This window comes from Chionomys nivalis, chromosome 5 (genome assembly GCF_950005125.1).
Source record: "Chionomys nivalis chromosome 5, mChiNiv1.1, whole genome shotgun sequence".
In the NCBI taxonomy this organism is placed as follows: domain Eukaryota; kingdom Metazoa; phylum Chordata; class Mammalia; order Rodentia; family Cricetidae; genus Chionomys; species Chionomys nivalis.
The window spans coordinates 93,843,558-93,987,736 of record NC_080090.1 but is presented as its reverse complement, the minus strand read 5'-3'; the positions used below and the strand labels follow the sequence as shown (position 1 = coordinate 93,987,736).

The 144,179-nt window shown below is 42.6% G+C and overlaps 1 protein-coding gene across 1 annotated transcript; it reads right to left on the bottom strand.

Annotated features, from left to right (window-relative positions):
- Positions 1–63,891: 63,891 nt before the first annotated feature.
- On the bottom strand, positions 63,892–109,089 carry Actr3 (actin related protein 3). Its single transcript, XM_057770264.1, has 12 exons — positions 108,774–109,089; positions 91,218–91,273; positions 89,286–89,410; positions 84,121–84,231; positions 80,891–80,986; positions 79,924–80,031; positions 78,536–78,679; positions 76,367–76,540; positions 68,376–68,468; positions 68,046–68,171; positions 66,003–66,086; positions 63,892–65,076 (listed from the first exon to the last, which is right to left on the bottom strand). Exons 1-12 carry the CDS (start codon positions 108,815–108,817, stop codon positions 64,981–64,983), a joined length of 1,257 nt encoding a protein of 418 aa, XP_057626247.1. The 5' UTR covers positions 108,818–109,089; the 3' UTR covers positions 63,892–64,980.
- Positions 109,090–144,179: the final 35,090 nt, after the last annotated feature.

The window sequence follows — 144,179 nt, the reverse complement described above, 5'->3', positions numbered from 1 at the left end:
GATCCCCTGCACTGCATAAACTAAGTGCCATGTGCTTGGGAGATAGAGACAGAGAGATCCCTGCCCTTGGGAGATAGAGACAGAGAGATTGTAAATTCAAAGTCATTCCCTGCAGTGTAGTTATTTTGAAGACAGCCAGGGGTATATAAGACCCTGTCTCAAAAAGAAAGGAAGAAGGGAAATGAGTTTGTTGCTTATTTGGAATAAAAATGAATGAGTCCGATGAGTTAAGCGATGCTCTGTAAAGTTACATCGACCCACTTTTAAACTTTGTTTCTTCTGGAGTCTCATAGTGACTGCTAGCACTGGAGACAGATAACCTCAGGGTCGTCCACAGGAACACACAAAGCAAAAGACAGTCGGCAAGTCAACTTTTTTTTGCAAAAATAGTGCATGCACCAGTCTAGTGACTATAGGTGGCCAAGATGGCCTCTGCCTTTTATTCTTAAAGTGGGTGTCAACTGTCTCACATCCCAGAGGTAGAAGCTTGATTTCACAATTTGATACAGTAAGCTAGTTGGCAGAAAGACAAAGGGAAGTGTCAAGGGATAAGGGTCCTTGTGAGTCTACTTTTGATAGGGAAAAAGAAGTTTCTAACAATCTTTCCTCTTTATTTTACATTGTTTTCTTCAAATTCCTTTAAGAGACGCTGAGCTCCCTTGTTCTGAATGTCTAGAAAGTCAAAGCTATCTGAAGGGTGGTGGGTTTGTTTGCCAAGGCTGTCTCAATAACTCTTTTGAATAGATCCTGGCACAAGGGACATGTAGGATTCTATTAAGATCAATATTCCAATTGTTATAATTAATGATGTTAAACCTGAAGTCATTATTCCCTTCCACTTAGCAGACATTTTTCCATGAGGCTAGGCACAAGAGTAATCTATTTCTCAGTTTTTCGCCAGTTCCTTGGCAAAAGCATTAAGGCCTTGAAAGGCTCTAGCAATGGCCGCATTTGGAGCTGTGTTATTGGAAAAGGAGGTTCAGCATTGTCTTCCTAACACTACACAGATGCCCCATTTCCATCCAGTCTCATGTTCCACACAAGTCTATCTTCCCAAGCCACCTGGCTAGTGAGGTTGGGTTGCTCTTAGATCTCTTTTGCTGTGTCTCAGGTATAATTAACAAACCTCTGCTGTTTAGAATGGATAAAATCAATCTAGGTTTTGTTTCTATTAACAGTGGAACATCAAAAATACAGCATTTTTTAAACTAGCTAGGATTTGTTTCCAAGTCTTGAATTCATTTGAGGCTCCCCAGAGCACTCTCAGAGCATCTATACAAACATGAGGACTGAATGAGCCTTTGGGGGTTAAAAGATTTTTACTCTTAAGGGAGAGACCTCGAGGTGCCATGGGGGAAGTAGCCAAATGAACTAAAGAACCGGTCTCATTCTAATAGGCAGGTAACAACTCAAAAAGTGGTCCAGAAAACCACTGGGCATTTACGTATAGGATCACCAGGGCTCACTGACTGCTCATCTCTTTAAAAGACCATTTTCACTGCACCCCATTAAGTTTCTCACTGGAATTAATTGCTCCCCCACCTAGGAAGGTGTGAGGAATAATTACTTCTAGGCAGTGGGAATTTTACAGCGCCTGGAGGCAGAAGAAACCTCGTGTCCTTGATTGGGAGAAGTAGTAGTGACAAGACCCATCTTTGTCATTGGTCTTAGACATTGCCCCAGGTCTTAGAAGAGGGAAATGATGTAGAAGACCATCCCAGCAGGAAAGGAGCCATTGGAACGCGTGGTCTGCCTGTCCCACGTGCACGTAAAGGTACTTTTTGTTTAATGAGTGAGCTGGTGATTCATCCCATTCCTATCAGGCACTGACACCTCTAGATCAGGCTTCAATAGAAAAGGTCTACCTTAAATCTTCCTAATTGTTTTTTATCAGGGTCATCAATTATTGTGAGAAAAGGATTATAATTGAATGACTGATCATTGGGGGAATACCTTGAATTTTTTAATATTTCTTTTTGAGATAATAGTAGAGTTACATCATTTCTCCCTTCTCTCTTCTCCCTCCAAACCCTCCCACACACCCATCCTTTCTCTGTTTCAAATTCATGGGCTCTTTTTTTCATTAATTGTTCATTGTTATTATTTTTAATTCTTCATTCTCCTGAGGATTTGGATGTGTATCTCTGGGTGGTCCAAACTACACGATCTCAGCTTTGGCACAGTCTTCATAATTCTACTAAAAAGTCATATGCATACCCTGTGTAAGAAAGATGTGCACCATATTTGTTTAATATATGTCTGGTGGTCAAATGGGTGTGAGGGTACTATATATGCCATAATATTGGAGTTATCTTTGATGTTATAAGTCTTTGTTCCCACATGGGAGAACAAGGCATCAAAATTGACTGTTAAAGGTAAATTAGTTTTAGTCACATTCATGTTTAAAAAAATAAAATATAGCCTTAGTGGTCCGGGTAAGAAGTATGGGTCCTAACAGAGTCTGTTTAAAGTAAACTAGATCGTTTTACATCTTAGTGCATTTGGGACAGGAGTAGCCTAATTTGACAAGGAGAGAACAGAAACGTAACAACTGCAAATATAACCTTGAATAAAATACCCAAGTCCATAACAGCAGGCTGGAGACTACCTTGGTAGGGATATTCAAGATGACTCACGGGGCAGTCATCTATCTCTTTAGAACCAACTTTAGAGATGGGTCAGATGCTTTCTGTGTTTGCCGACAGCTTTAGTCAGTGCCCACAGGGGGATCCCTCATCAATGGGCTACCTCTTGACGAGACTGTAGTATGTCTAATCCTTCTCAGCATGGCTCACAACTGTCTTGGTAGTGGGAAGAATATGGCAGAGACCCTCCCAGGTGGGCTTAACCTTCTTGTCAAGCATTGTCCACAAAGGAGGTAGAAGGATAAGAGATGTGTGACTCACCCCTGTAGGTGCCACCCTCTGGGAACATGAGGGAGGAGAGACTAGCCTTGAAGTCACCCAGATGGATCTGTGACCCTCTGTGAAGGCTGCAGTGTGAGACCCTTAGACACCAACTTATGAAAAAATATTTAATCCTGGTTTAAAACAGTAGCTGTTGACAGTGCCCTTGAGATTGCTCAGTCTCTCAGTTGGAGCACGGAGGGATATATTATAAGGTGTGGGGGAACCTCTGGGACTTCCAGAGGATTTTGGTTCACACTTATCTGGGGAAAACAGCTACCTTGGAGCTCTTTTTGCCTATACTATTTCCTACCCTAGCTTCATGAGAGCTAACCTATGAGAGCCTTAAAACACACACACACACACACGAGAAAGAGAGAGAGAGAGAGAGAGAGAGAGAGAGAGAGAGAGAGAGAGAGAGAGAGAGTAGAGGTTTCTTATACTCTAATGTTGAATGCTTTGTCTATCTCCAACTAACTACCTCTGGGGAAGGGTCCTATGTTAGGTGATTCTTAAGAGATAGGATTATCTCTAAGGTGTCACCAATGATATCTATTGAGCTATGGATCAGGGCTATACATTTACTTCATGTCAGTGGTGGGTCTCGTTCACTCACTATGTCCTATCCAATCTCCAGGATGACAAAATTACCAAAAGGTACTTTGCCATTCTTTGAATTTCTTACTTAGGTCTGTTGTAGGGAAACCTTTTTGTACACCATTGCAGTGGAATAATGCTTTTGTACACTGTATTGTTTTAATAAAAGACTGATTGGCCAGTAGCCAGGCTAGAATCATAGGTGGCACAACCTGACTCGAAGAATTCTGGAAAGAGGAAAGGCAGTCAATCACCAGCCAAATGCAGAGGAAGCAAGATGAAAATGCCTTACTAAGAAAAGGTACCAAGCCATATGGCTAAACACAGATAAGAATTATGGGTTAATTTAAGTTGTTAAACTAGTTAATAATAAGCCTGAGTTCATTGGCCATACAGTTTATAATTAATATAAGCCTCTGTGTGTTTCTGTGGGACTGAACGGCTGTGGGACTGGGTGGGACAGAAACTTCTGCCTACACACTGTGAAGAGGTGTCTCTGCCAAGGCGCCTTCTGATTGGTTTAATAAAGAGCTGAAAATCAAATAGCTAGGCAGGAGAGGGTAGGCAAGAGTTCAAGGAAGAGAGGGGAATGCTGGGAAGGAGTCAGAGAGGTAGGGATTCGCCAGCGAGATTTGGAGGATGATGGACATTTAGAATGGAGGAGAGATAATAAGCCACATGACAGGACATAGGTCAATAGAAACCGATTAATTTAAGTTATAAGAGATAGTTTGGAACAAGCCTAAGCTAAGGTCAAGCTTTCATAATTAATAAGAAGTCTCTGTGTCATTATTTTGGAACTGAAAGTCCAAAGAAACTCTGACTACATAGGTCTTGTGCACAAAAGTTTCTTGATTACTGGGGAATTTTCTTGGACCCAGACATATTCTGTCCCGGGATTTTTTCTGATCTAGAAGAGTGCAGTTCACCTGATACCCTGGAAGCCATGCAACATGATATGGGACACATCCATCCAAAAGGAAGGGGACCCAAATGCTCTTCCAGATGGGTTTGACATTCAACATGAAGCTGGGAACTAATCACACAATCAAGTTACTGTCAATTTTGTTTTGCAAAATTGGAGGTGGGGGTGGGCTAGCAAGCACACACAGCCAAAGCAGTCTCTCTCCTTTATTTCTAAAATAGTTGGTGACCCTGCCTCACCAACCTGTTGGTGGGAGCATGGCTTTCCAATCTGAAACAACTGACTAATCAACATGAAGTGGGTGGGGCACTCAGGGAATGTGAGACCTTGTCTCGTGCTAGAAAAAAAAAACAACAACAACAAAAAAACATCATCCTGCACTGGAAGTATTGAGAAAAGCAATCCAAATTTGGCTTCCAGAATAGGCACCCTAAATGTTTACTTTAAGATTGATGTTTGGCTTGTAACACATCTTCCTTTGGTGGAAGGTAAGAAGCAAAGATGAACTCTGAAGAATCATCCAGAAAATCCATCTGAGTTAAAAGCAGCAAAAAAGTTTTCTGGGGAGGTAGACAAACAAAGAGAGTGCCCCCCACCCCCAAATCCCAAGTTATTTAGTTGAAGGACAGAAATCCAATTACTGCACGCTGTCCACCAGAACGAAAGCAAGTGAACCAGGAAAAGACTGTGGACCAATATCGGAAAAGGTGTGTGCTTGGAAGACCAGGCTTGCAAACATGCTGCTCTCACTTGGCCAGAGCTTGGCAGTTCGATCTGTGAGTCCAGACTAAATTTTTACCTCCCTCTGATCCCTCCTGTGCACGTTTTAACGCTTCGGCAGCTCTCAAGCTCAGAGGGAACAGGAAAGGAAAACTCAAAATAGTTCGCCCAGATATTTGGAGAGTCGAGCCTTTGAATTTTTTAACCAGTAAATCGATATTTCTCTGGATCATGGTGACGTGGACAACCTTTGTGGCCTGCTTCCTGTTCTGTTCATTGGGGTATGCAGAGGAAATACCTACACAGTGGCACAATAACCAATGACCTCCCATATCTTGAAAGCTTGAAATAACAATGGTTTATGTCTCATTTATGCAAACTTGTCCTCAGATACTAGCACCCTCCAGAAAGGTGTCTTCAAGACAGCACTGCTGTTACCTGAATTGCTAGGATCGGAGACAGGCCCCTGACAGATTTAACTAATTAGGAATAAGTGTCTCTCCTCAACAGACCAACTAAACAGCTAAGCAATAGTGAAAAGGAGAGAAAAGAGATCCTCAAAGTTACTAGACCTTAGTCACCTTCCTAAGTCCATTTTCAGGGTCCTGGCATGAGATTTGGATTTAAATAGAGCCCAAGAGGTGTGCATAGCTAAGCTGTCCTGGTGTGCTCCCACCTGTCACCATCCTTATATGGCCCATCCTTATCTCAGCCCAGGCTCTCCCACAAGGTGTTCTGACAAGTTGCCAGAACTGTATGAAATCTACCAAGAGACAAACTCCCCTCTGACTGGTACCAATCTTTTCTTTCCCTAGCAGGGAAATTCTAATTTCTTGGTGCCCATTGTTTCAATTGTCTGAGAGCCAGAGTTTGGGGAACAAGTGTCTTTCATTCCTTCCAGGAAGCCGGTTACAATCACAGTAGACAGTGAAGAGGGGGCATGGAGCATTCTGCAGGCTGAAACACCTCCTCAAGAAATGGTCTACATCCCCTCCACCCACAGTCAATGGACCAAAAAGTATGTTACCTCTGAGGGTGAGGAGCATCATCTTGTCTGCCTGCCTCATGTGGGGTTTTACCTGCATGGTGCATACACAGAGGGATGACAGAAAGCTCTGTTCTGATGCTTAGGAATAGAATCCTGGATAGTTAACTTGGAGAACACCAGCTCCACCGCTACTCTCCATTTCTCTGCCTTCCGACATAAGCCAGTTTTTGAAAGCTCCACTTTATTCCATGTAACTTGAAAGAGTCTGTTAACAGAGTTCTGTTTTCGTGAGCCTTAAAATTCCTTATCCAGGCCTGAGGAGATGAGTCAGCCAGTAAAGGCGCTTGCTGACAAACCTGGTTACGTGAGTTCAATCCCTGGGATCCAATGGGTGGAGACAGAGCTCTGATGCCACAGGTTGTCACGTGACCTCCATACTTTCCAGGGTTACATCATTTTGTAAACCTCCTCCACGTTGGTTGAACCATGGAAACTTAAAACTGCTGTAGTTTATTTTCTAGAATCGCAGTAACTTGCTGTCTAGACTCTCACCTTCCCACCATTGAGACAGCCTGGCTACAAGCAGGGACTGTGGGCATTCATCAAGTGACATCGAACCTCACCTTTCATAACCTCACTTTTCATCTAAAGCCTTTAAAGAGAACCCCTTTCTTCCCCTGAGAGCCCTCATTATGCTGTTGTCTGTCTGTCTATGACATTATTGACTCTTTTAATGAATCTTTTTAAAAAATTAACAGGGTTGCCTGTGCCCCCTGCCTTGAACCTCAGGTCTAAAATCTTTCTCCTCATGCATGCTTATGGCACACGCAAGCAACCCCCGCAACCCCCACTCACTCCCACATGTAATAATAAGTAAAGACAGTGATTTTTTTTCTAAATACTGCATTCATCAACTTTCTGTGACTATAACAAAACGCAGGGTGACCACATTTAAGGACTTTATAAATAAATTGGTTCATTGGCTCATGATTTGGGGGGCTCAAGGGTGTGGTGCTGGCACTGACTGAGTTCTTATGCATGTCCCCACAGCTTCATTGTGTTCCTTCCAGTGGCCATGGAAAAAGTGCCATGGGAACAAGTGACCGCATCACAATTCAGGAGTCCGAGAGAGACCAGCGTCTCTCAAAACTTTCCAAGAGCATGCCTTTGAGCTGGAGCACTTACTGCCGCTAATCCAGAGGACCCAAACACACACCAGCAACTCATAACCATCTCTAACACCAGCTCAGAGGCTCTGACACTTCTCCCCTTGATGGATTCTGCGAACGCTGTAGCCGCGTGTACATACCACACACACTGTAGCCACGTGAATATACCCATACACTGTAGCCATGTGAACATACCCCCACACACTGTAGTCAAGTGCACATATTCACACACACTGTAGTCAAGTGCATATACCCACACACTGTAGCCATGTGAACACACCCCTACACTACAGTCAAGTGCACATATTCACACACACTGTCGTCAAATGCATATACCTACACAGAGGCACATATACACTATATAAAATTAAAGATAAATATTGTATTTGGCTAATTATTTAGGGATATTTTATGTGTATGGGTGTTTTGCCTGAATCTATATCTGTGCACCATGTATATGCAGTGCCCACAACGGCCAGAAGGGAAAGTCAGAGTCTCTGAAACTGTTTATATATGGTTTTTAACTGCCATATAGGTGCTGGGAATTGAACTTTTGTCCTCTGAAGAAGCAGTCAGTGATCTTAACCAACAGCTGCCTTTCCAATCCTAAAAATAAATATTAAAAACACATGTTCTGAATGACAAAAGGACCTCCCATGAGGCTCCTCAATTCCAGGTTCACTCCATGACCTAGTTGCCTGTGGATGAACCGTGGGAATACACGTTTAATAATAGTGTCGTCCTTGTAAGTAATGCCAAATTATAAAATTACAGAATCCCTCGTGATCTAGTGAGCAAGTTCCTGAACATCTAAGCTGGCAAAACCGTTAGAAACATTTCCAAATGACTCAGCACACATTTCAGACAATGCACATGGAGCCCAGAAATGGAAATGACAGCTCCCCCAAACCTCAAAATTAGTGCTCAAGTATCGGTTTAAGGGGCTAAATGCACAGTCAGCTTACAAATCAGTAGAAAGCTAATATGAAGTAGATGTCCAAGTGAAATGACTCATTTTTAAAGATTTAGTGTATGTGTCTGTGTGTGTATGTGTGTGTGTGTGTGAGAGAGAGAGAGAGAGAGAGAGAGAGAGAGAGAGAGAGAGAGAAAGAGAGAGAAAGAGAGAGAAAGAGAGAGAGAGAGAGAGAGAGAGAGGGAGAGAGAGAGAGAGAGACTGTATACACTCATGTGTTCTGAAACACCAAAAAAACTGCAAAATATTTTGGCTACCCATTGTCACTTCCATTTGCAATTCAAACTGAAATATGATTTTTGAGTCATACGTAGTTCATGTATGTAATCTAACTAACATGGTGAATCATACATAGTTCATATATGTAGTATAATTTTGAATCATACTTAGTTCATATATGTAGTGTAACTAATATGGCTTCCTTATCACTTTCTTTTTTAGTGTTCTGGTTTTTGGAAAGAGGATCTCATGTCAGCCAAGTTGCCCTAGCTCTATTCTAAGAAGGTTTTGAACTCCTGATCCTCCTGTCTCCATTCCCAAGCTGGGATACAGGCACACACCACTACACCCAGCTGGAGTTCCTCATGGTTTTCTGAATACAAATATCTGCTTCTGTCTCTCAAAACTTTTCTCCTGTCTCTTTCCTTCTTAGAAAGCCCACAACTAGGGCTGGAGAGATGGCTCAGCGGTTAGGAGCATTGCCTGCTCTTCCAAAGGTCCTAAGTTCAATTCCCAGCAACCACATGGTGGCTCACAGCCATCTGTAATCTGTAATGAGGTCTGGTGCCCTCTTCTGGCCTTCAGGCATACATGCAGAAAGAATATTGTATACATAATAAATAAATAAATAAATAAATAAATAAATAAATAAATAAATAAATAAAATCTGTGAGTTTGAGACCAGCCTGGTCTACAAGAGCTAGTTCCAGGACAGGCTCCAAAACCACAGAGAAACCCTATCTCAAAAAAACCAAATAAATAAATAAATATTTAAAGAAAAGAAAGAAAGAAAGCCCACAACTGGTTTTTGGGATAAGGGGCATGGAATGAAAAAATAAATGTCTGACTATAAAATTTTAGAAATGCAGACGTGAAAGGGGCTCACGGGTGGTGGAAGAGGAAGCTGTTGTGTTCGGGCTGCTCTGGGAGAACAAAAGTATAGAATAAACATATTTTACAAGACACGGCGATTTAGTAGCATGATTTACCCCACACAGACTGGGGAGTCCGGCAGTGTCTATGTGCAGACAGGCAGAGTAAGAATCGGGTGACTGGGTGACTGAAGGCATGAAGGATCCCTGGAGAGCAGCTGGTCTTCAGTCTACATTGCTGAAGAAGTCGAGTCTCTGGCCAGGAAGGATAGCAGCAGGGGCAGCAGGGAAACCATGGGGTGCCACTAGCAAGAAGGGAAGGCAGCTGAGAGAACACCACTGATTTCTCCCTTGGACCACTTTTTAGTGGTGCTGCCCACACGGAGGGAGGGTCCTCTCCCATCAGTTAATCCTCCCCGGAAATGCCATCCCAGACCTGCCTAGAGGTGGACCTCTGAGTTCATGCCAGATCTGATCACACTGGCAATCAAGGCTGACCATCACAGGAATCTCCATTATACACAACCACACCTCCTTAAATAACAGGATTTCACAGAAGCTCCGAGTCAGCCTGTGCCCCCTCACCCTCCTCACTGAGCTGCCTCGCTCTTGCATGGCTCCTGACATGTCTCTGCCTAAGCGAGACAGAGAGCTGAAAAGGAAACAACGGTGAAAGGGTTATGGGGTTAAACAGTTGGGCCTGTGCTTGAAGAAAGAGTCTCAGGGTAGGAACACTCCGAGACCAACAGGACAGCACAGGAAGCCGGGGAACACGGTCAATACACTGGAAAGAAACAACTCAGAACACCCTTATTTACGTGTGTGTGTGTGTGTGTGTGTGTGTGTGTGTGTGTGCAAGCCAATGTGTGCGGGTGCCAGGGAAGGCCAGAAAAGGGGAGCAGATCCCACCGAGCTGGAGTTACAGGCAGTTGTGAACTGCTCAACGTGCGTGCAGGGAACTAAACTTGGGTCCTCCGCATGAGTACATCTCTGCAGCCCCTTCCCTTGGTCAACTTTCTAGCATAGTCCTTGATGGTCCTTCTTTCGTCTGAGTCCCATTATTGCTCAGGCCATATGAAACAGAAATAACGGATCCTAAGGAGCTACCTGATTCCCCTACGGCTTAATTGGTCCAAAGCAGCAGCACCATCTCTGAGTAAAACTGTCCGTCAAAGTCACAGTGGAAAATTCCAATCCTAAAGCTCCACAGATGAGGTGAAACAGCAAGTCCATTATCTGAGCAACATTACAGAATTATTTCCTATTTTCTCCTCAGTGTAGAGTCATTATGTAATGGTCTAAACCTCGTGGTTAGAACACGGTCATTTATTCTGCAGAGTGCTGGTTCTGTTAGTCTGCGAGGTGGATAGGAATATGTTCCTCCCCAAAGGGAGCAACAGCAAGAACAGAAATGTAATTTATTTTTTATTGCTGAGTTGGGCTTTTTCGAATGATTTTTGCAGACATGTCTTTAATAGATTTTCAGACATATTTTATTTGTCGAAAAATTTCCATGTCCTTGCATAATTTCAATTATTCAATGGGAACCAGTTGGGGGAATTGTTCCAGTCATTTATGCAGCCCTTTGAATAAGCCATATTTATTACTTCAATTGATTGCTTTGTCCATTTGGAGATTAGCTCGGATGAATGGAGATTAAGAGAGAGCTTGATTTAGATCCCTTCTCCCTTATGGACACACGAGTCACCCCCACACTGCTTCCTCCTGAGTGGCTCTGTAGATACCTCATAGCCGGCCCTTGCTGCTGGTGTGGCCTAGATGCCAATGCTCAGAAAGAATGTTTCTTAACACAGAAAGACAGACCAAGTTGAAATGGTTCCTTCTCATTGGTTCTTTCTTTTTCATGGCTGTGAGGATTTGACCAGAAACAGCTATCCTTGGTCCCAACTCAAGCGGGGGATGTGAGGAAGCACCATGGAGCCCCTGTGCCGTTGGAGAGTTTTGAAGACACTGGTTCCTGAAGATAGGGCATTCTGCAAGCATGGAGGCTTGACCACAGAGCAGAGCATCCACAGAGGTCTGCTTATTTTCAAGAAACCTGGGACAAGGCAGTCACGGTCATGCGCTCCGTTATTTTTTGAGACAAGATCTCTCTCTGAACCTGGAGCTTACCAGTTCGGCAAGACTAGGTGACAGCCAGCTCCAGGGGACCCTCCTGCCTGTCTCTGATTCCATGGCACAGGCACTATCACCCCTAGCTGTTTACATGAGTGCAGGGAATACACTTGGGTCCTCATCTCCCTAGACCTACAGAAGTGATTTTTGACTGACTCACCTACACATTTATGTCTGCCATGTATGTCTGCCTACTGATCCTTCTTAAGGCCAATTCCTGACCTTCAGGTGCCGGCAAAAGGTCAGGGTGAATCTGCTCAAATTTATTCAGCTTCTCTCTCTCTCTCTCTCTCTCTCTCTCTCTCTCTCTCTCTCTCTCTCACACACACACACACACACACACACACACACACACACAGAGTTTCTCTGAGTAACAATCCTGGCTGTCATAAAACTCCCTTTGTATACCAGGCTGGCCTTGAACTCTCAGATGTCCACCTCTCTCTGTCTACTGAGTGCTGGGATGAAAGGTGTGCACCACCATTGCCCAGCTTTAGCTTTCTTTTTTAACATAGATCCTGAAACTTAATCAGAGCCTTAAAAGGAAAAGAAAAACACAAACAGGTCAGAACCCTTGACAGATCTTATGGGTCACTCCGCTCTAAGTCCTGAAGAACAGCCTCTGAGATGGGTGTCAGTCTACACATTCCAGACAAGGGGAAGGAAAAGACAGAAGTTGATGGAGCTAGAGAGAGAGCTTGGCTGTTAAAAGTGCTTACCATGCAAGTACAAGGTGCTGAGTCCAATCCCCAGAACCCACATAAAAACCAGGTACAATGTACATGCCTGGAAGTGCAGTGGGAAGGTGGAGACTGGGGATCCCTGGAGCTCCATGGCCAGCTGTGGGAAGGTGGAGACTGGGGATCCCTGGAGCTCCATGGCCAGCTGTGGGAGGGTGGAGATTGGGGGTTCCTGGAGCTCCATGGCCAGCTGTGGGAGTGTGGAGATTGGGGGTTCCTGGAGCTCCATGGTCAGCTGTGGAAAGATGGAGATTGGGGGTTCCTGGAGCTCCGTGGCCAGACAGTCTTGTAAGATTCATGATTTCTAGACAGGTGAGAGATCTTGTCTGAAAGGAATGAGGAAAGTGACTGAGAAAGATGCCTAATGTTGACATCTAGTCTACACATACACTTGCACACCTATACACATGAATATATACATTATAGATGCCATAAACATGATGAGTAAATAAGTTGCAGGTGTTAAACAACATGGCTACAGATCTCTTCTGTCATGTGAGGTGCAGATTTCAGGCTCCAGGTTCTGTGTTCTTCTTGCTGTACCCTACACCTCCTGACAAACATAGCTAAATATGACTAAATACACAGCTTCTAGAAAACCAGGAATGGGGACAATGCCATCCTCACTTGCTGTTTTAGCCAAATATTTGACCTGAGAATGAGAGGAACTAATAAAATGATTATCTAATTTGGGGCAAATTCAAAGTGTGATGTCAGACTCCCGGAAGACACACCCTGCCCTCAACATATTCCCAATATGTGACCTGACATTCCTTTAAGATTAACACTTTTGTGAGTTCCTATGCACTGAGTGTGTCCAGGCTTGTTCCCAGTTTTCTCCTGGTGTTATTCTGATGTGACTTTTTCAGTTTTACTTTTTATAGGTATTTGTGTGAAATTCCTAGAATGTGAGAAGTAAGTAGAGAAACCTCTCTCTCTCCTCTCTCTCTCTCTCTCTCTCTCTCTCTCTCTCTCTCTCTCTCCCTCTCCCTTTCTCTCACACACACATATATGACAGAGAGACAGAGAGACAGAGAGAGACTAAGAGAGAATATAGCATTTTCCAATCTATCAGTATGAAATAAACACTTGTTGGCTACGGTGGTTTGAATGAGAATGGCCCCCACAGGCTCATATATTTATATGCTTAGTCTGCAGTTGGTTAATGAATTATTTGGAAGAATTAGTAGGTATAGCTTTGTTTCAGTAGTTGTTTCTTTATTGGAGGATGTGTCACTGGGGGTGGATTTAATCTCTCTCTCTCTCTCTCTCAGCTTGCTGCTCACTGATTAGGATGCATAGTTCTAAGCTACTACTTTAGAGCCATGTCTGTCTGCTATCCACAATGATGATAACAGACCAATGATGGAGGAAGGTCATTGGTTAAATAATAAAGAAACTGCCTAGGCTCATTTATAGGCCAGCCCTTAGGTGGGTGGAGTAAACAGGCAGGATGCTGGGAGAAAGAAGCCGAGTCAGGAGTCGCCATGATTTTCCCTCTCCAGACAGACGCAGGTTAAGATCTTCCCTGGTAAGCCAGCTCATGGGCTACACAGAATATTAGAAATGGGTTAGATCAATATGTAAGAGCTAGCCAATAAGAGGCTGGAGCTAATGGGCCAGGCAGTGATTAAAAGAATACAGTTTCCGTGTAATTATTTCGGGTAAAGCTAGCTGGGTGGCGGTGGGAAGCAGCCCCGCCGCTCCCTATTACAACAGAGTGGCACCCAACGTGCTAATGAACTCCACGTAAAACCTGAGAGGACTTAAAAAGGACACAGAGAGAATTTAAGACAGCTTTTTGCTGTTTGTGGGTTGCGTGCCGCAAAGAAATTGTCCTGACTCAGCAGCAGGAAAAACTGGCTGTTTTAAAATGCCAACTTTCTGGGCTGTGCCGCCATTGCGATCTCTGTCTGGCTCCTGCAGGAGACAGAGCTTTTGAATGGAGCATTTGGAGTAAAGTGCTACGGCTTGCTTGATGGCAATGTGGACTGCTGTGTGCCTGGAACTGTGTGTGGCTCAGGGGCACCAAATGGCTCTGAGGCAGGAGCGGCTCAACTCCGCCATGCTGAACTGTGCTGGTCTCAGGCAGAAACTACCATAATCACCATAATAACAGCGCAGTTAATGTTTAGACTGAGCAGGACACAGGCGGTACCGTATTACCTGTACATGGTACAACTTAAGTTTTTAAAAAGTGCTTAACATTTTAAAAAATGCTCCTGGATAGTAAAAAAATTACAGATTCACAATAAAACTGATTCAGACACTGTTAGATAAGTGTACATAGGCTTAAAAAAATATATAAAGTTAATGGTTAAAAAAAAGGGTAAAGTCTTTAAAAAAACAGAGTACAGATAGTTATAGATAAAAAAATAAAAAAAAAATAAGCCACATAAAAATAAAAAATTCACAAAAAGTCTGGATTCTTTGTATTATTGTGTTTTCTTTAAAATATTTGACTGTAAAGAAACTAAGTACAGAGAGACATTTCATTATATGGGCTGCCAAACTAAACCAAAATGGATACAAGGGTATTATGATTTCAAAATATGGGTCTAAGGATATGATGCTTTGGAGAGGGTCTTCTTTTGTTTTCACAGAGGACAAGACCCTGTTAATTACTTCTATCCCAATATGGTATGATAGACCACGCCCTCCTAAAAGGTTGCTGTAAACACCCTCAAAAAATTGCTTCACTCAACTGCCCACTAAGATAAACCTAAAACACAGGTTATACCGTAAAAGACCTAAATAACAGCGCCCCCATTCAACAAAAAACAGTTTAAAAAAAAAAAAAAACTACGCCCATATTCCCAAATATTGTTTATAAATATTCTTTTACATTTAAAGGGGGAAATGATATAGGTATGAATAATTTGCATTGGTATGGATTTTAAGGTCAATTTTGTTATGTGTATATGTATTTCTGATCTTGATTAAGGTATTGTGATTGTGTAGTTCATTTAAAAATGTAATGTATAATTAAAAAATATAGGTTGCTAATGGATAATCATCAATAATAGTCAAATTTGTAGTCATGTTAGTTAGATTTTCTAGATATATAGAGATATATTTCAGTTAGATAGGCATTCTTCATATCTTTCAAAGACTGCAGAATATGGCATTTAATGTTTTAATAACTTAGGGCTTTTTATGACAATGAGACACATCTGCTCCTAATAGCACCAATCAAGAGGAAGATGGGCATCAAAGAGGCTCCTTATGGAGTTTGATAGCCATTTGGGCAAGAAACTACTCTTGCCTGGACTGTTGCGTAAACTGGACACAGAGAACCCGCAGAAAAAGGACTGCTGAACTTGCCTAAAGGTGAGATGGATTTTCGGGGTTCCTGACTCATGAAAGAGTCTGCAAGACATTCTGCAGGACACAGCAAAAAGTGACTAAACTGTCTTTGGAATTTCCTGCTTGATGAAAATGTCTGCTGGATACTATGGGCCTGAAGGCTGAAGATGGATGCCCCAACGGTACAAAAGAACTTTGGGTGACTGTCCAGGCAGTGAGATGTCTCTGTCATTTCTAGAGTTTTCTTATTTCTTGTTTACTTAGGTAATATTATATCCTTCTGGAGTCTTTAATGGAGTTAAAAAATAAATAGATAGTTATAGTTTTCCTTAGTTATGATAAAAGATAAATATAAATATTGTAACTGTAATTCTTGCTTGACAACTGTCTTGTTATATGTAATTTTACTATGTTAAAGTTAAAGCCTTTCTTTTTTTGTTTAAACAGAAAAAGGGGAAATGATGGAGGAAGGTCATTGGTTAAATAATAAAGAAACTGCCTAGGCTCATTTATAGGCCAGCCCTTAGGTGGGTGGAGTAAACAGGCAGGATGCTGGGAGAAAGAAGCCGAGTCAGGAGTCGCCATGATTTTCCCTCTCCAGACAGACGCAGGTTAAGATCTTCCCTGGTAAGCCAGCTCATGGGCTACACAGAATATTAGAAATGGGTTAGATCAATATGTAAGAGCTAGCCAATAAGAGGCTGGAGCTAATGGGCCAGGCAGTGATTAAAAGAATACAGTTTCCGTGTAATTATTTCGGGTAAAGCTAGCTGGGTGGCGGTGGGAAGCAGCCCCGCCGCTCCCTATTACAACAGACCAACCCTCTGAAAGTGTAAGCAAGTCCTCAATTAAATCCTTTATAAGAGTTACCCTTGGTCATGGTGTTTCTTCACAACAATAAAACACAAAGACACTGACTGATGTGTACCTGCAATGCCAGAACTCAGGAGATAGAAGTAGGAGGATCAGAAGTTCAAATCTAGGGCCAGCAAGATGGCTTAGCCAGTAAAGGCGCTTCCTGTCAAGCCTACAACCTGAGTTCAATCCCTAGGACCTACATGTTAGGAGAGAGCTGACCCCTACAAGCTGTCCTCTGGCCTCCACATATGCATTATGACATGCTCACCACACGTCTGCACATGTAAATAAAGTAATAAATACATAAATGCATAAGTAAATGTGTAACTATATTTAAAGATGTTCTAGGTCATCCTCAGCTACATGAATTTGAGGTCAGCCTGGGCTACCTGAGACCCTTGATATACCAGTATGATTCCATCTTAAGGGTGTAAGGTCAGAACAAATTCATTTCATTTCTGCTTGCTGCAAGGTTCCAGTTGACTGTGTTTAACCTGTTCCTGGAATAGATTAACACCCTGCATGATATGAGGCTATTTGTGTTGACAGCCCAGTCTCATGCTGAAACATGGAGCCCTGAATAAGCACATGCCTCAGTTTCCACCCTAATTTTATCTCCTGCTGTGTGTTGATTCCTGCACAGGTGCCATCCTGTCTTTGTTAATGCGAACTCTAGGCTCACTGTGTTCACACATATAACATAGGCTCACAGTGTTCACATATATAACATAGGTTCACAGTGTTCACATATATAACACAGGCTCACAGTGTTCACATATACAACATAGGTTCACGGTGTTCACATATACAACATAGACTCACCGTGTTCACACATATAACATAGGCTCACTGTGTTCACATATATAATGTAGGCTCACTGTGTTCACATATATAACATAGGCTCACTGTGTTCACATATATAACATAGGCTCACGGTGTTCACATATACAACATAGGCTCACTGTGTTAACATATATAACATAGGCTCACTGTGTTCACATATATAACATAGGCTCACTGTGTTAACATATATAACATAGGCTCACTGTGTTCACATATACAACAGAGGCTCTGGTTTTCAAGCACTAGCCCCTTAACCATTTCCAGAAGTAACTTCTCACTGGCCATCTATGGACCAATCCTAAGAGAACTTATTAGAAATTCAGACCTTCTCATTACACATCATACTTGTATGTAGTCAGAAGCTGAACTTTAACAAGATCTTTGTCTAATTGTATACTCATAAATTCAGGGATGCCAAGGCTAGGCACTTTTATTTTTCCATGCTAAAAGAGAAGGGCCACTTGGGAACTAGGAACTTCACTATTAGTTTTTGTCACTAGTTTTTTTTTTTCACATATTTCCTAAAAAAATGTATTCAGCTTTTCATTTTATTTCCATGTCATCTTTGGCCCTGAGATAAGAGGACAAACCAGACAAGTGGCTCTTGGTGGTGTGACTTGTGTCTCTCATGCTCATTGGGTACTCACTGTGGGCAGTTGAACTTCTTTGACCGCTGCAGTGCTCTGTGAGAGAGCACTGAAGCAAAGAGAAGGGCATAGACTGCTCCTTGCATTCTAAAGTATTCCCAGAAAAGGATACAGCCGATACATCCTTGCTCCTAAAAAGGAAACTTTCTCAGAATCTGTCCATCTCCATGGTGATTCAAGAATCTGCATAGCTTCCATTAACATCCTTGTTCCCAGCAGAGGTTCAAACAAGCTTGATTCCCCACTTTGTCTAAGCCTCTGTAGAACAGTGACTTCTCCTCTTACTCTGGGGAAATATAAAGATTTTAGTCATCTCTGTGTGTTCCTGGATAATAAAACTGAGTCCACGGTCATCCTGGGGAGCACTGTGGTATGTGACCTAAAAGGAGGCATCAACGAGTTCCTGCCAGAACAATCTGAAAGCTGAGCTATCAGAATTCTTTTCCTCCATTTCTACAATTGCAATTCCCCTGGCTTGGTCAGTTGAGGTCATTCCATGTCTACTTTGTATAGTGTAGGGACTACAAGAGATAGGACAGTCCTGTCCTGGAAAGAGATGTTGCTATGAGAACAAGATTAAAATTCTCCCACAGGTCCCCCTGCTTCATCCATGGAAATATTCAACTCCTGGATACCAGAGTCTGGGTGCAGGAAGGGCTCCTTTGTTTCCCTAATTTCTTGGCAGCCCTAACAAGGTAGGTTCAGCCATCCTTGTTCAACAGACTACTAAACAGTCAAGTGATAGTGAGAAGAAAAAAAGTCCTTTTTTCAGTGTGGCCAAATGGGGAGGATGTGCCATTTAGTTTTTTGTCAACTTGGCACAAAATAGAGTCATCTGAGAAGAGGGAACCTTGAGGGATTGACTGCATAAGCCTGACCTGTAAGCAAGCCCTGTGGGGGCATTTTCCTGACTGACGATTGAGGTAGGAGTGCAACCCCTGAGATGTTAGTCCTAGATGAAATAAGAAGGCAGGTAAAAGAGAACAGACAAGTAAGGAGCACTCATCCACGGCCTCTGCTTCAGTTCCTGCCTCATATTGATAGATACCCTGAGCTCCTGAGTTGGCTTCCATTCATGATGCACTGACTATAAGCTGTAAGATGAAATAAACCCTTTCTTTCCCAAGTTGTTTTTGGTGTTTATCACAGCAAGACATACAAACTAGGGCAAATAAAGAACAAATAAAGAGGTCCAGTGGCCTGCCCTCCACCTCAAGTCCTTCAGAGTCTTGGCATGAATTAGAGGCTCAGGCTTCAACCCTGATAATTCTCAACTCTACTAACAGCAGCTTATGAGGCAGGGTGTGGGAGGAGAACTGTGATGTGGGATTCCCCTCTATATGCTGTAAATACCATTGGTTAAGAAAAGAGATATTTTGGACCTGTGATAGAATAGAGCAGAGCTAGGCAAGGGAAACCAAACAGAATGCTGGGAGAAAGGAGGCAGAGTCATGGGAAGCCATGGAGCTACTGCCAGAGACAGACTCACTATAACCTTGCCAGTAGGCCACCAGCCTCATGGTAAAATATAAAATAATGGAAATGGGTTAATTCTAGATGTAAGAACTAGCTAGCAATATGCTTAAGTGGTTGACCAAGCAGTGATTTAATTAATGCAGTTTTTGTGTGGTCATTTTGGGGCTGAGCAGCCAGGAACTAACAAACAGCCTCATACAACAAATTGGCACCAACATGGACAATTAAAATCCACTTGAAACCTGAGAGTTTGGGAAGGAATTCTAGAGAAAACAAAAAACGAAAACAAAAAAAGACAGAGTTAAGCACAACTTAACCCCTTGGCTCCTTTAAGAGAGGTTTTCCTGATTCAGCAGTAACAGAAAAAAATCTGTGTGGTTTTGAGTTAGAGGCTTTCTGGGCCATGCTGCCAGCACGAAGTCTGGTTCTTTCAGGAGGCCCAGCATTTAAATGGGGTTTGTGGGCAGCGTGCTGCAAGATACTTGGTGGCAGCATGGGCCAACTGGTTATCAGATTTGAGGTGGTGAGGACGCTCTCATCCGGCAGACTCAGGCACTAATGGACTTCTGCCATGTTGGACTGGGTGGAGCAAGCAGGCAGGACCATATTACTCGTAGCAGTGACACTGCTTAGGTTTTTAAGAAGTGCTTAGCATTTTAAGAAGTCATCCTGATTAGAAAAGGATTACAAATACACAATAAAAACAGAATCAACCATAAAAGACATTTAAATGAGACATAGTGTGTTTTTTTAAAAAATGTATGTAGGCTTGAAAGAGAGAAGATAAAGAGTATAGAGAATCATAAAAGGAAGTAAATGGTTTAGAAAAAATATAAAACAAAGTCTTTAAAGAGACATAGTACAGATAGTCATAGATTAAAGGAGTAAAGATAATAAAATAAATGTTAAAAAGTAATAAAGTAAAAAAATAATAAGTTAAGTAAAGATGGAAAATACACAGAGAGTCTGGATTATGTATATTATTGTGTTTTCTTTGAATTTTTGACTATGAAGAAGCTAAGTAAACAAGAAATAAACTTTAAAAGTATCTTGTCTTCAAAATTTGGATCTAAGGATATGATGCTTTGGAAAAGAGATTCTTCTTTTGTTTTCACAGAGGATGATGACCTGTAGAATCCTTCCAGACTAATGTGGTTTAATGGACCAAGACCTCCTGAAAGGTCACTTGAACACCCCTCAAAAAAATTACTTTGCCCAACAAAAAGCAGGAAGCATTTGGAGAGAACTATGCCCAAATTCCCAAATATTGTTTATAAATGTTTGTTTACATTTAAAGGGGGATATGCTATGGAGATTTGCATTGGTATGGATCTTGCTTTATGGACACAAATTTAAAGTCAATTTTGTTATATGTATATTTTTGCTCTTATTAAGATATTGTGTTTGTGCTGCTCATTTAAAAATGTAATGTATAATTAAGAAATACAGGCCACTAGATAGTCATCTATAATATTCAAGCTTCTAGTCATGTTAGTTAGACCTTCTAGATGTATAGAGATATATTTCAGGTGGATAGGCATTTTGCAAACCTTTCAAAGACCTTCAGAATATGGCATTTAAAATGTTTAAGAACATAGGGGGACCCAGCAATACCACTCCTGGGAATATACCCAAGAGATTCCTTATCATATGACAAAAGCATTTGTTCAACTATGTTCATAGCAGCATTATTTGTAATAGCCAGAACCTGGAAGCATCCTAGGTGTCCTTCAATGGAAGAATGGATGAAGAAAGTGTGGAATATATACACATTAGAGTACTACTCTGCAGTAAAAAACAATGACTTCTCGAATTTTGCATGCAAATGGATGGAAATAGAAAATACTATCCTGAGTGAGGTAACCCAGACCCAAAAAGAAGATCATGGGATGTACTCACTCATAATTGGTTTCTAGCTATGGATAGGGGGCCTCTGAGTCTATAATATGTGGTCTTAAAGAAGCTAAACAAGAGGGCAAACCCAAGGAAAAACATATAGTTATCCTCCTGGCTATGGGAAGTAGACAAGAGTGCCGGGCAAGAAATTGGAATCTTGGGGGTAGGGTGGGATGGGGGTAAGGGGAGATGGAGAAAGAAAAGTGTGAAGGAGAGGATGAGGGGAACTTGGGGAAACGGGATGATTGGGGATATAGGAAGGTTGGATAGGGGAGCAGGGAAACTCATATCTTAGTTAAGGGAACCACCTAAGGGTTGGCAAGAGACTTGAACTTGGGGTGGCTACCAGATGCCCAGGACAATGTCCCCAGTTAGTTCCTTGGGCACCTAAGGATAGGGAACCTGAATTGAACCTATCCTATAGCCATACTGATGAATATCTTGCATATCACCATAGAACCTTCATCTAGCGATGGATGGAGATAGAGACAGAGACCCACACTGGAGCACTGGACTGAGCTCCCAAGGTCCTAATGAGGAGCAGAAGGAGGGAGAACATGTACAACGAAGTCAGGACCACGAGGGGTGCACCCACCCACTGAGACAGTCGGACCGATCTATTGGGAGCTCACCAAGGCCAGCTGGACTGTGACTGAAAAAGCATGGGATAAAACCGGACTCTCTGAACATGGCGGACAATGAGAGCTGACAAGAGGCCAAGGACAATGGCACGGGGTATTGATCCTACTTCAGGTTCTGGCTTTGTGGGAGCCTAGACAGTTTGGATGTTCAACTTCCTTGATCTGGATGGAGGGGGGAGGACCTTGGACTTTCCACAGGGCAGGGAACCCTGACCGCTCCTGGGACTGGAGAGGGAGGAGAAGAGGAGAGGGGGCTGGGGGGAGGGGGAGAGAGGCAGGAGGAGGGGGAGGGAAATGGGAGGCGGGGAGGAGGCGGAAAATTTTTTTTTTCAATAAAAAAAAAAAAAGAACATAGGGCTTTTCATGACAATGAGACACATCTGGTCCTGGCAGCACCAATCTACTTCAAGAGGATGATGGGCATCAAAGAGGCTCCTTATGGAGTTTGCTAGCCATTTGGGAAAGAAATTGCTCTTCCCTGGACTGCTTGATGCTATGCTGTATGAAATGGCATGCAGGACCCACAGAAAAATGACTGCTCAATTTTCCTAAAGGTGAGATGATCCTTTGGGGTTCCTGCTTCTGGAAAGAGTCTACAAGACATTCTGCAGGACACAGAAAAAAAAAGTGACTGACAAACTTCTAATATAGGCAGAACAATCCGAAATTTCTCGCTTCATGGAAAAGTCTGCTGGAAACTGTGAGCCTGTAGGCTGAAGATGGATGCTCCAACAATACAGAAAAACTTTGGGTTACTGTCCAGGCAGTGAGATGTCTCTGTCATTTCTAGAGTTTTGGAATTTGCTTACAATGCACTTCCTGTTATCTTAGGTAATATTCTATCCTTCTGGAGTCTTTGATGGAGTTGAAGAATATATAGTTATAGTTTTCCTTAGTTATTATAAAAGATAAAATAGATATAAATCTTGTAACTGTAATTCTTACTTGAAAACTGTTTTATGTAATTTTACTATGTTAAAGTTAAAAACCTTCCTTTTTATTTAAACAGAAAAGGAAAGGTGATGTGGGATTCCCCTCTGTATACTGTGAATACCATTGGTTAATAAAGAAGCTGTTTTGGACCTGTGATAGGGTAGAGCAGAGCTAGGAAGGGGAAAACTAAGCTGAATGCTGGGAGAAAGGAGGTGGAGTCAGTGAGAAGCCATGAAGTCACTGCCAGAGACAGATATGCTGTAACTTTGCCAATAGGCCACGGACCTTGTGGTAAAATATAAAATAATGAAGATGGGTTAATTCTAGATGTAATAACTAGCTAACAATATGCTTAAGTAATTGGACAAGCGGTGATTTAATTAATACAGTTTTATGTGGCTATTTCGACAGTCAGGGTGGCCGGGAACTTACTAGCAGCTTCCTACATCAGAACTGCTCATAGTGACTTAAGTTCCTTCATGGAAATTTCCTTTTGGACATTTCCACACACCTGCCTCTGTGTCTCCTTGGTACCTTGGTTCTCTTATTAGAATGCTTTTCATGTTTTTTTTAAGGTTCATTTTATTTTAAATTGTGTGTGTGAGAGAGAGACAGAGAGAGAGAAAGAGAGAGAGCCAGCACCGTAGAGGGCAGAGGTATTAGAGCTCTTGGAGCTGGAGTTATAGGCTGTTGTGAGCTACTGACTTTGGTGCTGGGAACACAAGGGAGATCTTCTGCAAGGGAGTACACTCTCTTAACCACTAAGCCATCTACCCAGCCCCCACTTTCCACATTTTCATAATTTTCACACTACTTCCTGTTCCCATTCCTCAACTGTGGCATTTGCTGCTGGATCCCCACAGTGAGGCAGGCAGCCTCTGTGTGTTCAGTGAAGTCTTGATAACTGCACATAAAGAACACACTGGAAGACTGGAAAGGGAAGATGTCAGAGATGGATTCATAGAGAGGAATACTAGGAGAACAGCCTGATGCATCGACCAGCCCGAGCAGATGGGGTAACTCGATGACTTAATCCCAGCAGGTCAGAGGGAAGTAGCTAGATGTGGCAAGACTGCAAACTTCAGTCTTGGAGGACATGACAGCCATGGTTAGGTTCAGAACCACTCCCTCCACAGAATCTCAAAGAAGCCTTGTGCGATTTATTGGCCTGAACAGTGGCACTTGAGGAACCATATATACCACAACTCCTAAAACTTTACAGCAGAAAGGCCTGGTTTCTCTTCTAAATTTGCAAGGAGGGAGGAGTGTGGACAGAGAATCATGTGTTGGCTCTAGAGTACCATCTATTCTCTTTCCCAGGTGGAGCTACACAAGCAGAAAATAACAAGGTGGTCATAACAACAGGTAATCATAATAACCTTTTGAAACAAAGACATGGTTGCCATTTTCTGGAACAAGCAGTACAAATCCATTTGTAGTTAAGGTTACAGGTAAGGCATAGACCAATCCTGGAGAATCAAATTTAACCATAAGGAGAAATGAGCCTAGATTGTCTTTACTATAAAATGGCTTTCAGGCCCAAGATGGAGGCAGGCTGGTTCTTCACCACTACAGATTGGGGGTTGAACTTTCAGAACCACTCAAGGCAAAATAAACCTCTCCCTTCTTCAAAAGCAACCTGCATTGGATGTTTCACTGCAGTCAGGAGTCTGAAAAATGCAACCAGCTACACTCAAGTCAACCCAGGAATCTTCCTGCAACCTTGAAGCCTCTTGCTGTGCAGCCTTTCCAGCATCCCCAGCCTGTGATGCCTTGTCTCCAAAGCCCATGACAAACACGAGCTGTCTAGAATTTGCTTACACCCTCCTCTTTCAGTCTGATCTCGGTTCCCTTGGTGAAATTAATTCCTTTCTTTGTATGTTCCTGTTGAATCTCCTTTTTATCTGTCATAATACTTTTTCAAAAGATTGTCTAGCATGAGTTCATCCTATGCAAATCTGTGAAGCCTCCCATGGCATGATGGTCTCTTTTTTGATGTCATGATTAGCACCCCTTGGTAAATAGCAATCCACCCATAATTAGCACATCAGTGGGCTGTTCCTATGTTCTTTGCAACCTAAGGGTTTCTGTATTTAATGACCCTAATTAAAACTTTTAGCATATCAAAGGAATTTTTTTACAAAAACAACAATAATTAGCTTTGGAAATTTCCGTAATTTGTTACTTTGTCAAGCTCAATGAGTGCTCATTCCACTCCCCCATTTCCTACCTCCCTGTTTACAAGACTTCCAAGCAAAGCTTTGAAATTCTAAATCTTACCCTCTACTGTGTGGAAATGGTATGGCTGATCATTTTCAAACCTTCTCTTTTTATTGCGGTGCCTCTCTCAAATAACATTCGAAATAGGTTTTAAGGACAGCCAACTCAAAGACTAATTATCAATTATTTCTTCTCTCCTAGGCAACTCCTATTCGCTTACCAGAATATGCAGAGTCTCCATATTTGATAAATGGATGGCTTGTATTGATTATCACCTTAACAGAATCTGAAACCACCTAGGAGACAAATCTCAGGACATAGCTAGGAAGGAGTTCCTAGATTAGATTAAGTGAAGTTGAGAAGACCCACTCTAAACGTGGGCAGTACCATTCCATGGGCTGGGGTTCTAAACTGAATAAAAAGGAAAAAGCAGGACTCCCATGCCTACCTCTAGCCATGTTGCTTGTGCTCTGGCACAGCCTAGAGAGCTCCCCAGATCCATGCCTGTCTGACCACACCATCTCTACACTCCCTGGGATAGCCAGAGTCACAGCTTGTGCAACCTCCAAGCTTGAGGAGCTCTCCAGATCTCCACCAACCCACACTGTCCCTATACTCCTAAGCCTGGCTATAGTCAAACAGCTTGTACACCATCCTTCCCAGGTGATGTCCCAAGATCCCAGCAACCCCATACTGTCCCCACATACCCAGAAGGTCCAGCAGGTTTCAGTCCAGCCTGGTGAGTGAACAAGACACACTCCTGCCATCCTCACACTCCCAGGCCTATTTCAGGTGTGCAGAGTGCACACTGGCCCAGAAAGACCAGCCAGAAGTCACACTGGCCCAGACAGACCAGCCAGGAGTCACACTGGCACAAACAGACCAGCCAGGAGACACATTGACCCAAACAGACCAGACAGGAGTCACACTGGCCCAGACAGACCAGACAGGAGTCACACTGGCTTAAACAGACCAGCCAGAAGACAGACCAACCAGGAATCATACTGGCTCAGGCAGACCAAACAGGAGACACATGCTTTCTTAGATGCCACAGAATTACTTTCACCCCTTACCCTTTAATTAAAATCATCTCTATCTTATCCATTATGATCAAGTAGGCTTCATTCCAGAGATGCAGGGCTGGTTCAACATACGCAAATCTATCAATGTAATCAACCATATAAATAAACTGAAAGAAAAAAACCATATGATCATTTCATTAGATGCTGAAAAAGCATTCTACAAAATTCAACACTCCTTTATGATAAAGGTCTTGGAGAGATTAGGGATACAAGGGGCATACCTAAATATAATAAAAGCTATTTACAGCAAGCCGACAGCTAACATTAAATTAAATGGAGAAAAACTCAAAGCCATCCCACTAAAATCAGGAACACGACAAGGATGTCCACTCTCTCCATACCTCTTCAATATAGTGCTTGAAGTTCTAGCAATAGCAATAAGACAACATAAGGGGATCAAGGGGATCCATATTGGAAAGGAAGAAGTTAAGCTTTCATTATTTGCAGATGATATGATAGTATACATAAGCGACCCCAAAAACTCTACCAAAGAACTCCTACAGCTGATAAACACCTTTGGTAATGTGGCAGGATACAAAATCAACTCCAAGAAATCAGTTGCCTTCCTATACACTAAGGATAAGGAAGCAGAGAGGGAAATCAGAGAAGCATCACCTTTCACGATAGCCACAAATAGCATAAAATACCTTGGGGTAACTCTGACCAAGGAAGTGAAAGATCTATTTGGCAAGAACTTTAAGTCTTTGAAGAAAGAAATTGAAGAGGACACCAGAAAATGGAAGGACCTCCCTTGCTCTTGGATTGGGAGGATCAACATAGTAAAAATGGCAATTCTACCAAAAGCAATCTATAGATTCAACGCAATCCCCATCAAAATCCCATCAAAATTCTTCACAGATCTGGAGAAGACAATAATCAACTTTATATGGAAAAACAAAAAACCCAGGATAGCCAAAACAATCTTATACAATAAAGGATTGTCTGGAGGCATTACCATCCCTGACTTCAAACTCTATTACAGAGCTACAGTACTGAAAACGGCTTGGTACTGGCATAAAAACAGAGAAGTCGACCAATGGAATAGAATAGAAGACCCTGACTTTAGCCCACAAACCTATGAACACCTGATTTTCGATAAAGGAGCTAAAAGTATACAATGGAAAAAAGCGAGCATCTTCAACAAATTGTGCTGGCAAAACTGGAAGTCAATCTGTAGAAGAATGAAAATAGATCCATATCTATCACCATGCACAAAACTCAAGTCCAAATGGATTAAAGACCTCAATATCAGTCCAAACACACTGAACCTGATAGAAGAGAAAGTGGGAAGTACTCTACAATACATGGGCACAGGAGAACACTTCCTACGTATAACCCCAGCAGCACAAACACTAAGGACATCATTGAATAAATGGGACCTCCTGAGACTGAGAAGCTTCTGTAAAGCAAAGGACACTGTCACTAAGACAGAAAGGCAACCCACTGACTGGGAGAAGATCTTCACCAACCCCGCAACTGACAAAGGTCTGATATCCAAAATATACAAAGAACTCAAGAAATTAGACCGTAAAAGGTTAATCAATCCAATTATAAAATGGGGCACTGAGCTGAACAGAGACTTTTCAACAGAAGAAGTTCAATTGGCCAAAAGACACTTAAGATCATGCTCAACTTCCTTAGCAATCAGGGAAATGCAAATCAAGACAACATTAAGATACCATCTTACACCGGTCAGAATGGCTAAAATCAAAAACACCAATGATAGCCTGTGCTGGAGAGGTTGTGGAGAAAGGGGCACTCTCATCCATTGCTGGTGGGAATGCAAACTTGTGCAACCACTTTGGAAAGCAGTGTGGCGGTTTCTCAGGAAAGTCGGGTTCAACTTACCTCTCGACCCAGCAATACCACTCTTGGGAATATACCCAAGAGATGCCCAAACATACAACAAAAGTATATGCTCAACTATGTTCATAGCAGCATTGTTTGTAATAGCCAGAACCTGGAAACAACCTAGATGTCCTTCAATGGAAGAATGGATGAAGAAAGTATGGAATATATACATATTAGAGTACTACTCAGCAGTAAAAAACAATGACTTCTTGAATTTTGCATACAAATGGACGGAAATTGAAAACACTATCCTGAGTGAGGTAAGCCAGACCCAAAAAGAGGAACATGGGATGTACTCACTCATATTTGGTTTCTAGCCATAAATAAAGGACATTGAGACTATAATTCGTGATTCTAGAGAAGCTAAATAAGAAGGTGAACCCAAAGAAAAACATATAAGCATCCTCCTGAATATTAACCTTCATCAGGCGATGAAAGAAGACAGAGACAGAGACCAACATTGGAGCACTGGACTGAAGTCTCACGATCCAAAGGAGGAGCAGAAGGAGAGTGAGCACGAGCAAGGAACTCAGGACTGCGAGGGGTGCACTCACACACTGAGGCAATGGGGATGTTCTATCGGGAACTCACCAAGGCCAGCTGGCCGGGGACTGAAAAAGCATGGGACAAAACCGGTCTCGCTGAACATAATGGACAATGAGGACTACTGAGAACTGAAGAACAATGGCAATGGGTTCTTGATCCTATTGCACGTAATGGCTTTGTGGGAGCCCAGGTAGTTTGGATGCTCACCTTAATAGACCTGGATGGAGGTGGGTGGTTCTTGGACCTCCCACAGGGCAGAGAAACCTGCTTGCTCTTTGGGCTGAGGAGGAAGGAAGACTTGATTGGGGGAGGGGGAGGGAATGGGAGGTGGTGGCGGGGAAGAGGCAGAAATCTTTAATAATTAAATAAATTAATTAATAAAAAAAGAAAAAAAAAGAAAAAAAAAGAAAATCATCTCTATCTAAAGGAATGACCTTCTAGAAAAGGCACAGGGAAATCACCAAACTGGACCACTCTGTAAGTAAAAGAAAGGTTTTCTGGAGCACTGGCTTACTGCTTCTCCATACCTAATCTGATATCAATCAAGTTTTGGCAACATCAAAAAGAGAATGAAACTTCTACTCTACAGAGACAGAATAGAATCTCATATCAGACACAATCAATGAAAGAGAACCAACTTCCTCATCTGGACATCCATGAGTGGCATCTGTAAACAGTCTTCAGAATGAATGTCCAGTGAAGTGTCATACACAGGGCTAGGGAGATGGCTCAGTGGATAAAGTGTTTGCTGTGCAAACATAAGACCCCCATGTTTCAAGTTCAAATACCCAGAACCTGAATTAATGCCAAGTGTGTGTGTGTGTGTGTGTGTGTGTGTCTGGTGGCCTGCCTCTAATACCAATGCTTGGAAAGCAAAAACAGGAGGCCCCTGGAGCAAGCTTGCCAGCTAGACTAGTCACATCAGAAAGTGTTGGCTTTAACTGAAATATTCCCACATTAATGTATGAGATGGGGGGCACCTGACATCAACTCAGACCTTCGCATGAATACACACATATATACATTCACATTCACACATACACACATATGCCCACACATATGTGAACACTTACAGCACACACAATACACATACAAAACCTAGGAGTAGAAAAGCCATCAACTGAAGACTAAGGATGTGTGCATAAAAACCTGTACATACATCAAACAGAAATACCCTGTAAGAGACTGTTCTCTCGGCCCCATGAGTGAAGAGTCCTAGGTACTCCCTTAGTGTGACAGAACGAAAGGTGACTATCAGAATCTGCTCTCAATTTTTAACATTCATATTCTATAAATACATATGTAGCACCAAGTGTAGTTCTCGACAACATAGTAAGAGATTAGTTGTTTTCAGTAATCCTGGCTAACAGGCTATCGCTAGGCTGGGAATGTTAGCCTGCCAAGTATGGTGCACTGCTTTCAATCCCCTGCACCACCAAAGGGAAGAGTTGAGTGAAAAGATCCCCCACTGTTTCTTATAATAGATCACAGACTGAACGGGTACCTGCTTGTCTTCTTAACTATGAACCCCTTTGACATCCCAGTTCTACTTTAAGGAAGCCAGTGTAAGCCAATTAAGAATGTAAATTAATACATTCTCAGTGTTGGCTCCCTTGAGACCACTTCCTAAATATCACCCCAGCAGCACAGACACTGAGAGAAACAATTATTAAGTGGGATCTCCTGAAACTGAAAAGCTTCTGTAGAGCAAAGGACATGGTCAACAAGAAAAAACGACAGCATACAGAATGGAAAAAGATCTTCACTAACCTAACCCCACATCAGACAGAGGTCTGATCGCCAAAATATACAAAGAACTCAAGAAATTGGACACCAAAAGATTACATAATCCAATAAAAAAAATGGAGTACAGACCTAAACAGAAAACTCTCAACAGAGGAATCTAAAATGGCTGGAAGATACTTAAGGAAATGTTCAACATCCTTAGTCATCAGAGAAATGAAAATCAAAACAACTCTGAGATTCCATCTTACACTTGTAAGAATGGCCAAAATCAAAAACACTGATGACAACTTATGCTGGAGAGGTTGTGGGGGAAGGGGAACACTTCTGCATTGCTGGTGGGAATGCAAGCTGGAAAAACCCTTTTGGATATCAGTGTGGCGATTTCTCAGAAAATTGGGAAACAACCTTCCTCAAGACCCAGTAATACCACTTTTGGGTATATATCCAAAGGATGCTCAATTGTGCCACAAGGACATGTGCTCAACTATGTTCATAGCAGCTTTGTTTGTCATAGCAAGAACCTGGAAACAACCTAAATGCCCTTCAACCAAAGAATGGATAAGAAAAATGTGGTACATTTACACAGTGGAGTACTACACAGCAGAAAAAAAAATAACGACAGCTTGAATTTTGCAGGAAAATGAATGGAACTAGAAAACATTGTTTTGAGTGAGGTAACCCAGACACAGAAAGACAATTATCACATGTACTCACTTATAGGTGGTTTTTAAACATAAAGCAAAGAAAGCCAGCCTACAGACCACAATCCCAGAGAACTTAGACAACAATGCAGACACTAAGAGAGACTTACATAGATATAATCTACATGGGAAGTAGAAAGTAGAAAAAGACAAGATCTCCTGAGTAAATTGGGAGCATGGGAACCTTGGGGGAGGTTGAACAAGGGAGGAGAGAGGCAGGGAGGGGTGCAGAGAAAAATGTAGAGCTCAATAAATATCAATAAAAAATGTATAAAAAATAATGACATCTTTAAATTTGCAGGCAAATGGATGGATCTAGAAAACATCATATTAAGTGAGGTAACCCAGACTTAGAAAAACAAATATCATATGCACTCACTCTTAAGTGGCTTTTAGACACAAAGCAAATAAAACCAGCCTACAATTCACAATCCCAGAGACCCTAGACAACAATGAGGACCCGAAGGCATACATGGACTTAATCTACATGAAAAATAGAAAAAGACAAGGTCTCCTGGGTAAATTGGGAGCATGGGGACCATGGGAGAGAGTTGAAGGGGAGGGAAGCAGAGAAAAATATACAGCTCAATAAAATCAATTTCAAAAAAAGAATGTAAATTAACTATTGGCTGCAAGGGTATTTATCACATTTTATTTATATCAGCAGCCTAGATATCTAACAATAGGAGATTGGGTACAGTCTTTAAAGAAATTATTCTCTTGAAAAATATTTGTTAACATAAAATGAATTCAGTACATTGAAAATCAGGTTTATAAAGCAATATGATCCCAGTATATTTTCTGTAGGTATGTATGTATTCAGAGAGAGAGGGCGACAGGGGGATCAAATTTAGATTTTAAAGTAATTTCATGAAAAAAGACAGATAAGAGAGAGAGATGATAAAGAGACAGATGACACATAGAGAATAGATAGATGATAGATTAGATAGACAGACAGACAGATAGGCAGACAGATACATATATATACATACATATGCATATGCATGCATACATACATACATACTTGGATAAATAGATGACAGGTAGGTAGATGATAGATAGATAGATAGATAGATAGATAGATAGATAGATAGATAGATGATACATAGACAGATAGATAGATAGATAGATGATAGATAGATAGATAGATAGATAGATAGATAGATAGATAGATAGATAGATAGATAGATAGATAGAAACAGAAATAGGTAGGTAGATAGACAGACAGATAAATAGATTTAGTTTGTTTGGTTTTATTTTGTTCTGAAGCAGAATCTCACTTTGTAGAACACATTAGTGTGGAACTTACTATGTAGCCCAAGATATCCCTGACATCATGACAATCCTTTTGCCTCAGCTTCATAAGTACTGGGATTGCATGCATGAGCCACATATACTAGCTCTAATATAAATTTCCTCTGTTCCTTGTGATGAAGAGTTGCATAAAGGCTACACACTAGCAATTAAAGCTCCCTTGGTGACATGAGTGTCCCTGCATCTCTGCTATCGCGTGATACAACCTGGGACCTAGGCCATGCTGTTTGAACTTTCATACCCTGAGACCTACTCACAGAGAATCCAGGAAAATAGACCGTTTTAAGGAAACATAGGGAGGAAGCAACTCTGTGTGTCTGAGGAACAAGGAAAAGGGGGACAGTCCCATGGGGTGTGTGATATTTAGCAGCATCTACAGGTGACCACAGAGTTTACAACCTGACACACTCCTAACAAATGAGAAGGAATTCAGCTGGGTTCAGTCAGCGGAAGGTTTGTCTCCCAAGCAGAAGTAACTGAGTTCAATCCCCAGAACCCGTGAACAAAAGCTGAGCGTGGTGACCCAGCACTGGCTTCCTGGAAGGTCTGTGAGAGATGCTGTGTCATCAAACAAGTAAGTGGTTCGGACTCCAGTGACTAGCTCCCATTCATGTTCATGTAGGTAAGTAACCCTAGTAACCCTAGTGAAACAATGTAATCACATACACAGAGAGAGAGGAAGGGAAAGAGACAGAGAAAGAGAGAGAAGAGGGAAGTAGGAGAACTAATTAGGAAGAATAGAATTGTGGGAGAGGGAGTGAACAAGAGAGGATCCTGGGAAGGGGTGAACATAATCACAATATTATATGTGCATGTTTGAAATTATAAAAGAAACTATGTATCTGCTGTACAAAACACAACAAAATAAGACCAAGCACACAAGGTGGAGTGCTCCTGAGGAACAAGACCTCAGATTGGCACCATGATGGACTGTGCCCTCCTGAACTGTAAGTCAAATACAAACCCTTCCTTTTTTATTTGCTTCTTTATTCGCATTTGTCCCAGTGGCAGGCAAAGGAGAGGGACCTTTCCAGAAGCCCAGCCTGTGGGGTACAGACCTCACTGTATGTTGCAACAGTTGTATGTGAATCTCTCTCCCGCTATTACCAAGGCTGTAAGAGGACCGGGGTGGAGTCTTTCAATTCTACTTCGACATATAATTTTGGACTCAGACATAAATGTTCAGTAAGAAATTCTGAGTGAGTGGATTAGTGAAGTAGTGAACAAAACGAAGAAGGATTAATGACCCCAAATGCAGTAAGGTCACCTCCAGGAAGGGGACATTCTTCAGGTGTGGTTAGGAACTACCATGGACTTGAAGACTCATTCTCCTAGCAAGGTATCTGCCCCACGGAAGTCAGTAATCAGGGCTATTGAAAGAGGAAGCGGCCGGGCGGTGGTGGCGCACGCCTTTAATCCCAGCACTTGGGAGGCAGAGGCAGGCGGATCTCTGTGAGTTTGAGACCAGCCTGGTCTACAAGAGCTAGTTCCAGGACAGGCTCCAAAACCACAGAGAAACCCTGTCTCGAAAAACCAAAAAAAAAAAAAAAAAAAGAAAGAGGAAGCGATGGGGGAGATAAATATGTTTCAGAGAGTAGAAGGATTGCTATGAATGCTTGAGGACCTAAGTTCGAATCCTCAGCACCGTGTAAAAAGCTGGGGGTGGTCATGCCAACACCTGTAATCCCAGTTCAGTGGGGTAGAGGGAGGCAAGAAGATCACAAAAGATTGCTGGCTGGCAGCCTGATTCTGTGTTTAATCACACACACACACGCACACACACACGTGTACACACACACACACACACACATCATAGAATTACCTTTATTTTAAAAGAAGCATCGCTAAGGAAGTTGCTCAGAAGAGAGTTCAGGTCCCTGTCATGTTAATCTGATATGTTTCCAGTGGCACTAAGACATCACTGCTCAAACCCACTTCCTCTCACCCAATACCTTCCAAAATATGACCAAGGGACAGCAAATCTAGCTCAAAGCAACACTCTATGAATTGGGGGCTCTGAGACAGGACCTGCCCTGACAGGAGCGCTTCTGCCATTTATATCCCTCTTTAATCAAATCCCTGGACACCACAGCTCTGGGCTCCCAGGGCTTTTAACAACACTTTGATTAATGTGCTTGATTAGTGTCCACCGTTGTCCACCCACAGCACTGGCCTCCATGGTTCACACACAAGTCACATTGTCCCCTTTTATTACAGGAACCGAAGGCCATAATGGTCTACTAGACAGCAGCATAATTTATGAAAAATATAATTTTTAAGAGAGACCATGTTTGATCTTGGAGAGAACCTCGGAGCCCATTGCTATTTTAATTTTAAACAGGCAATGCAAATAATTAAATGTCAGGTCATATTGACAGCATCAAATTTAAGAGAGTATAGATGGCAGACAACCCCAGAGTACTGGAGCATATTAAATCAGATTTATCAGTGCACTGAATCATATTCTGCTTTTGAAATCAAACAACAGTATCGATTGGGTTAAAAACGAGCCGCTTTCTCAAAACCTCTCAGCTACAACTACCACCATTCAAACCACAATTCTTCAAAAAAGGCGATCAAGGGAAATGGAGACGGATTCACAGATAAACAGGAAGTTCCTTTTTAGTCTTTTTTCTTTTCCTTTGCCTCCACTATCTCACGCCAGCCTAATTTAAATGCTGACTTCAAGGAGAGAAGGGATGCACACAGCCAATATTCAGGGCCAAGGGAACGGAGGCGGCTTCATCTGCTTTTAGAACAGGTTAACTTGAATGTTTTGTCTAGAGTTCACACGTAGTTTTATGCGCCCGAGTATCACTTTCTCACACCAGTTTGTGCTGTGCACTGGGTACTATGGGCATTTTGCACAGCTATTACAGATTAGTAGGACTTTTTTATTATTTGTATGCATGTGCGTGTGTGTATGCATGTGTGCATGTGTGCACAGATGCATGTGGAAACCAGAAGAGGCCATCACATCCCCTGTAGTTACAGTTCCAGGAGCTGTAAGAGACCCCATCTGGGTTCTAGAAATCAAAGTGAGGTTCTCTGCAAGAACAGCAAGCACTCTTAACTGATGAGCCATCTCTCTTGTCCTAGGAAATGTTTTAAATCCTTTCAAGGTAGCATCTTTGGTGGTTTGAATGAGAATGTGCCCATGTAGGTTTATATATTTGAAATCCTGGTTCCTGTTCTGGGAAGGATTCAGAGGTGTAGACCTTTTGGGAGGTATAACACTGGGAGTGGGCTTTGAGGTTTCAAAAGCCCATGCCTGGCCCAATGCCCTGCCCCCCTCAGCCTCCTACCTGTACATTAAAGATATAAGCTCCCAGTTACTGCTTCAGTGCTATGTCTGCCTGCCTGCCCCACAATGATCACCATGGACTCTAATTCTCTGGAACCATAAGTCCCAAATTAAGTATAAGTTGCCTTGGTCTCAGCGGTAGAAAAGTAACAAAGATAGTAGCAAAGAAAAAAGCAAACCTGACCAGTAAATAGCTACTGTGTGCCCATGAATTATGCTACATCATATAAGCTTCCCAACAGATAAAATACTGATGAGGAAGGTAACCGCCAAAGATGTGTTTTCTCCTTTCTCTTCAATAATCTATGTGTGTACACATATGTGTGTATGCCTGACTATTTCTGTGCGTGAGTGTGGGTGCCCATGTCATGGCACAGAGCATACCTCAGGTGTGAATTCTTGCCTTCCACCTTGTCTGAAGTGTGTGCTCTGTGCTGTTCGTTGGTGTGTAAACTGCCAGACACCCTTCTGTTTCCCATTTCACCACTGGAACCCAGTGATTATGGGTGTACCCAACCATGCCCAGCTTTTACCTGGATTCTGGAGATCCAAACTCAGGTTCTCATGTTTGGGCCATGGACATCTCGTCCACTGAGTCATCTCTACAGTCTTCTTTTGCCTTGACTAATTGGTACTTAAAAGAAATATTTTCCAAAGGACTTTATAATTAGCTATCATAAGGTGGCCTAGATACAAATTCATTTCTGTGTGTGCATGTACACATTTCTGTGTGTGCATGTACACATGTGTGCATTTGTGTGCATGTATGTGTGTGCATATATACACATATGTATTGTGTGCTTTGTAGGTCAGTCATATATATGCACACATGTGCACATGTGTGCTTGTGTGTGCAGGCATACATGCGTGAATGTGTATGTGTGCTTGTTTATCTAGGTATACATATCTAGGTATGTATGTGCATTTATGTGTGCATGCACTTATATGTGCAAGTCTACATGAATGTGCCTTCATGAGTCTGTGTGTTCAGGTGTATAGTGTGTTCAGGTGTATATGTGTCATGTGTGTGTGCACTTATGTGTGCAGGTATACATGTTTGCACCTATGTGTGCTTTTCTGTTTGGGTGTCCATGTGTGTGTGTTTGTGTGTGTAGGTCCACATGTATGTGAGTGTTTTACGTGTAGGTCTACATGTTTGTGTTTGTGTGTGCAGGTATATATGTGTGATATGTAATGCACACATGTGCATGTGTGTGGAAGTCAGAGGACAGTTTCAAGCGCCATTCTTCAGGAGTTGCCTGTCTTGTCTTTTGAGATGGGGTTTTCATTGAGCCTGGAGCTCACTGTCTGGGCAGAGCTGGCTGGCCTATGAGACCAAGGGGCCTCCTCTCTCTGCTTCCCCAGGCCTGGGGTTACAACCATGCTCCACCTTGGCTGCTAGGAGTTGAACTCAGCAAACAGTTTCCCAGCTCAGCCATCTCCTCGGTCCTTTTACATGAGTTGTGGAGCAGACAGTAGTTCAAATCTGACCCTTAGTCACACAGATGCGCCTACGTTCCTGTACACTGTACATTCGGATAACAGAGGCTGGCATTCATTCGGCGAGGACAAAGAACAACATGAGAGTTTCTGACTTGGTTTGACGTCAGACTTGGTTTGGGTCTTTTTGCTCAAGCCACACAGGTTTTCACTCTATTTGTAAGCAGCGACTGAGGAGAGTGACCTCATGGCTCCCTGCTGTTGAGCAAGGCTTGCTTGCATCTCATTGAGCAGGTGACCTGAAAGACCCAGCATGAGCCCAGCCTCATCTCCTAAGAGCCTGGGTTCTAGCACAGCCCATTGACTTACTGTTTCTCTCAATTCCCAGACTCTGAAGTAAAGAGAGAGCTAGTGCTGTGATGGATGCCAGGCTGTTCCCAGACTCGTTGGGGTCACAACTCTAGCAACCAGTGCAGGCCAGGCTCGGTCACCCATCCTCAATGGTCCAATTAAAGAAATTGAAAGGTTTAGGGTTCAGAGTTCGGGGGTACAACAAAGTGGATTGTTCTGTTGTAGTAAGAAGTTTATTAGGAGAATTATTGTCATAGACAGTCAAGCAGCAATATGCTGGGGACGCTGAGGAGAGATCAGATCCATGCGGCGGTAGGGGTGGGGGAGTGTCCCTCCTAACAGGTCACAGAACAGGGGAGGGTTCTACGGCCCCTGATTGATGGACACTTATCATCCATGCAGGCAGTTAGGCTGTCTTTGAGTTGACTATGAGGGTTGAAGGGTGAGAATCTGGCCAGTTACCATAGTGCTGGAAAGCAAAACACTGTCATTTGCCAATTATCAGAGTTCAGCCTAAAATGGCGCGTGATAAAACGCTGTGACCCTGGTTGGCAGTAACAGGCAGATAAAGGAGATGTATTCAGTGTGGCCATGTGGGAAAGAGGGATAAAGAGGTCCGGGGCCCTCTGTGGCCAAGTCCATCTTTGAGGTCCTGATATGAGGCTGGGGTTTGAATAGAAGGCAAGAGGCAGGCCCAGCAAGGCGGTCCCGGTCAAGTTGAGCCATCATCCATCACTGAGCGCCATTGTCTGGGCTGCAGTCTCTCTTCCAAGGTGGTCTGACGAGTTGTCAAAATCATGTGCTGTCTCTTTCCCCAGGAAAACAACTGCTCCCTTCCAGCTGACACCAAGACCAGCCCTTTCCTTCTCGAAACATGAGACTTCTAGGGAAATTCCACTGCCTTGGGGCCCACTATTTTAATTGTTTGACAGCTAAATGGAGGGATACAAGTGTCCCTTTAGCATACAGTGATCCCTGGTGAGGTGGCCCAGAAGGGTACCCACTACCAAGTGTGACAATCTGAGTTCAGTCTGCCCATGGTAGTGGAACAGAAGTGACTACTGCAAGTCCTCTGACCTATACACACGGACACAGGGATATACGGACATGGACACGTGGACACATAGACACGGATACACACGCACACACAGAGACACACAGACATGCACACATAGACACACACACAGAGACACATGAACACACGGACATATGAGCATGGACAGACACACAGACACACACAGACATACAGACATATGGACATGGACACACAGACACACACGGATACACACTCACACACAACAGACACACATGGACATGCGAACCCACACGTGGACACACGAACACACACATGGACACACATACACACCACATAAAGAATATCTTGATTGCTGCCAAGATAATCACTTGGCCTCAGGAAAGGCTCTTGTTCTCTTCATAGAAAAGAACCTGACGCTAGGCCAGAGAAATGATTCATCTGGTAAAGCTTCTGCTGCCGAGTCTAACAACGTGAGTTCAGTCACAGAGATCAACATAGACGAGAAGAGAACTGACTCTCACTGCTGTCCTCTATCCTCCCCTTATGGACCATGGCAGGAGTGTGTCCACACGCGAATGAATAGCAAATGGTAAAAAAAAAAAAAAAAAAAAAAAAAAAAATTGAAGACAGGCACTTGATGCCAGTGTGGGCTCACTGACTATAACCCAGTCAGAAATAAAGCAAGAGCTTACAGAAATCACAGCATGGGCATCAAGCATTTCCCTCCCAAGAAGCGGATGTGAAGACACTTGCTCACCCAGCCTGCTCTGGCTTGGACCACAGAGAGCTCTGAGGAGGACCCAGGACAGAGGCCACAGGCCAGAGAACCCAGGCTTAGTGATGGAGCAGAGTAGCTGTCCTGCTTAGCCCCCCACCAAGTCCATCCTCGACTATAAATGAAGGCTTCAGTCTGCCTCTTCTGGAAATGTGTTGATTAGAATATATTAATTATGCATAATAATGGGGTTCCTTGTGACATTTTCATATGTGTATATAATGTCCTTTGATGATATCCACCTCATAACCCTGTCTCATGTACTCCCACTCCTGTCCATCATCCTCCTCTTCCCTCCTAATCCCTACTCCCGACTCCCCACCCTCCCATTCTTCTTCCATGGCGTTGTCTATCGCCCAGTGAGTTTAATGAAGGTGTGGGCAAGGCACCTCTTCACCCAACAGCCAATGAACTGTCAATAGCTCAGCTAGGGGTGAGAGTCCCTAAGATTTAAATGTAACTGTGTGTCTGCATTCCCCTTTGCTAAGTCTGGCGACCTTGTCTTTAAGTCGCCTGTATTAGCTATGGAACATCAAGCAGAAATAATCCGGTTACAAGCCGCAGAAACTCAGAGACTGTTTGCCATTTCCAAATAACTTCCCCTAAACTTACTTGCTCACCATGCTGAGTGAGAAGCTGTTTAGACCCGAGGCCTGAGTGCAGCCCCAGTTACTCTAGCAATGGCGTAAAAGGAAAAGCTGACAGACACCTCAGTGCAAAACCGCAAACTTTTTGCAACTTTAATTTGAACCATCAGTGTCTACAGAAAAGCTCTTTTTGGCCAAGGCCTGACTTGAATTCTGTCCTAAGCCCGTACTGAACCCACACTGAGTGTGTACTCAGTAAAAGCCTGTGGAGACCTGAGAGCATCCAGAGCAACCCACATGACCACTAGAGGGCAGCAGAATGCCTCAACCTGCCGCTGTGAGCCTGTAGGTACCAAGGGCAATCACTGGTGACATTTTTAAGGGGCTGTAACAAAAGAAGACAAGGAGTGGTGATTTTTTTTTTCTCATGAAAACATGTTCCTCAATTTTTTAAACATAATTATTTACTTATTTGAAGCACTATTAATAAAAACTCAGAGAGAGAAATTGGGGTTCAACCTGAAGATCCAAAAATCAAAGCAGCCAGACACTGGCTCTTACCTCGTCCTAAGCCTGAAAATGGTGATCCTGCCTCCAGGAATCTCAGAATGAGACTGTATCTGAGAGCTGTCTCCTCCAGTTTTATAATCCTCTCTAGTTCTGGGATTACAGGTATGCACACAAGGATTAAAGGGATGCATAGCCCAGTTTCTATGGCAACTAGTGTGGCTACTGAGATTAAAGGTGTGTGTTACCACTGCCTGGTCTGTAAGGCTAACCAGTGGGACTGTTTTACTCTCTGATCCTCAGGCAAGTTTTATTTATTAAAATACAATTGAATTACACTGATTCTTTGGAAATTTCACATCATGCACCCCAATCCTGTTCACCTCTCAGCTCTCAGTTCCTCCACCTCCTTCTCTCACCACTGCAGCGTTTCTCACAAAAAAAAAATCAGTTAAAAACAAAGCAAGACACACAAAAAAAAAAAAAAAAAAAAAAAAAACACCTTACTCCTCCATCTTTCCAACGCCTCTTCATTCACACTAGTGGCAGCAGGTGCTGCGGTATGTATATGTGTAAACCCTTTCATCCAATCAGCCCCACCTACAAAACGTTCTTTGGTCTGGTTCAAGTCCTCTGACACCCCATCATCACCGGACCCTCACCAAAACTCCTCCCAGACACCCCAAGACATGGAGATCCTGTGGTTATAGTTCTGTGTCCCTTGACAGGCTCTGGCAAGTTTCAGATGGGGTGCATCTGAGGGTGGGTCAACCCAAGACCCAGGACGTGGGTCTGGGTGGTACCCGCACTGCTCAGTCTGGGCCATTGGGACCACCCCGTTAGGTGAGAGGCAAAGTCAGCTCTCTTAGGCCCTTGTCATTGTGGTCAGCTCTCCCATGGAGTGCAGGGCCATTTCTCCAATGATGGGGGGCGGGGGCCAGATCAGCGGGGGGGGGGGGTCAGATGGGCGGGGCCAGCCATCCCAGGGACAGTCATATTCCTCAAATTTAAAGGAATATCCTTAATTCGGAAATTATCTTCTCCCTGCTTCTGTCAACTAAGCATACTTTTATGAATGAAGGTGACTGAGGTTGGACTTTTGTTTCCTGTCTATGATCAATGTTCTCAGGATAGCCCAGTAGGCAAGACAGCTCCGTTGATAAAGGCGTTTGACAGCCTGAGTTTCATTTTCAGAACTCAAATGTATGTACGACTTTCAAATTCAGCTCCGAGCAGAGAGGGGAGCGGTCAGCATGATGGGCTTCTCTCACCAAGCTCATCTTCAAGGAGCCTGGGTAGACGAGGCACTTAGGCAGAGAAGCCCTCCCTCAGCTACTCCTTCTTTCCCCGGGACCCCACGGGTCACCTTTAAAAGCTACTCATCCCAGGGCATGGGAGGTGCAGGCAGACTACAGGAGACTGGCCACGCTGCTCTAACTGAAGTGTTGTCTGTCACACACGTTAACGGGCCGCAGGGGTAGCTCTCTTGTTTGATGAAAGTGAGTTCCTTTGTAGTTAGCGTCCCGAAGTGATTTCGCCATGTGAAGGAGGCAGCACAGATTAGCTGGTGCAGGATTCTCAGGCCTTAGTGGGAAGCACGGGTAATGGAATTTCCAGTTGTGTAGCCGCTGCCATGGAAATAGGGGCCATGCAGATCAGGCCCCTGAAAATCAGGTTCATGAAAATCAAGGCAGTCCCGGTTGATTAAATTTCAGTCCCGGTCAAGAGCTCGGTTGCCAGGCAGCCACTCTGTGGTGTCAGGTTGCAGCATTCTAACACTGGTGGCTAGGGACTCCCTAGACCGTGCCCAGAGAGATACCATGACAAGAACCAACTCTTTCTGGTCTCTCTTTCTTTCTCTCTTTTTTTTTTTAATTTATTTATTTTTATTTTATGTGCGTCGTTGCCTTTCTTGTTTGTCTGTCTGTGTGATGGTGTCAGATTTTGGACGTACAGACAGTTGTGAGCTGCCATGTAGGTGCTGGGAATTGAATCCAGGTCTCCAGAAGAACAGAAAATGCTCTTATCCAATGAGCCAATGGCCTTCCCCCCACAAGCTCTGACCTGCCTGAAGCAGGTGATGTAATTTCCTAGAGTTCACAGCTTTTCCTTCTAGTGGTCCCCTTCCATGCTGGAGGGAAGAGCCAGCGGCTCTCTTTCTACTCTGGCCCCTGTAGTGCCATCTGTCCTCACCTGACTCCCTGCTTTTTTTTCTTCTGAACTTGGGGTCACAACCTATATGACCAAGAATTTGAGTTCAACTACCCTTCCCCACAACTACCCATCCTCAAGAAGCCAATTAAAATAGTCAAATTAATAATAAAAAGTAAGGAAAGACATTCAATGTGACTGCATTGAAAAGGGGAACAAAGAAATCCAATCTCTCTCTCTCTCTCTCTCTCTCTCTCACACACACACACACACACACACACACACACTCCCCTATCCCTGAATCCATCTTTGGGGTCCTGAAGTGAGCTTCAAGTTTAAACAGAGGACCAGGACTATGGACAACTAAGCAGTCCGGTCAGGGGTGTGGTCCCACCCACCACTGACCCATCATTCTCTGGGCTCCAGTCTCTCCCTTAAGATGGTGTGACAAGTTGTGTAAGCCCATTTCTGGGAGAGCAGTTCCCAGCTGGATGGCTGGCTCATTTTCATTCCCTCAGCATTCGATTCCCGTGGACATTCCCATTTCTCTGAGATCCATTGCTTCTGCAGCCTGAGAGTCAAATTGAGAGGCACGGTGCCTCTTTTGAATATCTTCATTTCTGCCAAGCTGCTTACACTTTTATCACGTGATTCTCCAAGCTTAGGCCCCCAGGGTCCTTCTCCCACACCTGCCCCATCCGAGAGTCTGCCTCACTCATCTATGCATGGCTCCCCCCACTGCAGAAAGGAAATCTCAAGGTCTCCTTCAGGTTCTGCTGCTTCTCAGCGTCACATGCTGCCCTTCAGGGGTTGCCCTGACAACTTAATTCCTTTAACGGTAAGCAGAGTGGGTATCTAATTCCACAGCCCATCTGTGAGGCTGGAAAACAATGTGAGGTCCCACATCCTGAAACTGAATTCCTGGTAAGAAGGTACCATCTGCTGGATGGTTTTGAAACTGCTCATGTTGTTCGAAAATGAGCAGCTGGGGACAGCTTGCCTGTCAAAACACCACTGGAACAAGCAACTTTTGTCTTCGTGAGCCTGGGTCACTTCATTTCATATAATACTTTCCATATATTTGCCTGCAAATTTCATGACTTCAGTTTTCCTTACAGCTAAATGAAGTTGCATTGTACATATGTGTGGTGGTTGAATAAAAACAGCCCCTATAGGGCACAGGGAGTGGCATTACTAGAAGGCGTGGCTTTGTTGGAGGGACTGTGTCACTTGGGGCAGATTCTGAGCTCTCAGAAACTCAAGCCAGGCCTAATGGCTCAGTGTCTTCCTGCTGCCTGAGGAGCCAGATGGAGAACTCTCAGCTGCCTCTCCAGCACCATGTCTGCCTGCATGCCACCATGCTCCCCACCATGATGATAATGGACTAGAACTCTGAAAATGTAAACCAGCCCCAATTAAATGTTTTCCTTTGTAAGAATTTCTGTGGTCATGGTGTCTCTTCACAGCAATAGAAGCTCGACCTAAGGCAGTGTGGCCCACATTTTACCCTCTGTTCATCTGCTGACAAGCTCTAGGCTGGTTTCATTTCCTTGCTATTGTGCATACAGTTTCAGTGAGCAAGAACATGCAAGGTTTCCTATGGTCTATTCGAAGTCTTGAGATATATGTCCCAGAGTGGTATAGCTGGAATCTATGAAAGCTTTATTTTGTATCTTTCATTTTAAAATGGCACATGATGGTGATGTGGAAGGGTGAGAGATGACCCCTTACCCCTTACTGCCTGCAGCAGATGAGAGAGCTGACCCTTCCCCTCACCAGCTGCAGCACTCAGGAGATGGACCCCTAAGTAGGCAGCACAGCAGAGCTGCCCGGCTATCAGAGGTGAGGGTAACCCAGTCCTGATGTTATGAGCAAAGGAGAACTGCCCCCATCACTCATCTCACACGTGGTAGCAGGGGTGAAAGAGAGGTGCCCCCCACCTCCCACCCTTCAATGCCTGAGACAGGTGGAGGAGCTGGCTCTGAGGTCTAAGAGCAGGAGGGCTGTTCCTACCCCTCACCAGCTGCAGCACTTGGGAGAGCAGCCTCTGTACCTTGATGTAGGAGGGTCTTTTGTCTATGTGTTACTTTTATTGGTTAATAAAGAAACTGCCTTGACCTTTTGATAGGACAGCAGCTTAGATAGGCGGAGTAGACCGAACAGAATGCTGGGAGAAAGAAAGCAGAGTCAGGCAGGCACCATGGCTCTCCTCTCAGAGACGGACACTGGTTAAACTCATCCCAGTAAGCCACTGTCAAGTGGCAATACACATTAATAAAAATGGGTTAATCAAGATGTAAGAGTTAGCCAATAAGAGGCTAGAGCTAATGGGCCAGACAGTGTTTAAATGAATACAGTTTCTGTGTAATTATTTTGGGAGTAAAACTAGCCAGGAGCTGGGCAGCAGGAAGCGGCCCGCCGCTCCTATTACAACAGTACCTCACCTGGGCACACAATAGAGCTGGACTTAATGGTGCAGGTTGGGAGAGCCAATCCTGAGGGTGTGAGAGCAGGAGAACTGGTCCCACCCCTTGCTCGCTTCTGCAAGAGGTGAATTGGCCAAGGCAAAGCTCGAGAGCTCACCCTGGTGATGAGGACAGGAGAGAACTGACTGACGAACCAACTCTACAGCTGCCCAGGCCCAGAACCAAGGTTATGACTTGGCTCACCCCAACATCCACTCCATCAGCCATCAAGGGACCTGACCCACAGACCCAAAGCTGCAGGATCTTCACAACACAGGGCAACAATAGGATATCCAAGAAGAGTCTCCAGGAGGGCCCAGCATCGATCACTAGCAACGTAATAGAAACCAGAGAGCCCAACCAGGCCAATGACTCCTTGCAATGAGCATCTGCAAGTAAAGGTGTGTGGACAAAGGGGTTTACTGCGTGACTGACTCACTTGTCACCCTGCAGCCTCCAAGATGAGATTTTTATTTTCCCCCTTTTTTATTTATTTCTTTTTTATTTTTCTCTAAAATTTTTTTTTATTTGGAGGTCAGGAGCATAGGGTAGACACAGAAGGACAGGGAAATGAATGGGAAACATATAGAATAAATAAAAAGGGAAAAAATAAAATGCCACATGAAACCTAGCACTGTGTATCTATTTATTTTAAGATTTATTTTTTATGTATGCATCTATGTGTATCTTTGTGTTTATGCTGCATATGTTCACGTACCTACAGAAGTCAGAAGAGAGCATTAGACTCCTTGGATCCAGACTTCCAGGTGCTGTGGTCCACAGGATGTGAATGCTGGATGCAGACTCCTGATTCCCTAGAAGCGCATCAAGCTTTCTCAACCATCAAGTCATCTCTACAGCTCCTTTTTCACACATGCCACACTTTAAAAAAAAAAAAGATTTATTTAAAGAAATAATCAACCTTTTTAAATAGTAATTTCTTTTAACAAGATGAGGTTTCATCATGTAGCCCTTGTGGGCCTGGAATCCACTATGTAGACCAGACTGGCCTTGAACTTACTATGTAGATCAGGTTGGCCTAGAACCCACTTTGTAGACCAGACTGGTCTTGATTCACTATGACCTTGAACTCATAAAGATCTACCTGCTTCTTGCCCCTAACTGCTGAGGCTAAAGGAGTGCTCCACCAACAAGAACCACCACACTTGTCTCTCATTTTTTTTAATAAAAGCGAGAAAAGAGACAATCAAAGTGTCACTCATGACTACAGAAGCGCTCAGTCGTCAGGACCAGGTGGATCCCCTGCATACATGTGTCTCATTTAACAATCAATCAAACAGTTTTGATCAAGCAATTGTTACTAATTACTTTCTCATTACTACGTTAAAACTCCTGACAAAACCAGCTTCAGGGGCCATTTATTCTGGCTCCCGGTTTGCAGAGACACAGTTCACCCTGGCAGGGATGCTGTGGCAGCAGGAGCCGGAGGCAGCTGGTGGCATTGTGCCCACAGTAAGGAGGCAGAGAGGGATGGATGCTAGAGCTCGCCTGTTTTCTCCTGTCATTTCATCCCAGTCCCCCAGTCCATGGAATGGTGCTGTCCACATTCAGGGAGAGCTTCTCACCGGAATTTACCTGTCTAGTAACTCATACAGGCATGCCCGGATGCCCGTTCCTTCTGCAAGTCTAGATCCTGTCAACTTGACCATCAATATTGACCACCTGATTCCATACTCTGTAACTTCTGTAGCTAACGGTAAGTTAGGACAAGTCGACCTGCACCGACACGCCTGAAGGTTCTCGTAAGGAAGAAGGCTAAACCTCTGACCCAAGGGAAGAGCAGGTTTCCCCTGAGGGAAAGATTACCTCCGTGAGGCAGTGTCTGAATATTGTTCATGAGCTCTGAGTCAGCTCTGAGTGTCTCTCTGTGACAGGTTCTCCATGGAGGCAGACTCAGAACTGCAGATCCAGTAAGGAGAAGGGTGGGTGCCGGAGAACACACCAACAGCTACATGGTAGGAAAGGAGAGCGGGGGAGGCAAAGTGTGGGACATAAAAGAAGCCAGTTGACTGACAGAAAGTCTGGAGCACCCCTTCCCGTGAGGGCTACTTGTAAGGGACGGAGCATGCGTGAGAAAAGACAATATTATGCAAACTAGAAAGAAGGGGGCGTGATGTTGCTGGCTTCTCTGAGAGGTCGCGACTCTCCTGGCCTCAGGCTTTTTTGCTCCTAACCTTCCCCAGCTCTCTGTTTCGCCTCCATCCTGGAAGTACTAATTATTTCAATTTCTATTAGTCTCCATGTGTCCCTAGTCTAATCCGGACAAAAGAACCTGGCGATCTCAGTGGGTGGCCCATGCCTGTAACACTGAGATACCAGGCTCATACCTACTGCCTCCCTTCCCCCGAGCTGCCAACTCTTGTCCACTGCTATCTGTCCTTGAACTGGGCATCGAGGAACCAAGGAGATACTGCAAACTTCTAACAAAGGGACTTGCAGGAATTGGATGATGTGTTTTGGAATGGCTTCAGTGTCCAGGGCAGACTAGAGGAGAAATGGGGCAAAGATGCCAGACAGAACATCCTCTAATTCAGCCAGGATGAGCATCTGGCTCTAAGCAGAGATGGATATGAGTTGGTAGCATTGGGCTGGAATAATTAGTTAATAATTATTTATTGCAGAGTATGAATTGCTGTTTTCTGTAATTAAGCAGCAATCTTCTGTTACTATCTTCAAGGAGTGGGAAAACTCTGTTTGAACAAGGAGAGGGGAGGAAGTAGAGTGAAGATGTTAACCAGGGAGGGAGTCCTGGCTTCGTAGTCTCACTAATAAGGAATTTAAGAACAAACTAAACTTTCATTTCATTAGAGTTTGAGAGAAAAACACCAGATTTGCTGGAAATCCTGGTGGTTGCCAGGAAGAGGGAGATGAAGAGAAATCATGTCTTTTGAGTTCAACAAGCTGCTATGAAAATGAGCATGCGGGTATGTGTGTGTGCATGTGTGGGTGCTTGAGTGTGTGTGTGTGTGTGCTTGTGTATGTGCATGTGAGTGTGTGTTTGCATGTATGTGCATGTGTGTGTATGTGTGTGTGCGCGCGCACACATGTATAAGAAAGGGAATGTCATTCAGAGAAACAGTAAAGTCCCAGACTGTCAGGGAAGGTATGGCATTATGAATGAGAATGGCCCCATTGGCCCACAAGTTTGAATATATGGTCCCCAATTGATGGAACTGTTTGGGAATGATTAGGAGGTGTGGCCTTCCTGGAGGAGGTGTGTCACAGGGGAGGGTTTTGGGGCTTCAAAAGATTCACACCTTCACGTGTTCTCTCTCTGCCTCTCTCTCTGTTGGTGTCACTGTCTCTGACTCTCTGTTTCTCTCCCTCTGTCTCTGTGTGTGTGTGTCTCTCTCTCTCTTTCTCTCTTCTACTCATAGATCAAGAGGTGAGCTTCAGTTGCTCATTCTGCCATCCCTTACTCCACTACCACGGTCCCTAAGCCTCTGAAACCATAAGCCCAGTTAAATGCTTTCTCTTTAAGTTGCCTTGGTCATGACATTTTGTCACGGCAAGAGAAAAGGTAACTAAGACAGCCTCCAAGGTTGCTAATATCTATTTAGTTATCTAACACGGGGACAATGGAGCCAAAGTAGAAATGGAGCAAATGCCAGTGACCGCGTGCACGCCATTCCTTATGTCGGTCTAGGGCAGAGGTTCCCCACCTTCTTCATGCTGCAACCCTTTACAGCAGTTCTTCATGGTGTGGTGACCCCAATATAAAATTATTTTTATTGCCGGGCGGTGGTGGCGCACGCCTTTAATCCCCGCACTCGGGAGGCAGAGGCAGGCGGATCTCTGTGAGTTCGAGGCCAGCCTGGTCTACAAGAGCTAGTTCCAGGACAGGAACCAAAAGCTATGGAGAAACCCTGTCTCGAAAAATCCAAAAAAAAAAAAAATTATTTTTATTGCTACTTAATAACTGTGATTTTTTTTGCTACTGTTATGAATCGCAATGTAAATATTTTTGAAGACAGACATTTGCAAGAAGGTCACGACAGACTGAGAAGCACTGTTCTAGGAGATGGTTGAATTTACACAAATGTCAGTGTCAAAATCTCAAGGCAGGAAGGTAAGAAGAGCACAGAAAAGATGTTTTTGAGAGGACAGTAGGGAAATAGAGACTACATGGGGGCCCACGGTGGCTTTCCTTTAGGACTGTAGGAAAAGGCGTGTGACTCACTGTTGGAATGCCTGTCGGCGCTGTGCGGCTGTTGGCTGTGGAGTCTTCCTTGTGTACGGTCATGGCCGTGTAGGGCAGTCCCCAGACTGTGACTGAAGCCAAAGGACAAAGGCTAAGACACTGCAGGAAACTTTGGGAAACACGAGCAGCCATTGAAACTGAAGAGCCCTTTTTGAATCAAGGCAAGGCTGCTCTCAGCACCAGCTCAGGTTCATCCTCTATGCACATCTGCCCCCCCCCCCCCGCCCACTCTCCTGGTATTCATCCTCTCGGAGCACGGGCAATGGTTTGGATGTGCACATCTGCCCCACCTCCACTCTCCAGGTATTCATCCTCGGAGCACGTGCAGTGGTTTAGATGGGGAAAGTCCCCCACTACTCATGTACTAGAACACGTGGTCTCCAGATGGTAGGTGCTGTGTGAGAAGACTATGGGACCTTCAGGAAGTGGAGCCTCGCTTGAGGAAATGTATCACTGGGGTTTCACTGTGAGAGTTTATAGCCTCTCCCTGATGGTGTCTCTCTCCCTCCTTCCTGTGAGGGTGAAATGTGACCAGCCAGCTGCCAATTTTTTCTGCCATTCACCCTATCTCCCCTCTATGATGGGTTCTATCGTTCTGGAACTGTAAGGAAAATTAGAGCTTTTCTTTATTACATTGTGTGGTGGTTTGAATAAGAACAGCCCTCATAGGCTCTTATTTGAATGCTTGGTCATCAGGGAGCAGCACTACTTGAGAGGGATTGGGAAGCATGGTCTTGTTGTTAGAGGAGGTGTGGTCTTGCTGGAGGAAGTATGTCACTGGGGGTTGGCTCTGGGGTTTCAAAATCCCAAAGCAGACCCAGCGTCTCTCTTCCTGTTGCCTGCAGATGAATGAGGATCTCTCAACTGCTTCTCCAGCATCAAAGTGCTCCCGCCAGTATCAAATGGACTAGACCTCTGAACTGTAAGCAAGACCCAGCTAAATGCTTCCTTTTATAAGAGTCACCATGGCTATGGAGTCTCTTCACATCAACAGGACGGTGACAAAGACAAGTGGCTTTGGGTCACGGTATTTTGTCACAGCCACAGAAAAAAATAACTAACATCGGATGTCTTGACAAACACCTTGCCCACTAAACTCTTAGAGTCTTCTGCCTCTTAGATGTAAACGCCACACTGTGAAGATGAGATTATATGTAGTGAATACTCCTAAGGTCTCAGGAGCTAGCCGAGGAAGGGCTGGCTCTTCTCTGCTCCTGGGAACTCTTCACTGGGTACCTGACTGACACCTGAAAGGGCTTCACCATGGACAGCAGGAACTGCAATCTCATCTGGCCATCTTCTCTTTTGTTTTCTTCTTTGTTCGTTCTGAGACAGGTTTCATGTATCCCTTGAACTCACTCTGCAGCAAGGATGACATTGGTTTATTGAGTTTATTTATTATTATTGTGTATGTGTGAGTGCATATGCGCATTTGCATGTGTGTGTGTTAGTGTGTGTGCATGTGTGTGTGATGGTATGTACACACGCCACAGAGCACGAAAGGTCAGAAGACAGTTTGTGGGGTGGATCTGTTTTCTCCTTCTGTTGTGTGTTCCAAGGATCAAACTCCAGTTAACAGGCATGCACAGAAAATACCTTTATCGGCTGAGCCATCTTGCCAGTCCGAGGATAACCGTGAACTCCTCGTTCTCCTATCTCATGGTGGAATTACAGGCATGCACCACCACATCCAGTTTATGTGGCAAAACAGAAGGAACCATCATATACTCTACGAAAGCAAGTCTCGTCTTCATATGAAGAGATTGGGCAGTAAATGGCGCTTGCCACCAAGCCTGACAACCTGAGTTCAATCCCTGGGACCCACGTGGTGAAGGAGAGAACTGAGTCCCACAAGCTGTCCTCTAACTGTCACAGCACATCATGATCAGCACATAGCCAACACATCAGACACACACACACACACACACAAATAAACATTTTTTAAATTGGGTGACACATGTCTTTAATCTCAGTACTCTGGAGACAAACAGCAGATTTAAACTTTGAGAGTTCAAAGACAGCCTGGTCTGCAAAGCAAGTTCCAGGTTAGCCAGGGCCACCTAGTGAGACTTCACCTCAAAGCAATGTAAAAAGAGGGGTGGGCAGTGAAATGAATCAGTGGGTAAAGGCGCCTGTTGCTAAGCCTGGTGACTTGAGTTCAGTCCCTGAGACCCGCACAATGGAAGGTGAGAACTGGCTCCTGCAAGCTAGCATCTAACCCCTCCCCCTCACACACACACACACAAATAATTACGTAAAAATAAAATTTCAAAAATGTAAATCACCGAGATCAGCCTCAGAGTTTCTGGCTGGTCTTCCATATTATGCCACTAAGACCTACTCATTCAGATACATTTCCACACAACAGAATCTGGCAACATAACTAGGGGATCACCCTCAAATAAGCCATTGTTCCAATCCTGCCCAGCCTAAAGCTAACCCTGCTAACGCTTCCATTACCAGTTTCCTTGATATAAGACAGAAGTCACCTTCCATAGTATGCCACCTTCAGGGTCTGGAATGCCCTCTTCTGCATAGGTGGTTCTGGAAGTGTTTGCTGATATGAGCTTCCTTCTAGCTCCCCATCCTCCCACACTTGGGGCCCCTCCAGAGACTCCTGGAGCACAGGCCCTGGAAAGCCTCTGGTTTTTTCAATTGCCAGTTTAATTTGCCACCATCTGTCATTCTGCATACAGTTCTTGGAGACCTGGCACGTGAGTCCTCCCAAGAGCTCGGCATTGGGCCTGTCCAACTGCAGCCAGATGCAGTCACATATTGGTGTCCAGAGGGGGAAGAAAGACTGAGGGCTGGAGGCCGGCGGGGTGACCTCCAGTCTGCTCCACTGGTGCTGGTGACTTTGCAGAAACATATCTATGAACACTCAGAAAAATTAGTACCCTCCGGAGCAGCAAGCTCCCGGGAAGAAAATGGCCTCTGAGGCTGGTGACATAGGTAAGAGGTAAAGGCCCTACAACCCCGAGAACCTGAGGTAAGTCCCTGGGTCCCAGCATGGGAGGGAGAACCAGCCCCTGAAAGCTGTCTTTTGACTTCCACACATATGCCATGATACACACACAGTTTTAAGTTAAGAAAGTCTCCTAAATACTCTGTGTATTCTTTTTGTGTGCTAATATGTATTATACCCACAAGTAGCTTTTATTTTGGTAAAAGAAGCAACTATAGGACAGGCCTAAAGCTACAGAGAAACCCTGTTTCCGGGGGGGGGGGGGGGGGGGCGGCGGCGCAGGGGAGACAACTAAGATTCTTAAGGCCATGGAGAGATGGCTCAGTAGTTAAAAACACTGACTCTCTTCTAGGGGAGCCGCTTTGATTCCTAGCACCCACGTGGCAGCCCACAACTATGCAAAATTCCAATTCCAGGGAACCCAGTACCAAGGGAATCCTATGCCCTCTTCTCACCTCCACAGGCACCAGACATGCATACAGTGCACAGACATCCATAAACATAAAACAACAATACACATAAAATTAAAATAAATATTTTTTTAATTCTTAAGACCTACAAAATTGTGGGAGGTGCTAAGTGACTTTTTCTCCTAAAACCATCAATGATTACGTCTGTAAAATCATGTAAAAATAAAAAATAAATAAACCCTACCACGTTAGGCTGAGTTCAGAGTGCTTGTCTATCACGCTGGAAGCCCTGGATTCCATGCCCAGAACCCAATAAACCAAGCATGATGGCACGTGCCTGGAAATCTGGCATCCAGGCGGTAAAGACATGAAGATAGACAGTTCAAGGCCACCCTCACTACACAGTGATTTCAAGGCTACCTTGAGTTACATGAGACCCATACTAAAAAAGAAAGACAAAGCAAAAGAACCTAGCCACCACTCCCACTACCACGCTGTGAAGGAGTAAGGCCTCTCAGACCAGTGTTTTCTGCCTAAAAGGTCAACACACACATCCATGTTTATATGCCACATGACCTACATCTGGGTCTGTTACCCTAGGAATAGTCAGAACAGCCTCCAGTATTCTCCAGGAGGTAGTCAAACATACATCTAGCTACAATTGGTAAAAGACTGAGCCAACTAGACCAGTCATTATCCACCAGGTAGAACGTAAATGAATTCAGGGGGTCGCCAACGATGAGTCAAAATGGAGAGGATGTGAAAGCAAGAAGGGGAGGCTGTGTTGGAGGAATAGCAGGGTGGTGGGGGGCGTTGGGGGTGTATTGTTCAAAATAAGTTGTATGTAGGCACGAATAACTATTTATTGTTGTCAATGCATAAATAAAAGATAAAAGAGATGCACCTAAAGGGAGAGGAGGAGGGAAAAAGAGAGAGATTGGTTTCTATCAAATCCACTCCTGGTCCTGAACACCACCAGGACCTAGGAGTAGAGGTGATGAAAAAACTTCAGTTCCACTGCCTCTCAACTGTTGTGCCTCCAGAAACACAGCCTAATTCCAGCGCAGTATGCTTGACTGTGAAGCCAATGCGATCTGCTGGGAGCCCCCTTTGTGCTTAAGATGTAAACCTGAAAACGAATGCAAACAAGAACGCTGTTGAATTCAAAGCCTGCCATTTCCCAGTCTCGCCTTACCAAGCAACACAGCCAATGCTAATCTTCATTGTTAATGCCCTGCTCAATCCCAGATTAATCTGATCCAAGAACTCGTTCCCAGCGTCTCCTATTAACACGGCTTAGTTTGCTTCCTAACCTAGGACTTGCTGCCAGTTGCCACAAAACCAGGGGCAGGGTTACAGATTGACCCCTCTTAGTTGGGGTGGCAGGGGCAGAGGCACAGCCTCACTTTGTCGTCCAAGGTAGCTTTAGGAATTCCTTCATTCTTTTTTGAGTGTATTCTTCATTATTGTGTGCATGTGTGCATGTGTGCATGTGTGCCTGAGGGGTGAGTGGAGCTTGGAGGACAACTTACAAGAGTCATTTCTTTCCTTCTGCCCGAAGCCCAGGGATAGGACTCAGGCGGTCTTTGATGAGTCAAGATTCTCTAGAGTAACAAAACTTGAAGAATAGACCTTCTCTTTCTATATATTGAGGTGGATTTCTTAGAATGGCTTACAGGCTGTGTGGTCCAGCTAATCCAACAATTGCTGCCCATGAGTGGAAGGTCCAAGAATCCGGTTGTTATTCAGTCCATGAGGTTGGATGTCTCTGCTGGTCTTCAGGGTATGCTGGACTCCTGAAGTAGATGCTGATACCAGTAAAGCAATGATGTACTTGTTAATGGGGGCAAGAGCAAGCAGGCAAAGAACAAGGCTTCCTTAGCCCATGTCCTTTATACAGGCTTCCAGCAGCAAGTGACCCACATTAGGGGTGCATCTTCCCACCATGAAAGATTTGGATTAAAGGTGTGTCTTCCCACCTCAACAGTTCAGATTAGAAGTGGATTGTCCTTCCCTCTTCAGATGATTCAATTAGGCAAAAAAAATCCCTCAAAGGTGTACCCTCCAAAAGCCCCATTTTGGGGTTTTAGCCAACTCTAGATGTAGTCTAGCAGACAACCTAAATAGCCACCATGGTCTCAGTGGCAAGCATCCTTACCCGCTGAGTCATCCCACCTGCCCATTTTTAACACTGACTATTGCGGTGGTGGAGCATCACCACACATGCCATGGTGTGCATATGGTAATTAGAGGACATCTTTATGGAGCCATTTCTCTCTTTCCGCCTTTACCTAGGTCCCAGGGATCAAACTCAAATCAATAGGCCTGTGTGGTGTGGTGGTTCCAATAAGACAGCCCCATAATCATAGGAATTTGAATATCTGGTCTCCAGTTGGTGGTGTGGTTTGAGGAGGATCAGGAGGGCGAGCTTCGAGGGCCATTTCCAGTTCACTCTCTCGGTTCTGTACTTTGGTTCAGGATGTGAGCCCTTGGCTGCCTGTTCCTGTCACCATGCCTTCACCCCTCCATCGTGGACTCTAACCTCTGGAGCAGTCACCACAAATAACCGTTTCTTCCATGAGTCACTTTGGCCATGGTGCTTTGTCACACGAACAGAAGTGACTAATGGCCATGGTGAGCAGGTCACTGCTGAACATCTGGCTCTCCCCCCCCCTTAATCTTTCAGGGACCTTGACTCAGACAAGATAGGATCCTTGGCTTTTATCTTCTTAGAATACTTTCTTATTTTTAATTATGTGTATGCATGTGGATCTGTGTGTGGTTCTGGGTACCAGTGTTGGCAGAAGTGGCGTTGCAGGAAGTTGGGAGCCAGCTGACCTGCGCTGGGAACTGAACTGAGATCCTCCACAAGAGCCGTAGAGCAGTGCACACTCCAAACCATCTCTTCAGCCTCCCTGGAGTCCTCGGCTTTGGGCACAGAAAAGAAAAGCAGGATTAGACAGCATGAAAGAGAGGTGGGGTGTTACAGATCTAAAACTCACGTGTTAAGAGAAAGAAAGCACTGGGGAAGCAATGATACATTTGAGAACATGAGCCTCTCTAAGAGAATCGGCCTTCGTCACAAGAGCTATATGCAGGATTTTGGTGGAGTCCTAGCTCAGCTAATAGAGCTATTTTTGTTTGTTTGTTTGTCCCAGCATGAATGAAGCTATAGGTTCCACTGCCAGCACCACATAATCAAGTAATCTCACCACCTGAGAGATAGGCCGGAAGATCGGAAGTTGGAGGCGATCCTTGGCTACATAGTAAGTCTGATGTCAGCCTGAGCTACACGGGATTGTCTCTGAGAATAAAAAAGTGATTACCTTCAAGGCATTGCTAAAACGTGGTGCTGGGGACATCTGACAGGATTACGATCTATATAAATATATGATATAAACACTAAATCACATGGATACAGGAAGTGAGGAGGTCATGTCAGCATAGTTAACCAAGAACGGAGTCCCACTTGCGATGACCAGAAAATGGTCATGCCCAAGTCATGTGCATTCAAATCTCTATCCTAGACCATCGCTGTTTCAGCACAAACCACCTACATATGAGAGGAATGTTGTCTCTAGGTCTGAAACCTCTGCAGCAAATGGTATTGACTGGGGTCCTTGCTTCTCAGCACACAAAAGGTTTCAACCAGATTGCAGGCTGAGGGGCACCCTTCACGAACCCCCACAGTTATCTGTGTCTTTCTATTCTGCCTTGGTCTCTGCCATCTAGCCTGGAACAATAGAGAAATGGGTCTTCGGAGACTATTTCAAAGTTCTCCCTCCTGTCCCTGAAGGAAGTACTTTAATTTCTGAAAAGACACAATTTATGTGTCAGATGTGAATGTCATAGCTTTGTTTCTGTTGCTGCACCAAAATAATACCCTGGCGAAAAGCAGACTGTGCTCAGTCTGATTTCTCCACCGTTACAGAGTTCAGGATCTGCTGTCTAAGGAATAGTGGCTGCCCATACAGGGCTAAGCCTTCACACATTAACTTACTTAAGACAATCTCTACAGACATGCCCACAGGCCAACCCAACAGTAAACAAATCCAGTTCTCCATCCTGGTGATTCTAGGTTATGTTGAGTTAACAAACGTGTGTGTCTCTGTGTGTGTGCATGTGTGTCTCTCTCTGTGTGTGGTGTGTGCATGTGTGTCTCTCTCTGTCTGTGTGGTGTGTGTATGTACTATTCCATGCACATGAAGATCACAGGAAGCTTTTAGGAACTGGTTTTCTCTTCAGGGTTGATGCACGCTAGGCCAATGCTCTGCCTGCTGAGCTAGACCCCCAGTTCCAAATATTTAAATTTCAAATTTTTCAGATCTAAGAAAAAAAGTGAATATAAGATACTGTCTGGCTTTAGAGACAGCTCACAGAGTAGAGCACTTGCTCTGAAAACACGACACACACGTTTGTATAAAACATTGGATGTGGTAGCATATGCCCGTAAGATTGAGATCAGAGAATGCAATAAGGACTTGGTCCGCCAAACATTCTAGTCAAAACAGTGAATCCTGGTTCAACAAGAGACTCTGCCTTAAAAGTTATGATGGAACCAGTTGTGATGGTGCTGGTGTGACATGCTGAAGAGCTGTGGAGGCAGGGTCATGAGTTTGAGGCTAGCTTAAGGTATACTTTACCAGGCATTGGGATGCAATTCTTAAATCCCAGCACTCAGGAGACAGAGACCTCTGAGGGCTAGAAGCCAGCCTGGTCAACATAAGTTCTAGACCAGTTGTCTCAGGGTTTCAATTGCTGTGAAGAGACACCATGACCATGGCAAGTTTTATAAAGGAAAATATTTAATTGTGGTGGTTGCTTACAGTTTCAGAGGTTTAGTCCATTATCATGGCGGGGAATAAGGCAGCTCAGACAGAGTATGGCTGCATGCAGGCAGACACGGTGCTGGAGAAGGAGCTCAGAATCCTACACCTTGATCCAAAGGCAACAGGAAGTTAACTGAGACATTGGACAAGACTTGAGCATATACAAGACCTCAAAACCCACTCCCACAGTGACACATTTCCTCCAACAAAGACACACTTACTCCAACAAATCCACACCTCCTAATAGTGCCACTCCCTATAAACTTATGGGGCCCAAACACATTCAAGTCTGCATAGTGAGACACTGTCTTTAAAAAAAAAAAAAAAAAAACAGTAATAATGGAGGAGACACACATGCACACATACATCATGCACAAAACTTTTAAAAAGACATAACCTCATCAGTATTTCTTCCTAGTTGGGTTAGGGTGTTTTACCCATCTCCCTTGGGTGTCTTTTACGCATCTTTGAAGATTATGGTAGATTGCCAGTCTTAGTAATTCAAACAAGTGTTGTGTTCTTCCTGCTGAAGGAGGTTTGTGTGGGACTCTATAGTAATGTCTATGGACATTATTATAAATATATTATTCATATATTTAATTTTAATTTAGTTCTATTTAATCTATATTTAATTTTAATTTAATCTATAAATTAATGATTAGTTATTAGCAATAATTATCATTATTATTTGTTTGTTTACTTGATGAAGGCTGCATCTGTGGAGGTCAGAGACAACTTGCAGGAGTCAGTATGTCCCTTCCACCTGCAGGTCCCAGGGACTGAATTTAGGTTGCCAGTCTTGGGCATCAGGCTTGCTAGCAAGTACCTTTGCAGGCTTAGCCATCTGATCTGCCTTGGGACCCATTTTCTGATGAAATCCCCGCCCCCATCAGATACTGCCTGACTACCAGTTACCACTTGACTTTGTCCTTGTCTTTTGTGTAATGGATTTTGCATGTGGACCTCCTTGTGCCCCAGGCTCTAGGGGGTTGTGTGACACCTACTTGCCTGTGTTCACCTTTGCCCTTAGGCAGCCTTTCCATTGTTGCTGGATTTGTGCTGTTTCTGTTTTCGTTTCTAACTCTGTGCTGTGACTAATTCTGTGCCAGTCCCTCACTCAGGTGGCAGTGGGTGGTTGTTTCTGGTCCTTCTCTCCAGAGTGCTGATTAAGGGGCTCAGCTTTAAGCCCCAAGCCTAATTCCTGGTTCATCTGCAGAGGCTGCCTTACTTCACCTGTGTCTCCAAGCATGGTGCAGCATTTCTTCTGGGCTGAGCAGATGGCTCAGTGGGTAAAGGCAATTGCCACAATGCCTGGTAACCTGTTGGGATTAGGGCATGTATGTGCCACGGTGCACACGTGGAGGTCAGAGTGCAAAATTCCATCTGTGATTTAAAGAATGAATTCAAGTCATCAAGCTTGCTCGACAAGGGCCTTTACCTACTCAGCCATCTGGCCAGCACATTATTTTTTTTCTGTTTTTTTGAGACAGGGTTTCACTGTGTGGCCCTGGCTGACCCAGAAATCACTCTGTAGACCAGGGTAGCCTGAAACTCACATTGATCTACCCACTTCTGCCTCCCAAGTACCAGGATTAAAGGTGTGCACCATCACCACCTGATTTCTTTTTCACAATATTTGTTTAAACAAGGTCTTTCATGGAATCTAGAGTTCCCTGGCTACACCACTATCCAGCAAACGTGTGGATCATCCCGTCTCTGCCTCTCCAGGCTGATTGCAGGCACGCATTGTAGTGCCCAGCATTAGCCTGTGTGCTAAGGATCAAACCTGACTCTTTATGCTTGCATAGCAAGCACTGTACCTACTGCACCAGCCTCTGAGGCACTGTTAATTGATAATTAATGGCTTATTTCAGCATGAAAACCAAAGTAATAGATGAACAAATGTAAACACAAGAAAGTTTGAAAAACAAATTAAGTTAGGATGAAGAGTAGCTTACTTCTGCACATTTTCAGCTGAAGATGAGTTTCCTTGGGGTGTAATCTGATGGTTTACAGCCTCCTGAAGTTCATCTCTGAAAATGCTACCCATGGAGGCTCGTGAGCACTTAGCATGTATCATGATGAACACACCTATCCATAGACATTTAGGAGGCTGCAGACAGTGGGCTATAAAGAGGTTGGCTTGCACAGGGCCTCAGTGCCTAAGGGTAATGTGTGCTTTATCAGGCAGAGGTGAGATTGTGATAAAAATGGTACCACATACCATCTGTTACCTTCCAAGCTTGGAGAAAGTGCCAAGGAAATAACTAAAACAAATGCTACTTGGGACCAATGTGCAAAAGATATATTGAACCTCTGTCTGCTCTATGCCCAACACTGTACAAGCCTAAGGTGAAAATTAAGTGACAGATATTCCTTCGCAGGAGCAAAGTGTCTACACACAAAACCACTGAAGGTAGAAAATAGGTTATAGGAAAGAGATGTATAAGAAAATACTTACATGTGTTATGCTAAAATATACATATAAATACATTTAATGCTATATAAATACAAGTACATTTAATTGAGAATTATCAAAATAGAAAAAAATCATTTCTGATCTCACACGTGCAATATCAAATACTTAAAAAAATAGTGTTATTAATACAAATGACTCCCTGAAGTAGTTCTAAAGGCTTAGCTAAGCGTGTGGGGAGCTGACTCAGGTCTTCTAGGGGGGTGGGCAAGAGGCTGAGTGCAATTACCAGAAAGCAGCAGCAATACTTCAAGGGAATCAAAGCAAGCATAACACACCCAGGAAACTCAAGGTTAGAGAGCTGCCACAAAGTGCTCCCTACCCCAGAGAGGGGGCAGGGCAGGACCCCTAGCAGAATTAGCAGGTAGCAGGCTTTCATTAGGAGTCCACTCAGTCAAGTTATTCTTTATACAAAGGTGAATTTTCTTTTAATTAATTTTTTTTTAAAGTTTATGTATTGCGTGTGGTACATTTGTGCTTGTTAACACAGGCATACACATACCATGTGGTGTGAACATCTTTGGGGTGCAGTTCTCCCCTTATTCTGGGACAGGCTCTCTTGCAGCTCCAACTTTGCCACTTCCTCCAGAGTGGATGAACCCTGAGCTTCCCTGCTCCTGTCAGATGCAGGGGGCTGAGCTGACAGAGGCGCAATTCACATGCTGTTATTTGTTGTTAATGTGGATTCTGGAGATCAGGCCTCACACAAGCAGTTAACCACCTAGCCTTCCTTCTCTGGCCCGAACAAGGCTGATTCTTCCCAGGAAACAGCTAGTTTTCTCCGTAGGTCCCCTTTACACTAGCATCTTTCTGATTTTCTTTTTGTGGCTAGGGATGATCAGCTTTTCCTGTTTTATCCTATCCTAAGCATATGTTAACTGCTTCAAGACAACTTTTGTTTCCTACTCGATGGTTTTTATTGCTTAAGTGTGTATTCAAACATGTTGCCTCTAATATGTCAGCATTCAACAATCACAGTCATTATAGAAAACATAAAGAAACCATTGGGAGGAAACGTTGTGCTCAACCCCGCGGTGCCCCTCAAGCAAAGGCCCTTTGTGTCTCAGAACAAACAAAATGCTCTAATGCTGACATACTGCAAGGGGCTGTTTGTGTTGGTCTGGGGGCATAAGCCGGAACAGACAGCACAAAAGGCAGCTATTCACAGCACTCAGACGCAGCCCTGGACTGCATACTTCATGATTCTGGGTAGGATAGCACTGGTGAGCACATACACAGAAGTAATCAAAATCTAGAGGAAAACATTCCTTCAAAAATGACAAATGTATGTTTGAGCATTGTGAGCCACAATGCACGTGAGGCCAGAGGACCACTTCCAGAAGCTGGTTCTCTTCTAACCAGGGCTTGAGTTTAGGTCACTAGGCTTGACAAGAGCTCTACCAGCTGAGCCACCTCGATGGTCCTACATAGAAAACACACACGCACAACTCTTCCAGAGGACCCACTTGGTTTCCAGCACAACATACGACTTAATAACCACCTTTAACCCCAGCCACAGGGGCTCTACACCCTCGTCTGCCTTTCATGGGACACGCACTCACACAAATAAAATAGAAATAAGTGATAAGTGTGTGTGTATAAAATTCCAAGGTGATTACCAATAAATCTCACTGTATATAATAGCCTAAGAAACACTTCTGTTCTCTGAAATTACAACTGAAACTATATCCTTTAGGTAAGCGCTATTATTCTGATAGCTGGGATATCGCTTACTTTTGGTTGGCAGCACAGGTTGCAGTAGTGGCCGGCTCAACAGCTGGCAAATGGGAGGACTAGGCCCAGAAGCCACAGGCTGCCACTCCTACCTCCTGACACACATTGTGGAAAAAGTAATTTCTTTGTGAAATACATTAAAGACAAGTAGCTGCCTCAATGTAAGTATCAGAATCCAAGCTAGGGAGACAGTCCAGTGTGTAAGCTTGCTTGCTATCAAACCCCAGGACAAGCTCAAATCCTGAAAACTCATTCAAAGCCCGATGTGGCAGTAATGTGGCAGTACTCTTAGCATTCTTTGAAGATGGGTAATGGAGATTAAAATCGTAATGGCTGAGAAATCAACAGGGCTTCTTAAGAAGTAATTTCCTTTTCAGTTAAGAAAAAAAAAGCATTTAAAGCAGGTGGTGGTGGCACACACCTTTTCCCAGCACCTTAGAGGCCAGGGCAGGTAGATCTCTGCCAGCCTGATCTACAAAGTGAGTTTCAGGACAGCCTGAGCTACTACACAGAGAAACCTGTCTTTTAAAAAATCATTTAAATCCATTTAGTCATGCTTCCAGTGCCCTGAGGAATGTCAGTTTCAATTTTATGGGAAGTACAAAAAGAATGCTGCTCAGACCAAATGTAAACAAAAGGGCTGTGGTGGTTCAACATGATACAATTCAGAATCACGTGTGACACAGCTTCTGGAGAGCCAGCTCGTGGGCATTCATCTCTCCTGTGGACAGGATATGACCATCTTCTTCAGGTTTCTGCCTCCTTGACGTCCCTGCAACTGTGCCACGGAACTGTGAGCTAAGTATACCTTCCTTCCTTCCTTCAACTGTTTCTGTCAGGGTATTTTATTCTATGAGTGCAGCAGGAAACGAAATGAAGACAAGGGCTGATCTGTTTCCAACTATCTTGAAAAGGATGAATGTTAAGACAAAATTTAAGTAGATACATAAAGTACCAAATATGTGACCTAGTCTAAAACAGATATACACCCCTTTCTTTTTAAAAATAGGTTAAAAAAAAAAAAAAAAAAAAAGTAATACATCAGAGACAGCAACATCTGAACTGGCTGTTATGAACATGGCTGTTCTACTCTAGCTTCTAAGCTCAGGACAGAAAGCTTCCCAGTATTCATGCACAAAGCTTGAACCATAGTAGGGAATCACAATACATCTCTGGGGTGCTGGTGAGATGATCATGAGTGAAAGCACAGTGGCATGTGTGTAACCCACCAAAAGAAGGGTGGAGTCAAGAGAGTCAATGGAGCTTGTTGGCTTCCAGCCTAACTGTAAAAGGGAAAACACAGCCCCAGGTTCAGGGAGAGACCCTGTTCAAAAGGAACAGGTGGAAAGTGATCAGGGAACACTAAAGCGTCCTGGCATTCCTGCATGCAGACAGGTGCAGGGACCCATGTGGGAGAGCTTCCTCCTCCAGGCACAGATCAAACTGCTCATCAGGAAAAACACAGTACATCCCAGGTCTTCCTGTGCCCTCCAACAAGTGTAGGCCGAAAGTTTCTGGCAAGTTTTCCCACAAAAAGTTAAAGGAATGATTTTAAAAACATGGCTTTTTAGACTATGCCCCTCCAAAGACAATATATTTTTAGGTTTCATTTATTTTATACATGTGAGTGTGTATGTGTACTATGTGTACCACTGCATATGTTGTACATGTTGCCCACAAAACCCAAGAGGGCAGGTCCCCTGAACTGGAGTTACAAGCAGTTGTCTACTGGGAGCAGCATCTTCTGTAAGGGCACAAGTGCTCCTAAGCACTGAGGCACCCCTCCAGTCTTGCAGCTAAGTCTTTATGTCAAGTACACATTATTGGGCCAGAAGATGAGTTAGTAACTGCTATGGACAAACGAAACCAGCAGAGGGCAGGGCTGAGGAAGCAGCTTACTCTCACCCTTTTGCGAGCGCTCATGAAACTCATTACTGATGCAACTTCTCCGTCTGTCATTCTCAGAAAAACAATGACATTCCAAATATCCCAATACACTCCACATGAAAACTGATGTTCAGTTCCCGAGTCTGTCTCTATAGCTTTATTGCAAAAGACCACAAAAGCACTTTAAGGGTTTGTAACTTCTACTAGAGACATTCCTAATTCTATGTGTTTTGTGTATTATGGTGTTATTCCCGACGCTGCTGTTTTAAGTGCTTCAAGATTATAAAACATATCCATCCCATTTGCTGATATAACTGGTAAAATCTTATGTTCTACCACATGCACGCTAGAGACTTAAACTTTACCCACTGTTTCTCCAGAAACAGAAATCCTATGAAACATATAAACAGTCAGTTGAACTACACTGCATAAAGAAAAACCATCAGAAAGGGTAATTCAATTTTAATTTATTGTCATCACTTTTCTTCATGATCCAGATATTTTAAAATGCAAAGAAAACAAACTTTTCATGATATGTCAGGGACTGGCACTAAAAAAAATTCAGACTGCAAATGAGTTATACAAATGAAAATATCAAATGGAGATCCAGTTATCAAAATGAAAGCACTCAACATATTAAAAGTTCACAATTATTTGTACAGAGCACATAAAAAAGTCAGCTTGCTATCCAACCGCTGTGCTTTTTAAAGAGCTACTGCAGAATTTGAAGAAAATAGACATATTAGTTAACTTATAAAGAGATCAAAGAGCCTGAAACAAGTAGTAAAAAGAAATTTTTGCCTTTATTAGAATGGCATTAGGCCTTAAATATGCCAAATTTGGTAATCACATTATTGTTTTAATAAGAAATGACTACATAATTGCAATACTGGTCCAACAGTCTTGTCTTTTCTTTTAAAGCAAGAAACAGAATGTGAGTAACCGGAAAGCAGGGCAGACATCGGCTAACCCAGAAGACTAGCTTCTTAGATCCAAAGCGCTTGCAGAGAGAACCATTGGTGGGCTAGGGAGGGGTGGAGCAGCTCGAGATAACTGGAACCCAGAGTGTGCGGCCAAGTCCCATGAGGCTGCTTGTTGAATTCATCTTTTTCTTGATCACATTTTTTCCCTCTAATACCATAGTTTTTCTTAGGCTTTTTTTCCTCAAAGTATAAAAAAGTATGAAATATAAACAAGCTCCTGCACTGCCCACTTGGCAGTGCCCAATCAGGCATTACAGAGCTCTCTACACACCCAGAGCCCAGCACATTGGGTAAGTCAATAATATACAAAATATCAGGGCACAGAAAGAACTAAAACCCATTTCTTTTTTGATACACATAAGATTCAAATATTCAACCTAAAGGAAAACAATCGTCTTGGCTCTCTTCTACATCTGCATGTTGACACACTCATTAAATATTCCTGTATGATCATGTTTGGTTAAAAACCTCAGAACCATCCATTCAGACAAAAACTGGTCATCAGAAAGATTATCTCGTTTCCTTCTCCCTAACCCCAATAAACAAGTCAACTTTAGGACATAACTCCAAACACTGGATTGTGACGACAAATGCTAGGTCCAATTTCTTCATAATCCTTTTTGGTGTGGCATACTTGGTAGAACTCAGGCTGAAAACAAAACAAAACAAATGGCATTTTTAGAGGCCAAATTCTCCTATCTTCCAATGGTCTGTAAAAGATGCTTTACAACGGGTGTTCAATGCACAACATCTATCAGTCTAGTCACAGTGTTTGGACAAAGCTTATAATTCCAGAAATCATGATTAAAATCTATAATACAGAAATCTGTCAGAAATGCAGGGCCATTAATTCACATCCCACAGTCCAACCCAAAAGCTATCTCTGCTGGGTTCTGATGTGCAGGGGCTTTCTCACTTGGTGCCCAGAATCTAAAGCACAGCATGGAACCAAGTCACTACAAGCACGTCTCTCTCCCTTTTTTCCACTTGCTGCAACACTACCTTCTAAAGGGCAAGTTACACATGCACCACAACTGAAGATAACTAAAACTAAAAAAACAATTTTTATTTATTTTAAATGGTTTTATGTCCAATTTTATAAAACTAGTAATTTATATAAAAACACTTTCATTTTAATAGCCCATGAGCTAACACAACAGCACCAATATTTACTAGACTAAGAATGTTAGAACATAATCAAAGGTAGCTTTAAAGAAGTACTGGTCTGGAGAGGGGATTCTAGAATAATTCTTTTTATTCAGTTACAAGTATTGCCTTTCCTATGCACTGAAAGTTAACATTTACCTTGACATTTTTAGATGTCTAACAGAAATACCAACAACATTCTGGTGAGTATATTTGTACACATTTAAAAGAATTTTTCCTATGGTAAACATTAAAATGCAGTATAACAAGCTCACTCTGAAGTAAATAATGTCTAATAGGCAAAAGATAAAAAGAATATTAAAATTAAATGACTACTAATTATAAAATGTTATGTGCATACATATAAAATTTTTTAAGTTTCTTATTCTTCTATCTAAACCATGAAAATTTACAAGTAAGTTTACGTACCGTGGAAGCCAGCATTGACCCTCCAAACCAGACTGCATACCGTTGCATGTGATGTGTAATAACTTGTACATCAATGGGCTTGGGCTAAAAAGTAACACAGTAACATCATTTCAACAGTAAATTAAGCAATAATTTATCATTTATGCTTAAATATGCAAACACAAAAATAACACCCAAGTGATATGAATTAACTGAGATTATCTACAGAGTGGAAGTAGAACACTGAGGAAGGAGCAGGATGAACAGCAGGATGGAGAGGACCACACTTTACAGTATACATATCACAGTACAGTTATTTACAGAAGCTACTCTACTTTATACAGCTCTACAAGAAAGAAGTTGAGAGGATCCAGACACAAATGACAATTATTTAAACAAACAGAAATGCTATTTTAGTGTTTTTTAAAACAGCTGAGTAATACTCCAGTGTATAAATGTACCATGTTTTCTTTATCCATTCTTTGGTTGAGGGACATGTAAGTTGAAGTTTCTGTCTATTATGAATAAAGCTGCTATAAACATAGTTGAGCAAATACTTTGCTTTGATCTTACAGCTTGTATACATGTATCAAATTATCACACTGTTCCTCATAAACATGTATAATTAAATACTAAGTTTACAATCAAATATATAAAAAGATACATGCACAGGGCAAAACCTGGGCAAAGAGAAATAAATTACACTAACTATATACTTTGGGCAACTACCTCACCCACAACTATTTCAGGAAAAAACAATGGAGCTAAGATTGTTGGCTGAAAGTTTGTTGGACAGTAGGATGCAGGTCAGTCTGAGAGGCCGCCTCTAAGGTCTATACATGTAGATAAAAAGCTAACAGCCACACAGAGAAACTAGGCAGGAATCACTCAGGCCAAGTATTAAAAGTTAGTAGGCGGACAGTGCACACCATGCAATAAAACTGACCTGATATTACTTCTGTGATGTCACTGCCAAAGCACAAACTACACCCATCCACTGGGCGAACACCAACCAAACCCAAATCAAGACAAAGGGAAGAAAATAAACAGCCTGTGTTCTTCAGGTACATTAAGGCCAGAAAACACTGAGAGACCACTGAATCCTAGGAAACCTGAACTGGAGTGTGTCGAGCCATCAAGACGGCTCAGTGGTAAAAGGCATTTGTTGTCAATCAAAGTTTGCTGCCAGGACCCACAAGGTAAAAGGATAAAACCAACTCATGTAAGTTATCCACTTATCTCAACACGTGTGAATGCATACATACACAGGTGTGTATACACACACACACACACATACACACACCAAATAGATAAATGTCAAAATCATTTCAAAAAGAAGGGGGGGGGGAATGTATGTTCATTGACTAGATAATATACCATAGTTTGTTTTTTTCTTTTGTTTTTAATTTTATTAGATTTTTCTTTGGCTAGACAGGTCATTCTTGAATCAACTGGTAAAATCTCTGTCAGGCAAACAGCCACACTATGTGTAGTCTATGGATAAATTCCCCAAACCCAGAACTTAAACTTTTTCTTTAAAAGTTATTACTTATGTGTGTGCCATGGTGCACTGGCAGAGATCAGAAGACAACACTGGGGAATTGGTTCTCTCCTTTCACCTTCCCATGGGCTCCAGGAATCAAACTCAAGTTACCGCGCTGGAGCAACAGCATGTGTACTGGCCAGGTCATCTCACCAGGTCTACCACACAGATTTTAAATCTATGCCTGTGAAACACAAGTCAGTCTTCTGTACGTGTGTGGAGAGGTACGTGTGTGTCAGGGGAACTGGCTGATTGAGGAGGAAAATAAACAAAAACCTATTGCATAAGCAGCAGTCTGCCTAAGATGTGAAGTCATGCCATTACTCCACAGAGCTCAAAAAAGACGACAGTACCAAATGACAGACTGCATGCCATGAGTCTACGGACAGATATAATGCTCCAGTAGAACACCTGCAAAGCTTGTCTTAACATCCCCAAGTGAGAAGAAGCTGGCAGACATTCTTCTGACTGCATAACCAAGGGGCCTTCGACATTCTCAGCCAAGAGTTGAGAAAACCAACCTTCAATCTACCACCGCTTAGCTCCTCGCTTAACTTCAGCCTGGCATCTACAGTTCTTTTCAAATCTCTTTGCAAACGACGTCCAAAGTCCCTGAACATGGTTGAACCACCAGAGAGGACAATGTTCTGTGTTGGTAGAGAAAACAAAACAAGTAGTTACGACCTTTACTTTAAAATATAATCTAAAGACAAAAAATAGACAAGGAATTCAATTGTGTCCTTTCTAAGACATGATTCTCTAATATTCAACAACGAACAAAAAGGTTTTTAAATATGCTATTAAATATGAAAAGAAAACTTAAAATTCCAGTTTTTGCTATAAACACTGACCTTGTAGAGAGGACGCCTGACATCAATGGGGCAGTTCTGAATGACTTCATCTACGACTTCTGAGATAGGCTGAGTAAAATCTGGATTAGCAAACTGAAAGATAAATAAATAATATACATGAACTATGGGATTGTTATTGATTTAAATATTACAGTAACAAAAGGTTGAAGTACCCACCTCAAGAGTAAAAGAACCCTGATCTTCAAAAGACTAAAGCTACCAAGGATAGAAATCAGGCGAAATTCAAGTAAAGTAACGTATACACTATAGAGAGAAAAGAGCATGTAAAGCCTGCCTCTCCTATAGACAGTAGGCATCATAGTAAGACTGTTTATACACTGCTAAGAGAATACATAACACACCAAAATTACCACCTAGAAAACAATCAGGTAATAGTTAACACAGACTCAAAAGCACATATTGGTGGCTCCTGCAAAAGTCCCCAAAGGAGACTCTGATCTGTGTACTTTATGTAAACCAGATTCACCACATTGAAATACTGTGCTAGAAAGATAGCTCAACAATATAAAGCACTTATTGCTCTTCCAGAGGACCTGGAATCTGTTCTCAGAACCCATGTTTAACTCCCAACTCCCCTTTAATTCCAGTTCCAGTGGATACGATGCCTTCTTCTGACATCCACACGTCATTAGACACACACATAAAATAAAAATGTCTATGTACAAAGGTGGCAACAACCACCAACAGTCCACCAGTAAGAGTGAAACAGATGCCATGTGTCCTCTCATCAGATTCTGCATCTGCAAACTTGCCTGTGTGAACACTGACTTGCAATACTCATGTCAACAGGTGATACTTATTTTCTACACCCTTTCAAGTGTGCATATTCCTGGTTGAAGCTGAACAGGCTAATACTTTGTCTTGTTCAACTGTCACACTGTTAACAGGTGTCATTTTCACAGTCACTGAGTGACTTTTTTGTATGTTTGTTTCTACTATGACTAGTAATCTTGATGCTTAGAAGGCACAGTGCTGGAACGTAGTCCACATGTGTCTAGAAGACTGGAGTGTGTATCTTGCAAAGTCCCAGTTAGGCAGCATCCTTCAGACATGGACAGTGGTGTGGATGTTCAAGAAGCACACATAGACCAGGTGTATGAACAGAGAGGATGATGAAACATGACGAGGGGCTGATAGAAACCTAACCTTTTTTTCCTTTAGGAACACTAGTTTAGTCTTCAGTACTTTATAATGTTCTCAAGAACTTTATCAAGAGATGAAGAACAAAGAGTCAGTGATGTAATCATAGGATATACCATAGCCAAAATAAAGCCACTTTTAATTTATGATGCTCAAAAGCAAACACACATGCCACATTTTACCTGGAAAGTAGACACACACACACACATACACACTGCACTATGGGAAAATGGAAAACAAAGATCAACTCAGCTGGCTCTAGATGCCATTGAAAGATAAACTCATATACAGGCCGAGGCTGACTAACTGAAACAAACCAAAACAGAACGCGAAATCTTACTGTCCCTGATGACATTTGTGATTGCAGACAATCTTTCTTGGCTGTAGACCGCAAGTGCTCTGAAGAGCCTACAGTTCTCAAAGCACCGAGCTTTAATGAGCCCATGGTAATACTTTAGCCTTAGAACCTGGCACTGATTTTAGGTTAAAAAAAAAAAAAAAGCAAGCAAACAAACAAAAAATCCTTAATTTTTCCCAAATCTAGGCAGTTTGACAGAAAAATCTTTTTTTATTGCATTGATTTCTTCATAATCCTTCCACTGTTAAGGCAGAACTAGTAAAGTGCTTTCACTGTCCTTTGTCCTCTTCAATATTTACCTAAACAGTCACACACACAGCCCCCTATGCATACATTGTTAACCTTTCCCATAATCTTGCTCATCTTATCTGTCACAATGTGAGCAAAAGACCAGATCACGGCTATTCAATCTGCAGCTGTCTCTGCATCCTTCTCAACGCAGATATCCTTCCCTGCTGACTTTACCAACCCAGGTCCTTGCTATGAAGCCTAGGGTGGCCTAGAGTTTAAGTCATGCTTCTTTCTACCTTAACCTACTGAGTGTTGGGTTTACAGGTGTGCACTACCACATAAGGTTTTTAAGTTTTTAATAAGCAAAACTTTACAAAACCTTTAAAAGTTCCGATACTCTGTGTATACCACAGAAATTCTAATACAGAAAGAAAGAAATGAAGTTTAACTTGGGCTTATCTATTGGAGAACTTCAGGGGTTATTGCACTACAGAACCCCAAATGAAAATCAGAATAGTGGTCCAGTGGTTAAGGGTGTGTGCTGCTCTTGCAGAGGATCTGAGTTCAGTTCCCAGCACCTGTACTGGGTAGCTCACAACTGCCTGTAATTAGCTCCAGGAAGATCCAACCTAGGCTTGGTAAGCACCTGCATTCAAGTGTACCAACATGCATTCATAAACACAGTTTTAAAAATTAATTATCTGAAGCTGAGGAGATAGTGTAGCAATTAAGAGCACAGACTGTTCTTCCAGAAAACCTGGTTTCAATTCCAAGCACCCACATACATGGTGGCTCACAACCATCCAGGACTCCAGTTCTAGGTGATTCAATGCCCTCTTCTATTCTCAGTGGGCACCAAGCGAGGAAATGGTACATAGACATACATGCTAGTAAAACACCCATATGCATAAATAATAAAGTAAGAAAAATAAAATTAGAATAATATTCAATAAAATAGTAAGCTGTGAATATTTTATAAAGACAAACCATTATTAAACAAGTAAATAATTTACTACAAGTTCCTCAATACTCTAATAAACTCAACAGTTGCTCCCCAAAACTAATACTCAGTCCTTCCTTCAGCTTTGTTCTGGAAACAGTCCCAGCTCTAACTATTCCTTGGTCAGGTCTCAGCAGCACACAGCTGTTGAGAATGTTCTAAGGGGCTATTATTATTTAGGTGGACTGAATACCCCAAATAAATAAAACATCACATATATTTCTTATACTTAGAAATAATAAATTTAAAACATAAAATGGCATATAACTTTTTCTTTTTTTGGTTTTTCGAGACAGGGTTTCTCTGTGGCTTTGGAGCTTGTCCTGGAACTAGCTCTGTAGACCAGGCTGGTCTCGGACTCACAGAGATCCGCCTGCCTCTGCCTCCCGAGTGCTGGGATTAAAGGTGTGCGCCACCATCGCCCGGCTATATAACTTTTTCTTTAAAAAAATTCAAAGTCCCAAGTATTTTCCTTATAAAAGAAACCACTTCTTTCTGATATTTGTGCTGAACTTAGCTATTTAAAATTAAACTTTCAAAAGGATATCTGTATTAAACACCTCCCAAAGAGTCAGAGATCTACAGGAGAAGGAAGAGGCTGAAAGATGGCAGGAGCCAGAGGTGGTGACTAACCCCAGGGAAACAGTGTCCTCCAGACACAACAGGAGTGATACATACACCCAGACACTTTAATAAGCTAGACAAAACTGCAGCAGTGAGAAGGGTAAGTGGACACAATTTCTCATCCCTTTGTAAGAAACTATTGGCAAGTTCCCAGTTTTTGCCCTGCAATCTTGTCTACTTCCCCTCTCCAGGCGGATGACTATATGATTTTCTTTGGGTTCACTTTCTTATTAAACTTCTCTAGGATCACAAATTATATGCTCAATGTCTTTTATTTATGGCTAGAAACCGATTATGAGTGAGTACATCCCATGTTCCTCTTTTTGGGTCTGGGATACCTCACTCAGGATAGTGTTTTCTATTTCCATCCATTTGCACGCAAAATTCGAGAAGTCATTGTTTTTTACCGCTGAGTAGTACTCTAATATGTATATATTCCACACTTTCTTCGTCCATTCTTCCATTGAAGGGCATCTAGGCTGTTTCCAGGTTCTGGCTATTACAAACAATGCTGCTATGAACATAGTCGAACAAATGCCTCTGTCATATGATAGGGCATCTCTTGAGTATATTCCCAAGAGTGGTATTACTGGATCTTGGGGTAAGTTGATCCCGCCTGGATAGGGGAAGTAGACAAGATTGCCGGGCAAAAGCTGGGAACTTGCGGGTGAGGTGGCATGGGGCAAAGGGGAAATGGGATGAGAAACATGAGAAGGGGAAGATGGGAGGAGCTCGGGGGATTGGGATGGTTGGGATATAGGAAGGGAGGATATGGGAGCAGCGAAGTATATATCCTATCTAAGGGAGCCATCTTAGGGTTGGCAAGAAACTTGACCCCAGAGGGGTTCGCAGGTGTCCAGGGAGATGTCCCCAGCTAGTACCTTGGGCACCTAAGGAGAGGGAACCTGAAATGACCCTATCCTATACTGATGAATATCTTGCATATCACCTTAGAACCTTCATCTGGCGATGGATCGAGGTAGAGACAGAGTCTCAATTTGGAGCAACGGTCTGAGCTCTTAAGGTCCAAATGAGGAGCAGAAGGAGGGAGAACATGAGCAAGGAAATCAGGACCACGAGGGATGCACCCACCCACTGTGACAGTGGAACTGATTTATTGGGAGCCCACCAAGGCCAGCTGGTTTGGAACTGAATAAGCAGGGGTTGAAACTGGACTCTCTGAACATGGCGGACAATGAAGGCTGATGAGAAGCCAAGGACAATGGCACTAGGTTTCGATTCTAATACATGAACTGGCTTTGTGGGAGCTTAGCCTGTTTAGACGCTCACCTTCCTGGACATAGATAGAAGACCTAAGTCTTCCCGCAGGGCAGAGTATTTGGACTGCTCTTCAGTATCGAGAGGGAGGGGGAATGGTGTGGGGGGAGGAGAAGAGGAGTGGGGATAGGGGGAGGGGAGTGGGGGGAGGGGGCAATATTTGGGAGGAGGGGAGGGAAATGGGGAAAGGGGAGCAGGTGGAAATTTTAATTAAAAAAGAATAAAAATTAAAAAAAAAAAGAAACTATTGGCAACTGACACCTGTGTAGGGATAAGTCCCGCCCCTTAGGGGGCGTGTTCGCCTCGGGCTAATGTTTACCTATAAATCTGACAGAGGTGCTCGCAGCGCTTGTTTCTGCTTTCCTGGTCTCCGCGGGAACGGTGGTTCTGTAAGTCTATTTCCCCATTAAAGCTGTATATATTTTTACAATCTGTCTGCATTCGTTTACGCCGTTACACACCTGCTAGGAAAATCAGTTTTCTCCCACAGAGTGCCACTGGGCAGCAACTTTTTTTGCTCACACCAGCACAAAGTTGGGTGGGTAGAGAGCTTGAGAGAGGACCGGGGAAGAGTTTAGGAAGGGAAAAAAATTATGACCAAAATATATTGTATAAAACTTTTTAATAAGAGAAAAAATAAATTTTCTTGGATATTTTATGTCTTAGTGCTAAAATCTTGGATAGGTTAAATACTCAATCATTCATCTAGTCCGAATTATTTTTTTAAGAAAATGAATGAATACTTCAAATGACAGGGAAACAAGAACACAGGAAGTATCTATTAAGGACCCTCAAAATTCACTTGGGAAGTGATGCACTTTCTACAACACTCACACAACAAGCTCCATTCTGGGAAATTAATAGTGAACAAACAAAACACATTTGTCTAATTTTCTCTGCCCAAACTAAAACCACTGGTAAAGACAATCTTTAAAATAAAAATAGAAACAACACAAAGACAAGGCCGCACAGACCCTTCCCCAACATTTAAGTCACCAATGACATCAAACAAGAATGAAGTTGTTTGACAATAATGGACTATTTCTACAGCCAGGAGTTTAGAAACTGGGATCGAAAGAGGCCGTTCTTCTCCATAGGAGTCTATCAAAAGCTTTCTCTTCATCAAGACGTCTGCTTAATTTATTCTTAAAAACAGAATATTCTTCAGAAAACAGCTTCTGGAGCTATTTTTGTCCTATCTAAAAGCAATGGAAGCACACAGCAGGGTGTAAAGGTCCCAAAATAAACCTCACTGCTAATCCCACTCCCTTCGCTCCTCCCTTTCTCTGTTACTGAAAACCTTTACCCTCCACACAGGAGCCTTCCTGTGAAAATAAGCTTTCATCTCCTCTGCTTTATCAGGAAATCTAGGAAAAAATGAACAATATGAATGCAGATGACACAGGACACAAGGAAAGTATCCAACACAAGAGAGAAGGGAAAAGGCAATGGAAGTCTCCAGACTGGAAAGAGAAGGAATATGGGACTCTACAGAAAGTCTAGAAGGTGTATATTGGGTCAGTCCATAATCAAGAAATACAAATTCACAAATAAATTATGCATTTGCATATCCTGAGAAGACACTTGTTAAGCTAGCAGAGAGTTCAGAGACATTTTCCTGATAATGACTTTTAAACTGAGCAAATGAGTCGTTAATGACCGCATGGTAAACAGGGCACAGAATAAGAGATGGCCACAGGGCAGGTGCACGGCTCGAGCACATAGAAGAGCTGAGACTTGACTCAAGTGTAGAAAGTATCAGGGTACAAAGGTAACAGAGGGACAAGGGGAGGAGAGAAGCAGCAGTTATCACCCACAACTCAAAGTCAATACAAAAATGAACGAGGGGGGATACCAAGGCTGCAAATCCCTAGAACTCAGGTGTTCTGTTGTTTGGTTTGCTTTGCTTTGCTTTTAGGGGGATAGGAGCAAGAAGTCTCACTGGGGCACTCAGGAAGGTCTCAAACTCAAGATTCTCTTGGCTTAGCTTCTGGAGTGATGAGACTACAGAACTGCAGTCCATGCACAGCTAAAAAAAGGGTACATAGAGACTCACTCATCTGCTTTGACATCACGACTCTGACTGCAACTCCACACTTCACTTGAAAGACCTAAGTTACTCAAGTTATTAATTCTTCATATTCTTATCCCTCTCATATCTAAGCAGAATCACTAAATCCTAAGACTTCCATTTTCCTTCACCTCCTTTCTCTATGACACAGATATTTATTTACCTGAAACACTATAGCAAACTCACATGATTCCAACCCGGTCCACATCATTGTTCTGACCCAAAACAACCTTTTTTATAAATGACACAAATCTGTCATTTCCACGTTAGATTTCCAGACTCTGATATAAGATAAATAAACACCCACCCGACTGTTGGGCTGATGTCATTTTTCAGCTCTCTGAGAAGTTTCCCCAGTTCTCCCAAGCTGGCTTATGCTCTCTGCTTCTATAACCTCAACACATATGTCCATCTGTTAAGAAAACTACTTTTACTTAACTACCTTTCTTACTCTCTAAACTCGAGAAGAATAAGATTAAATATCCAATGCTTACTCTGAGACCATGAAAGTTAGGGCCAACAAGTGAAAATAAAGCAATTATTAAAAATAACTTGTTGATGTTGTATAAGCACAGCAGGCACTGAATACTAAAATTCTACTACTAGAGTTAAATTCCTAATCCCAAGTTACCTGGAGGATTTACTATCATTTTAAGACTATCAAAAGCACCTATTTAAACCGGGCGGTGGTGGCGCACGCCTTTAATCCCAGCCCTTGGGAGGCAGAGGCAGGTGGATCTCTGTGAGTTCGACACCAGCCGGTCTACAAGAGCTAGTTCCAGGACAGGCTCCAAAACCACAAAGAAACACTGTCTCGAAAAACCAAAAAACAAAAACAAAAACAAAAACAAAAGCACCTATTTATTATTTTAAGACAGTCTTTATGTTCCTTAGAGTCCACAGATCAGAGACTATTCTAATAGCTATGACAGTTAACTGAAGACTACACATAGTCATATTACACTAGGTACAGGCTTCTGGATTTCCCAAGGTTTAAGTTGTTACAAACTGGAAAGGTGATCCTCTGCCCTGTTCTTCCATGAAACCCTCTCCATGAGCCATAAAGATCGAAGAGGTAGAATAAAAGATAAGGCTGCTTTAATATGAACTGCTTCTCAGGGGTGGGGTACGACAGAAATCATTCTATGGTGCTTTAGGACATAAAGTTTCTGAGATTGACTCTCTCTGAATTTCTTCTGACTTTCTGCTACATATTTCAAAGTAATTCCATTTAAAAACAAACAAAACCACAAACTACCAAGCATTACCTCTGGGTGGAAAAAGATCTCCGGTCCCAGGAATCTCTCGTAGCCAACGTCAATGGAGAACTCTTTCTTTGAGATTGCGTTGACTCCGGTGTACTGTTTGATCCACTTTGACCCATCAGTGTCATACTTATTAAATTCTTTTACTAAATCTGGGCAGACATAACTATAGCGTTCCTTAAAAGCAAATAAAAAAAGGTAATTTTTTTTTCGTTTTAGGTAAAGTTTAAAAAAAAAAGATAGTGTATAGTATATCAGTCAACAGATTAGAATAAAAACAATTTCATTAAATATAATTAAGTAATTTTGACAGGTGAAAATTTAATGCTAGAATATCTTACTGTGTAGTACAAATGAATGGCCCATACATACATAGTTTCTGACTCCATCAGTACTACTAAAATATGAAAGACTAGACTTGGTCTTAACATTTTAATGCCACTTAATGAAAACATTCATTAAAGTCTTCACCATCTACTACGTTTGTAACAGAATAAAACATTCTAGAAAAGAAAAATGAAAAAGCATACACAAAATAATAGCTATAACTACACAAATTAACATAGATCCTTTATGCCTATTTGCAACAAAACTAATTCTCATCAAGATAATGAATAAAGAAAAAAATGTAGAAATGTAAGTTACTCTGCTATTATCTGCAAGTCTGAATTAGCACGTGATTATCCCAGTGCTTCTATTCCTTGGACAGTTTTTGAGCAACAGAGACAATTTCCTATCATTTTGCACATCAAGGACTCTTCCCAAGCTAGCTGAAAATATTATCACAGATAACAAAAAGATATAAAAGGCTGTCACGATAAGGCATCATGGTGATGCACACCTTTAATCCCAGCACTGGGGAGGCAGAGGCAGGAGGATCTTCTGTGAGTTGGGGCCAGACTGGGCTACATAGTGAGACCCTGTCTCAATCACCTACAGAAGGACAAACTCCTAGGAAAAAAGACACTTTCATTATCTTACACATCTCTCCTTGGAGGTGAGATGGTTTTTTAAAAGACCTTTAGCCTGAGTAGTCTTCCCTGGAATATTTAAATTCCTAGTAGATTTTCATTTGTCAAAGAAGTTGAAAATAATAGTGTTCGTATTAATTTTTTTCTTATTTAGCAGTCTGGGTTGTTTGTTTTTGGATAGTCATTCTTTATATCGCCAGCTGCCTTAGAACTCGCTCTATAGACCAGGTTGTCCTCAAACTCACAGAGATCTGTCTGCCTCTGCCTCCTAAGTGCCAGGATTAAAGGTGTGATCCACCATGCATGCCTCTACATATTTAGTTTTTAGGATACCAACTTGAGAAAAAGTTTGAAAATCATTTAGTAGTTTCTTTAGTACACAGGAAGTAGTCAAGGCATCTTTACATCTATGTTTGAAATAACAAAAACACCTCCACAAATGTCATACAAAGAGATGTAAATAAATGTTCTTTTTTGCAAAGGCAGTTTTACATATTCAAAGCACTAGAACTACAGAAAATGTTTGGTTTTTGTGGATAAATGACAAATTCAAAAGCAATACCAAAAGAATAAGAAAAATATTTTGATTACATGCATGAAACACTGATATAATAAAGAATGCATATAGTCAAAAGCCTAATCAAATACTTCATATACCCACCACAGTTTCTGTTCATGTTCCACATCCCTTGAGTAACACACAGCATCTACACTACAGAGCTCAACAAGCCAATTACGTCAAAATAAATTTAATAACAGAAAACTGTTAGGATTAAAATAAAAACTTCAGCCAGAAAGTAGTGGCACACGCCTTTAATCCCAGCACTAGGGAAGCAATAGCAGGTGGATCTCTGTGCGTACAAGGCCAGCCTCGTCTACAGAGCATGTCTCAGGACGTGAAGGCTACACAGAGAAACCTCAGAGTAAGCTAAGATAAAATGATTTCTGGGCAAAATAAATATTTACTTTTAATAAAAGGGGCAATCACAAAAGTTTAAGTTTAAACACTCTTATGCTAGCTGTCTCAACGTGAACATGGAGAGAATAGGCACAGGGCAGGTGATCATCACCCACCTATTTGTGAGAAAAACAACTTATAGGGATCACTTTGACTGGCTGAGAGGACTTGGGTCAGAAGAGTTCTTTGCCATCATTTAAGCCCGTGACTAATTTCCAGCTGAATCATGCTGCCAGAGCTTACCTTTACTGCTTTTGCAGTTTCCAGGGACTGTTCGGGAGGGATTCCTACTTCTCGGTCTCGCAGCAGTTGCTGAATAAAGTATGTTATATCTCTTCCTGCAATTGGAATGTGTTTAATACAGCTGCCGATGACATACCCTTCAGCCTGCATGCAAGGAGATAAGTACCTGCTTTAGTGTTCTCAGCAACATAAAGGTGGCTTAGTGGGAAAAGCATTTGTTTTAAAGCCTGACAACCCAAATTTAATCCCTATAAACCACATAAAGGTGGAAGGAGAGAATCAACTCTACTCACATGCCCTGGCACAAGCATGCCCTATCCCATTCCCATATAATATTTTAAAAATATATTTCTAAAAATTAAGATCCATTTCTTAGCCAGATGCAGCAGGCATGCCTAAAATCCCAGCATCTAAAAGGCTGGGGCAGGATTCTGGGTGTCTTCCTCAAGACAGTGTCTCTGACTGAACCAGAAACTTGCTGTTTTCAACTAGATCTTTGAGTTCTTGAGACTATCCTGTCTCTGCTTACCATAGCTATGATTAGGCACGTACAGTTCTGTGTGGGTACCAGGGACCTGAACGTAGGTCTTCATACTTAGAGAATAAATGCCCACCAAGTCATCACCAGCCCCACAATTATTTTAGATACACCACTAAGAAAGAAAAAGGGGCTACCAAGTAAATTACACACAGCTATTAAATTCTAGGCACATCCTAATAAGATATTAAAGATACCCAAAGGCTAAAACCAAAAGGGGATATATCCACAGTGAAATATGAGTTGGCAAAATAAGAAATGGTGTATATGCTATACATGGATGATCTTGAAAACATTAATCTAAATGCACATAGCCTGTCACAAAGACCTGAGTATATAATTCCATTTCTATGAAGTTTCCAGACAGGCTAACTATTCACACAGAAAACCTGTGGCTGGCAGGTGTAATGGGTGACATACCTGGAAGCTGCCACGTGCTATTTGAGCTCACTGAAAACTTTCCCCCCGTGTGCGCTCATCTTGTAGCCCGTGATGCCAGCTAAGATTCTGAGCACAGATTATTCTGCCATTTTCCTAGGTCTTTAAGTGAAGATCAAATCTGAGGTTGATCATGCCATACTGTTCCCAGCTCTGTGACCTTCATCAATTACAAGCCTAACTGTGACTTTGGGGTACAGTATGACAGGGAGCTAGCTTTGTCTCCTTTCAGAACTGCTGATGCTCTTAAGATCCTTAGCTCTTACAATCCTTAAGTTCCTCATGAGGCCCATGATGGTGGCTCAGAAAGACGTCAAAAAGCTTCTCAATCTGGTAAAGGTGTCATTAATTCCTGTCATTTACTTCTAGGTGTACTATTCCACATTCTCTTTAGCAATTTCTCTGTCCTTACCACAGGAATGACATGAGTGACTCCATCTCCACTGTCTATTACTGTACCCGTCAGCGTCCTCTCTCCTACTTGTCTTGAGGTCCAGGATGCAGCTAAGGCAAGAACAGCCTAGAAAAAATAAGACAGACAAAAATAAACTGTTAAAGAGTTACTAGGGATACAAATCTATAGAAATAATCTGTAATGACACTGCATACATTCTACAGTTCACTGAGAAGGTCATGGGTCTCTTATGGCATCAGGCCACTTAGAAAGTTCAGAGTTTAGTAGGATCACTCTCTTCCTAGAGCCACAATCAAGAGTGACACAAACGCGCAATATGTGTAGCACTACCTTACCCAAACTTACCCAGACTGCCACAAAGAACCAAGGCATCCAATCATCGTGAGCTAGCAAGCATTACTCTTAAAAACTCAAACTCCAAGTTCCTAAATGCAATCTGCAGTTAACACTGTACAACACGTACCTTAACTGAAAAGGACACATACACTTCCACATACTCTAACCAGAAAAATCAATGACACATGACACCATCTTTTCCTACCAAGAATCTCGTCGTGGCCAACAGAAAACAACTCTTTCCTAAAAAACATTTTTGTAAACTAAGAATATCATTTTTTAAAAAGTTAGATAATCTTATAATCAAAATATATGAGTAGTAACTAAAAATAGATGACAGAACTGACTTTTCCCACTTGCTAGTAATACCTAAAAGGAACCAAAATAGGTATTTAGCCCACCATCCTCCTTTGCTCTAAACTCCTGACAATCGTGGGAGACAGAGGAAGAAGTTTTTCTTTCTGTCTACAAATACTATCTCCCTTTCCTAATTGTTTCTAAATTATCAACTCAGAAGAATAGGGTATGATTTGAAAACTTTCTGGGAAAAGAGAGATGCATGGTTTAGGAGTAAATTAAGCCTGAGTAAAATCTAAAAGTCAAGATTAAATAAGTATAAATCACTTACCTGCACAGCAATGTACAAGCCTGGAACATTGAAAGACTCAAACATTATTTCAGCAGTATATTCCCTGTTTTCTGGAGTATTCAGTGGAGGTTCAGTCTATTAAAATGAATATATTAAAAGACAATGTGAAATCATTTTGAAACTTCATAGGCAATTTCTAAAGAAAAAAATAATTTATAAAGTAATTTAAAAAGTACTAAATGTATAAGTAGAAAGACACAAAGACTATAGGAAAACTATAGAGAATTAAAGCAGACCTACAAATACATGGAAATAATATGTTCTCAGTGTTTACATGTCCCTTCTCCTTTTGCTTTGGCTCTTTTTCCCCCCATTTGTTTAGTCCCATGTTGACTTGTTTTATTATTTTAGAAACATGTTTATATTCTATTTACACAGAAAAGAAAGAGTGTGGATTTGAGTAGGGTTAGTCAGGAAGATTTGTGAGGTATTAGGGGAGGGGAGCCATAATTGGAACAGATTACATGGAAAAAATATCTCAATTAAAAAAAATAGTGTTCAGTAACATTACAAGTCATCAAGAAAACGAAAATTAAAATCCAATCAAAAAAAGTGTGTACACACACAATGACCAAAGTTAAGAATATTAACACACTAAATGCAGGCTAGAATGAACAGTATTATATGAAAAAGTCACCCCAGGCCAGAGCTCTAAACCAGCTAAGTCTCTGCCCGGCAGCAGAGCAAGCCCACAAAGATATGAGAATAAGTGTCTACAGATATAAAATGTTCAAACAGCCAGACTCTCATAGTCGAAAACATTAAACTGGATGATACAATTTTTACTACAGTACACCTTATATGATTTCATTTACGTAAAACCCAAATACAGGCAAAATTAATTCACTTGTAAAACAAAAAATTAAGGTGAATGAAACAGTGGTTGCCTCAGGGGAATGGAGAGCCTGAATTAACTAGAAAAGGCATTGATAATATGTTACTTATATTGTTATCTATACAACTGTCAAAACTGACAGTGGACCAGCCATCATCTACTCTGAATATTATTTTACAGGGACACATCTATACTCACTACTCACTCACTTCATTAACTACTATCTCCTGCATTAAGTATGGTTTGTGGCTATTTTCCCTCTACAGTAGGGCTGAATAGCTGTGACAGAACCCATTACACTCTCATTTGGAATCTTCAGTGTCCATATGGACTACAAAGGCAAATTCTCCCTCCCTCCTTCTTTCTCTTTTTCTTTTGCCAAACCTGGCTGGTCGGTTGGTCTGTCTGTCTATCTCTGATGCTTTTTCTTTTGCTTAGCTAGGTTGGTCGGTCAGTCAGTCAGTCTGTCTATCTGTCTGTCTATATCTGGTCCTTTTTCTTTGGCCAAGCCTGGTCAAAATCCATAGAATGGTTCAGATTTGTGATTTTAGAATACACAAATTTTATATAAAAAAGAATAACCATAAACAAATAACAAACTGCTTGACGATGGACATACTGTTTAACCATGAAATGATTCTCATCTAAATGTAGCTTATTTTGATGTGATTCAAAAACAAAACAGACTAACAGAAGGATAAACAAATTTATGTCAAAGCAATTACACTAAATGTATACTTAGACTGAAATGTTAATTATTGCACTGAGGTTGTAGGTATATAGGTGTATATGTATGTGTAAACAGTAATGTTCTTTCAACTTTACATAGAGTCCAGTTACAAACAGTATTCACAAAGCACCAAATGAAACATTGAAACTCATGTTCAAGTATAAAGACACAAAAGGCAGTCATTTTGTGTTGTAAGAAGATGGGGGGTCATCTATTCTACTATGAAGTAACCAGTAGTTATTAAATAGTTTTAAAAACAAGTAAGAGGGGCTAGAGGAATGACTCAGTGGTTAAGAGCATTTATTGATCGTGCAGGGAACCTGGGCTCAATTCCCAGCACACACGGAAGCTCACAGCTCTCTGTAACTTTAGTTCCAGTGGATCTGATATCTTCTTCTAACCTCTGAAGGCAAGCGCATAATACATAGACACACATGCAGGCAAAGCAGTCATAGAGAAAAATAAAATATTTAAAAATTTTTAAAATCAAGAAATATTGTTTTAGAAGCATTTGCTTTTAAAGCTATGAACACGAATTTTTTAAAAGTTAAAAAATTAAATGACATTGTACTTTTACTGTTAAAAATAACCAATGAGCTGGGCAGTGGTGAAACATGCCTACACGCCTGTAATCCCAGCAATCAGGAGACAGAGGCAGGTGGATCTCTGTGAGTTCGAGGCCAGCCTGGTCTACAGAGTGAGTTCCAGGACAGCTAGAACTATTTCACAGAGAAACCCTGTCTTGAGGGGGGGAAAAAAAAGAAAAAAATAAACCAATGAGGTGGTGACCTAACCTTTAACAAGAAACATTCTATAGACCACTTGTTTACTTTTTAAATCTGCTTTCCAGCTTGCTTCTGAAGATAATTATGACAATTTAAGTCTAAAATTGGCAGCTGCAGACTCATGTGCTCAAGCCTTCACTGCCAGCTGACCAGCTCCCAGAGGTGACTGGATCATGAGGGCTTCAAACTCACTAACTGACTTATCCACTGAATAGCTAGATGAATGAACTGTGAAGGGTTTGGAGGGGGGGGGTGGGAGTCTGGCTAGAGTCAGTCACCAGGGTCCAGATGATGGTCTCTTATCTGCCTCCTCCCTCTGCTCTATCACTTCCCACAGAGATGCTCTGCTTTACCAAGCACAGACCCAGAAGCAATGAGGCCAAACAACTGAGGATGTAAGCCTCAGAAGCTATGAACTGAAAACTTTCTTCCTTACATTATTTTGTCAGTGAGAAAAAACAAAACAAAACAAAATAACCTAACACTATTATTTTGGGTCAAATCTTAATGATTACATAATAATTATCAAAAGCATTTATGTGATTACACTTTAGTGCTTGACCACATTGCTACTTTACCACACCTTGCAGTCAGACAGTCTTATGGATGACATAGTTTTATATAACAAAGTCTTTCAGATATGACAGCTTAAACATGATAACATATGCTTGCTAATGATACTAGGGATCATTTAAATGCTCCTCAAATTCTTCCCAGTAGGCTAGGCATCAGGGCAACATGCCTGTTAACCCAGCATTTGGGAGGGTAAAACAGAATGTTCCTGAACAAAGCCATCCTGGGCTTACAAATCCAATCTCAAAAAAGAGGAAGTTCCCAATAAATCATAATGTGTACTTACCAAAAGAAAGTAATGGTCTTCAGGTTCTGCCCTTAAATATTTAAAAATCACTTGCTCCATAAACCTTTCCATCAAGTCCCAATCTTCAACTATACCATGGCGGATTGGCCACTATTAAAACAAAATTCACAAATTAAGTCTTAATAATGTCAAGAAAACAGATCCATAAATATAAAACCAGAGACTATTAGCTCATTAGCAAATATTAGAAAAAGATGTATTCTTTAGGTGCAATGTTACCACAGGTCATCCTTAGTAAAAATATACACACTTAGAAAAATGAAATTTCTTTTACAATGTACATTCAGATGCTTGAAAACATAAATTGAATATGTCAAAAATGTCAAACTTCATCCTAATTTTCTTTTCTTTTTTTTTTTTAAAGATTTGTTTATTTATTATGTACACAGTGTTCAGCCTCCATGTATGCCCTCAGGCCAGAAGAGGGTACCAGATCTCATTACAGATGGTTGTGAGCCACCATGTGGTTGCTGGGAATCGAACTCAGGACCTCCGGAAGAGCAGTCAGTGTTCTTAACCTCTGAGCCATCTCTCCAGCCCCCATCCTAATTTTCTTAATCTTCAATAATTAGCTCATTAACTAATATCTGTTGTATATCTAACATATAATTCATACTTGGTAGTTGAATAGGTGGTACACACTTGGTGTTTTAGCTACTGAGGAGGCTGAAGCAGGAGGACTGCTTGAGTTCACAAGTTTGAGAGTACTCTGAACAACAGTGAGCTATCACCTCAAAATAATTATAGTGACAAATCAGTAAATAAAACATGGCTAAAATATATGATAGCCAGAATAATAATTAAGCACATAAAATTTAATTTGGAATACTATACAGGTCTAAATTGAACCAGGGCAACCCACAAACATACACAGATTACACACACCATGTGCTAGCCTATGGGTAATTTTCAACATCAGAGTGTGCTACACTCCTTCATGACAATATTTCTTTTGTGAAGTTGGGTTGCCACCTGTTACTATGATTAAAGAAAAAAACATACAAAACAAAATCCACTTTGAAGGCAAGAAATAGAAGTAGCAATGTTTAATCCATTCCACTGTGAACAGCTGCTCAGGGCCTATCAAGCAAAGCTTACCAATGGGAACAGTTAACCATGAAGTAAAGATATTTATTTTCCTTTCATCCTAAGCTGCCTTTTTTAAGTGGCTTGAACGTTACTAGCTACTTAATAAATAACTGTTGTCGACTACAATTTGAACTAGGCTAAGATGTGTTACATTTGTTTATGTGGTAGAATATTAACTGTGCAAAGGTGTGTTACTTTTGTGGCTGCAATTGTCTAATTATGTAAAGATGTTGCTGTTTCACCTTGCCTGCCTAAGGCACCTGATTGCTCTAATACAAAGCTGAACAGCCAATAGCTAGGCAGGTAAGGGACAGGTGGAGCTGGTGGGCAGAGAAAATAAGTAGGAGGAGAAAGCCAGGCTTGAGAGAGAAGAGAGGGGAGAATGAGGAAAGAGAGATGTCCCAGGGCCAGCCAGGCAGCCTCCAGTCAGCAGACAGAGTAGGACATACAGAGAGAAGTTAAAAAGCCCCAAGACAAAATGTAGATGAAGAGAAATAGATTAAGTTAAAGGGAAAAAAAAGCTAGCCAGAAAAGAGCATAAGCTATGGCTGAGCATTCATAACTAATAATCTAAGTCTCCATATCATGATTTGAGAGCTGCTTGGTGGCCCAAAAGAGAAAAAGCCTGCTACAAACTGTCACATACATTCTTTTTCAAAATCTGGGTGGCACTTTGAAAATGTTACAGAAATATAAAAGGCACAAGAAAGCTCCTGAATCTCTGACAGATTATCTGTCACACATTCAACATCTAAGAATCAATGAGGGACAACCCACAGTGTTGGTTCTGAGGACCCTTGCCCACAATACTTTATAAGGCATGTTACTGTTATTTGCAAAAGAACTTCACCTTGTCTGGGCCGTCTACACTAACCACTCTGCTCAGCTCACCACTCCACAGATGACTTTTCAATATTCAGACCACAGCAACCTCACTTTTCCTGAGGCACCCTTTTCCTGAGCAGCAGGTGGCACCTAATATCTTCCACAGAAAATGGAGAATTCAAGAGAGGAACTGAGTCTCCTTCACCCAATCTGTAAACTTCTACTATGTTAGCAATATTCCTTGCAGTTACGTATATGTGGTATGTGTTTGTGTGTTAAATCCATATAAGTGCAGGTGCCTGAGAGTCTAGAAGAGGGTGTCTTATTCTTGAGCTGGAGTAACAGGCAGTTGTGAGCAGAAGGGCCTATGCAGAACAGTATGCACTCATAACCACTGGTTCATCACTCTAGCTCCCACCCTATCAAATTTGTCATCCAGAGTACATTCCTCCGGTTTTTTAAGACCTTGTTAAGTACCCCTTCTTTCAGTTTCCTAAGCAAAATTTAACATTAAACGTCCTCCGATCTTAAGTCTATAGCTTTATCCTTTCATCTCTCTCTCTCCCATCACAGCCTACCCTCATAAAATAGTACCCCTACTCTTTCCTGATCTACCATTCACAAAGATACATCCATTCAGCTCCACTATACTTCCACCTTAGCACACCTATCTCATTTGATAGGCCATGTTGTTTATCTCTGTACCTCTCAAGCCGAAGTACACCTCTCAGGCTTCTCTCCTGCTGCAGACTCTCCTGGTAACAGTATTCACCTCCCCAAGTAACTGATACGTCCCTTACCTCTGTCCTTATCCATCTTGTTTGAGCTCCAAAGCCCGCACACTGCCTGGCAACATATGATCTGCCTCACAGGTACTTCAAATACGCTGCATTCGAAATTAAATTTATCCTCCCCTCCATATACCATCCCAGTGCTCCTACATTAATGCCCTTTATTTCAGAAGTAACTAGGAATATCCTTACCTACCTATCTAGTCATCAACAGTGCCTTGTCAACCATTCCTTGTTAATCCTTAGATATCCCCTTTATTATTCTTCTCAAACAATAAACTCTAACATACTATTGACTCAGGCTTCTAGATTTCTATGCCAATAATAAAACAATGAACAAGTAGTGGTGGATCATGGCAAATGACACAATAACATGGGAAATGCCATGAGACAGCTGCTTTTTCCCATAAGTAAATAGCAAGACAAAAAGCATATGCAGAAAGAGAAGTTATGGGTCAGAAGACTCATGAGACTTAATAGCTAAATCCAGTGGAAAATTCTTATTTTAACCATGACCCAAACATTAGGCAATTAGGGAACACGCAGAGAAATGTACTAAACTTTGACTAAAACCATGAGATGCTGTTAAAAGGCAAGTACTCTGAAGTGACTGACTAAAACATAATTGGGGAATGGAATAACAAAGTAAGATTAGTTACAAATTTGTAATTGCCGAAGTTGAGTGACAGGCATGTATAGGATCAATACATTCTTCCTTTTTTAATATTATTATTAATTTGTTTTGTTTTTGTTTTGAGAGTCTCATTATGCAGCCCTGACTAGCCTGGAACTTGCTATGGAGACCATGTTGGTCTCAAACTCACAAGGGCTGGGATTAAAGGTGTGTGCCACGCCTAACCCTTCACTCTACTTTTAGTTATGATTTTTCGGTAACATTTTAATGTACACATGTGAAGAAGTGTATGCACGCACGTGAGCACACACACAAACTTCAGTTCTCTTTATCGCCACTGCCATTACCTTAGTTTAGTGGTTCACAACCTGTGAGTTGCAACTCCTTTAGATATCCTGCATATCAGATATTTATATTATAATTCATAACAGTAGCAAAATTAGAGTTATGTAGTACCAATGAAATAATTTTATGGTTGGGGTCACCACAACATGAGGAACTGTATTAAAAAGAGTCATAGCATTAGGGAGGTTGAGAATCACTGCCTTAGACAAAGCCACTAACACCACTTGTCGTATCTCATTATCCCAGAATCATACCTGCCTCCTTCAAATTATGTCTCCTCACTATTTGAGCACTATAATACTTTCTTTACACCCATCCTCTAATCAAGGCCCACAATAATCCTGAAGTACTAACAGTGCCATTACATAGATAAATAACGAAATACAGAAAGTTAAGTCACTGGATGATACCACAGAGCTAGAAAGGAACACTGCCAGAATTCAGGTTGAAACAGGCAGCCTTATTGTCCAGTTTATCTATGAAGTAGCTCCCATGCAGCCCCTGGATTTCAGGAATATGAGCTATGCTGCCCTCCATCTTCCTCATAAGCCTTCTTATATACTAGCCTCTCTGCCTAATGACTGCCCACATATCTCACCTAACTCCTATTGTATTCTTCAAGACCTGGCTTAATGGTTTATCCCTCAAGAACTGCTAAATCCCCAACTAGGCTAGCACTTCCCATGGCACACACCAGGAACACCCTATCAAGTTTCCCTTCTGTTGACTTTATACGGTCTCATTGGTAGAAAGGTTGTTTCTTGCTACTTTCTTTACAGCACAAAGAAAAACTGCAAAGTTTTATTTTTACATATGGTGGTGTAGTTATGTCATTTAAAATTACAAGGAAAGGAAAGAAACCCCAAAAGAGGAAACAAATGGTTGGAAATGTTTACCTTCCAGGAAGGCTAGAGTAGTGGCAGTGGACAGAGACACAGGAAGACTCTATGTGTTAAAAGATTAGCTCTTAACTTGCACAACCAGCCACACAACTTCTTTAATCTGTGCAATGAAGACTACTTGCTTTACTGTGTCAGTTCTATTTCAATAAATAGACAGAAAGAAAGGGCAGGGGGGGAAGAGGTAGAACACATTCCCTGATGTAGCAATGTGGAGATGAGAGAAAAATCAATCCCTACTGAAGGCTCTAAGAGGCAATGCACATGGAAAAGTAAACCCATTCACTCCAGTATGTTAAAGTCAGGGGGGAAGAAGAAATTTCTATGGTTAGGAAGATGAGAACAGAGTCAGATGTAGTGGCGCACACCTTTAACCCCAGCACTCAAGAGGCAGAAGCAGGCAAATCTCTGAGTTCTACAGAGCCAGTTCCAGGCAAGACCCTGATTCAAAAATGCTAAAGCAAAAAACAAACAAACAAACAAAAAAACCTGATGCATGAGAGCATCAAGTCCATACAGAGTTAAACTCAAGCAGTTGACTGGATCCCTCGGGACACATACCTTTGTTGCATATGTGGGTTTTTCTATTGCTTCATCACCAATGAAGAAGTCTAGGTCATCCACACCTTTCATCACCCTCCTCTGGGCTTGATCACCTACTTTTGCAGACTCTTTGATTGCAATACCTTTGAAATAAGTTAATTAGACATTTTAAATTTATCATCTTTCAAATAAGACAAACTTCTACCTTGCCCTTCTTCAGTTGTAAAGTATTATTTAAAAACAACAACAAATAGCATAAACAGAGTAATGAATGAAGTCATAAGAAACCTGTGACAAAATTCATTCTGTACAACGACACCTCAGCTTCCTCATAGGAACAAGGCCTCAAGTACTCTGAAAACAGCACTACTATGGGACTGTTCAGCTATGCTTCCAAAACTGTTAAGTCTATTTTGATTCTAGCTGGGTTTATGTGTGTTACTTGGGTCTCACGCATGTTAGATGTATACTTCCACCAAGCTATATACCAGCCCTTTCAAATTTTTTTTTCTTTAGAGCACAATTCACTGAGTTACCCCCAACAGTCTTGAACTTGAAAACCTCCTGCCTCAGCTTCCCGAGTTAATGGGTATTTAGTCCTTTGCCACCAACCCTTAGCTTCATTCGAAATAAAAAATATAATCTTGGAAGGCCAGAGAGATGGCTCAGTGGGTAAAAGTGCTTGTTCCACAAGTCTCATGACCTAAATTCGATACCCAGAATCCTCATGGAGAAAGGAGAGAACCGACTCATCAGAAACTAATCCTGACCTCTACACACATTATGTCAACTATGTAATATATGTTCACATATTTAACATAATAATAAATTAAAATAAAATTATAATCTTATAAAGTCAATATAAGCTTGAAGAACAAGCAAGAAATTAAATGTGAAACTTTAATAAAAAGAGAAAATCTGCAAAAAGAACTTTTAAAAACAAGTTTTCTTTACATCTCTATTTAATCTTTTTCTCTACTTATTCTTATCCAATATTATCTGCTAAATTTTAGTCCCATATATGAAGACACCTCAATAAATTTAAGAAAACTCATATAGCAATTGCTTTAAATAATTTCAAATCTCTGTCTATTCCCAGAGGTAAAATCCATTATGTGCATTTAGGGGCTGGAGAGAGAGCTTGATAGTTATGAGTGACACAGTTCACCCAGCAGTTCACAACTCCAGCTCTAGGGGACCAGGTGCTCTCCTGTATCTCCCACCAGCACCCATACACACATGGCAGACACACACACACAGTGTTTTTGTAACCTGCAATAGAGTCTTTACATTCTAATTTTCTGAATTCAAGTTAAGCATCTTCATTCAATATAATTATGCAAACAGCCTTAAGTTGGTCAAAATCAAAAATACAAAAGTAATGCTGAAGACAAGACACACCTTTACTAACAAACATACCTCTAACAATCCAAATCTACTGTTATTAGAAAGTTAACAAAAAAAGCAGCAAAGAACAAAAGTTCCCAAAGACAGTGTTACAAGCACAGTATGCTTCTAGGATATCAGGAAATGTGTGAGGCTGCTGAGTGGAAGACGACATTGGCACTTCAGGGATGTCCATAGGACAGGTCTCACAAACAGTACTCACATCTCTAACCGAAATGCGGTCACTTTAGCTGAATTACAAGGGCTGAGGTTGGGCTACTTAGTCACACACAGGTAGCAGCAATATCCTCAAAAGAGGAAACCATTTAATTACTAACCCATTACTGGGTTTTGTTCTGTTTTGTTTTCCTTAAAGAGATATTTAGCACATTTGGTAAACAGCTGAAATGAAGAGTTAAGAGATCTGGAAATAAGGCTCCATTTACAACCAGGCAATCATGTTTCTAAATGCCTAATTCTGACAGAATCACAAACTTAATGAGCTATTTTGATAATGAGAAAGGCCTTTAAATCAGCTCATCTAGGAATGAAAAGAATACTTACATGATGGGATGATAAACTGTGGTTCTGTATTTCCAGCATATCCTAGTTTTGTATATCTGCAAAATAAAAATTTCATAAAATTTCACTAATCTCAGTATGTATTCTTAGATTTTTGTTTAAAAGTAGGATTTCACTATACATATCATATACAATATTCAAAAGCTTAGTTCATTTAGCACCTCTGCCTTGAAAACTATCAAAAACACTAGCCAGGCAGTGATGGCACATGCCTTTAATCCTCAGGAGGCAGAGGCAAGCAAGCCAGCCTAGACTACAGAGCAAATTCCAAGAAAATCAGGGCTGTTACAGAGAAACCTCTCTCAAAAGAACAAAAATTAAGTGGGGGGAGTTGTAAAAAAAAAAAAAAATCACATATGTCCACAGTCCTGTTTCATTTTGCAGTATTGTAGACCAAACTATGAGGCTCTATACATGCTAGGCAAATAAATGCCCACAGCTTTTTTTAAAAGTACATCTATGAATGTATGTATGTATGTATGTATGTATGTATGTATGTATGTGTATCATGATGCAGGTGTGGAAGAAAGGGACAACTTTCAAGAGCTGGCTCTCTCCACCAGATAGGTCCCAAGGACTGAACTCAAATCATGGGGCTCGACAGTAAGATACCCCTTCTTTTTAAGTTTACTCATTTACTTTTTTTTTTTTTTTTTTTTTGGTTTTTTCGAGACAGGGTTTCTCTGTGGTTTTGGAGCCTGTCCTGGAGCTAGCTCTTGTAGACCAGGCTGGTCTCGAACTCACAGAGATCCGCCTGCCTCTGCCTCCCGAGTGCTGGGATTAAAGGCGTGCGCCACGACCGCCCGGCTGATAGGTCCCAAGGACTGAACTCAAATCATGGGGCATTTGTGCGCGCATAAGCCACAGCATGCATGTGGAAGTCAGAGAACATTCAGAGATAGTTCTCTCTTACCATGTGGATCCAGAGACAGAACTCTATAGGTAATCAGGTTTGGCAGCAAGCACCTTTACTCACTGAACCACCTCATTAACCACTACCACTTCAAGAAATTGTCACTACAAGTTTATATTATTGTGTGAAACAACACACACAAAAAATCATTCTCTAGAACCGTGTTTGTAATGGCAAGAGACTGGAAATGACAGAAGGGAAACTAGCTAAATACACTCAGTTTACACTATGAACATTACTCAGGTATAACGAGATTGAGGAAGTTTTTATATACTGACTAGAACAGTTACAGATATAGTGGGGTAACTGAACAAAGCAAGGTACAGATCAATGAGCAAAGTGTACTATAGCTTCATAAAAGTGAAGTAAACACAAGGGAGAAGAATATGAAAATATGAATACATCTGACAAACTAGACACAAAGTATCTCTAAAATATCTGAGATAAGGAATTTTGGTTGCATCTAGGGGAGCAAAGCAAGTGGGATACAGAAAGGAAATGAAGATATTTTTAATTATATGTAATCTCATATCACTTGAGTGTTTTACTATTCAAACAAATATTTTTAATGCTTTGATTCAGCATATTCATCTATACTATTAAACAATAAAAAGTGCTAACACGCTAATAAAACTTCTAATATTAGAAAGCATAATGCAACTTTGACAATGTGCTGGAAGCTACATAAGAGATAGATGGGCACACTCTTAACTACAAATAGGCTTTAGAAAACAAGTCACAACAGTTTCTATTGGTCTATATTCGAACTTATGAAAAACAAGTAGAAAACTTAATGTGACATCAATGAATTCTGGTAATATGTGCAGAAAACATATCTAATATGAAAGAAGAATCTCCTTTAAAATGGTCAGCCCCAAAACTAAGTTCAAGAATTGAGTATGCTAAACAGATTCAACCATTAAATATTAGGAGAAATACAAAACTGTTCAAAACATGGTATTTCTCAAGTATTCCCCACTGTCTATGCTTTTGTTTCTAAAGCAAAACTTTGCAAAACATATGATACTGTTCCTTTAATATGTGATGCCTAAAAACCCCGTCCAGCTGTTCCAATGCTGTTAGTCTCCCCAGTCACAGAACTGCTGAGAGCTTTTGAAGAGAGAGCTTTGGAAGAGCTTGGCTCATCTCATGCCACTGAGCCTCTATTTACCCTGCTCTGACCACATCTGATGATTGTCCTCCAGCCCTCAACACAACCGCTACACTCCTGCTCATCTTGCAAAATTCAGGGTATCAACTGCCTCTGTTTGAAAGCTTTCATAACTGCTCCAGACAGCCAATTGCCTTTTTATTATTTAATAATTTCCGAGTCTTGATCCCATCTGTAAAAAGTTAGCTGGGCTTTCACAAGGATTAAACAAGATAACACAGTAAAGTATTTACCACAGAACCTTACACAGCACACGCAAATATCAGTCCTAATTCTATTTTCCACATAAACTCTCCGCAGTCCATTCCTTACATCACCTTAAATCACATCTATACCTTAAGTTTTAAATTTACAGTTATGACATGCTTATCTTTTTATAAGCCAATTGAGACTCATATTGTAGTTAATATCTGATAAACTCTTAGACATCAAAGTAGTATTTTATTCTTCCAATGCAAAATTTCTTACTAATATTAAGTCTTTACATGTGGCAAAAATTGAAATCCCATAATAGCTGGAAATGGATGTTTCTGAACTGCCCACAGGTCTGCAGACAGTAATCAGAAGTGTTCACTTGCAGAAAAACTACCACAAGTTGATGTATACATGTTCCTCCCATGAGAATCAATGACACAACCGTAACCAGTTAGAAGAAACAAGACTACAACATTAGATCTAAACATTACCACCAGAGTCCAGGTGACCCTTTAACACAGTTCCTCATGTTGTGGAAACCCAGAACCATAAAATTTCCTTGCTACTTCATAACTGTAATTTTGATATTGTTATGAATCATAATTTAAAAGTCTAATATGAAAAATATTGAATCTTCAACCGCTCTGAAAGGGTCATTTGGCCCCAAAGGGGTAGTGACCCACAAGCGGAGAGTCACTGCACTAAAGGAAGAGGACCAATAGTACACTTTGTTCTCCTGAGTAAATGGAATGGAATACATCATACAAAACTGAGGACTTGTCTAATACCAGACAACCTCAAACTGTATGAGCCGGAAACCCTCAAACAGGATGTCCTGCTTTTAAGTCTGGAACTTCTACAAAGCAGAAGAGAATAATCTCTACAAATCACTAACCCCAAAATCTTAAAATGACGATCTACTGCCAACAAGATAAGAGTTCAAATTAATTTCAGTTTCTTTTAAGATTAGTCAATTGCAAAATAGTTAAGTCTCCACCAAATTAAACCCAAAAAGTGGGGGACTGAGGAGCTAGCTTGATGGCTAAGAGCACAGGCTGTTCTTCCAGGGACCCAGGTTTGATTTTCAGCATCAATGTGGCAAGCCCCAAACAGTACCAGATGATCCAACCTCTTCTTTGAAAAGCACCAGGCACACATGTGGTATAAAGACATACACACAGGCAAAATACCCATAACATACAAAATAAATAAGTAAGTAAATAAAGCTTTTAAAGTTGGATCAGAAGCTCTGATTCCCCACTTTAAAGTAACTACCCATACACTCAGTACAACTAAACTCCTCATGTGAAAAACCAGAAGACAATTCCAAAGTGTATGAATCATCAGATAAATACTGGACATCAGCTTTGAATATTATGATGAAATAAAAAAGATTATTCCTATATTTGATAACAAGTTGATAACAAGGAAGAATCACCAGAAACATGAAAATGATACCAAGGACAAATGGAAACAGGTTAGGTGAAAAAAAACAACCCACTAGGGACACAACAGTACAATGACAATGTTAAAAACCAGGAAACTTGAAAGCACATCAATAGGCAGTATCCATTCTGGAAGCAGGGAGGGGAGTAATAAAAAGACTGACCCCCCAGGACTCAGGAGACAATACCAAAACGTGACACATTTGCAGGAACAATTAACAACTCTCCCAACTTAGATATATGCTTAAAAGACCCCAAACATTTAAACACCAAGAAAATTACACATAGGTGCATCACAAATTACTGAAGATGATATGAAAGTCATTCTTAAAGAAACAAAGAATGGTGTTTGAGACTGGGAGGTGAAAGGAATAAAAAGATGCTCACAGATACAAACTTTCAATCCCAGCACTCGGGAGGCAGAGGCAGGCAGATCTCTGTGAGTTCAAGACCAGCCTGGTCTACAAGAGCTAGTTCCAGGACAGGCTCCAAAACCACAGAGAAACCCTGTCTCGAAAAACCAAAATAATAATAATAATAATAATAATAATAATAATTATAAGAATAATTATTCGGAATAATTAACTAAGGAGCAGCATAGTAACCATAGATAATAACAATATATTGTATATTTGAAATTCACTTAAAGTATCACACATAAAAATCGAATACAACTACGTGCTAGGGAATGGATATGTTACTTTGTGGGAATCACTGCATATGGTGTGCTTACAGCACTACTTATTTATATACCTTAGATATATACTAGGAATAAATAAAAGGGATGAAATCATTCTTTCGGGAGACATTCAATTTTTAACTATTTATTAATTTTTATGTGCACTGTGTTTTACCTGTGTATATGCCTGTGTAAGGGTGTTGTTACAGACAACTGTGAGTCACCATGTGGGTGCTGAGCATTGAAACCAAGTACTCTGGAAGAGCCATCAGTGCTCTTAAGCGTTGAGCCATCTCTCCAGCCCAGAGACATTTAATTTTAGTGGTGATTCCCCAGCAATGTCTGTAGCATCCTGGTGCTTTGTGACTACTCACTCACTTAACAGCTTGTGTGTTTGTGTTTTATATTGCTGATATTATAATCATCTTCAATAGCTCAGAAATATTTTCAAATATTTCACACACAGAGAAATCATACTTAGTGACTATTTTGAAACATGTCAAAGACACAAGCACTAAACCCTTGGGACTGACAAACAGAGACATACATATGTTTAGAGCTGAAACATGCCAAAAAAAATTAAATAAAAGAGTATCACTGTTTTTCTCTTCTGGAAGAACAACACAAGAAACAGGAAACTGTAGCTATCTCCAACTAATGGGATAGGAAAGGAGAGAAATTTTGGTTTTTAAATTTTTATCATTATTTCATTAGTGCTCTAGCCATGTATGAGTATTACTTTAAAGCAATACCTGAATGAGTAATATATGCCCATGAAGAAATTTTAATGAATACAATAAAAAAAAAAACTAAAGGTAATTCTCTCCCATAGTTACCTCCTCCCTACCCAGTTTTCATTCCAATCAATCACTATCAGGTTTCCTTGTATTCTAGAGCTATCTCAGGCATAGGAACATATGTGTCTATAATTATATAGACAAATTGTGAATCCACTTCATTTCTTCATACCTTACTGAGAAAAGTATCCTTATATCATAATAAAGATGGCAAAGCTAGCTTACTAAATTTTATGTAACCCATAAGGACAGTAAAACATTTTTAAGAAAGCAACCCAAAAATGTTTCTCTATGTCTAGGAAATAACAATGGTTTTCAGAAGAACTTTTTTCTAGAGTAGAATAGCCATGGTGGTTAAGCACACCTTTACAATACTGATTTTGGCTTCTGAGGTTTAGGGGAATGGGCCTGCACCTAGAGATGGGAAAATAGAAGGCAGAATTATAAGCACTTCTGAAGTTACCGAGTCTGGATGACTGAAGTAGCAGCAGGAGAAATATCAGCCTATTGGGAGACGGGGGAGGCCTAAACTGCTTTAAAAAAAAAAAAAGACAAGAGGTTTTGCGCAAGAAATGGTGGTGTGACACATAGTTCAGGAAGGGGAGAGATCTGGAACGTCACTGGTAATGCTCCCCTGGTCTTCAAAACCATAAAAGGCTGAAATAAATGTGTGAGTGTCAGTAGGCAGTAATTCAGTCTAGGCATCTACTATGCTGTTCACTGTATATTGCTAAAAGAAACCCATTTATACAAAAATTTTTTAGTAAAGTAGGTATCCTTATACTGTAGAACACATTAGCATCCCTTCCTTTCAACATTACTATACCTGCTGCCTACTCCAATGTTTAGTTATTAAAACTAAACATTGCACTTGACAAGAGTTCTTTTACTTACTAGTTTGTATGTATTTGTGCCTTCAAAGCACCTCACACAAATAAGATACTTGAAGATACCAATGGATTATAAATATAAAAGCACATAATGGGAATATGAACCACATTTTAAAATGAGCTGGATGAAAAGCTGTGATAAAAGTCAAAGAACAGCATACATACTATTCCTCTGAACACAGTGGATGACTCTGCAGTCTACAAAGGGAGAAAGGGCAGGGCACGAGTGGTGGTAAGGGCCCGTTACTCGAGTTCCACTTACCCCAAAACAAGCCTATAAACAAGGGCTGCGAGTGGTAGTGGATTTATACAGTATGAACCATGCCTCGGGTTCAATCCCTAGTATCACAAGGGAGGAGTGACGAAGATAGTCAAAGGTGACACTATTGTTTTCTTTCTTTCAGCGGTTAACAACTTTTAAAGCAGACAGCAAACACAACAAACACGAGGTCATAGCACATTAGAATAAAGGTCTTTATCTCAGTGATCCTGTTAAACTGTCTAAAATTTCTTGGCAGCTGAAAGCCTATGAAAAACCTACTTCTACCCTTACACAGCATAGAACACTGTATACAATTCTACAGATTAATCCCAATACACCCTCTTGTAAAGAGTTCGGCTTTAGCTTTGTCACAAACTTCCTCATTCTGTACCCAAACTCAAAGGGTAAAATCCAGGGTTAAGAACTTTAGATAACAGTGTCATAGCTAATTCGCAGGAGAACTGGCCAAACAAGCAGCAAATATTAGCTGGAAAAATAAATAACAATTGCTTAGAAAGCTTTTCCAACTCTAGAACTCCAGGGTTTGTTTGTTTGTGTGGTTTTTTTTCCCCTCACTACCTGTAAGTAAATGGTCAACCTTACACAAAAAGCCTAGTAGAATATTGGGAGAAAACCTGAACTCAGTCAACAGAGACAACACTATTCTAATTCCCTCAAGTTCAAATCTTGGAATTTAGCCAGAACTTAGGATCAAAAGGACACAGGTGAGCCAAGTACAATGGCTCACTCCTAGAATCCTAGTATGGGGGAGGCTAGAGTAGAAGGTTCTTGAAAAGTTTAAGGCCAACGTGACCAAAAGAACTAGTCCCAGAGTAACCTACACTCCCCGTCCCAAAAAAAAAAAAAAAAAAAAAAAAAGGAAGAAAGGGAGGGAGAAAAGAAAAGAAAAGAAAAAAATGAATGCTTGTTCCACCATTTGGAAGCCTGGATCCTGATCCTACAAACATCCATGACAGACTATATGACCACAGAAACAGACTTCTAATGTCTAAGCAATGACACCAAATTTACAAAGCTCCCTTCCATAAAATAAAAAGTAACAATAGAGAGCACTTTATAAGAATCAGTAACCATTTCCTTCCCAAATGACTTGTCCTCCACAGATCTCATTACATGTCTCTAGCCATTCTTGGAAGAATCTCTTCCAAGATCGTTTTCCCAATCTCTGTGGCAATACCTGTCTACTATCACAAACAGCACAGATTACAGCAGTAAATACTTTCCCCCAAGAAAGCCAATCACAAAAAGCCACAAATTGTATGCTTCGATTTCTGTGAGATCCTAAACGTTGACAAATTCATAAAACAGAAATTGGATCAATATCTGCCAAGGGTTGAAATCAGGCAGAGGGAATAGAATGTGGTTGCCAATGTGTGCGGAGTAAGGAAAATGTCCCCAGCTGATGCGATGATTGTATTGCCTGGTGACAATGCTATAACTACTCAGCTGTATGTACGCCTTTACACATGACACCCAACATACCTGTTCTGCTTGCACTAGAACAGAGTGGAGGCATATGATGAATTAGCATATGAAAAGCAATTACAACAGTGCCTGGCATACCTAATGCACTGTATATTTAGTCTTCTTTCTCTGTCTTTTCCACTATAGAAAATGCTATAATTTTTTCCCTCCAGAATCTAATTTCTAGTTCCAACTGACAAGAGCCACCACTGAGGATTAAGTCTTGGTAGGAGGCAAAACCTGTCTTATATAGGAGAAAAAGGATACTATCTCATCACATATCAGGTACAAACTCTCCTATACATAGTCTAATTCCAGCTACTCTGATCAGAACTTGAATCCTGAGTGCAGTGAGGGTTCAGCTTAGGACTTGTGTTTGATGGGGCTCCAGCTGTCTGAATCTCCCTTCTTTGCTCCTGCAACTCGATATTTCTTTTCTACCTATCCACTAGAATAATTTTGCTAATGTCACTGTATCCAAAATGTCTACAGTGGGACAAAAGTATGTTTCCTTTGATTCTTTTCAGTTTTCCTATCAATTTTAACCACCACCGCCCTTTTGGGGGGTTTTGTTTTGTTTTGAGACAGGTTTTCTCTGCAAAGTCCTGGATATCCTAGAACTAGCTCTGAAGACCAGACTGGCCTCTAACATGAAGAAGATCCACCTGCTTCTGCCTCCTGAGTGCTGGAATTAAAGGTGTTCATTAACACCACCCAGCCCCATCTCCCCTTTTAAAAAGCTCGATCTACTTCTCAAATAACCTCCCTTCTGGAAATGGAGCCTGAAACAAGATGAGCAGGGTCATTCACACAAACTGACAGTAAAGTACAATTTTCCAAAATCTATACTACAGATTACATTGCCTTTGAAAGGTGTTCTAGATATAAAAGTTACAGTCATTACTAATTATTTGCTGTCATCATTACCCTTTTCATACAAAGACTTTTAAACAGTAAATATTCATGTCTTTATTAGAACTTCGTGTGTTTTTTAGCTAAAACACACCCAAAAAATATATCATATACTCCTGAGATTACAACCTAGTCCTACTTTCCAATAACTGGTTTCATTTAACCTGTACAATCATTATTTCAAAGTCAAAGAACAAGTTCTGAGTCTGTTTTCCTTTTTCAGAGAAATACATTTTCCTAAGTTCCATTACTCATTTTACTTTGTTTTGTAAGGTATGTAACACTATAGGATTGGCTATGGTTCCTAGCCTTAAACTCACCATGTAGCAGAGGACAACCTTGTACTCTAGCCCTCCTGCCTCCCCCAGTGCTAGGGTTATGGGCATGCACCAGCATATTAGACTCAGCGGTTCCTTTCCAATGCACAGTAGACACTCACTTTCAAACTGTAGAAAAAGTAACTTTCTTTTTGACATTTAACTATATTAGAAATTATTTTCTTAACTGAACTATCTGAAATTAATCTGCAATTGTCAATATGTCCTTTAGATAAAATATTTATTCTCAGAATATTGAAATGGACCACACATAATTCTTTATCATGTAACTTGCATTGTAATTATCACTACAACCTTTCTACACATTCCATGTTTATACTGAATTAGCAGTTCTAAAGGTAATTAATTTTTAAAGGATGAATGTTTAACAATTCTCTTATCTAGATTAAAATTTTAACCACTTACTGAATACAGTATATTCCCACTAGGGGCAGTCTCTGGAAGGACTGCACATTGGTTCTCAAACTCTAGATAAGTGGTTCTCATCCGGTGTGGGTCATGACCCTTTGAGGTCAAGCAATCCTTTCACAGGGTCTCAAATGATCCTTCACGTCAGATATTTACATTACCACTCCTAACAGCAGCAAAGTGCAGTTATGAAGTAGCAATGAAATAATTTTATGGCTGGGGATCACCACAACATGAGAAATCACAGCAGTAGGAAGGTTGAGTAACACTGCTCTAGATCTACTCAATTATCAGTATCTCAGGATCCTTCTATCTTTAAAATGTACTGATCCACTTCTGTAGGGTTTCTGAAAGAGCAATAACTATCTCAAAAGGGGAAAAGGAACTTATAAAGAACCTTGAAATGCAGCACCTGTGGTTATCTGAATGAGAATGGCCCCAATAGGAGGTATGGCCTTGTTGGAGATGCATCACTGCAGGCTTTTTAAGGCTTTACCACACCCACTCAATTAGTGCATGCCTGCTCTCACCAATACACACACCTCTCTCCTTTGCAGAGCTGGATTTTGTGTTTCTAGAAAAGCCCCCATAAGTGCTCAGTTCTGTAATTAATTCTATGTGAATCGTTAGGTACTTCACTTAAATTCTGAAAATAAAATCATTAAAATTTCATTTAATTTATGAAAGTAACACAAGTTAATTGGTTTCTAAAAATGCTTACAAGACACATTGTATTTACCTAAAATAATTTCTAAAACTTAAATAAGCAAGTATTTGTTTTCTATTTCAGACAAATACCAAAAACATAGTTCACATTTTAACAGTCTGAAATCAAGCCTAAATTGTAAGATCTTTTGTATCCTAAATTCCCTTTCAGGATTGCTGTCCTTCTCTTGGAAACCCTTCGTTCATACTGAACACTAAGAAACAAAGACACCTTTCTCAAGAGTATTGTACTTTCATTAAGGGCAATGCATAGTGCCGTGGCTTGCTAGAAGGTGGAACTGAAACAAAAGCATTTAGGAAGAAGATGATGGAATGTTTGGCAACAGAACACCTCAATATACTCAAGAACCTATTAAGGTAAAAACTATAAGAAAGGATAAAATAACACACACAATACACAAACTCACTGCTACTCCTTTACTGGTTTCCATGTGTGAAAATGTAAATGAGCTGAATTTAAGGCAATGGATCAGAAATGATTTGGGACACACACACACAAAGCCCTGAAACAGACAAATAAAAATCATTAAAATTTCACAAAACACCTTTTGAGATGATAAGGATGTCATCTGTCCTTTTTGTTCCAGTGATTACAGAATGTCTTTTTTGTGTCTTGTGATGTAAAGGCTCACACATACAACAACCAAACACAAAGTAATACTCATCACTGTCTTATTCTAAAGGACCAAATTTAAAACACTACCTATCTTGCACTGGCTAATTCATGAATGTTCTAAGGGCTTGGTGAGGGAGAGTGCACATTTTGCAGTGTTGTTAGCACTTCACTGTTTTGTTCCTGCTTCTTTATGCATATGGCTACTACAGACAGGTAGTATCATTAAAACCCTAACAAGTTCCAATAGAATTACCGACAGCACTGAAATCTTTTATTAACTAGAGGAATTCTGTTGCAGGAAACACTGCTTGAAGCTACATTTTAGCCGTTCCACACTTCTGCCTCCGTGACATTTTAACTATCTCACTTGTCAGGGAGCAGGACGGCTGGACAGGGGTTTAGCATAGCTCTGAGATCTTCTCCTCCTGGTTAAAGAGTCTGCCTCTTAGAGAATAGGATGAAATAGAACGGTGACTCACAAGCCACATGCGCTAGCTGACTTTCTGGCTCCCTCGCTCCCATCATGACATTCCAGAAGCTGCTTCAGTGTATTAAAGAAGCACTGAGACTCAATCTTTCTCTTCCTTTCTCTTGGGAGTCTCATTTCATCAGCTTCAGTCTGCAAACTGCTATAACAACTCAATGTCCGTCCAACTTAAGGAGGCCCCTTTATTTCTCACTCTTCAAGGACATTTCTAGCTACAAAACAGCATTACAAATACAACTATTCCAATTTTACTGTCTTGTTTTTTCACATTTATTTATTTAGTGTGTGTTGTCAGGCTAGGTTCAAATGCCTTCACCCACTAAGCCACCTCTGTGTCTCCCATATTTAAAGGTTATTAAAATTAATTTCTGGGTGGAGGAGACAGCACAGTGGGTAGAGGTTCTTGCTGCCAAGCCTATCCACCTGTGTTTCATCTCCAGGGCCCATGTGATAAAAGGAGAAAACCAACTCTTCAAAGTTGTCCTCTGATCTCTACACCCACAACACAAAAAAATGTTCAAAAAAGAAAAAAAAAGCTAACTCTCATATTGTCTTAATCACTCAAGGTTACCATCTTGAAATTCTCACTTATCAATCTACAGACCTAATTCCAAAGCCTAGCTGTACCATCTTCCCTCCTCTTAAATAAGCAAACACTATACTGACTGTACCCAGATACAGCAAGCAGGCCAAGGTCTGTGTGAGATAAGAACATAAGCACAAAACATGATATTCTTTTTCTTAAAAACTTTAATTTAAAAAAAGAGGGAGCTAACTGCTGATTATAACTGCAACATACAGTGTTCTCACTATGTGCCAAGTCCTGTGTGAGGAACCATTTTTAATTATTATAAAAATAAGGTAGACAATTACAATTGCTAAACCATGAGTGTAGAAAAATAAGACCTTCTGAACTGGAAGTGGCCAAAGCATACAGGTCCTTCTGTGGCAGGGTCTGAATTCAATTCAAAACATTTGACCAGAGTCCTTGCAAGCCATAAAGAAACAATGCAACTGTGAAAGGGTCGGTATAGACAAAAGCAGCAGTCTTCCAAACGTCTTCCTTCACTCCATCCCTACCACCAATAGCCAACTGAAAAACTGTACACTACTAAATACCATCCACCAGCAAAGCTAGTGTCGAGCAGGCTGCTTAAGAAGCATCTAGCACACAGGGCGTGCTGGCTCATACCTGCAATTCCCACTCTTGGGAGACTGAGCTAGAAAGAGCCCTGAGTTGAGCTACAAAGTGAGCTCCAGGCTGGCCGGACACTTTGGTGAGGCTTGATCTCAACAAACAAGAATAGACTCATCTAGGAAGTCCACTGAAACCAACGCTCACTGATAGGCCCAATCCTTGAGATTCCACACACTGTGAACAGAGTATCTCTGATGAAGTTTTTAAAAGTCATACTCCTAACTAGGTGTGGTGGTGCAAGCCAGTCACCTTGGTGTTTGCTCAAGAGGTGAAGAAAACAGTGCAATGTCACCCTAGGTTACATGGGACTCATATAAAATAATAAAGTAAAATAAAGAAAGCAAAGTCATACTCCTAATTCCTATTCACACTCATCCACTGTTAAAAACAGGAGCAGATCAGAGCTGCTGCTATACACTCAGCCCTGTGGCTTGACCTCACTCTCCTACGTGCAGTCCTACTGCATTTCACTTAGTAAATGTACTAAAAGCAATGTTTTCAGCATTAATTACTCTTCTTGAGATTTGGATTCCCTATCAAGTAGAATTCTTTTGAAATCAACGTTTCGCTGACATATAAAACCTGTTTCACACAGATACATGTTGGATAAATGTTAGTTTGTACTGCAAAATCTAAACCTACATTGTTATCAAACAGCCCAAAGGCAAGCAGTACAAGACAAGCAGCCACTCTTCCCATCAGCGGTGAGCACAAACCCATCTTTCCTTCCTTCCCGTGGTAAAACGCTCTCCTGTGCATCTACCCAGCTCCTTGAAAGGATGGCTCAAATCTGACAATTATCGCAGCTTGCTTGGCTTCCTGACGACAATCACTACTTTCCTTAAAACCTGGAAAATTGCTATTTTATCTAACATCTGATTAACTGTCAGGTTCAGCTGGCTATGGTGGCTCATAGGAGTAAACCCAGCACTCAGGAAACCAAGGCAAGAGAGTCACTAGAACTTCAAGGGCAGTCTGAGTTACACAGTGATTTCCACTACTCATGAGATTATTTTAAAAACAAAAACTGAAAGAACCCTGCCTTTATCCACCACCTTTAAATTTTTAATGTCAGGATTTAGATTCATGAGGGCAGCCTGTATTAGATATTTTTTACTATAATTCCAAGACTGACCAGCCAAATAGGAAGTATACAGTAAACAAGTAACTAGCAAATAAGATAATCCCTTCCCAACCCAAAATACTGAAATGATTAAAAACTTTCAGAGGTGATCCTTCAGGCTCCATGTCACTACTGTACTCAGGCAAAAGTGGTTTAACCTCCTGGAGCTTAAATTTCTTCTCTACATAATACAAGCAACACTGCTCAGGGGGAGCTGATACAGTGTTCACCACAGGTCTTGCACATGGCTCTTACTAAACACTAGCTTCCTGAGAAACCCCAGAGTGTTTTTTTTTTTTAAATCTAAGTAACAATGAAATAGTTTAGAAAGTCAAATATTGGCCGGGCGGTGGTGGCGCACGCCTTTAATCCCAGCACTTGGGAGGCAGACGCAGGTGGATCTCTGTGAGTTCAAGACCAACCTGAACTACAAGAGCTAGTTCCAGGACAGGCTCCAAAACCACAGAGAAACCCTGTCTTGAAAAACCAAAAAAAAAAAAAAAAAGTCAAATATTCAGAGAAAAATCTAAAGACAGAAAAAAAAAGATTTCACTAATTGAATCAAATTCATAAGGCTATGATTATTTTTGCAATATTAATGTAAACAAGAGTTAAGTTGAATTAATTTTACTACCAGAAAGAATGATGTACATGAATCTCTGAAAGAACCCCACAGACTCAAATATAGAACTTAGTTCAAGTAGTTAACTCCACCAACTACTAGCTAAATGACATTCAAGGTAATATTCTCTTTTCTCACTTGTAAAAAGCAAAAAGAGCTGTCACAAGTTAAAGTAGGACAAATTAAAATCCTGGTCATTGGATTCACCAGTAGCCAACCTTTCCCTTCTGTTCTTAGAAATAAAAATTATGAACTGTGTTTAGCAATAAGCCTGGAATGATCACTACACATGCATCATCCCAAAGTCAGTACAGGCAACATAAGCAGGCAGTTAAGATACTAGCAGGAGAGTATTAAGAACCTGTCTTCTCAACAGTCTGTTACCTTCAACAACTCACACAAGAAATCAAGAGTAAGAATTTTAAAGAATCTTTGTTGCCAAGATATGAAGGTTCCTGCCTTTTATACTATTAACACATTGAACAGAACACAAGCAAGAAGATGAACTTCCTAAGAATGCTTTCTCTCATCCACTGCTCTTCACTTCTTCACTGCTCTCAAACTCATCTTTCCTAACTTCTAGGATTTGGCCAAAGCCAACAAAACTATTTCTGCTTACAGTTAGAAGACTGTTAAAAAAAAAGATAGATTTAAAAAATTCTGTAATTTAAATATATCCAAGATGCGTAAAATAAGTCTGTACACTAACCTCTCATTTAATCAAATATAATTCCCTAAAGCAGTTTCTCAGTGAAAAACAAAATACATAAAATGAGAAAATAAAGTCCATAATGCAGTGCTGAAGAGATGAATGAAAACAGGCAAAAACAAAACTCACCTAGGATAACGTTATTTACCCAAGCACTATATCCTTTTAATGCTTTAACAAACCTGGGTAATGATGATGAACCTTTGATGAGGAATTATGCTAGAGGACTCCTGATTTAAAGTTCTGGAATTAAACTTCATGTGCCCTAACTTTTACAGTTTCTAAGACCACCATCAAGTTTAACAGACAAGCACTTTCTGCCTAAATTCGTTAATGAAATGGGACGGGAAACCTGTACATGTTTCAGTCACTCTGTAAGAATAATTACAGAACCTAAGAGGTGAGTGTAAGAGCTAGAGCATGGGGGTGGGGACACAAACTAAAGCGCACCCTTTGCATTAGGGGAAGTCGTTTAGACGTGAAACTCCGTTAGTCACTCTTGGACATGCTGTTTATCCTGGTCTCTGAGAGGACTTTCCTAATAAAACTCAAGGTATGACTTTCTAACTGCTGTATTTAATGCCCAACTTGGAGGGGTGGGGGTAAGGGGACACCACACAGAAAGCCTTTTGAGAAGCAAAATGAATAAAACGCTTAAGTTGGGAAATACAGGTTGTGTGATCAACGGTAAAAATACTCAATAGAGAAGATGACTTTAATCAGTCCCATCCATAGCATAAATGAACACTCAGCTAACCGGGCCTTGTAAGGTGAGATCAGTCTAGTAATGATTTAGTAATTGAGATATAAGACAGAAATAGCCTACATAGAAGCTGCACCACGCCTCCTGGTCACTCAATGTGTGTTTTTAATTCAAGGTTATCCTTTCAGAAAAAAGGTCACTTAGGGACAGCTAAGTTCAAGGAGCTACCCAATACTACTCACTCAAATATAACCAAAACAGCTTTTCAAAAGAGGGAAACACACAAAAGAAACATTCTACTTAACCTGTCACAGCATTATTTATAAGATGGTCACTGATTACATGTTTTAATGACAATGATTTCTAAAGCTTCAATACAAGACACCTGAAAAGTCCTATTCACATTGGTCAATTCTAATTTTAATAATATCCCTAACATCCATCTACTCACCAATTAAACTATGAAAGAACAAACTTAAATATGCACATAAAAAACACTTCAGGGGAATGAGACAGGATTGGAAGAAAATTTAACTTTACTAAGGTGTCAACTAAGAAAATACAGAGAAATTCCAAAGCTAGTGTTTTCCAAGAAAAAAAATATATATATTAAGAGATCCGTTGTTTCCAGCTTGCCTGGAGCGCATGTTAGAAATAAAGGCAGGAGAATTAAGACTGGAGGAACTGACACAGACCGACTAGCGTGGGGGAAAGGCATCTTTGAAATGACTGTGGCATAGTGAACGAGAGGAAAAAGGCTGGCAACTGCCCTCAAAACCACTGACGTGTTTTGAGGATTAGAGATCGGCACAGACGTCTTCCTCTACAAAGTATTTCACCCTAGAAAATCAAAACTAAAGTCTTCTCACTAAGTCGCTACACAGAGCAAGTTGTGACTCTCTAAAAGGTCCAGCAATACAAAAAAACACCACTTCAAAGGCATGGCAGCCAACCACACGACTATCAGAAACGATTACTTTAAATCAAACACATTCCTTTATACCTCTATGCCTCCTTTCGCCTTTCAAATTACTGTCACAAAACGAACGTAAACGTTTAGTTGAGTTTGCAGGGTGCGGTGCGTCCCTTCTCTTCCCTTTCGGCCTCCCTCCGTGGGCACAAGAACAGTTTTTTTTGTTTTAATTCAAACACACTGATACCTAGCACTCCTGATGCCCTCTTTTTGCAACCTGCTTAATTTTGAAAGTTCTAATAAGACGTGTTAACGTTGGGGACGAAAAACTACCTTATAAGGCTATAAAAGACGGAAAGCAGGAAGCGGCTTTGACAAAACTAAGGAAGTTGCAGCGCGCTTGCTCACTGAGGGACTTTTTTTGAGGCAAGAGCAATAACCCCATGAGATCCTCCTCACTGGAACTGAACTGGGACCTGGTTGACCGGGTGGTGGGAGCCGGCTAAGGCGGGGTGCGGGGTGGGAAGCGGGCGGCGCGTGGGTCCTCTGCACGAGCCCCCATCCTAGCTTGCCATTTGCACAGCCTGCCTCTTCCCTCTCCCCACCCACACGCCCTGGAGATTGAGGGTTGTCACAACGATCTTGCAAAACCTGCAAGGAGCGCGTCTCTTTTCGCCTCGATCCTATGTCCGGCGGTCCCCAGTGAGTCCCCCCGAGATCCCAGGCAGGAAGGGGAGAGAAGGGAAAAGCAAAGCCAGGTGGGCCGGACGGCCTTCTCCGGAGGGAAGGAAGGGCCTGAAAAGAGTCTTCGTTCCAAGCGGCTGAGGCGACCCGACCAGGGAGGCTCCCGGCACCACCCCTCGCCGGTCTGGCCGGCTCCCCCCATTCATCGCCCTCCTCCCGCGGTCCCCAGCCTCAGTTTCCCCACCCACAAGACCCGCCGTACCCCGTTCCACAGTCCACCACACAGGCCGGCAGCCGTCCCGCCATCTTCCTCCTCGCCCGCCGCCGCCGTCCGTTCCGTGCTGCTAGAGGCCGGGGATGGAGACGGGAGCTAGCTGACCATGCACTGGCCTGGGCCGCCCTCGGTCCTGAGGGAGGAAGGGAGGGAGCTGTGGGAAGCCCGAGCAGTAGCGAGTGAGCAGCAGGCTAGTACTTCCGCAAGCCCGGCAGGCTGGCCGGCCGGCAGGCTGTCCCCGCCCTGCCCCGCCGCGGCCTCCTCCTCCACCCCTCCGCTCTCTCGGCCCTCCTCCTCCTCCTCACTCCCGCCCCCACCCTACAACTTCTTCCCCTCACACTGCCTTTCCGCGGGGAGCCAAGATGGCCGCCGCTGCCGACGCCCCGGCCAGGCCAGGCCCCAGGCCGCGCTCGCGCCTACTTCCGGTTCCGGGTGGGAGGGGCGAGCGCGCGTGCGCTGTAGTGTGCGGCCGGGCGGCCTAGGCTCCTTTCCGGACATCCAAAAAGTCCACTTCGGGTTTTCCGAGGCTAGAACTCCAGAATCCAGGCTGAACTTCAAGTCCCCCCCCATCCACGCCCAAGCGGCGGCACATGCGCGGTGGCGTGCAGCCATAGTCCACGACTCCGGTTCCTGCGAGAATTCCACCTCGCATTTTCCGTCCGGTGAAAGCCCCGAAGTCGGGCTGAGGTTCTAGTTCTGAAGCTGCCTTTTGGTGATGGTGGGTGGGTTTCTGTGCGTTCCTCCTCGGCTAGCTTGAGGGATGAGCAGAAGCATCTCCTACTGCGGGGGAGAGGGACTAATTGGAAGCGTGGTCAACAGCATGCCCTCTGTATCGCTCTAGCCCATCTAGCTGAGCAGTCAGGAGAGGGATGAACGAAGGTTTGTGTCCTGAGATTTGCCACTTTACTAGTATTACTTTATAGGTTATGAGCTCCCCGAGATGGTGGGCTTGTGCCTTTAAGAAAGGCAAGCGCTTGTCCAAGAGATTGGGTTAAGCTCTATTTAATATACTCTGCGCAGGTTCACCAAAAAAAATTTAAAAATTCAGGGATTTGGAATTCTAGTGAGTGTCTTCAAGAGAGGCAAGCTTTGGACCAGTGAGATAGCGCTTGTCACTAACCCGTGTTTGATCCCTGGAGACCCACAGAAGAAATGAAAAGACCCCGGCATGTTCTGTGATTTTTCACAGTCCTCCCCCATTAGTAAAGGTAAAACAATAAAAACTATAAAGCAAGCTTTCCAGAGGTTATGTTCTACGTAGCCTGAACGAGTGGCCTTTATTTGGGTTTTGGGGTGACGATAGACTTCTACAGGAGCAGGAAGATTCTCTTGGGCCTTAGAGAAAGACCAGCGTCCCAGAGGCTGTGTTCTACATAATAAACTATCAGGTGGCCTGTATTTGGGTTGGGGTATTGATGGACTTCCTTCTGTGGGTACTGTTGCTATGGTGCCAGCTTTTTTCCGCGAAAAGAACAAGACAAAAGATGTGTGTTTTTTATGTTATAGACCTAAAAAGCAGTATTTTTAAAACTTGAGTGCATAAGAGTAAGGTTGAAAGCGTAAAGTACGCTGCTGGGTCACATCTCCAGGGGATTCTGCAAGGACAGCGCAGTCAAACCTGAGAGTTGCCTTTCTCGTGAGCAGGAACCTGGAAAGCTAATTGCTTTCCTTCCCAACAGGCTTATCTTTTATTTATTCTTTAACGACTCTATACATATAAACAATGTATCTTTTTGTTTCTTTTATTTATCCAATTTCTTAACATAATTTCTTTATTGATTCTTTCGGAATTTCACATCATGCACCCCAATTCCGCTCATTTCCCAGTTCCTCCAAAGTTCGCCCTTCACTCCTGCACCGCCCCCCCCCCACAAAAGAAAAAGAAATTAAAATGAAACCAAACAACAACAAAGCCCACTTCACTCCTCCGCCTTTCCCACCTCTCAAACATCTCTTCATTCACCTCAGCGGCATTGGGAGCCTTGGTGTGTCACACAGTGGACCTTTTGTCCAATCAGCTTTACGTGCAAATGTTCTTTGTGGTGAGTCATTAAACAATGTATCATGATCAAAATTTACCCTGAACCCTCTCTCTAGTTCCCCAGGTACCCTAACATGACTCCCCTCCTCCCTTCATGTCCTCTCTCTCTCTCTCTCTCTCTCTCTCTCTCTCTTTTTATTTTTATCTTTTTTTTTTTCTTTTGTAACTCACTGGATCTAATCAGTTTGGCCTGTTGGAATGCTGGCTGACCTTGGCTTGACCTTCAAGTAACTGCAAAATCAGCATCACGCCTGCCGACAGACAGCATTCCACGGCACTTCTCCCCATCTTCTTGCTCTTCTACATTCCTTCCACCTCCTCTCCCATGATGCTCTCTGAGCTTGGTGGAGTAGTGAAGGTTGATACAGATGTACCATTTCAGGCTAAGCACTCCATAGTCCCTTAATCTCAGCGCTTTGACCAGTTAGGACTGTCTGCTTTAACTGCTGACCACTGCAGAGAGAAACTTCTCTAGCCGAGGTTGAGGACAGTACTAAATCTATGTGCAGAAATATCAATGTTAGAATGTAGTATTACCACAGTTCCATTTAGCGAGGCAGCAGTAGTGGGTTTCCTGCTAGAGCCTGTGGCTTCCTGAGCCACGGGGTTTCAGAAAGGTTTACCGTACCCGACATAAATACCCTTCTGCACAGCAGGCCTCAAATCTGCTCCAAAAGCGGTTGATTACTCCTATAACCTCTGAGCCGCTACTGCACCAGTGGGTATATTTTGAACAGGCTAATCTTTTATAAACCACCCTAGGTTTGTTTATATGAGATTATAATAAAACTATATTAAGAAAGGATGTCTTATTCAATACAGAATATTATCAGGTATTAAGCTGACTTGAGGGGTAAAATATTATTTCTCCTTTATTATAATTAATCACTTGACAGAAAAGCATTTCTCACCGGTTCTGTATGGCAGAGACTGTACTGACCCCTGTATACAGTGGGGTGCAGAGTAGGGAAGAGGTGTGACCTAGAGTTCTCTACACATGAGTAGAGAAACAGATCATATCAAGAGACGGAAGAGTGCTGAGGCCCGTGAGAAACAGGCGAGGAGCTGGAGAACACCGAAGCAATATTACCTCCTGAACAGAGTAAGTAGTTCAGCCACAGAGACTGCAGAACCGAGGAAGGAAGAAAGGGAGGCCCCAGGAAGAGAAGCTGCAAGTATTGAGGACCGGACCTGAGATGGTATTGGGGGAGGGGAGTCTGACTTCTTCCCCAAGTAGGAGGAAGAACTCAGTGGTTACAATGAAGACGACCAAAGAGGATGTGATGAAAAGTGAAGTCTGAGAAACAGGATGGCAGCCTGAGTTCATGGAGTCCTCCAAGCTTGCTCAAGCGTGCCCCCGTGCAACTTGGAAATTATCAAAGGAATTAGGGGAAAGAAAGTTTGGGCTGTGAGAACTGAACCTTCTGGATAGAGTTAGCATCTTACATGGAACCTTCTAGAAGGCTCATTACTAGTTCTAACTTCACTGACTGTAAGAGGTTAGAATGTCAAGAGTCCAGAGCTTAATTACAATTTACTCTGGGCTATCTTTAGCCCCCTATATAGCCATTCCTTTGTCCGTGACTGTGCCTGCCCTAACACATTTGTGACTAACAGGTCGGAATATATTAACTTCCTAAGTCTCTGGATGCTATCCACCTAAAAGGTATGGGTATCAATCTGTTATCTGAGGTCCACCAAAAAGCTATGGATATCAATCAGCTACCTGAGGCCTAGCCGTGTTTTTCTCCACCTTGCTGTAAGCCACATCTCTGATGTTTCCTCTCACGTATTCAAAGCATCTTAATTTATGACTTTTTTGTTTTCTTACTGTAAAAACCACATGAAACTTTCACTACACTGGAACACAAAGTTGATGGTAATTGAAGTCTATGTTCCTGGGCTATAGTCACTCATATTTGGCTCCAAAATGTACTCTCTTTTATCCCTTCTGAGGGGAGAGTTGCAGTTTTTGAATTGACATCTGCTTTGTTGAGAACTGGTGCAGCAGAATCCAGAGTGGATAGAGTGTGTTCTGGAATTCACAGGTAAACAGTGAAGAACCAGCCTTCCTATGGGACCTGCCTTAGTTAGAGTTTCTGCCATGAAACATCATGGACAAAAAGCAAATTGGGGAGGAAAGGGTTTATTTGGCTTCTACTTCCTCATTGTGTTCATCACTAAAGGGAGTCAGGACAGGAACCTGGAAGACAGGAGCTGATGCAGAGGCCATGGAGGGGTGCTGCTTACCGGCTTGTTCTTTGTAACTTGCTCAATCCACCTTCTTATAGAACCCAGAACCAGCAGCCCAGGGATGTCACCACCCACCATGGGCTGGGCCTTTCCTCCATTGATCACTAAATGAGAAAATGCCTTACAGCCGGATCTTACGGAGGCATTGACTCAGCTGAGGCTCCTTCTTCTCTGATGACTCTAGATTGTGTCAGGTTGACACACAAAACCAGCCAGTACAGGACCTGATAGGTACAGAAGGGCTGCAGGGTCAGTTAATATGGAGCATACTCAGTTCTTCATGCTAAGTAACCCCAAGGGAAGGTTTCTGAGAAGTTGCCTTCACGACAGTCAATCAAGAGTGGTTCTTCTTTCAGATACATGGTAGCTGGTTTTCCCCGTACATTTTAGAAGACCTTAAGCAGTTTTCCCCTGACCTCTCTTCCCCAGATTGTTGGGGTTATGTGGGAAGAAAGGTGCTGAGGAACCAACCTGGGCAGAACACCAAGCAGAGGCCTGATACAAGCAGATAGATTGTTGCAGCAGTAAAAGGTCACACATGAAAGGTTCTACCAAAGCCCTCCTAAGCATGGCTTAAAGGAACCTTGGAAATGTCACCAAGAGGTGCTCATTCTGGCAGTCCCCAAGAACACTCCCCAACACAATTGCCTTGGGCAATTGTGAGAAAGAAGTTACAGCAAGGGCCAGAAGCTGTGTGTGTGTGTGTGTGTGTGTGTGTGTGTGTGTGTGTGTGTGTGTGTTTGACACAGGGCCTCTTGTAGGCCCTGCTGTGTAGCCAAGGATTACCTTGATCTTCTCTGCCTCCACTTGACTGCTGCCATGATTACCATACGGTGTGTGCCACTGTGCCCCGTTCATGTGGTGGTGAGGATTAATCCCAGGCTTCATGCCTACCTAACAAGCCCTCTGCCAACTGGACTACATCCCAGCCCAAGGATCAGAAACTTCCAGTTCTGGTCTTGTTTGTGATGGGTGATGTGGTCCCCCAGGAAGATGTGGCAATACACAGCTCCCACACCCAACAGACGGTAGTAACTAACCGTTGCTATGTGGGAATGCCGGCCGATGTTGCCAGAGCCCTCCTCCCAAGAGAAATTTGAAATCTGTGTTTCTTTGTTAAGTGTTATTGTTTGAATATATCCTCCTAAGTGGGTATGTTGGAATTTAAACTCCCATGTAGTGATGTGGAGAGGCAGAAGCATTAAGAAGAAATTATGCTGTGTAGACTCTGCCCTTGGGACTCATTAATACCATTGTCCTAGAGTGTGTTTCTGTGTTTTTTTTAAATGATTTATCTATTCATTCATTTTTATTTATTTTATGTGTATGTATATTTATTTGAACATATTGTACACATGAGGTACCACAAAGGCCAGAAGAGGTTATCAGATTCCCTGGAATTGGAGTTATAGGCAGTTGTGAGTCACCTGATATGAGTGCTGGGAACTGAACTCTGGTCCTCTGAAAGAGCCGCAAGTGCTTTTAACCACTCAACCATCTCTTCAGCCCCTTTTTATTTATTTCAATGCATTGTATTTTATTTATTCTTTGAGAGTTCCATACATTTAAACAGTGTATCTTGGTTGCATCTACCCCCAATTCCTCATACTTCTCCCAGGCCCCACCAAACAGTCCCCCTCCCTCTTCATTTCCTTTTTTATTTATTGAATTGTTGTGGCTCCCTGAGTTCAATTAATGTTGCCTGCTAGAATGTTGACTTATCTTGCCAGCTTTATCTTGTGCATGTAACCATAGTGCCAATGAGTTAATGTCATGTCCAGAAGACGGCTTTTCCCAGCATCCTTCCCCATCTTCTGGATCGTCCATTCTTTCTACCCATCATTAGAAATGTTCCCTGAGCCTTGGGGAAGGGAGACAATTGCTCTCCAACTTAGGGTGAGCACTCAACAGTCACTTATTCTCAATGCTTAAGCCATTAGGAGTCTCTACATTAAGCAGCTTGCCCCTTCTCCTGTGCTGTACATAATAAACAGGCTGAGTGAGGTTCTGAGTTATGGCCATATCGGTTAGAGAAGTTCTTCTGATCGCATCTTCATTGTATGTGTGTCTGCCCCTTCCTCATTCCTTTACCTCCCCGACCTAGAGTTCTGAAACACAAACCTTGAGGGACAAAGTAAATAAATAATTTTCTTCTCTTTAAAATGATTTATCCCTGAAAGAAAATGGCCCCTAAAGGGAGTGGCACTATTAGGAGGTGTGGCCTTGTTGGAATAGATATGATTTTGTTGGAGGAAAGTGTGTCACTGTGCAGGCTGGCTTTGAGGTCTCATGTGCCCAAGCCACGCCTAGTGACACAGTTCACTACCTGGTGCTTTGGATCAAGATGTAGAATTCCCCAGCACCATGTCTACCTGTATGCTGCCATACTCCCGGCCACCATGTTCCCAGCCACGATGATAATAGACTAAACGTCTAAAACTGTAAGCTGACACCTCAGTTAAATGTTTTCCTTTATAAGAATTGCCGTGGTCAAAACTGTAGCTAAAACATCAGGTATTCTGTTACAGCTGCAGGGGGTAGGGAAGATGAATACAGTGCTTTAGTTTTCTTTCTGTTGCGGTGATAAAAGACTCCAACAAAAAGCAAGTTGGGGAGGAAAGGGTTTTTTGACTTATACTTCCAGCTCATAACCACCCATCTCTGAGGGTAGTCAGGGCAGGAGTTCAAGGTGAAAATAGGAACCGCAGAGCAAGATTGCTGGCTGGCTCTCTGACGCATGTTCAACTACTTCCACAGCTTAGGGACGGTACTTCCCACAGTGGGCTGGGCTCACTCATAAATTAACTATCGAGACACTGCCCCATAGACATGCCCACAAGACAGGCAGATATAGGTAATTCCTGAGGCAAGGTTTTCCTTTTTGAAGATTCTAGGCTATGTCGAATACAGTTAAAGCTAACTAGGACAGACAGTAAACGAGCCTTTCCTGGGTCCTTATAACTGATCTGTTGCTGCCAGTTCATACTTTCCGCTGCAGTGGCTTCTCTGATTTAATTGTGTGTGGCCTCCGCATATGAAAAAGCATGAGGAGGGATCAGTAAGCGGCTCAGCAGGCAGAGGCACTTTCCAACAAGTCTGACCACCTAAGTTCCATCCCTGGAGCCCACACAGCAGAAGGAGATAACTGACTTCCACAGATTGTCTTCAGACGTCCACCTGTGTGCTGTGGCACGCGCGCGCGCACACACACACAGACAGAGGCATGCTGGGGTAAAAAAAGAAAACTTTCAAAGATGTGAAAACCGCTAATGCTCTGTTTCACACAGTCAAGCTTGTCTTCTGCCTGCAAAGGCAGTAACTGTTGAAAACATTTGGAAACTTGCAGCGCTTGTTGGCGATGTTATTTCTGCTTGTTCTTCATACTCTGTCTACCCAAACATTTTGCTTGCTTAAGATCTCCTTTACTTCCTGTTTGCTACTCACAAAGTTGGTCAGCCTCTGGGCTGCCGAGTTGGCCCAGCCTCCCTCAGCTTCGCAGAGAGCTTCAGATGCACTTCCGGCCAAACCATTTCTGACCACCCTGTTTACATATGCGCCCCTTCGGCTCACACTTCTTCAAATATAGAGGATGAGCATAGCAGTCAAAAGACCTTGCAGCGATGCCCTGCTAGAAGCAAAAAGAAAGCAGGTGGGCTAGTGAGGTTGACCTGATAACTGTGTTCCTTGCTCGCTTGAGACACCTCAATTTCCTGTTAGTTCAGATCAACCAAATGCTTAGCTCTTAACAACTTCCAAGGCTGGCTGCCCACATTTCAAAGATCTGTGGTCCTTGTGCCCTCTCATAAGTCCCCTCCGACTTAAGTAAGCTGCAGGTCCTTCCCACAATTTGCACCAATTTAAAAATTCTAAATGAATTTTCCATTGGAAGTCCAGTGGAAAGATTTGATTACGTGAACAGCCAAATTTCACTGACTAGAGATAGTTTCAATTAAAGATTAGAAGAAAAATGGTGTGTGTATGTACATGTTCATTTGTGTGCATGCATGAGTGTGTGAGTGTGAGTGTGAAGACCAGAGGCTAATGCTGAATATCTTCTCCTGTTACTCTCATTTTTTGAGGTTCTCACTGAGCCTAGATCTCACGGATTCTGAAACACTGATTGGCAGTGAACTCCAAAGATCACCCTGTTTCCACTTCCTCAATGCTGGGATTATGGAATTACAGGTGTGAACCACTACACCCATTTTATTGTGGATGCTTGGGATTCCAACTCAGATTATCATGTTCTTGCAACCAGCTCATGGCTGACTGAGCCCTCTCCCTAGCTCAGGAAAAAGATACTTAAAAGAAAGATATCCAAAGCCATGGGGAGGTGTGTTAAATACTGTGACAAGTACCCACATTTTCCTGAGAAATTACCTTACACTGTCCATTAGAACTTAGATGGGTGGGAGGGGATCACTGAAAGAAGGTTTAGCAGTCACGAAAGCTAGTACCCAGGTTGGATTCCCAGCACCCCTGTGATGACTTACAATGGTATGCAGCTCCAGTTCTGGGGATCTGGCCTCCTCTGGCTTCTGTGAACACCACGCATACATGGACTGCACAGCATATAAACAGGCAAAACACTCATATACTAAACAAAGATAAAAGATAATTTTGAAAAGTTACTTACTAAAACATACTTAGAATTGGGTCTGGAGACTTGTTTACATGCAACCTGGACAACATGAGGCCGTGTGTCAAAACTTAACACGCATATGTCTTAGTTTTAGAAATCCTCTTTGGTGAGTTGTAAAGAAATGGAAATGCTAAGTAAGGGTGTGGGTGTGTGGTTCAGTTGAGAAAGTGCTGGCCTAGTATATGTGAGGCCCTGATTCCAGCCCTAGTGCTACCTAACATGCTGTGATGTCACATATTGCAAGCTGAGCACTAAGGAGGTAGAGGCAGGATGACGAGGAGTTCAAGATCGCTGGGCAGTGGTGGCACACACCTTTAATTCCAGCACTCAGGAGGCAGAGGCAAGTTGGTCTCTATGAGATCATAAGGCATAACTTTGGATACATAAATCCCTGTCTGAAAAGAAAAATAAAAAGAAATATTGACAAAGATAGAATATATTTTGAGTCTGGGAAATTGGTTTGTTTTTTAAAAAAAAAAAAATCAGAAAATGTAGAAGTCTAACCTATGTCCCAAGTACCACTGTGACCAGGTAGCTCCCAGATACTCTCTGGAGTGGGAGGAAGCACAGCTTGGTCTTGAGGGACAATCAGCAGTCTCTCCTTCATTAACCTACAGGAATGAGGCACCGCAACTGATACACAGGTTTCTTTGGCCTTAGATTTCATTCCCGGGCCAATGAACCCAGAAGAGACACTACTTGCCTTACTTACCTTTAAGTTTCCACCTAACACAGCCTAGAGTTATCTGAGGGGAAAAGCCTTGATTGGGAAATTGCAGAGATGGGATTATCCTGTAGAGAGATTATCTTGCTTGTTAATTGATGCAGGAGCCAAGCCCACTGTTGGTGGTACCATTCCACAGACACACAGCCTTGGGCTGTTTAAGACTTTAGCTAAGCTTTTTAGCCTGTGAGATCAAGCAAACGGTGCTCCTCCGTGGTTCCTGCTGTAATAACTTGCTGGTGAGTGGGTGATATTGCGTGGATTAGCAAGTCTGCCTTTGGGGTCGTGCCTTGAGTTCCTACCCTGGCTTTTCTCAATGATGGCTCTGACCTGGAAGTGTAAGGGGAAACAAACCCTCTCCTTTCCTTCGTTGCTTTTGGTTAGTGGCTTATGACAACAGAAAGGAAATCAGGACACTGCCTTTTGCTGCCCCCTCCCCCACAGCTGGGTGTGGCCAGTAAGCTATGTCCAAAGTGATGGAAGTTCCACTTGGGTGCAACTTAGAAAAGAATTCCACAAAGCAGGCTGGGTCACTTGAGAGAAGGGTCAGCTTGCTTTCCACCCTTTGCTTCCTACTTGGAGATAGAGGAGGGGACAAGACATCTTCGGCCATCAGGGGTGGTAATCTTACTGTACTTGCTAGTTTTTTGTTGTTGTTGTTGTTGTTTTTGTTTTTTTTGTTGTTTTTTTGTCAACTTGACACAAGCTAGAGTCATTGGAGAGGGAGGGGATCCTCAATTGAGAAAATGCATTCATAAGATCCGGCTGTAGACAAACCTGTGGGACAGTTTCTTAGTTGCTGATTTATGGGGGAGGGTTGAGCCATCATGGATGGTAGCATTCATGACCTAGTAGTCCTGGATCCTAAGAGAAATCAGACTGAGCAGGCTGCAAAAACAAGCCAGAAGGCAGCCCCCTCCAGGGCCTCTGCATCAGCTCCTGCCTCCACGTTCCTGCCCTGCTTTAGCTCTTGCCCCACTGTTGTTAGTGATGAACTCTCAGACGGAACTGCCAGCAGAAGAAACGCCTTCCTCCCCTAGTTGTTTCTGGCCATGTGTTTCATCACAGCAAAAGTAACCCTAATTAAGACACTGACCGTGGGACCGGAAAGCAGTCCTAAGATGGGTAATTAGAAAGAACGTAGGTCCTTCATGACCGGGGAATGCATTATTAGCCCTGAATCACTCACCTCCAAATTTTCATGGGGAAAAAAAATAAACCCTTAGTATGTAAACCACTGTGATATGAAATTTGGGTCACAGGCAACTGGAGCTGACTGATAATGCCACAATAAAGACACATGCAAAAACTACCCAGTATATTGCTAAAGAGTGTTAGTTATAAACTCAAGTGTTCCTAAGTGGTAGATATTGAAAGATGGATTGGTGAAGGTATGCATAATAGGGAAGACAGGGGCCATGTTGAATTGGTACTTAATCCCAAACTTTATAACTGCCAATTTGTTGTTGTTGCTGCTGTTAGGATTTTTTTTTTTTTATACAGAGAAGCATATAGCCCAAGGCTACCTGTGAACTTGATATGTATTATGGTTGAAATTTATCTTGAGTTCCTGGTAACTCCTGCCTCTACCACCTAAGTATTGGGATTACCTATCTGTGCCACTCGGCTGGCCAGATGCTGGATTTTCAGGAACTGAGATACGACGTACTTTGATCTTGCCATGTTTCATATTAGAGCAAGTAGCATTTGAGATTGTGCCTTTGGGCACAACTGAAGCAGAACGGCTGCACAGGGCTGATAATTCTATCACCGTGTAGCCACTTAGACTAAGATATCCCAAGATTTTTGTGTTAAAATTCCCTACTATTAGCAAGTGTTAATCTTCAGCAAGTAAAATATTTTCCCAGCTGTACCTACAATGTAGGCCACCAGTTTCTGAACTTGTATTTTCATTACAAGCTGATATTGGGCCAAATGCACAAAGAGGGACTGGGGTCAGGGAAGAGAGGAAGAAATGATGGGCTCTGTATACTGCTATGTTTACTTATGGTATTAGCACACAAATGACAGAGATTTCACACCAAGAATCAGAAATACAGAGGGTTAGATTAGAGGGAGAAATTACTCAATTTTTAATTATGACTCCATATTATGTCATATTAAAATCGGTATGTGTTCATTTTGTAACAGTCTAATTAGGGGTTGATTGATGAAACACTGATAAAAAGTTACGCAAGTCAAAAGCCCATGAAAATTCTACTATATAAACATAGGATGCATTTAGGATAATTGTGTTGAGCAACTTTGATTTATTTTAGATAGAGCCATTAATATATTTCTAATTTTTAAATATAATCTCGGCCATTCTTTTAGATTTATCTCTATTGTGGACTATGTGTATGAGTGTGTTGTTTGGGTTTATGCATGGAAATCCAGTCCCTGTAGAAGCCAGGAAAAGGTATCAGATCCCAGGAGCTGGAGTTACAAGTGCTTGTGAGCTGCCCAATTCTGGTCCTGGGAATTGAATTTGAATCCTTTACAAGAGAAGCAAGTACTCTTAACTGTTGAGCCAACTCCTTATTCCCAGACTATTAATATTAACAAATATTAGTGTTTGGGTGGAAGCTTCACCCCAGCCCTGGGCATCCATATACCCAAAGAGTCTAGAATGCTTGGGTTAAGGCTTCACCCCAGCCTCTGGCGTCCATATACCCAAAGAGTCTGGAATGTTTGGGTGGAAAGTTTCACCCCAAGCCCCTTCCCCTGGGAGCTGCCTCAGTCTAGACTCCACCTCCAAGAGTGCCCACCAACTGATGACCCCTCCCCAGAGATGCTCAAGATCACTCCCTCAGGGTATTTAAACTGCCCCCTAGAAAACAGACATGTGGTTTTCTGGTCTTCCTTCCCCATCTCCTCTCTGAGGAAGGCCACCCAGGAGTGCTGGTATCCATTAAACCTGGGCCTTTTCTAATTCAGTTTGATTTGGTCTGATTTGGATTATTACATCGGCAGAGAGGTTTATTGGGGGTGCAAAAACTTTTCGATTATCAAGAGCAGAAAGTACAGATTTGAAAGGGAAAGACAAGCAGTAAGTTGCAATGACTTTCTTTAGCTAAGAATGTCAGCATAAATCCGGCAGCATTGACTCTAGGGAGGCAAAAATGCTCTAGAATACCTTGGTTATTTTTTAAACAAAAAGAGGGGCCGGAGAGATGGCTCACTGGTTAAAAGTTTTTGCTATGCCTGTAGAGCACCTGCCGTTAGGCAGCTCATAACTACCTGTAACTCTAACTCCAGGGAATCTGACTCCTTCTGGCCTCCACAGACACCTACCTGTATGCATGTTCACAGACACACACATATACACACAATGAAAAATACTTCCTTTTAAATAAAAAAGTATAGCATGAGTTCTTTGCAATCACACTATGACCTAATTTTCTGGCTTACTAAGGCTTTAAGAAAGAGCCCCTTGCAGCTGCGGGAGCCTCCAAAGTAGGAGTCCCAACATTTTCATTCTGTAACATTTTCTGCCATTCTTACCAAAACTACTTCTAAACTACTTTTAAAGTAGGTCAGATTTTTTTTTAAAATTTTCATTGCTTCCCCCCTCCAACCCTTCCTTGTGTCTTAGGTTGTTATCTTCAAAACACACAAGTAAAGGACTCAAGCAGTCTGGAGAGGCAGCTCAGCAGTAAAGACCTTTCTGAGCATGCCTAGGGACTGGGGTTTCATCGCACACTCTAAATATAAAGAAGTTCCAGCTTGAGGTGAGTATGACCAAAGTGCGATCATGCTTGTCTGAAGGTGTCACCGTGGAACCCTTGGGGTAGAAAGCCAGTGACTACTAAGCATTAAGAATTAAGAAATGGAAAATGTAATGCACTCGGGTTTCTTATCTTGGTTCTAGTCTGACAAGACAGAACTGGATGTGAGTACATTTTTTTTTTATTGGCATGTCTATTTTCATCTTTTGGTAATTTGGCATCTTGCAGCAGTCCCAACATTTCAGGAACAAGTCTCTCAATTAGAGATGAAGCTAATCACAGTAATACGATAAATTTAATTATCTTTTTTGGTTTATCCAAAGTAAAATGTATCGGACTTTGTACTTTTTTGTCTATCCCAGCCTCTGATGCAGTCTGCCCCGTTAAATCATTCATATTCCAGGAATGAAAATCCTTTTATGTCAATCAGTTGTTCTAACAGCGTATCAGTTTGGAGAGTCTAGAATATTCCACAGAATAATAGTTTCGTAGAAAAGCCACCATGTGCAAATGAGGAAACCAGGAACCAAGAGGGTAAGGGACTTAAGATCATGTGACCGATGAGTGAAGTTCTTTGACTTAACTCAAACATTGGACGTTCGCAGCAGCAAAAGCCACACCCTGCTTCTGAAAAACGTCAAACTCAATGGTTATATAAAAGCTGGCGTACTGACTTAGTGGACAAGGTACATTTAATAGTAAATGAGCAAGAACAGTCTTACAGCAGCTTAAGAATCAAAAGGCAGGCTGAAGGGGTAGCTAGCTCAGTGGATAAAGACCTTGCGGTGCAAACATGAGGACCTGAGTTTGGATCCCTAAAATCTGAGAAAAACCCAGGCAAGTGTGACATCTACCTGTCATCCAGCACTTGGGAAGCAGAGATGGGGCCCTCAGGGCAAGCGTGTTAGTGAAACAAGCTACATTCAGTTCAGAGACCCTGCCTACACAGACTGTGACCGAGGACAATGCTCAACAGCCTCGTGCACACCACTCACATAAATATACAGAACTTCAATTTTAAAAAGGAATAAGAAGTGTTCTTTACTTTTGAGGATGTGGTGCTCATGTGAGTATAAACTTGAGGAGAAATACAACATCCAGGCACAGCTGGACGGAAAGGCTCAAAAGAGGTTTCAGACTCTGCCTTTTCCTTTTGACTGGTGTTGTAATCACTGTCCTATTGCTGTGAAGAGACACCATGACCAAAGCAACTCTTGTTGTTGTTGTTGTTGTTTTTGTTTTTCGAGACAGGGTTTCTCTGTGGTTTTGGTGCCTGTCCTGGAACTAGCTCTTGTAGACCAGGCTGGTCTCGAACTCACAGAGATCGGCCTGCCTCTGCCTCCCGAGTGCTGGGATTAAAGGCGTGCGCCACCACCGCCCAGCTCTTATGAAAGAAAGCATTTAATAGGGGGCTTGCTTACACTTTCAGAGGCTTAGTCCATTATCATCACGGTGAGGAGCATGGCAGCCAGCATGACAGGCATGGTGCTGGAGAAGCAGTTGAGAGCTACATCCTGATCCACAGGTAGAGAGGGGATGGGACTAGGCCTGGCATGGGCTTTTGAAACCTTAAGACCCACCCTCAGTGAGACACTTCCTCGAACAAGACCACACCCCAATCCTTCTAATCCTTTCAAATAGTACCACTCCCAGGTGACTAAGTATTTAAATATGAGCCTGTGAGGGGCATTCTTATTCAAACCACCATAGCTTGTTTGCTTGTTTTGAGGAAGGATCTCATGTAGCTCAGGCTGGCTTCAGACTTGCTCTGTAACCAAGAATGATTGTAAACTTCTTATCCTCCTATGTCTACCTCCTGAGTTCTGATACGAACATGTACCACCATGTCTGGTATATATGGTAGAGGGCGAGAAGGAACTAGGTGAGCACCATACCAACTGAGTCAGATCCCCAAGCCCCAGACACAACCTTTCTTTGGGCTTTGTTTACCCTGTTGACTTGGATCTCTGGAAACTTTACTCACAATGACAACCATGGTTCAGCTTCTGCTGAAAGACCTGGATAAATCCAGACCCCTCTAGCAGGAAGAGAAGAGCCAAAAATCTAGGATTAGCCAGTTCAGTGACTCTGTTTCAGGAACTAGTTGAAGATAAAGTTAGATTGTAATCTTGAGAATAATCTTGAAAAACAGGGAGTTACCCCCTTGTGATTATCACTGGTATTTTCCAATGACGCCCTCCCTACCCACTTTGGATTACTGGGTTGTGGTTTCTTTCCTTAAATATCCCTTCTCGCTGGGCAGTGGTGGCGCACGCCTTTAATCCCAGCACTTGGGAGGCAGAGGCAGGCGGATCTCTGTGAGTTCGAGACTAGCCTGGTCTACAAGAGCTAGTTCCAGGACAGGCTCCAAAACCACAGAGAAACCCTGTCTCGAAAAACCAAAAAAAAAAAAAAAAAAATATATCCCTTCTCCCAGCTACTTGTGGTCGAACTTCTCCCCTGCATGGGTTATGAGTCTCGGCCCGAGTGCACTGGTTCCTGTCCTGTCAAATAAACCTCATGTGACTGCAGCAAGGACAGTCTCTCATGAGTTACTGGGGGGGTTGTGTTATCCCGAGACTTGAGTGAGAGTCTCCTCATACCGGGGGGAGGGGGGGTCTTTCATTACCCCATGATCAGCCCTGACTGTGAAGAGTACATATCTTTCTCAGTACCTCTGACAAAGACACAGGATCGACTCTTGGCCAGATCAGATATCCTTCTTGAGCCCCACATTGTATCTCCACTTGGCCAAGCTGGAGTCTACACCCCATCCCTAGCACTCTCCCCACCAAAATGAACCAGAGAAGGAGGAAGGGAAGTCACAAAAGTATTAATAAATGTGTATTATCAAAAGAAAAATCATGAGAGGCAGGTAGATACAGAAGAAATTGTCAGTTGCTGTGATAAGAGCAACTCAAGGGGAAAGGTTAACCTTGGCTCACAGTTCAGTACAGTCCGTCAGGGTGGGGAAGCCAAAACACAAGGGAAGCTTGAAGCAACCGTTCACATGGTATCCTTAATCAGGAACAAGGAACAATGAGACTCCGATTCAGTCAGCTACAGTCCGGGATCCCCGCCCCCAAGTAGCCCCACTTGTGGCTAAACGAACCTTCACACATTCAATAATATAATCACAATAACCCCTTAAAGGCAAGCCCAGAGGCAAAATAACCCTCACAGGTTTGGATGAAAGCTTGTCTCCTAAGTAATTCCAGGTCTGTCAAGTTGGCCACTCTTCAACCATCACAAAAGTCATTAAAAGACTCATTTCAAGGGGCTGGAGAAATGGCACAGTGGTTGAGAGCACATACTCCTCATGTAGGGGACCTGAGTTTGGTTCCTAGCACCCACGCTGGGCAGCTCACAACTGCCTCTCACTCTAGTCCAGCGGACCTGATGTTCTCGTCTGGATTCTGAAGACATCTGTACTCACACATTCCCAAACCCATAATCACAAATGAGAAACTAAATCTTTAATTAAAACTCCATTTTAGTTTACATGCTACAGTTAAATAGTGCTAATTAAGTGTTGATTTCTTGCTTACTGGTTAGGGCTTCATAATATTTTCATTAGAAAGAAACATCAAATAAAAAAAGGTTGACTTTGGGGAAAAATAAAAGATGTACTCTGGATATATTTTTATACGGCTGATCCCTAATGAATGCCAATGCAAATGAAAAATAAAAACATTGGACATCTTCCAAACATTGCATTAATCTAAATGTTTAAAGAGCCCATCAGTCCTACACTGAGGAAAAGCAACAATTCCGCTTCTGGAGCAGCATTTGTGTATTTGGGTTCCCTGTCAACTCTGCTAAGGAGTTTCTGCTAGCTAGACTCCCTGGTATCTTCCGGAAACGTTCTAAGAACCCAGTTCAAGAGGAGCTGCTTCTTGCACAGTCAATGCCTGGTCTTAGTATAGCAAGCACTCAGCTCATTCACTTTTTTTTTTTTTATGTCATATGCCAGCTATGAATCAGGAATAAGGGTGGATACCATGATTAAGGACATGAGTAATTTCCAGCCCCACCCCAAGGAGTCGAAGTTCAATAAGTGAAACAGACCCATAGAGACAGGGAAGTGCACAGTGAGAGGGGATTTACATAGGGCTAATAAGTAGGGACCACTCAGATGAGGGATGGGGGAGCCTCAGAGAAGGCTTAGGGTATGTTTTCCGGGGTGGATAGGAAGAAGAAAGATAATTCCAGAGCAGTGTGGAATGATACAGAGGCCTGAAGTCGAGCTACAAGTCTGACTGATGTAGGGTGTGTACCGGGGAGAGTCGTATGAAAGACCTTGTGTGCTGTATGAATTTCACACTGTGACTCCAAACCCTGCTTCTCCAGCTTGCCTAGGCTGCCAATGCAGAGAGCCATCTGGAGAAACTGTTAACATAGATTGGCCAGGCCCACTTCTGGAAATTTAGCTTCAGAAAGAATTAATGCTTAAAGCAAATTCATTCCCTATTGAGACCTAGACAAGATTAGGCCTTTCCGCAACCCATCATGGATTTGGGTGGGGCTGTAAAAGCCCAATACAGTCATTGGCTCTGCAGGGTGAGCTTTGGTGGACTCAAGCTTTGGTCTGTATTTTGGGACCCTATGAGGAAGGGACATACATTGTTTGGTCCTGCACCTAGGAATAAAATTCTCTCAGTAAATTACCTAATGAAGTTCACTGGGTCACACACAAAGACATGAGAATAGAGGGGAACTCATTGGGAAGAAGAAAGGAATCATCTTGAGAAGGAGGGAAATGAGGGTAAGTGAGATTAAAATTCCATGTAAATGTATGAAATATCATAATGAAACCCATTATTATACATAATTAACATATGCTAATCACAAACTATCCCTATGGACTCTGAGGTATTTCCAAGTTTGAGGTGTGCATTGTGTGCAGGCAATGAGGATCCATAGAAACTTGTGCAACCACTTTGGAAATCAGTGTGGCGGTTTCTCAGAAAAATTGGAATCAACCTACCCCTGGACCCAGCAATACCACTCCTGGGAATATACCCAAGAGATTCCTTATCATATGACAAAAGCATTTGTTCAACTATGTTCATAGCAGCATTATTTGTAATAGCCAGAACCTGGAAGCATCCTAGGTGTCCTTCAATGGAAGAATGGATGAAGAAAGTGTGGAATATATACACATTAGAGTACTACTCTGCAGTAAAAAACAATGACTTCTCGAATTTTGCATGCAAATGGATGGAAATAGAAAATTATTATCCTGAGTGAGGTAACCCAGACCCAAAAAGAAGATCATGGGATGTACTCACTCATAATTGGTTTCTAGCTATGGATAGGGGGCCTCTGAGTCTATAATATGTGGTCCTAAAGAAGCTAAACAAGAGGGCAAACCCAAGGAAAAACATATAGTTATCCTCCTGGCTATGGGAAGTAGACAAGAGTGCCGGGCAAAAAATTGGAATCTTGGGGGTAGGGTGGGATGGGGGTAAGGGGAGATGGAGAAAGAAAAGTGTGAAGGAGAGGATGAGGGGAACTTGGGGAAACGGGATGATTGGGGATATAGGAAGGTTGGATAGGGGAGCAGGGAAACTCATATCTTAGTTAAGGGAACCACCTAAGGGTTGGCAAGAGACTTGAACTTGGGGTGGCTACCAGATGCCCAGGGCAATGTCCCCAGTTAGTTCCTTGGGCACCTGAGGATAGGGAACCTGAAATGAACCTATCCTATAGCCATACTGATGAATATCTTGCATATCACCATAGAACCTTCATCTAGCGATGGATGGAGATAGAGACAGAGACCCACACTGGAGCACCGGACTGAGCTCCCAAGGTCCTAATGAGGAGCAGAAGGAGGGAGAACATGTACAACGAAGTCAGGACCACGAGGGGTGCACCCACCCACTGAGACAGTGGGGCCGATCTATTGGGAGCTCACCAAGGCCAGCTGGACTGTGATTGAAAAAGCATGGGATAAAACCGGACTCTCTGAACATGGCGGACAATGAGAGCTGACAAGAGGCCAAGGACAATGGCACGGGGTGTTGATCCTACTTCAGGTTCTGGCTTTGTGGGAGCCTAGACAGTTTGGATGTTCAGCTTCCTAGATCTGGATGGAGGGGGGAGGACCTTGGACTTTCCACAGGGCAGGGAATCCTGACTGCTCCTGGGACTGGAGAGGGAGGAGAAGAGGAGTGGGGGGAGGGAGAGAGGGGCGGGAGGAGGGGGAGGGAAATGGGAGGTGGGGAGGAGGCGGAAAATTTTTTTTTTCAATGAAAAAAAAAAGAAGTTTCCAGAAATGTGGATAGAACATTTTAAAGCAGAGCCCTTTGCTAATGGAACGTTGCACAGGAACAGGTCAAAACGGGAGACAGAGAGACCCAGTAGGAGAGTGTTCCCATGGAACATAGCAGAAATGGTGAACATCAGCCCCAAAGCAGAGACACGGGGGAGTGGGGGGGGGAGGGGGGAGCGGATTGTTGACAGAAGTGTAATCAACAAAGCTAGGTGTCTTCTTTAATGTGGAAAGAGAGTCCTGAGCTGGGAGTGAGCAGAAAGTGCAGGCAGGACAATAGGGAGAAGCAGCTGAAGGTGGAGTTGGGCCTGGAGTTTGACCTGGGTTAGAGCCTGAAACTTGGGTTTGCCAAGGCCCAGATGCTCAGATCTGGGAACCTGGGGGCTGGAGGCTGCTGACCTCCATACCTGGGCCAGCCTGCTTGGAGCTGCTTCTGGCATGCTGCTGCTAGTCCCCTAGCTCCACAGCCCCGCAGCTGGGTTTCCTCACCCTCTGAAGGGAGAAACCAGGCTCACTCATCTTTGTACTTTCAGAGCCTAGGCTAGTGCCTGCACATACTTGATGTGAGCTGACAGTGTCTAGGTGACTAAATTGTATTAATTAACTAGATAATTATAGCCACAACAACCTCATTAGATCTCAGGCTTTGGCCTCGTTTTTGTGATGATAATTATAGAAATTTGTATTTCCCTAATTCTATGAGCTTTTATTATTTCCATTTCTGAATGAGCAAAGATGAAGTAAAATACAGTTCTTTCTCCCAAACATTAATTATTGCAGATGTCTGTGTTATTAGTGTGGTTAGTATTGCCTACATGTTCTAATTCAGGTTTCACCAAAAAGTGTGTACTACATGACCATACACACTACACATACACATGCACACACACAGACACATTCGAATGCAGACACACACACCACAAACACATGCACACACACACATGTATGTGCATACTTGCTTTAAAAATTACTTTTAAAAATTTCAATTGAATTAAAGACAGCAAGCTGTTTTCCACTTAGCTACCCATATAAGCTTTTATGATGCAGAGAAATTATTATTTTTAGCACAACTATTTTTGTTTTATTACATTTATCTATTGTGGGTGAGTGAGGGGTGTGTACATATCACAGCTCACTTGTGGTAAAGGACATAGGGAAACTAAAATTTCTGAAGTCACTTTCTCTTCCCACCATACTGGTCCTGGGGATTGAACTAAGGCTTGGTGGCAAGCACCTTTACCAGCTAAGCCATCTCACCTGCCTAGGGAGATTATTTTTAGAGTGTAATATAGCTTCTGAAGTATAGTTATCTTTTCTTTTTCTCACACAGTACTACATAGAGCAAACAAAAGAACTCCAAGGTGGTCCGTCCCTACAGGGAACAATGAGCAGACAGCATTGGGAAGACAACATAAGGCGCATTTGTAAGCTAATCTCCGTGCCTACACTTTCCTTCTGTGCACAGATTTGATAATCGCTTCTTTGTTTATTCCTTATTATCTTTGCCTTCTTTGGAGATAAGTGCCTTCGGAGTACTAGACTGGAACAGCCTATTTATAGAGGCAGCAAATCAACAGAAAATTCAAATAACTATAACTCCTAACATAATCTCCTCTCTTGAGGAAGAAAAGACAAATAAGCAGGTAACAGCAGCCATTTCAAAATTCAGTTCCCAAACAGATGTGCACAACAGAGTAGTGAAGCTTTGGAGATGACTCAGTGGGAAAAGGACCTGAGCTTTGCACTCAGGGTAGTAGCGCTGTACTGGAGGCAGAAGTAGGAGAATCCCTGGGGCTCACTGGGCAGCCAGTGAGCTGAGTCAGAGAACTCCAGGTTCAGTGAGAGAGCCTGCCTCAAAAGAGAAGTTGGAGAGTGATGGAGGATAACACCTGACTTGACCTCTGGCCTCCAGACTTGCACACATGAGTGTACACGAATGATAAGAAGAAAAACAAAATGGGAAACATACTGGTAACAACGAAGAAAAAGGTCCATTGGGGTTCTCATCTCTACACTGTAAGCTCGTACCTTTGGGTGATGACTCTCCTGCACTTGTTGATTTCTTTTTATTCCTCCCTATCTTGATGTGGCCTAATTTTGAAATTTCATGACTTTTGTTTCCTCTGATCGTCAGGAGATTGTCTTCTCCTCTCTGCTTATGATTTGTGGTCCTATATACAGACCCATGGCTACTGTGACTCTCAATTATTCACTTTTCTTTTCCAGATTTATTTATTTCCTATGTATGAGTGTTCTCCCTGCATATATGTCTGTGAACCATGTGTGTACCTCCTACCACTGAAGGTCAGAAGAGAGGGTCACATCCCATGGGACTGGAGCTACATACAACTGTGAGCCACCATGTGGGTGCTGGGAGTTGAGCCTGGGTCACTCCGTAGGGAGCAGCAAGAGCTCTCAATCACTCATGGAGCAATCTCTCTAGCCCCTTCCCCTTTTGTTACAGGAGCTCTTGTATCCCAACTTGGCCTTGAACTTTCACATTGTCATGGATATTCTTGAGCTTCTGAGCCTCCTTGCTTTGTGGCTTTATGCGTTAGTCATTTTTCCCATTGCTGTGGCAAGATAACTAACCAAAATAACTTACGGAAAAAGGGGCTTATTTTGGCTCATACTTGAAGGATACAATCTATTGTGGCAGAGAAGGCCCAGACATCATGGCCGAGGAGTCATGGTGGTTGGTGTGTGAGGAAGCTGATCAAGTGGCATTCAGTCAAGAAGCAGAGAGAGGTGGATGCTGGTACTCAGCCAGCTGTCCCCATTTTCTTCAGCTCAGGACCCCAGACGATGGACAGAACCACCCATACTTAGGATGGCTCTTCCCACTTCAATGAGCCCAACTTAGAGGCTCCCTTACAGACACATACAAACTTTGTCACCTAGGTAATTCTAGAGCCTGTCAAGTTCACAGTCGATTACACTCCACATCCTGGGTGCTGGGATTACATGTGCACCCCCATGCTGTGCACGCGGTGATGGGGATGAAGTCCAAGGCTTCCAGCACCGCCAGTAAAGGACTCTACTAACTGTGCCCCAACTCTTTGACTCTTCACGTGTGCCCAGTTCCTGATGTGGTTCCTATGAAATGCTTTGGCCTTTTCCTACCCAGAACCCTTGTACCCTAATGAATGAATGAAATACTCAAGTCCCTGCCTGCTCTCATGGAGTGCGTGCTTTTCCCTGCCCATGTTATCTGTAGACAGGCAGCTGATTCCTGTCAGCCCTGTCTCTTTGGCTCATGTGTCCATGCTCAAGAGGATTTGTGACAAATATGGATAAAAAGTTAAAGAGCTTGGTGGTTAAGGGCGCATACACTGACAGGGGACCTAAGTTTGGTTCTCAGCACTCACCTCAGGATGCTCAAAACTGCCTGTAACCCTTGCTTCAGGGCTCCATCCAACACTCCCTTCTGACCGGCCCAAGCACCTGCACTCGTGGCCACACCCCAACACCTGCACTTGTGGCCACACCCCAACACCTACACTCGTGATCAAATCCCAACACCTGTGCTCCTGGTCACACCCCAACACCTGCACTCGTGGTCACATCCCAACACCTGTGCTCGTGGTCACACCCCAACATCTGCACTTGTGGTCACAACCCAACACACAGACATGAATATACACATAATTTTAAAAGGATAAGATCTTAAAGTAAAACTTAAGAGAGGAGTCGTGTAATCTCCCCACCCCCACCCAGCACCCGCACATTCCTCCCTGGACTCAGTCCCCTGTTCTAGTTCAGGCAGCTCCTCCAAGTGGTGCCTTCCCTCTTAGCTGCTAAGCCTCTTCTAGCCACAGGTGATTGCTTTGGCCCTCAGCCAGCCCAGCTCACTGTTGGTCTGTCTAGACTGAGAGCTGGGTGGGAGAGGCTTTGTGCTGTTGTTTCCATCTGAAGGCCCCTTTGCTTCAGTCTGACTTTCCTGCCTTGCAACACCTTCCTAACTCTAAGCTACCTGGGGAAGATGCTGATCTGAGAGCGGACCAGTGGTCAGGGTCTGGGCATGTGTTTCCAGGTTCTTGGCCTCTTATTAAAGGATTGAAAATAAGGACACACATATATTTGCAAAAGTAGCAAGGTAACTCTATTCAGAGGAAACAGATAATACAGACCAGGGAAGGACATATTGTCATGACTCAGTGGGCCACGTGAATGAGCATGTTGAAGGACCCCAATTACTTCCTTTTATGGAGGTCAACAGAAAGAGAAACTGTATACTAAGGGATAAAGCTTGGGTGGTTCTCTATTTTGGTTGACAGATTATATCACATTTACAATCTCCTACTTGATTATCCTTTCCCATAATGCACCTGATTTTAATCATATGCACACCCAGTTATGCAGAGGCGTAAGACGGTAAATAAGTGGTTCTCCCTAGAAGGATCTCACAGTTTTACCTTGTTGTGCATGTGCCTAAAACCAATTCTGGCTGGGTCAGCGGTTCTATTCTTCCTGTTGCATATATTGCAAATACTCTTGAATAGAAACTGTCTCAATTTCTTTTTGCTAAGGGTAGAAACAATTATCTTATTTGTCTGTGTAGCCTGGCTCAGGAGCTTGCTTGCCTCAGCAAGACCTCATCTCACACACTGGGATAATACCTAGCAAGGTGAAGGCAAAGAGCAAAATAATTACCATGACCCAGAAGGGCTCCTGTAGGTTCTGCAAGATCCAGAGTCACTATGGAACATGCTATTGAAATGAGTACAAAGGGACACATATTCTCCCCAAGCCTCTTGCATTTAACTCTTATCGTTATTCTTTGGTGCCCTCCCTTCAGTAGGGGAGCCATAGCGGGCGGAGGCACATGTACAAGGAATGACACCCACACTGAGCCTAAAATAACCCTAAGTGGCTTTGCCTACACGGCAGAAAGAAAGGCCAGCCATGGCTGGAGTTGGTATCGGAGCACATTCAACACCACAGGCCCTCTGAAGAGCCCTGTTGCTCTCCCTGGGGAACTTGGTCTCTCTGCCATGACACAAAAGCATTCAATAAGCCAAATGCTGTGGTAATTCCCACCAGTAAAGCTTATTGTACGGAGGGGTCCAGGATGGTCGAAGTAGCCTAGAACCTATGAGCAATCATCCTTGCAGTCGGCTTTGGAAAAGACAAAAGCCAGAACAGGTAATGGAGTGCAGCTAGGCTGGGAATGTAGAGTTGATCCCAGCACCAAATAAACACCAGGCACAGTGGTGCATGCCTGTAATCCCAGAACTCAGAGGCAAGAGAATCGGAAGCTCAAGGTCACCCTTTGCTTTGGAACAAGTTGGAGGTCAGCCTGAGCTACACAAGATGTTGTCAAAAAAACAAAACAAAACAAAACAAAAAAATCCCGGAGACCAGAGAGATGGCTTATCAAGTAAAGGCACTGCTGTGTGATACTGGTGATGTGAGATCAAACCTGGAACCCACATGAAGGTGGAAGGAGAGAGCCGACTGCACCGAGTTGTCCTCTGGCCCTCACATATGTGCCATGGAGATTTCGAAGTTCTTCCTTCATCTCGTTTGTGTTTGTATGTATAGGTACATGCGTGTGGGAGTCTGAATGCAGAGGCCTGAGGGTTTTTGGGAATCGTTGCCTATCGCTCTTCTACCTCACTCATTGAGGTAGAGTGTCAGTCAAACTCAAAGGTCACCATTTGGCTATTCTCCCCTGCCAACTTGATCTGGGGATCCCCCATCTCTGCCTCCCCCAAGGCAGCGATTACACATGAGTTTCTGCACCCGCCCAGCATGTGGGTGGATTCTGGGGATGTGAACTCTGGTCCTTTTGTTTGCACAACAGACATTTTAACCACCGGGCCATCTCCCCAGTCCCCTGATTTCCAGGTTCTCATGTAAAGAAACAAATAATTGAACCACAGACACAATGGACAGTGATAGAAATAGACAATTAAGGAAGGGGGTGGGGAAGCAGTCCCCAGAATGGAAGTGGGTCAGAGAGGTTGACCAGGTCAAAGGCTCAAAAGCACCAGATAGGATGAGGCTTTGGAGTCCTTTCCCCAGAACCTGCCTTCTCCCGAATTTGGAGCACCAGGGGCTTTGTGTGCATGCTCTGTTTTGTAACCAAAGCCCTGGTGGAGGGGTCTCCAGTCTTTCTACAACTGGTTTCCTTTGCAGGTTAACCGGATGCTTCTCTTTCCTCGGTCCCACCACCTTGCCACACCCCGCCTTCCTCTTGACAATGCAAAAACCCAGCTTTCACCTTCAAGCAGTAGGAGATGGTTTATTCTAGAGCAAAGCATTAGTGACTGTGGGCCTGGAATACGGTCGGGTTTTCCCCAAATGCCGTGTTCTACCACGGGAATGGTTTACCGAAGTTTTTATAGTAGCATAACAAAGGAAGTCATAAGTAAAGACACGTTTGAAATACATTTGTGGAAACATCAGCTAAGTTGGTTTTAACAAAGTGGGGGTGTCTCTGCTGTAGGCCTCAGATACTATCTGACTGCCTTCTTAGCCTTTTGGCTGTTTGGGATCTGTTTGTACACTTCAAAGTGGTCACCTACAAAGATATTAGACCCAACACATAGGTATACAGTAAATGACAAGAGGCAGCTAGAGACTGGCTATGGACCTGCAAGGCCCCAACCTCTCCTCAGTCCTTGTAGTTCTAACCGGTATGGCGGCTTCCTTCCAGGAATTTTCATCCACAATCATTCATTACCGGGCACAGTCCCCTCTTTGTGTGGCCACCAGTAACTGACTTTCCCAGTTTTAAAGCCCTTCATGGTGGTACATGCCTGTAATTCCAGCAACTCAGGAGGCTTCAGTAGACAGATATCCTGTGTTCCAGCAATTGGTGGTCCAGCCTGGACATTGTGAAACGGCTGATTGTTGCTGTTGTTTTTCTTAATTCCCCTTTATAAAAGAATGTCTTAATAGGTGAAGACCCACCCAAAGAGCTCATCCAAACACAATCACCACGAATTAGAGTAGGGGGCAGGATTTGGCAGGCACACCCTGTAACAGGTAGGGACTGAGAGCTGCTGGGAGAACCTGGCAGCCAGGTTCGCTCTGATGCATGAAATAGGCACACAGCCTGTGTTCTGGGTTTGAGACCTGACATTAACATGCGTAAGGAAGGCCACCTTTGGAGGCATTGCTGGGAGTACTCTTTTAGTGTACTTTTTGGGAGGGGGAGGGAAGAAATTCTACCCGTACCAGCCCTTTATACAAATTAAGTCACCATCTGCTTCTCTCCCTGCTTTCCATAGCCGCCTACACATTTCTCCCCCACACTGTCCCTTGCCAGAACTTGTGGTCAGAAAAATGTCTGCTCAGCTCCTTCCCTCTGAGACATCAGTGACAGAGGTTGTCTCTGTCTATTTATAGTTTTTCGAAAAAAAGAAAAAAAAATGAAGTCATGGCAAAAAAGTTAAAAAAAAATAATAATTGTTGTCCCTTCTAAAAATAACAAAAATTTAAAAATCACGAGTTATGCCTGTTCTTATAATAAAAAGAAAATGTAGAAAATACGGATTTTTTTTTTTGAGTAAGTACTTGTTAAACAACCTTCGATTTTTCATTGTAAATAAAAACGTGCTGGGGATGTGGCTTAGTGGGTGACACACACAAAGCTGGAGCTCAGTTTCCAGCACTGTTTAAAGCTGTGGTGACAAATACCGGTGAACCCAGAACTTCCTATGGAGGGGCAGGAGGGGCAGAAGTTCAAGGTTGTTCTTGGCTGCACAGTGACTTTGTGGCCTTCGTGGACTCAAGAGATGGGGGTAGGGTAAAAGTGGAAATTTCCAGGCTTAACAGGGAATGTAGGGCCTTTTCTTCATGCCATAAATACCCTTAGAAGGTAGAAATTTGACCTGAGTCAGGTCCTGACGCTGCTTTTCCGGATGCCCGCCCCCTTCACTCCAGGGCCCTGAGCCCCACGGCTGGGAACCTTAGTCAGCTCCGCCAGTGTCTTCCTCCTCTTCTCTGCCACACTGGGAGCCTATGGGAACCCTTGCCTGGGCCCTGTTGTTTACCTCAGCTCTGGAGCAAACCTCCTCACTTGGTCTGCTTTGCAAACCATCTTCGCGGAAGACACCAAGGCTCTCCTGAATTTAAGCCACTTTAGTCTTACGAAGTTCAAATGTCTGATCCTGACATTGTAATCATACTACCCCTGGGGCGGGGAGGGAGTTGGGACTTGAAGGCAAGGCACTGTGTTTGAAATTGCCAAAGCTCTTGTTATGCCCAGATCACAGAGTCCCCTCCAAAACCAACTAGGAGACTGAGTCCTGTCTGTAAAAGCAAAGAACCTTTATTTTTACACAAGTTTGCAAATTCGGATTCCCTCTGTGTCCAACATATTGAAGTCGTCGGAGTGATGGGTGTTTGGAGAGCCCCAGTACAGTTGGGGTTGGGTTTTTATAGTAGCAAAGGTGGGGGTCAGGGATTTCTAAGGTTTAGGACCCCCGATTGGCTGACATTTGTCTAGGGGTGTCCTGGTGAAAAGTGATGGGTGTGTGCTGGCAGGTGATCCTGTCTACAATGGCTGGAATTTTAGGAATTTCCTTTGGATGGTCTGTTCCTGGGTGCTGCCCGGGTAGTCTCAGTTTGTGGTCTTTCTTGGAACCAGATTGGGGTAAACTACTGAGACTCAGGCCTCTATTGAGCTTGTCAGGGCTGGGTCCTACACTCTGTCAGCTGGGCCTGACTGTGCTCGTCACTGTCCCTGCACACAGTAAACTGAGGCAGGAGAACTGAGAATTCTGAGCCACGGCCACATAATAAGACCTGTGTCACCAGAATGTATTGCTATTTCTAATTGGTCTTAATAATAAAAACCAAGAGTCGGATATAGGTGTCAATGCTGAAAGATAAGAGAAACAGAGCAGCCTAGAGGAGAAACAGCCAGGTGGTGGTGGCTCATACCTTTAATCCCAGTACTTGGGAGACACACACATTTAATCCCAGCACTAGGGAGGTGGAGACAGGAAGGGATATGGCTGGGCTGAGAGAGGAATATAAGGCAAGAGAGGTGGTGGTGGCTCATACCTTTAATCCCAGTACTTGGGAGACACACACATTTAATCCCAGCACTAGGGAGGTGGAGACAGGAAGGGATATGGCTGGGCTGAGAGAGGAATATAAGGCAAGAGGAGACAGGAGGAGATCAGTGCATTTGGTCTGAGGATTTGTGGAGACAGGGTCTTGCCCACTTTGATCTGAGAATTCGGTAGAGGTAAAAGGTCTCTGTAGTGAAGCCGGGAGGTGGTGGCGCACGCCTTTAATTCCAGCACTTGGGAGGCAGAGGCAGGCGGATCTCTGGGAGTTCGAGGCCAGCCTGGTCTACAAGAGCTAGTTTCGGGACAGGCACCAAAGCTACAGAGAAACCCTGTCTCGAAAAACCAAAAAAAAAAAAAAAAGTCTCTGTAGTGCCTGGCTTCTTTACTTCTCTGATCCTTCTGCATTTACCCTGATATCTGACTCCAGGTTTGATTATTAAGACCAATAAGAATTCACAGTACATGAGAATGAAAGGGGGAGGAGGAGGGAGAAGAGAGGGAAAGGAAAGGGAAGGGGCGGGCAAAGGTTTCTCTTTAATGCTTTTCTATTTCTGATTTCAAAGTCTATTTTGACATGCAAAGAAAAGAAAATCAAGAATCAAACTTCTTGAGAAAGAGAGTGCTGCCTGTCCAAGCCTGGGGACCTGAGTGAGAACCCCTAACAGTGACTTTGAAAGCAGGTTTCTTCCCAGGCAGGCCAGCTCCAGTGAGAGATCCTGTGTCAAGGGAATAAAGGAGAGAACGGGAGAGATGGAAGCTTGGCCTTGTCCCCTGTCCTCTTCATGCACCTGCATTTACGGGTGCTTGTGCACACACACATGCATGGGCGCGCGCGCGCACACACACACACACACACACACACACGGTTACACACACACACATACTAGGAGTCAATTTCTTTTTCTTTTCATTCTTAAAGCAATAAAAGCAAGAGAACTAGCCGTGTGAAGAGACGAGGAGAGGGTGGGCTTAACTAGAGAGAGAGGAGCAGAGGGCCAGACAGCAGGGCCTCCTAGACTGCCCTGCCACACGCGGTCCCTGCTCTTTCACTGCACAGCTCCTCGGGTCATTGCCAGACTTGAACGTGCCTAATAAAATGTCAAGGCCACTCCGTAAGAGTCTGCTTTTTTTGGAGAGCCTTAGATCTCACATAGCCCAGGCTAGCCTGGAACTCACTACATAGCTGGGGATGGCCTTGAACTTCTGATTCTCCTGCCTCTACATCCCAAGTGCTGAGATGACAGGTGTCTGACACCACCAGGTCTGGGGATCCTACCCATGACTCATAGATACCTGTAGGGTTGCTCTGCTGTGCACTTGTGAACACTCGTGGATTCCTGTAGTGTTGTGCTGCTATGCACTTTTGAACAAGTTCAAGCAGAGGTAAGAGCTCATACTATTAGAAACTACAAAGAAATGTTTTAGAAAGACAATACAGAAATCAATTTTATTCACTGAGATTTGAATAGCAACCTGGACATCTTGAAAGAATTAAAATCCATTGACTAGAATCATTCACACCAGACTGGTCTGAAATTTGCCAAACCCCTGTCTCAGCTTCCTGAATGACTAAAGCGGTCATTTTTGTTTCTTTTAATGAAAATACTTATTTCATTGCAAGTTTGTGTGATTTAGCTATTTTAAGATCTATTTTTGATAGATAGATAGATAGATAGATGATAGATAGATAGATAGATAGATAGATAGATAGATAGATAGATACTCTAGTTTGCTTTCTATTGATAATAAAATATCAAGACCAAAAACAATTTGGTGGGAAAGGATTTATTTGGCTTACACACCCTGATCTTGGTTCATTGTGAAGTGAAGTCAGGGCAGGATCCTGGGGGCAGAAACTAAAGCAGAGGCCATGGAGGAGTGTTGCTTGATGATTTAACCATACCTTTCTATGCTTGCTTTCTTATATATCTCAGGACGTCCCACTTAGGGATGCACAGCCCACAGTAGTCTGGGACCTTCCACATCAATCATCTATCAAGAAAATGTCCATAGGCCACTCCAATGGGGGCATTCTCTCAACTGAGGTCCCTTTTCCTCAGATGATTCTAGATTCCATCAAGTTGACACAGAAACCAACGAGCGCAGTGTGTATGTGTGGGTGCATGCATGTAAGTGCAGGTTTCTGAAGAGATCAGAGCCCTCAGTTCCTCCAAACTGAAGTTGCAGGCAGTTATGAGCTGCCCAACATGGCCACTGGATTCTGAACTATGTTACTTTGGAAGGAGAGCAGATGCTCTTAACTACAGAGCCATCTCTTCAGTCCCAGGGGTTTCGTTACTCCCCCACCACTGTGTGTGATGTGTATGTGTGAACTTGCATGTCACCCCTTCCCAGTGATTAAGAGCACTGACTGCTCTTCCAGAGGCCCTGGGTTCAATCCCCAGCATCCATATGACAGCTAACAACTGTCTATAACTCCAAGATCTGACACCCTCACACAGACATACATGCAAGCAACACACAAATGCATATAAAATAAAAATAAATAAATTATTAAAGAAAAATTACTTCGTGCTGGGCGGTGGTGGCGCATGCCTTTAATCCCAGCACTTGGGAGGCAGAGGCAGGCGGATCTCTGTGAGTTCGAGACCAGCCTGGTCTACAAGAGCTAGTTCCAGGATAGGCTCCAAAACCACAGAGAAACCCTGCCTCGAAAAACCAAAAAAATAAAATAAAATAAAATAAAAAGAAGAAAAATTACTTCGTAAAGACTGATATGAGCACAGCCCTGCAGCTTACCCCCAGCAGATAACAGCTGGTGACCCAGCCCAGGGCACAGCACCGCAGCTTACCCTTAGCAGTGACCCAGCCCAGGGCACAGCACCGCAGCTTACCCTTAGCAGTGACCCAGCCCAGGGCACAGCACCGCAGCTTACCCCCAGCAGGTGACAGCAGCAGATGCGTGGTTGCATGGTGGTTATCATCAGAAGTGCAATTACAGGAACCAGAGAATGTAGAGGGGTGATGAGTACACAATCGGCTGTTGCAATGATAGTGATCACAACTGTTGTCAAATCACAGATTACAGGCTGGTGAGGGCTCCGTGGGTGAAGGCATTTGACCCGCAAGCCTGATATCCTGCGTTTCATCCCTAGGATCCACATAGTGGAAAGAGAGACTCAGCTCCTGGAAGTAGTGCTCTGAACTCTACATACACACTCTGGCGCACACACACACACACACACACACACACACACACATAATAAATACATAGTTATATTATTTTTAAGTCACAGGTTGTGCCAGGCACAATGTCCATTAGTGACAGTGACCCATGATATAGATATTTGGGTCAATTGTGTGCCCAGCCTGCCCGCCATCTTTATTGGGACTTGGGCACAGTTCCAGTGCATGGAGAAATTCTTTTAAGCTCAGATGTGGTGCTGGCAATTATTTAACTCCCACCAACAGGAAGATTCTGGGACACAGTTATGGTCCAGGTTATGAAAGGCTGAGGAAGAAGGATCACATGAGTCAGCAGTGTCAAGCCAGCCTAGGAAACAAATATATGTTTTTAAAAATTGCATAGCAGGGCTTGAGGTCTTAGCTCAGTTGATAAGGTGCTTCCCTAGCAGGCCTGAAGCCTTGGGCTCCATCCCCATACTGTATAAACTAGGCATGCAGTCCATATCAATAAACCCAACACTAGAAAACTAGAGACAGGAGGATCAGAAATGTGGGGTCCTCCTTTGATGCACAGCAAATTTGAGGACAGCCTGGGATGATAACGTGGAACCCTTGACTCCAAAGACAAAGCCAACCTTAAAGTGGCACAGTAGATCAGAGTAGAGTAAAAAACTTGTACTGGTACCTCCCATCTTAACTGTGATGGAAAGGAAGGGATAGAGGACCTATATAATTAAAGGCATTCTAAGCTGACTAGTGGGATGAACAGCAAATGGTTCTATATTTGAAATAATAATGGGGACGTCTTAGGTGGTGGGATTGAATAAGAAAACAAAGAAGAATAAAGGAAGCAGACAATGTGTACAGCCCTGCAGGGAAGGTTTTTCAGCAGACACCTTAAAGGATCCAGCAGTTCTCAGTGAAAACACGAGCAAAATAATGCTTCTAAGTAGCTCAATGACTGATGTCACGTGGAAAAGAAAGAGGGAGAGGATGTGGAGGGAGATTTTCCACGGCACAAAGAACTGAGATGGAAGCAGCTTGAATACCTACAAAAGATAAAATAAAAATTGATTCTGTTTTTAGGTAAAAATAGTTCACTGGCTTGAAATCTCCGGGCATGCTGAATGCTTGATTTGGAATATATGGCTTTAGCAAGCTTGCTACACATTTTCCTAAAACTACCTGGACAGCACCAGGCAATCTCATTTGTCTTGCCGTACTCTTCTCCCAGAGGCTAATTTTGTTCTTCCTGGATCCTGCCAGACAGAAAATAAACATGAGGAGTTGCTTCTTCAACAAGGAGCAACTCTCAAAATCACTCCAACTTGAAAAGGAGGCCGGAACATCAATGTTTCAGGGTTCACTTTCTTCCTCTCTGAGCAGTGTGCACTTCCAAAGTACTTCCAGATGCATGGCCTCACATAAATTCCAGTGACTGCCAGCACAGAGGGAACTTTCTATAGCATAAGTTTTATTGCTGCTTGGTCTGTATCAAAATCAGTAACTCATTTGACATAATTGGCTCTTCCTCCTCCCTCTTCTTTCCCCCTTTCTTTTTGTAATATGGTCTCAGGTATTTGTGACTGCTCTGGTATTTGCTCTGTAGAGGAGGATGACCTTGAACTCCTGCCCCCACCTCCAGAGTGTTGGGATTACAGGTTTGTATCACTGCGCCAAGTTCCTTAGCTTCTTGTATCTTCAAGTCATTCAACAGGGTAACATTGTAAGACATAGAAAAAAAAACCTAAGTTTTGATAGTGATTTGGTCCTCTATGTCATAGAAAGACATGAATATGGCATCCTGGTCATTCACTAGTAAGAGGGGAGCCACTATGGCCTACTGAGGCTATTAAAGGGCACTAAAGGCTATGAACAATTTAAAAACTTAATGTAAGTGATATATTTATTATTTGTGTATGTGTGTGCATGTGCTGTAACTCATGTATGGGAAACAGGAAAATTTGTTGGAGTTTCTCCTTCTACCATGTGTGTCTGGAAGACGGAAATCAGATCATCATCTCCAGCTCATTGTCACTCTCACATCTGTCTCCCTAATATGAGCCAGAGACAAGAATCGAGCTGCTGGTCGTGCCCGCCCAACGAAGATGTTTTTGACTGAACCAAGGGCTATTTCCCATGCCGTTCCAGTAACCCCTACTCCCCGAGGTGAAATTAAGTGGAGGAAATTTACCTATTTATCATTCCACTCCCTTGGTTGGTTAGTCAGGTCGTGCCTTTCTTTACAGCCTACCCAAACACTTTGTGCTCTGTAATGTATCATATCAACACTACCATCACAGCTGGGTTAGAAATGCCAGCCTCTGGTAGGCATAAATCTTCCCACGTAGCTCACACCCTTCTGTCTTCCTTAACCTTGGCCACTTTTGGACTCAACTTGTCTTCTACTTCCCTGGTGTAATGGAGAAGATACCTTAGCAGTAAGCAAGGTCACTGAAACTCAGAAATAACAAAAGCGCAAGTCCCCCTCATACATGAATTCTAACCTGTAACAATGAGGGGCCTGTTTGTTGGAGTTTCCATCCCGCCCGGTACCCCACAGCTGGCAAGCCCCAAAGAAAATCACACATAGAATCTACATTATTTATAAACTGATTGGCCCATTAGCTCAGTCTTCTTATTAGCTCTTGTAGCTTATATTAACCCATTGTTCTTATCTATGTTAGCCACATGACTCGGTACCTTTCTCAGTTGGGCAGGTTATATCTTGCCTTTCGGTGGTCTGGGCTGAAATGGGAGGAATGGGATTCCTCCTTTCCAGCATTCTCCTGTTCTCATCGCCCCGCCTCTACTTCCTGTCTTGTTGACCCACCTATACTTCCTGCCTGGCTAGTGTTTTATTAAAATACATGATTGACAGAGTACAGATAATTCTCCTGCACCACTAACCTATAGTCATAAATTAAAGGAGTAAAGACCATTAAATATTAAAAAGTAATAGAGTAAAAAAAAAGGTCATGTAAAAATACACAGATGCCGGGCGGTGGTGGTGCATGCCTTTAATCCCAGCACTTGGGAGGTAGAAGCAGGCAGATCTCTGTGAGTTTGAGGCCAGCCTGGTCTACAAGAGCTAGTTCCAGGACAGATACCAAAAACTACAGAGAAACTCTGTCTCAAAAATAAAAAAAAAAATACACAGAGAGTCTAGATTATAAATATTATTGTGTTTTATTTGAATTTTTTGACTACAGAGAGATATTTGATTCTGGGGGGCTGCTAATATTTTAAAGATATCTTGGCTTCAAAATTTGGATCTAAGGATATGTTACTTTAGAGAAAAGATTCTACTTTTGTTTCCACAGAAGATGAGAACCTGTGGATTCCTTCCAGGTTAATGTGGTTTGATGGAACAATATCCCTTGAAAGGTCTCCATGAACCCTAAAAATGCTTCACCCAACAAACAGCAGGAAACAGTTCGGAGAAACCTATGCACAAATTCCCAAAATGATTGTTTATAAATGTTTGTTGTCATTTAAAGGGGGATATGATTTATATAGAGAGAGATGAAAACTTTACATGGGTATGGACTTT

Bases quoted from the DNA above. Each gene is read 5' to 3' on its own strand.
- Actr3 (XM_057770264.1), bottom strand. From the start codon at position 108,817: ATGGCGGGACGGCTGCCGGCCTGTGTGGTGGACTGTGGAACGGG. The intron at 91,274-108,773 runs GTACGGCGGGTC...TTTATTTTGCAG, and splicing joins GTGGTGGACTGTGGAACGGG to ATATACAAAACTAGGATATG. The intron at 80,987-84,120 runs GTAAGTACACAT...TCATTTTAATAG, and splicing joins AAGACCATTACTTTCTTTTG to ACTGAACCTCCACTGAATAC.